Genomic DNA, 144,179 nt, shown 5'->3' with positions numbered 1-144,179 from the left:
CCTGCCGTGTGGTGGCGCTCGGTCTGCAATTACTGACAGTGGCGACACGCGGGTCCGACATGTACCAATGGACTGCGGCCGATTTAAAGCTACCACCTAGCAAGTGTGGTGTCTGGCGGTGACACCACAGCATGGAAGAAGGCACGTGGCTAAGTAAGAATGCGACTACCAGTCCAGGCTCCAGGCCTGACTTACACAGACGTCGCCCCTGGACTGCTGTCTGTGCTGAACTCTCTTCGGATCATGACGTCTCTGCCTTTATACTATGCGGTGGAACACGTCGCCCCTTTCACAATGGCGTTTCTAGCCTCCACCCTGCGGGGTCTGGTTTGACCATATATGGTCACCGCCAACGCACTGCCCACACCTCGCAACTCTCCACGTGACCTCACGTGATACCTCGTGAATCTACCTAATATTTACGGCCAACGTACAAACCAATGGTCATGTTGCGGTGTCTCCTCTGTACTCCGAGTACTTTCTAAAAAACTTATTCGTCTGGCTGTTTAATATATTATTTTCCTGTCTACTCAAAAAATATTGGTGTGACGCCTTGTGATATGTAGATTCAAAATGTGTAAGTGGTAAGCTTCAATCAGTAACCACGGTTTGCTGAAAACTGAATATCTGTTTTCCAACTCTACATCCCATACCCCCCCCCCCCTCCGCTTTCCCCTCTCCTGTGCGGCTCGCCCTACAGTGTCAGTATTGGCTCTTACACAAAAAAATTTAATCACAACTACTTTAACTGTAGGCAATGACAGTAGTCTATAACACAGTTAGTGCCAGTCATCGTACTACACTACTGGCCATTAAAATTGCTACACCAAGAAGAAATGCAGATGATAAACGGGTATTCATTGGATAAATATATTATACTAGAACTGACGTGTGATTACATTTTCACGCAATTTGGGTGCGTAGATCCTGAGAAATCAGTACCCAGAACAACCACCTCTGGCAGTAATAACGGCCTTGATACGCCTGGGCATTGAATCAAACAGAGCTTGAATGGCGTGTACAGGTACAGCTGCCCATGCAGCTTCAACACGATACCACAGTTCATCAAGAGTAGTGGCTGGCGTATTGTCACGAGCCAGTTGCTCGGCCACCATTGACCAGGCGTTTTCAATTGGTGAGAGATCTGGAGAATGCGCTGGTCAGGGCAGCAGTCGAACATTTTCTGAATCCAGAAAGGCCCGCACAGGACCTGCAACATGCGGTCGTGCATTATCCTGTTGAAATGTAGGGTTTCGCAGGGATCGAATGAAGGGTAGAGCCACGGTTCGCAACACATCTGAAATGTAACGTCCACTATTCAGAGTGCCGTCAATGCGAACAAGAGGTGATCGAGACGTGTAACCAATGGCACCCCATACCATCACGCCGGGTGGTACTCCAGTATGGCGATGACGAATACACGCTTCGAATGTGCGTTCACCGTGATGTCGCCAAACACGGATGCGACCATCATGATGCTGTAAACAGAACCTGGTTTCATCCGAAAAAATGACGTTTTGCCATTTGCGTACCCAGGTTTGTCATTGAGTACACCGTCGCAGGCGCTCCTGTCTGTGATGCAGCGTCAAGGGTAACCGCAGCCATGGTCTCCGAACTGATAGTCCATGCTGCTGCAAACGTCGTCGAACTGTTCGTGCAGATGATTGTTGTCTTGCAAACGTCCCCATCTGTTGACTCAGGGATCGAGACGTGGCTGCACGATCCGTTACAGCCACGCGGATAAGATGCCTGTCATCTCGCCTGCTAGTGATACGAGGCCGTTGGGATCCAGCACGGCGTTCCGTATTACCCTTCTGAACCCACCGATTCCATATTCTGCTAACAGTCATTGGATCTCGACCAACGCGAGCAGTAATGTCGCGATACGATAGACTGTAATCGCGATAGGCTACAATCCGACCTTTATCAAAGTCGGAAACGTGATGGTACGCATTTCTCCTCCTTACACGAGGCATCATAACACCGTTTCACCAGGCAACGCCGGTGAACTGCCGTTTGTGTATGAGAAATCGGTTGGAAACTTTTCTCATGTCAGCACGTTGTAGGTGTCACCACCGGCACCAACCTTGTGTAAATGCTCTGAAAAGCTAATAATTTGCATATTACAGCATCTTCTTCCTGTCGGTTAAAATTCGCGTCTGTAGCACGTCATCTTCGTGATGTAGCAATTTTAATGTCCAGTAGTGTATTTACAAGCACTGTAGTACCGGTACTTGTTTAGGAAGACATGCATTTTGAATATTCACACACACGAACAGATACATGTGAGGATTAGCGCGTGTAGTTACAGGTTCATTTTGTAAGCACGACTGTGTCACAGAGAAGCTCAGCCAACTCCAGTGGCAGGCGCCACAAAAGAAGTGTTCTGCACCACGTGTGGTATATTTCGCGAAAAGACCATGCAGGTAAAACTAGAGAGATTCCAAGTCCACACGGCGGTCTGCCAGCAATCATTCTTCCCGCGAACCATTCGCGAGGGTAACAGGGAAAAGGCAGATGTGATAAAATCCCAATCGCAACACACCGAAAAGTAACTTGCGGTGGATATATGTAGATAAACGCTGGACACCCGTAGCTTGCACAGAACGTTCTCAGAACTCTGTAAAGGAAACGTTGCTACAGTACACCTCTTGCACATATTCAGTCGAACATTTGCATCCACCCATTATCGGGTATGCGCACCAGCCCCGGATCGAATCCGCCCAGCAGATTAACGACGAGGGCCGGTGTGCCAGCCAGTCTGGATGTGGTTTTTAGGCGGTTTTCCACATTGCAATAGGTGAATACCAGGCTGGTCCCCACGTCCTGTCTCAGTTACACGACTCGCAGACATTTGAAACACGTTCGCACTATTTCATGATAACACTAGACGCAGACAGCTGGGGTTCGTTGATTCTGTCAGGGAGGTGCGTGGTGGCGGCAGGAAACACATCTGGCCACCCCTTCAAATTAACCACGCCAAATTCGAGTGTAACGACGCCGACCCTGCGAAATCTGTGGGACAAAGGCACAAGCAAACGTAGAAGAAGAAGAAGCTTAATTAAGACTGGACAAAGGACAGAGACATACAACTAGAGATCTGTCTCAGTGACATCAGTTTACTGCCAAATTATGGATCATAGTTTGTGTTCGCTTATGACTATTGTCTTGGAAACCTAACAAACCCATTGCAGGAATCACGTAGCGATCGTGTGAAGCTCAGCTTTTACTGTTCGTTTAGAAGTCCAAAAAGGTAGGAAATTAAAAGATAGCGGACCTCAGATTGATAAAGTGTTCTATCAGTTTTTGCTCTGTCGTCGCCTTGTAGATAAAATACGTGTTTACGGAATGTCGGAACTTGCATGAAAACGTTCTAGAAAGATAGAGAGGAAAAAAAAACAAGTACATCGTTACCGGACCGAGACTCGTACTACTCTAACATCCTATCACAGTGAAAATATTAGAAACTGTTGATTCTAAAACTACAATATACAATGAACCTTTGTGCTTGTGACAGACTGAAATTAATACCCCTTGAAAGTGTTCTAACAAAAAAAATAAGAAATAATCTACACAGCTCACAATTACCTACCACATGTTGTTAAATAGTAAACTACTTAAACATCCTAACACAATAAACATTTTGGAAACTGATGACTCTAAATCTACAACATACAATGCACCTTTGTGCTTGTGACAGACTGAAATTAGTATCTCTTTATATATTTTACCTTTTTATTATATATAACAACATTTCTAGGACATGAATGTACCATTCACATGATGTCAGATCCTGACCTGCCATCGAGGTTCATCCAAATAAAACAATAAAGCACAATAATATTTTAGTTATGGATCGGTAGCATCCCCTTTACAGGAGTGTCCGCATTGATCACACTACTCTACGACTCTCACTCACCAGACATCACATTTTCCTTCTCATTCAATCCATTAATGCACTAACAAAAAAAAAAAAAAAAAATGGCTCTGAGCACTATCGGACTTAGCTTCTAAGGTCATCAGTCCCCTAGAACTTAGAACTACTTAAACCTAACTAACCTAAGGACATCACACACATCCATGCCCGAGGCAGGATTCGAACCTGCGACCGTAGCGGCCACGCGGTTCCAGACTGTAGCGCCTTTAACCGCTTGGCCACCACGGCCAGCAATGCACTAACAGAATAGGTCTAGAAGTCAGCTAACCTTAACACCACCACACTCGCGACAACATATCATACCTTTGCTCTCTTATAGTCAACCACATAACACATGAAGCTGTTTCGGAGATAGCATTCCAGTCTCCGAATTCGTCCTTTCACTCTGGCACCTCTCTCCATCGGGTTACCTCTGCATTCACTTTACCGATTATTCATCCTGCTAAATATCAACTTAGTATTGCGACATTTCATCTAAGAACAAAAAATACACAAATTATTCATCCTGCAAAATAACTGTACACATTCTTGGTACCGTTTTGATTAGTTATACTGGTACCAGGCTTCAACAACAACAACAAAAATTATTTTTTTCATAATGCAAATGTTATGGTAAGAATTAGATTTACACTTATATTACATCTTACGTCAGTATTCCACAACGTTCACCATCTGGATATCATACTCCCTTTATGTCCTTTCACGTTGTGCAGTTGTCCTCATCTCTTCATTCGTATTTCGGCTCTCCGTCCGTCCATTACCCCATCATTTCCTGGTCTTCCTTCGCCATTCGCATCAATATCGATTGCAGCATACACAGGCCTCTCTGTAACATAAATCTAAGACATCTACACATTATTAATTCTACTCACCTTCATTTACCACTGTTTCATCACGTCGAATCTCTCTTTATTAATCACACTGCTTCACGTCGCTTCTCTCCTTAAATATCACCTATATCCACTGCTATTTATCACGTCGCTTCTCTCTCTATCTACCATCTTTATCCACTCATTAATCATCACGTCGTTTCTGCTTGATCCTTATTCATCTGACAAAAAATACGTACATGCACCACTCTGTCGACTCCTGTTCATGACTCATTCGACCAGACTATTCCGTCATACTTCCTGACATCCCGCCTGAAAATTCTTATTTTCGATTTGACCCTGCACAACGTTACACACCACAAATAAATACACAGACTATCTACCATAAATTGCCTACTTTCGATCTATCCTTAACTTTTCCATAATTTGATGTTAGAAATGTGATGAAGCCCACGAGATTGTTTTCCTTTGATCGTCTCAATCAGTACAGCATTTTCATGCACAAGCCACCTCACTCTGAATGGTCCACTATACACAGTAAAGAATTTGCTAGTTAGGAATCTGTGCTTACATGAAAATTAAATGAGTGCAGAGAATATACAAGCTGGGAGAAAGGTACAGCATAAGTGTTAGAAACTTTGGTGCTAGTAGCCTCTTTCTCTAACACCAGATTCCGAACAACCATACGCAGCACTTCATTATAACTGTCACCACGACAATGACATACTATAGATCAGATGGCATCTAATTCAAAAACTTCGATCACATTACTGATGTTACCTGTAACAACAGTATAAATGTACCCCATGCCATACAGATCACAATGTTGACTTTTTACATTACGTGTTAAGTACCTGCAATAGTCAAATCGCACTAATTAAAGTGGACTCATTGGCATTATTACATAACATTTTTAGCAACTGGTTTTTGAGGAAACATTCCTTTTACTTTAGTGTTCCAAATAAAAATTTGCAAATTTTGCTCTGAGAGACCAGCCTAACAGATGCCATTACTGGTGTTTTATTCTACGATCAGAAGACTGGTATTTGCCTTCCTACATATCAGTAGAGTATGTCTGCTACATAGACAATTTTTAGTGCCAGCGGCATGTGTATTAAGGCAAGATGCTAAGGGCTGATATGTTAGATTAGTTTCTCCTATCCATCAATCCATTATGACAAGAATGAAATGCCAGGATTCCATGCTCTCCTGTCATTCTGATAGTTTCTGCCGTTACTATCCTCGACTCTGTCTGACCTATGAGTCGTGTCTCCGTTCACAATGTTGCTCTTATTACCCAGTTCCTGTAACAAGTGCTGAAATGACGCGGAATCGTCTAAGCCTCTGCCTGCTATCACTATATCTCTGCGCAATCTCACTGGCAACTTCGTTATACAGATCCTAATGAGCTCCCCAGTTTCGTATGGCACATCCAAATACCTATTTCGTCTCAGCATTTCTTTATAGCACGCCACTGGATCTCTTATACCACCTTCGTTACAATTTGGCATCATCAATATGCTTTGCTTAACCTGGTCCTGCTTACTTTTCGACCAGAATTCATTTAAAAACTTGTCACAAAATATCTTGTAGCTACTACAGTCTTTAATAACTTCCTGCATTTTCGCTCTAGCCTCGTCCCTCAAATGGTTACACACAAACTTCATTTTGAGGAGCGGTCCCCACGATGAAGGTAATGAATCTTGAAATTGAGACAGCCACAGGCATGGATGTTGGTAGTTATCAGGATCCGGAAAACAAGTGTACGTTTGTACCGACACGAAGTGCCTCCTACATTCTTCTTCCGCATTTATGTTTTCTGACCTTGGACTATACCCAGTCTGGTTTGCCACCTGTTTTATCCGACACAACCGTTCTTCTAACTCTCTGAGTTCGTCTTCCTCTTTCTGCCTATTTTCGTTTTTTGAATTTATCTCACTCTCCCTCTGCAATCTACCTGGTGGTGTTTCACCTTCGCTACTGCACGCTAATTGCAACTGTGCTAGTTCTTCCCTATGTTTCCTATTTATTTCTAATTGTGCCTCTTTAAACTGTAATAGTGATTGTATCTCCTCCTGGTCGGCATGAACCTTTCGCTGCGTACTGTCAGAGCCCGTTTCACCTCTTATACTGATCTTTTCTACGTCTGCGCTAATCGTATTCATTCTGACCACTACCTCCGCAACTTCATCCCTGTGTTTATTTAGCGCCACTTCCTGCCGGGTGACTTGAGCTTCCATGCTGTCTAATGCCCCTTGTTTATCTGCAAGTAAGTCCTCCACTATCTCTTTGATTCGCTCATCTGGCAACACGTCCCTATGTTCTGTAATATCACTCTCTATTGCACTTATTCATACCTCCAAATTATTGGCTTTTTCTTTCACGGCATCACATACTTGCTTCAATGCATCCAGATTCTTCTCCCCCTCATCTAACCGATTATTAACTGCGGACAGACGCTCATCGATAACTGTGTGTAGCTTCCTCATTGCCTCTTTATTTCCATTATCCATTGCCTCCAATCTTTCCTTAGTCTCCCTATCTCTCTCCTTGTTATCTCTATCCATCGCTTCCAATCTTTCCTTATTATCTCTATCCATCCTCTGTAAAAACTGCAGTAGCACATTGTCATTTGCTACTTTCGGTGCGCTCACCTCGTTCGCCTGAGAAACCGTAGCTTCGCTAAGGGTAGCTACACTTTCACTGCATACCTGACCTAGTCCCGGCTCGCCTGCGTCGTCGGGAAAAGCCCCCGATTGTGGACAAAGCCCGCCGCTTAAAGGATCACCTAGCCGCGGTCCGCTGACCAATTCAGCCCCTTCTGAGTGTTTGCCGTTCTCGCTCATTAACCCAAGCTCGACACCTGCTTCCTGCTGCACTGCTACGTTCACCCCAGAATCACTATTCTCCATGGTGACTACACTTTTCGACTGCAACCTAGTTACTACGGACATTACGCAAAAAAAATTATGCAATGATCTTCCAGCCTTGGACGATATAGTAATTACTTACATAAAAAATAAAAGATCCTCACCAATCCAGAAAGAAATTGCAAACAAAAAAAATTTTACTTCTTAGCGCTATCACAATATATTCCATTAAAAAAAATCTTAACAGCAATCCCTAACAGCAAAATCCTGGCAGGGTCGAAATCATGAGAGGCACCCACATGCCTTGCTCATACTGTGGCATCAAGCATTCAGGCCTGCAAGATGAGTGGTCTGCCAAGCGAGTGGATTCATTTTTTATTTATCAAGTAACATGAACTCTAGTACTCACAATTAAGTTAAAAGTTATCCTCCTGCTTGGATATTACGCAACGGAAATGCACATCTGACTATTAGTAATTTACACAACACTGACTGTTCACTACGCACTGGCAATACCACATTTTCTTTCTTATTTAATGGCTTTTATCAACACGTGGCCATCGCACTGAATATGAATGGCGCACACATTATAAATTCTGGATATCATGACAACATACAATTCGAAGGAAAAGGTCACCAATCTTTTTCTTTTCACCATCTTATTTATTCCGATAAATTCTATAACCTAAACACACAAATTCTATAACCTACAACAATAACACATGAGAAATTCCGCCCAGTGGGCATGGCTTTAGATTGGTGATTCTCTATCTTATGGTCTCGTAATTATTTAATGCTACAGTGCACTTTCTGGATAGGATGGTGGATCTTTTTCTATATCTCACACTTCGACTCTCACAACCATCATCACGAAACTTTCCTCCAAACCGAGCGGTACAAAAGGAACATGCATAACCCACTACCTCTGAAACTACCTTGCTACTCTCCCATGGAAACCACACGTACTTAAATTACATGACATACACCACACTGCAACATGGAATACGACATAAGGAATAGTCACAACATTATAATCACATCACTTTCAGCTTTCCCACTTCAATTAGTATTCATCCCAGTTCCACACGACACTGCCCCACTTCGTAACTTTTGTTTCCTACTACGAACTCTGGACGTTATATGCACGTCTTCCTGTGCAATGCAAGCCAAGTGGCGTTACTGGATAGACGGCTGACTCACCTTGCTTCTCACTCAGAGTATTATAGTTTGAATCAAGCGTCACACGGAAACACACCACGCAAAGTAATATTAAGAACATATTCATCACACACGCGAGTCCTCAACTGATACCATGGACGAGTACTTCTCTTTATCCTTTGCCTCATACACAGATTGAGACTCACACAGTACTCACCACGTGGAAGTACTCGTCTCTAATTTCAAGTCCTGCACACGCCATTTCTTAAATATTTCCAACTTATAGTACACACGCTAGTAAATCAGCTTAACTTAAGCACTCAGAAGTATTTCAACTTATTGCTACACGTGGTTTCATTGTGACCGTTGGTCACTTCCGAAGATTACTATGATCCCATTAATATTACCTGCCTGACATTTAATTCTCCCCACAAAAGTTCCTGAAATAGAGAAATTATTATTCTAAACTACTCTTAAGTATTTCACATGCATACCATGTCTCCACTCTTTTGTCCTTACGGAGCACGCCCAAGACAGGTCTTACCAACACTAGATCCAGCGGCAGAGTGCTGAAACATGGCCGTTCTTCAGGTCATCTCGCACCTTTGTCGAGGTGGGGGAAGACCATGCTACCGTATTGGTCAGCCACATTTCAGGCGCTCAAAGCTCCGGTAAGTTTCATCTCTTTGGTTCCACCAAAGGTGGCCAAAGGATCATCTCAAAGATGATCATATATTCACATTCACTATCTGCGGTTAGCAGACGACCATACATTCATTCATTTCACAGATCTCACCAAACTGGATGTAGGGATTTATCTTGTGGGAGTGCACATGTGATAAATTAAATAAATAAATTGTCATTCTTTCCCACACTGGTATCCGGCTTCGCTGTATTAATTGAAATTGAGATATTATTAGAAAAAATATGTTGTTCAGACAAGAATAATGAAGTATGTTGTACCTATTTTCAATGTCGGGCGGTACTGTACCCTTTCAGCGTATCAGAGGATTCATACGAAGTAGGCAGGAATAACACCATTTAAATTTTGTATATATGATTTGAATGTTAGTTTTTGATGAGAAAATCGTGTTAAAGCTCGATTAACGAGGAGAAACATTTCCCAGCAAATGTAGGATGTGACCCAGCTAGACTGCACTTATCGTTCCACAATATTGCTGTTTGCATTGGTTGCGATCCTACTGCTGCCAAGTGGATATGTCATCGATGGCTGCAGGAGGGCCTTACTCAACGTTGGGCAGGATATTAGCGGCCCATGCGACTAGTGCCCGAGAGCGCAGACAAATTGCTCTCAGGATTGTACAGTTACGTCACGTACCTGGAGTCAGGGAACTGGCTTATTTGCAGAATGACACCGTGATGAGGTCTGGAGCACCATCTACTGTCAGTAAGGCAACCCCTGTGTGTGGCTTTTCTTGGTGTGGAAGCAGAGAGAGGCACGCCGACAGTGGAGCGGCCAACATCAACAGCTGACATAGGAGTGCTCCTACCGCGATCGGACTTCGTTATTCTGCAAATTAAGCTAGGGTTCTGTATATACATTTATACTCTGCAAATCCCTGTGATATGCAGGGCAGGGGGTACGTGGCATTGTACTTGTTATTATGATTTCTCCCCGTTCCATTCCCTTATGGAGCACAGGTAGAATGATAGTATGAATGCCTCGCCCCGTGCAGTAATTATTCAAATCTTGTCCTCACATTTCCTACGTGAGCGATACGCAGGGCCTTATAGTATATTCCGGGAGTCATCATTTACATCCGGTTCTTGAAACTTTGTTTGCAGACATTCTTAACATAGTTTACGTCTGTCTCCAAGAGTCTGCCAGTTGAGTTTCTTCAACATCTCTGTGACGCTCTCCCACGTCTCAAACAAACCGGTGACCATTCGTGCTGCCGTTCTCTGTATACGTTCAATATTCCCTGCTACTGTATACGTTCAATATCCCCTGCTAGTCCTATTTGGTACGGGTCCCACACACTTGAGAAGTAAGGCAATACGTATCGCATGAGTGATTTACAAGCAATCTCCTTTGTAAATTGATTGATTTCCCCAATATTCTACCAATAAACCGAAGTCTGCCACCTAATTTACCCACGTCTGAGACTATATGATCATTCCGTTTCATATCCCCAGGTATTTGTATGAGTTGGCCAATTTCGGCTGTGACTCGCTGATATTATAGTCACAGGATACGACGGTTTTTCATTTTTTGAAGTGCGCAGTTTTATATTTCTAAACATTTAAAGCAAATTCATAATCTTAAAATCAATTTGAAATCGCATCAAGGTCTGACCGACTATTAATGCAACTTCTTTCAGAGAGTAGGGGAAAGTGGTGAATTTAGCGCAACGTGTGAAATGAGGCACGTCAATGTGTCTTAGCTAGTCTTATCTGATCGGTGCTGCCATCTGGTGCTCACTTACACAAATAAGCATACAGCACGCGTAAACCATTACTTGCCCGTTGTCGGCTCAAGAAGCAAGACAGACAGTATTTTGTCTTGGGTTCGTCTAATATTTGATCTTTAGTTTCTGAGAAGAAAGCCATTACCTGTTACGTTGAAATTCAAGTTTATGTTGTTATGTCTATCTTTGTTGTTATGCCTATCTTTGCACATTAATACTCGCGATTATACTCGTATAAGTATTATTGTTACATCTACATCAATACTCCGCAAGCTACCGTACTACTTGATATTTCCTTTCCTGTTACACTCTCAAACAGAGCGAGGTAGAAACGACTGTCTATATGCTTCCGTATTTTTTGTATCTTATCTTCGTGGCCCTTATGCACAGTGAATGTTCGCGGCAATAGCATAGTTCGGCAGCCAGCTTCAGATGTCGGTTCTCTAAATTCTCTCAATAGTTTTTCTCGAAAAGAAAGTCGTCTTCACTCCAGGGATTCCCAATTGAGTTCTCGAAGCATCTCCGTAACATTTGCGCGTTGTTCGAACCTACCGATAACAAATCTAGCAGTCCGCCTCTGAATTGCTTCGATGTCTTCCATCAGTCCAACCTGGTATGAAACCCAAACAGTCGAGCAGTACTCAAGAATAGGTCGCACCAGCGTCCTATATGAGGTCTTCTTTACAGTTGAACATATCTTTCCTAAAATTCTCCCGATAAACTGAAATAGACCACCCCACTTCCCTACCACGGTTCTCACGTGCTCCTCATATCGCTTTGCAACGTTACACCCACATATATAAGCGACTTGACTGTGTTAAGCAGACACTAGTAATACCCTGTCCGAACATTACAGTTTTGATCTTCCTACTCATCTGCATTAACTTACATTTTTCCACATTTAGGGCTAGCTGTCATTCATCACACCAACTGGAAATTTTGTGTAAGTCGTCCTGTATCTTCCCACAGCCATTCAGCTTCGACACCTTAGCGTACACGACGGCATTTTCAACAAACAACCGCAGATTTTTGCCCACCCTGTCCGCCAAATCATTTTTGTATATAGACAACAACAGCGGTCCTATCACACTTCCCTGGGGCGCTCATGACGATAGCCTTGTCTCTGATGAACACTCGCCGTAGAGGACAACAAAAAAATGGTTCAAATGGCTCTGAGCACTATGGGACTTAACTTCTGAGGTCATCAGTCCCCTAGAACTAAGAGCTACTTAAGCCTAACTAACCTACATCCATGCCCGAGGCAGGATTCGAACCTGCGACCGTAGCGGTCGCGCGGTTCCAGACTGTAGCGCCTAGAACCGCTCGGCCACTCCGGCCGGCAGAGGACAACATACTGGGTTCTATTATTTAGGAAGCCTTCGAGCTATAACAGTATTCCCTAATAACTGAATATTTAGTTCTGTCACGGGAAAAGATACGTATAACACTAACGTGCCGTGAAACGCGCTAATATAGCCTTCTGAAAGGATTTCAAAGATCGATCGTGCGTGTGTCTAATGGAAAAGGGCATCAGACTATAATTTAGAATTTTGTGAAGCTGACAGTAAAACCAAACGGGCCTTAAACTTGGGAGTTAACAGAAGTGGTAAAATCATAAGTGAGTGAAAAAAATGAACGGTCGCCAGTCTAATGAGGCACAATAATTTAGAAATATATATTTGAGAAAATTGGATATTAGTTATTGAAGTCACTTTTGTTGAGATTTCCCATCGAAAAAAAAAAACATAGGATACAAACTGACGCAGTGCACTCGGCACAGTGTACTGTGTGTAGTAGCAGTTACCAATAACACGCACACCAGTAAATTATGGGGTGTAAAATTGCACCGAGCTCATGCTAATGACGGCCACAGTCATTAGCACCACTTAATCAAAATACTGAAACATCACTGAATGAAGTACAGAACTAATTTTGGACCTGAGAGGCTTCGATCTTGACTGATATGAATAACACAAATAAACATGAATGCCATGTTAAATACACTGATTAAGCTCACCTGCATACAGCAGTTTCCCTTAGTAACAGTAATACTTCATTGTTTTCTTAACAGGAGGGCAATATGATGGGGACCCATAAACTGCTATAGTTTCACTAGCCAAGGTTCACTGAATATTGCAGAAGTAAAAACTATATCTAAAAGCTAATCATTCACTTAAATGACTTTACAATGTAATAAAATGCAACACTGGGCTTAATTAACTTCAAAAGGAACCATTCGTGACGTCTACCAAAACTACAATGTTTGAAAATGTGCATAACTTCACCTCTAATAGTACTACCACAAATCGGTTCATTAAAGATTTATATGTACTTGTACTTTAATTACCTGTGAAGAAGGTATTCTTGCCAATAATATTTACACAATCTTGCACTGTAATCCTACAAAACTATATTTTATAATAAACTAAGCATACTTTGGCAAAAGCCTATCCAACCTCACTTTATGGTTTTAGCTTTTAAGTAATTAAGGTTTTCACTTTCCTACTGATTAAGCATTAAATTTTTGTACTTATACTTCCTACCTTAACAATTTCACTTGGAGTGGTCCACAAACAAAAGCATCCAAATTTTACTCTTGCTTTAACTTTTGCTACTCTTACTTTAGACAAAAAATCACTTTTAAGCACACGAATGCCAGAATTGGATACTCGGTTTTGGTAGCACTTAGGTGATGACCCTGAGTAGGTTCGTGATCAGGATCGAAGTTATTGTTTCGAACACGAATTGACGTTTTATGTGATTATTACTGAAACAACACACAAATTAACTTGTTCATGCCAATATACATTACGTAACTGAATGTATGAAGTCTGTGAAGCAGTGCAGAAGATTAGTGGCAGGCGAAATGGCGGATAACTGTAGCCTACTGACGGCTTTTGATGTGCGAATGCTCTATAAAATCGATTCTTGTTGACGGATTTTCAACATTGAGCCATTCCATTATTCCGTGGATACCAAATAATAGCCAGATCCATATCCGAGGCAAATTCCTTCTAATGAAACTTCCAATTGCCTCTCTTCGCACCGTCGAGGTGCACCGTGCTAAGGCTAGTCACACACTGCGTGCCGTTAACATAAAGGAGCCGCTCAGTTCGACCGTCAAACCCACCTTTTACATCGCGTCATGCCACTTTCGTTGTGCAGGGACTTCCCTACAGCGTGTACATGCTACAAATACAAATGCCCTACGCATGAACCAGCTTTTAACAAACATTTCTCTTTCATAAACATATTTATATTATAATAATTTAAAATTTCAACATATTCTTTTGCTTTTTTCATATGTACATTACAAAACACATCAAGGAGTTCAAACAACACAAAATGCACACTTCATAAACTGCAGATACACAGTTACTTAAAAACCTACTCCTAATCGATATAAGTGTCACAGAGCCACTGACATATCTGTGAACTTATTCCATATGATCGTACGTTCGTTACGGCCTCCAATGGGGCGCCGCGTCAAATGCTTTCCGGAAATCTGCAAGTATGGAATCGCCTGTTGCGTTTCATCCACCGCTAGTTGTATGCTTTGCGCATAGATCTTTTTACAGCCGCGCGAATCTCTACTAACCTTCGCTTGTCGTCATTTGTGCGTTTCTTTTGAACCGAGAGTGAACAGTCTCTGCTTCCTCAGCATCCTCCGAATTTCTTTATTACACCGTGATGGGTCTTTCCCATCCTTTATCCACTTAATAGGCACGTATTACACGTGCAAACAAAGTTGACACTCGGCGCGGTGGCTGATGGGCGTTACCGTAAAGGCATTTCCCATGTACAGTCGCTGCCATCAGCCACCGCACCGAGAGTCAACTTTGTTAACTTTGTTTGCGCGTGTAATAACTCTCCAGCCCACGATTTGCAGTCTGTTTTAGCTTTGCCCATAATTCCTCTACATCGATGTTACTGGAACTACGTGGTGCCTCTTCACTGTCTAAGTGAGATGCTAATAACTACTTCCATACTCTGTCTAGCAGAAACATTCTCCTAGCCTTCTTGACTGACTTATTAACTTTCGTTATCACAATTGTTATGACATCAAGACCGCTAATCTCCGTTATATACTGATAGTACTACAAGGTCTAACATATTGCCATTGCATGTGCGCTGTCGAGCTAGTGAATCCATAGACATTCCAGTCTATACCCGACAGGTTAAAGTCACTTCCAACTAGTATTGCACGATCTACATCTACATCTACGTCCATACTCCGCAAACCACCTGACGGTGTGTGGCGGAGGGTACCTTCAGTACCTCTATCGGTTCTCCCTTCTATTCCAGTCTCGTATTGTTCGTGGAAAGAAGGATTGTCGGTATGCCTCTGTGTGGGCTGTAATCTCTCTGATTTTATCCTCATGGTCTCTTCGCGAGATATACGTAGGAGGGAGTAATGTACTGCTTGACTCTTCGGTGAAGGTATGTTCTCGAAACTTCAATAAAAGCCCGTACCGAGCTACTGAGCGTCTCTCCTGCAGAGTCTTCCACTGGAGTTTATCTATCATCTCCGTAACGCTTTCGCGATTACTAAATGATCCTGTAACGAAGCGCGCTGCTCTCCGTTGGATCTTCTCTATCTCTTCTATCAACCCTATCTGGTACGGATCCCACACTGCTGAGCAGTATTCAAGCAGTGGGCGAACAAGCGTACTGTAACCTACTTCCTTTGTTTTCGGATTGCATTTCCTTAGGATTCTTCCAATGAATCTCAGTCTGGCATCTGCTTTACCGACGATCAACATTATATGATCATTCCATTTTAAATCACTCCTAATGCGTACTCCCAGATAATTTATGGTATTAACTGCTTCCAGTTGCTGACCTGCTATTTTGTAGCTAAATGATAAAGGATCTATCTTTCTGTATATTCGCAGCACATTACACTTGTCTACATTGAGATTCAATTGCCATCCCCTGCACCATGCGTCAATTCGCTGCAGATCCTCCTGCATTTCAATACAATTTTCCATTGTTACAACCTCTCGGTACACCACAGCATCATCTGCAAAAAGCCTCAGCGAACTTCCGATGTCATCCACCAGGTCATTTATGTATATTGTGAATAGCAACGGTCCTATGACACTCCCCTGCGGCACACCTGAAGTCACTCTTACTTCGGAAGACTTCTCTCCATTGAGAATAACATGCTGCGTCCTGTTATCTAGGAACTCCTCAATCCAATCACACAATTGGTCTGATAGTCCATATGATCTTACTTTGTTCATTAAACGACTGTGGGGAACTGTATCGAACGCCTTGCGGAAGTCAAGAAACACGGCATCTACCTGTGAACCCGTGTCTATGGCCCTCTGAGTCTCGTGGACGAATAGCGCGAGCTGGGTTTCACATGACCGTCTTTTTCGAAACCCATGCTGATTCCTACAGAGTAGATTTCTAGTCTCCAGAAAAGTCATTATACTCGAACACAATACGTGTTCCAAAATTCTGCAACTGATCGACGTTAGAGATATAGGTCTATAGTTCTGCACATCTGTTCGACGTCCCTTCTTGAAAACGGGGATGACCTGTGCCCTTTTCCAATTCTTTGGAACGCTACGCTCTTCTAGAGACCTACGGTACACCGCTGCAAGAAGGGGGGCAAGTTCCTTCGCGTACTCTGTGTAAAATTGAACTGGTATCCCATCAGGTCCAGAGGCCTTTCCTCTTTTGAGCGATTTTAATTGTTTCTCTATCCCTCTGTCGTCTATTTCGATATCTACCATTTTGTCATCTGTGCGACAATCTAGAGAAGGAACTACAGTGCAATCTTCCTCTGTGAAACAACTTTGGAAAAAGACATTTAGTATTTCGGCCTTTAGTCTGTCATCAGAGTATTTATGCGCTATTGACTGCAGACTTTCTTTGAATGACTCTAGAACTGTCACAGCAGAATCGGGTGGCCGGTAAACACTTTCAACAATTAGCTTGGTTTCACCTACACCTGTTATACGCGATCAGATGACTTCAATGCCACACTCAACTTCGATCTCAATAGAGACAATATTTTTGTCAATTGCAGTGAACACTGCCCGTCCTATAGTCTCGAATCTCCCTTTCCGGTATACGTTTCACAACTCGCTAAATACCTCAAAGCTTTCCACTATGGCTTCCAGGCAGCTCTCGGTCCCAAGAATAATTTTAGCGCGAGAGCCTTCCTGGAGGACAGTAAATTCGAGAACTTTTTACGAATACTTCGACAGTTTACTGATGAAATTGTGATAGTCGAAGTGTCTTTCTTCGAACATTGTTTGACTTCCCTTGCTGCATATCGAGTGGCGAATGTACATCAGAGTACCTCAAACTACTGCCTAGCATAAAAAACCCTCATGTGCACTCCACAAGTGCTCTGCTACCCGAGTAGTTGCTTCCTTTGTGTAGTGCAGCATAGAACTATCATGGGGAGTCCTACAAATCCCCACACGATAACATAGGTCTAGAAATCTGCAGCCACGATCGTCACAGAATCGACGAAGTCTTTGGTTGAGAGCCTCCACTCGGCTCTCTTAAGCATAGCGCGAGTGTGGTACGATAGTCTAATGCAAGCCATACTCGTTGGGGTAATTTGACACACAGAGGCAGAGTGCGTAATTTTATCCCACTTCAGTTTCACACTAATGACAGTGGGTATCTAAATGAGATATAATGAGAGTCAAAACTGAATACTGCATCATTTTTATAAGAATGGGTTCCCCTGTTCAGATGTTGAGGACGTTTACCCGTAAAACAGAGGGGCTTCTTGGGCGGCGGATGAATTAAGAAATGCCGTCAGTGCTGTACATAATGGGACTCCTATTACAGAGAGAGTGCCATACAGCACAACATACCAGAGGCAAACATCTGTGCGCAGTATGTGGTGAATTCGGAAAAGTGGGGAGGAACGGTACCAGTGTACTTCTTGCGGGTTTTCGTGGCATTCTGAATGCAGTAGGTGTGACAGTCCTGCAAACTGTAAGTGTTACTCATATCGGAAGAGGAATTAGTTGTTTTACAGATATGCAAGAGACCAGTTAATGAATACCTTTATAATTGAGTCTTCTTCTTCATTTTTGTCGCTGTTTTATAAGAAAACTATTATTATTCTTTCGTGTCTATTCTATAGTTAATTAAGCTGATATTTTCGGCACTTTCTTTTTATAAACTGTGTTGTTCAGTGTTCTGTTTAATAAACATATTATTCAATACATATATTTTATATTATAAGCTGTGCGGAATTAAATATCTTACAGCATTCATTTCTCCAATTTATCCGACTTTCTGCGTTATTTTACCCGGAATGACGGGGAAATGAAGCAATGCAATGTTGTCATAATCATATTTTTGTCCTAAACGTGTAGCTGTATGCTTATTATTTTAAAATACGTTACAGTAAACACATGAAGCTAATGACATACTAAAATTGGAGGCTCTAGGTACTATAGAATAAAGATTTTAGTCAAAATGCCTTACTTGCGCCAAATTCCACACTTTCCCCTACTTTATTATAGTTAACTGCATCATCCGCAAAAAGTCTGAGTTTGCTATTAATATTGCTCACAAGGTCATTACTATACAACACGAACAGCAAGGGTCACAACGCAACTCCCTGGGGCACACCCACAGTTACTTCTACGTCTGACGATGACTTTCCATCCAAGATACATGCTGTGTTCTCCCTACCAAACTCAGTCCAGTCAGAAATTTCACTTGATACCCATAATGTCGTACATTTGTCAATAAATGTAGGTCTCGTACTGAGTCAAATGATTTTGGAAATCAAGAAATTCTGCAACTATCTAACGGCCTTGATCAAAATATTTCAATATGTCACGTGAGAAAAGCGTGAGTTGTGTTTCACGTGATAGATGTTTTCGGAATCCATGCTGGTTGGCCTAGAGGAAGTATTCTGTTCGAGATACCGCATTATGTTTGAGCTCAGAATGTTTTCTAATATTCTGCAACAAATCCCTGTCAAGGATATTGGACGGTAGTTTTACGGATAACTTTTACTATCCTTCATGTAGGCGGCGGTGACCTATGGGTTCTTCCAACTACAGGGCACAGTTTTTTGTTCAAGAGCTCTACAACAGATCATAGTTAGAAGAGGGGCTACCTCCGCCGCATATTCAGTACAGAATCTCATAGAGATTCCATTCGGCCCTCGAGCTTCGTTCAGTTTTAACGATTTCAGCTGCTTCTCAACGCCACTGCCGCTAATACTCATTTCATTCGTTTTTTCAGTGGTAGGTGGTTTAAATTGAGGCAGTTATCCTGGGTTTTCCTTTGTAAAGGAAATTTGAAAACAGTTAAGCACTGCAGCGTCTGCTTTTCCACGCTGTTTCAGTTCCTGTCTCATGTGCTAGGGACTGAACACTAACGTTGGTGCCACTAAGAGCCTATACATACGACCGGAATTTCTTTGGGTTTTGTGACAGATCCTTTGACAATATTCTGCTACGGTAGTCATTGAAGGCATCACGTAGTGCTCTCTTGACAGCCAAATGCGTTTTCATCGGCATCCCTGTATCTACAGTCTTATGCTTTGTTTTACAACTATTATGCAGTAGTCTCTATTTCTTGAGTATTTTCTTCACAGTGACTGTATACCATGAAGGATCCCCTCCCCCCCCCCCCTCCCCGCACAGTTATGAACTGTACTACTAGGTACATATCCATCCAGTGCCTGTCAACTATTCTTTTAAACTAGAGTCGTGGTTCCTATATATGCTCCTACCCTGTGCTGAAATTTTCAAGTTCCTCGTTGAGATATGACATCAATGATTTTTATCTAGGTTACTGAACATATATGTCTTTCTGCTTGCTTAAGTTGTCATTTGTACTTTGGTAATTAGTGTTGCCACAGCTGCGTCAAGGTCACTGATTCCAGTTTCGATGTGTACATACTCTAGGAGGTCAGGATTATTTGTTGCCTTTAGATCCAACATATTTCCATCATGAGTGAGATTCCGAACTATCTGTCTTCGGTAGTTTCCAGAGAAGACATTTCATAATGTTTAACAGGGCATCCTATCACGCCCACCACTAATAAAACTGAAATTTTCCCAATTAATTGTTGGATGATTAAAGTCTCCACCGATGATTAAGGTATGAATAGGGAACTTACATGTAAATGAGCTCAGTTTTTCTCTAAGATTTTCAGTTACGTAAGGAGATGGGCCAGGTGGGCAATAGAAGGATCCAGTTACCATTTTATGCCCACCCATGCTACTGAGTCTTGCCGAAACAATCTCATATGCAGCTTCAGTTTTTGTCTCGCTGGATCTGTATTTCTTGTCTACCATGACCAATAAACCACCTCCACTTCCCATTATTCTATCATTTCGGTATACACTTAAAATTTTCCCCAAAATCTCACTGCTATCAGTTTCAAGTTTCAATCAGATTTCTGTACCTAGTATTACGTGAGCTTCACTGCTTTACAGGAGTACTTCAAACTCTGGCACTTTGTTTAATACCCTCAACTGTGGGAGTCATTTCTTTCGATCTTACACTGGTACATCTGGGTTTCCTACAGATATCGTTTTTTGGAATGGCTGTAAAGTCACCTAATTTTAAAAAAACCTTATGTTCACACACAGTCAAAAAATGGCGCAAATGGCTCTGAGCACTATGGGACTTAACATCTATGGTCATCAGTCCCCTAGAACTACTTAAACCTAACTAACCGAAGGACATCACACAACACCCAGCCATCACGAGGCAGAGAAAATCCCTGACCCCGCCGGGAATCGAACCCGGGAACCCGGGCGCGGGAAACGAGAACGCTACCGCACGACCACGAGCTGCGGACTCACAGATAGCTACTGTACCTGGGTAGCAGCCTCCAATGTGTAGTGCATACCTGACCCATTTAGGGGGACCCTAGAATTTCATCTGCATCTACATGGATACTCTGCAAATCACATTCAAGTGCCTGGCAGAGGGTTCATCGAACCACCTTCACAATTCTCTATTATTACAATCTCGTATAGCACGCGGAAAGAATGAACACCTGCATCTTTCCGTACGAGCTCTGATTTCCCTTATTTTATCGTGGTGATCGTTCCTCCCTGTGTAGGTCGGTGTCAACAAAATATTTTCGGATTCGGAGGAGAAAGTTGGTGATTGGAATTTCGTGAGAAAATTCCGCCGCGATGAAAAACGCCTTTCTTTTAATGATTTCCAGCCCAAATCCTGTATCACTTCTGTGACACTATGTCCCATATTACGCGATAATACAAAACGTGCTGCCTTTCTTTGAACTTTTTCGATGTACTCCGTCAGTCCTATCTGGTAAGCATCCCACACCGCGCAGCTGTATTCTAAAACAGGGCGAACAAGCGTAATGTAGACAGTCTCCTTAGTAGGTCTGTTACATTTTCTAAGTGTACTGCCAATAAAACGCAGTCTTTGGCTAGGCTTCCCCACAACATTTTCTATGTGTTCCTTCCAATTTAAGTTGTTCGTAATTGTAATACCTAGGTATTTAGTTGAATTTACGGCTTTTAGATTAGACTGATTTATCGTGAAACCTAAATATAACGAGTTCCTTTTAGCATTCATGTGGATGACCTCACACGTTTCGTCATTTAGGGTCAACTGCCACTTTTCGCAGCATTCAGATATCTTTTCTAAATGGTTTGCAATCTGTTTTGATCTTCTGATGACTTTATTAGTCGATATACGACAGCGGCATCTGCAAACAACCGAAGGCGGCTGCTCAGATTGTCTCCAAAATCGTTTATATAGATAAGGAACAGCAAAGGGCCTATAACACTACCTTGGGGAACGCCAGAAATCACTTTTATTTTACTCGATGCCTTTCCATCAGTTACTACGAACTGTGACCTCTCTGACAGGAAATCACAAATCAAATCACATAACTGAGACGATATTCCATAAGCACGGAATTTCCTACGAATAGCTTGTGTGGTAAAGTGTCAAAAGCCTTCCGGAAATCCAGAAATACGGACTCGATCTGAAATCCCTTGTCAATAGCATTCAACACTTCAGGTGAATAAAGAGCTAGTTGTGTTTCATAGGAACGATGTTTTCTAAATGCATGTTGACCGTGTGTTCTCAACCCTATTGCGCAAGTCTACGAAGTAGTAGCCTAGCTTGTCGCAAAACCTCTGGTCCAGTTCTTCCACTCGACTCAAAACCAGGGAGGCACAACCTGTTGTGGAGAGAAGTCTGCAAAGTGTGAGCTTTGTTGAAACTCTGTGTGCAAGGCTGATCTTCTCAACCATCTCCGCCAGTTGCTGGAATGATACAAGTATGGCCTCAGAACCCAGACAACAGACATCATTGTGCGCCACAGTCTGCAGTTGCTTGCACCCTCTTCCTTCAATGGCTGCCGTAATAGCCTCTTCGACATGTTACCAAGCGGGGTAGGGCAGTGCTTAGCTCAATGGACTCGCATACGGGAGGACGGTACAAACCCGCAACCGGCCATGCACCATCCTGATATAGGTTTTCCGTCATTTCTGTAAATCGGTTAAAGCTAATGCCAGGATGGTTCCTTCCAAAAGGGGACGGCCGCTTTCCTTCTCCATCCTTCCATAACCTGAGCTTGTGCTCCGTCTCTACTGACCTCATTGTCGATGGGACGTTAAACACTAATCTTCACCTCCTCCTCTTCAAAATGTTGAATGAGGCCACAAGGCATAGACAATGAATGTACCTTGCGTCCATTCCTGTGTCTTGCTGCCATTTCCCTCAGGGGTACCAGTATTTGCAACACGTTTGAACTGTCAAAGATTAATGGACACCTACCCTTCTGCATTTGCCTTCTCTTGACACTGGACAAAATGAGTTTCCACAAAATGGTGACGTGAGTCCCACTGGCTCAGGTACAGTATCAGTGAAAAACAGCACCTCGAACTTGTTGGTCAGTATAACATCCTGAGTCCTCCCTGGTCCCTGTTTACCCAGCACAGGACACCTAGATTGTAACGCCACTCAGACGAGTAATGGCAGATCCCGTACTTTATGCGAACAAGATAGGATCCGCAGTCGAGGGTAATACGTGAGGTACCTTTGGTACTGGTACCACAGGTACATGACTTTCGGGAGCTTTTCCAACTCACCGATTCGCAGCAGCTGCCAATCGTTTGACGGTAGACAGACGATTTCCAGCTACTTACGAACGTCAACCGATTCATCCCGTGTTCGGGAACAGCGTTCACAGTAGGTCTGCATTTTAGCTGGTGTAATATATAACAGGAGAGTGAATAAATAACTTATAAACTAAGCCAACTTCTTATCTTTAATCTCTTGGGCTAAAAAATTACTAATTCCCTGTAAGAATTAAGGCAAATGCACAAAACGGGATTTCTATTGCGGCAACAAAAAACCTGTGGTTAAAGTTACTAGTTCTCTAAAACATTGTGCGATCGATTATAGTTATTAATAAACTCGAAAACAGATTTAATTTACGATAAACGTCGATAATACATAATCCTCTTTAAGAGAAAGTTAGATACAACGCAACATGTTAGTTACAATATGTGCTACAGTGACTAAATCACAAACGTGGATTTACTGCAAATTATATTATGCACAGGACAATGGTAACCTCCATACATTCTCAAAAATGTAGGTTTATTTACTTTGATATACATTGAAATCCGAGGTGATCCATATTTTGACAGTAACTGTGAATGACAAACGCTGCTATCCAAGACACTCGTACCGGTAACTTAACAAATATTTAGTTTTGTTAAGTTCGAGAATTCTCAAAAATAACCTGTTTCGCATGTAATCATACAATGATATTCGAGAACGTTTGTTCTTAACGAGAATAGGCCTACTGTTCTCAAAAATTTAAAAGAGCACAGATAACGGTAACAGTACGAGTTTATCGTGGCATTCGCGAATTTTCGAAATTTCGGAATATACAACAGTGCAATCGAGTATTGATACAATCAGTGAAAGATTATGCAGAAACGACGCGAACAGTAAAATAAGCAAATCTAGTGTTTCACATCGGCATACGAATCTTGCACACACAGTCTCACACAAAGGAAAATTCCGAAGTTAGCTTTTATGTATAAGCAAATGTGCAAATTGCACAGATCTCTTACTTGGCTGTTTTTGTGCCAGTTTAAGGACTGGAATGCCGAAGAAGAACACTACAGCGTAAGTTTATCTCCGTCAAAATCGCTAAAATGTGCGGCACCAACAACACGCGTTTTCTGCCTGTTGCAGCAAACAATGCGTGTCCCACCTCTGTATTCACTGATTTTATGTTTGCATGTTTTTCTTTTGACTCTGTTAAAGCGTTGGTGGTGCATCAACAATAATCCTATCACCTGGCCGGCCGGAGTGGCCGTGCGGTTCTAGGCGCTACAGAATGGAACTGCGCGACCGCTAAGGTCGCAGGTTCGAATCCAGCCTCGGGCATGGATGTGTGATGTCCTTAGGTTACTTAGGTTTAAGTAGTTCTAAGTATTAGGGGACTGATGACCTCAGAAGTTAAGTCCCATAGTGCTCAGAGCCATTTTGAACCTAATTTTTCTATGCATTTAAATTGCCTTTCATTTTGCTACACTGGCTCATTCGTCGCCTACGTTTCGACTCCCAGCAGCCATCTACAAAAACGTTGACCTCTGACACGTAACAGCTAACACACGTAACCGTCACATTTAACTCTCGACAACAATTCTGTGTGCAACTGGGAGAATAGAAACACCAAAATTCCAGTGTTCACTACACAGAAGAAGTCAGGCTCAACTTATAAACTGAGAATCAAAACTACTAATAGCTTCTACTGGCCTTTACGCTGCTATTAATGCCGAGAGAAAGGCTAATGAGAGCAGTGATGGTTCTAGCAGCAAGCCTCGTGAGATACGGAATCGTCCAAGTGAAAGAACATGACTGCTGTTCAATTACCTTTCGTCTGCTTGAGGATGTAGCTCTTGATGCAGCGATGAGCAAGGCCGGTTCCAGGAATTTTACAGCCCTGTGCGAAAATTTCAAGCGTCGCTCTTCCTCCCCCCCCCCCCCTTCTCCCCTCCTTACTTGCATTTTCACCATGTCCTTCATCCGTGACGTTTTATTTTCACACATGACGCGTACTCCACTTAATCATACGTGGTTTTGGCTGGAATACGTCTTTAAGACCAGGGCTTCTTTTTGTGAAACAAGAATGAAACGCTTGCAGTGTAATACATTTTGGCCGGCCGTGGTGGCAGAGCGGTTCTAGGCGCTACAGTCTGGAACCGCGCGACCGCTACGGTCGCAGGTTCGAATCCTGCATCGGGTATGGATGTGTGTGATGTCCTTAGGTTAGTTAGGTTTAAGTAGTCCTAAGTTCTAGGCGACTGATGACCTCAGAAGTTAAGTCCCATAGTGCTCAGAGCCATTTTGAACCTAATTTTTCTATGCATTTAAATTGCCTTTCATTTTGCTACACTGGCTCATTCGTCGCCTACGTTTCGACTCCCAGCAGCCATCTACAAAAACGTTGACCTCTGACACGTAACAGCTAACACACGTAACCGTCACATTTAACTCTCGACAACAATTCTGTGTGCAACTGGGAGAATAGAAACACCAAAATTCCAGTGTTCACTACACAGAAGAAGTCAGGCTCAACTTATAAACTGAGAATCAAAACTACTAATAGCTTCTACTGGCCTTTACGCTGCTATTAATGCCGAGAGAAAGGCTAATGAGAGCAGTGATGGTTCTAGCAGCAAGCCTCGTGAGATACGGAATCGTCCAAGTGAAAGAACATGACTGCTGTTCAATTACCTTTCGTCTGCTTGAGGATGTAGCTCTTGATGCAGCGATGAGCAAGGCCGGTTCCAGGAATTTTACAGCCCTGTGCGAAAATTTCAAGCGTCGCTCTTCCTCCCCCCCCCCCCTTCTCCCCTCCTTACTTGCATTTTCACCATGTCCTTCATCCGTGACGTTTTATTTTCACACATGACGCGTACTCCACTTAATCATACGTGGTTTTGGCTGGAATACGTCTTTAAGACCAGGGCTTCTTTTTGTGAAACAAGAGTGAAACGCTTGCAGTGTAATACATTTTGGCCGGCCGTGGTGGCAGAGCGGTTCTAGGCGCTACAGTCTGGAACCGCGCGACCGCTACGGTCGCAGGTTCGAATCCTGCATCGGGTATGGATGTGTGTGATGTCCTTAGGTTAGTTAGGTTTAAGTAGTCCTAAGTTCTAGGCGACTGATGACCTCAGAAGTTAAGTCCCATAGTGCTCAGAGCCATTTTGAACCTAATTTTTCTATGCATTTAAATTGCCTTTCATTTTGCTACACTGGCTCATTCGTCGCCTACGTTTCGACTCCCAGCAGCCATCTACAAAAACGTTGACCTCTGACACGTAACAGCTAACACACGTAACCGTCACATTTAACTCTCGACAACAATTCTGTGTGCAACTGGGAGAAAAGAAACACCAAAATTCCAGTGTTCACTACACAGAAGAAGTCAGGCTCAACTTATAAACTGAGAATCAAAACTACTAATAGCTTCTACTGGCCTTTACGCTGCTATTAATGCCGAGAGAAAGGCTAATGAGAGCAGTGATGGTTCTAGCAGCAAGCCTCGTGAGATACGGAGTCGTCCAAGTGAAAGAACATGACTGCTGTTCAATTACCTTTCGTCTGCTTGAGGATGTAGCTCTTGATGCAGCGATGAGCAAGGCCGGTTCCAGGAATTTTACAGCCCTGTGCGAAAATTTCAAGCGTCGCTCTTCCTCCCCCCCCCCCCCTTCTCCCCTCCTTACTTGCATTTTCACCATGTCCTTCATCCGTGACGTTTTATTTTCACACATGACGCGTACTCCACTTAATCATACGTGGTTTTGGCTGGAATACGTCTTTAAGACCAGGGCTTCTTTTTGTGAAACAAGAGTGAAACGCTTGCAGTGTAATACATTTTGGCCGGCCGTGGTGGCAGAGCGGTTCTAGGCGCTACAGTCTGGAACCGCGCGACCGCTACGGTCGCAGGTTCGAATCCTGCATCGGGTATGGATGTGTGTGATGTCCTTAGGTTAGTTAGGTTTAAGTAGTCCTAAGTTCTAGGCGACTGATGACCTCAGAAGTTAAGTCCCATAGTGCTCAGAGCCATTTTGAACCTAATTTTTCTATGCATTTAAATTGCCTTTCATTTTGCTACACTGGCTCATTCGTCGCCTACGTTTCGACTCCCAGCAGCCATCTACAAAAACGTTGACCTCTGACACGTAACAGCTAACACACGTAACCGTCACATTTAACTCTCGACAACAATTCTGTGTGCAACTGGGAGAATAGAAACACCAAAATTCCAGTGTTCACTACACAGAAGAAGTCAGGCTCAACTTATAAACTGAGAATCAAAACTACTAATAGCTTCTACTGGCCTTTACGCTGCTATTAATGCCGAGAGAAAGGCTAATGAGAGCAGTGATGGTTCTAGCAGCAAGCCTCGTGAGATACGGAATCGTCCAAGTGAAAGAACATGACTGCTGTTCAATTACCTTTCGTCTGCTTGAGGATGTAGCTCTTGATGCAGCGATGAGCAAGGCCGGTTCCAGGAATTTTACAGCCCTGTGCGAAAATTTCAAGCGTCGCTCTTCCTCCCCCCCCCCCTTCTCCCCTCCTTACTTGCATTTTCACCATGTCCTTCATCCGTGACGTTTTATTTTCACACATGACGCGTACTCCACTTAATCATACGTGGTTTTGGCTGGAATACGTCTTTAAGACCAGGGCTTCTTTTTGTGAAACAAGAGTGAAACGCTTGCAGTGTAATACATTTTGGCCGGCCGTGGTGGCAGAGCGGTTCTAGGCGCTACAGTCTGGAACCGCGCGACCGCTACGGTCGCAGGTTCGAATCCTGCATCGGGTATGGATGTGTGTGATGTCCTTAGGTTAGTTAGGTTTAAGTAGTCCTAAGTTCTAGGCGACTGATGACCTCAGAAGTTAAGTCCCATAGTGCTCAGAGCCATTTTGAACCTAATTTTTCTATGCATTTAAATTGCCTTTCATTTTGCTACACTGGCTCATTCGTCGCCTACGTTTCGACTCCCAGCAGCCATCTACAAAAACGTTGACCTCTGACACGTAACAGCTAACACACGAAACCGTCACATTTAACTCTCGACAACAATTCTGTGTGCAACTGGGAGAATAGAAACACCAAAATTCCAGTGTTCACTACACAGAAGAAGTCAGGCTCAACTTATAAACTGAGAATCAAAACTACTAATAGCTTCTACTGGCCTTTACGCTGCTATTAATGCCGAGAGAAAGGCTAATGAGAGCAGTGATGGTTCTAGCAGCAAGCCTCGTGAGATACGGAATCGTCCAAGTGAAAGAACATGACTGCTGTTCAATTACCTTTCGTCTGCTTGAGGATGTAGCTCTTGATGCAGCGATGAGCAAGGCCGGTTCCAGGAATTTTACAGCCCTGTGCGAAAATTTCAAGCGTCGCTCTTCCTCCCCCCCCCCCCCTTCTCCCCTCCTTACTTGCATTTTCATCATGTCCTTCATCCGTGACGTTTTATTTTCACACATGACGCGTACTCCACTTAATCATACGTGGTTTTGGCTGGAATACGTCTTTAAGACCAGGGCTTCTTTTTGTGAAACAAGAGTGAAACGCTTGCAGTGTAATACATTTTGGCCGGCCGTGGTGGCAGAGCGGTTCTAGGCGCTTCAGTCTGGAACCGCGCGACCGCTACAGTCGCAGGTTCGAATCCTGCATCGGGCATGGATGTGTGTGATGTCCTTAGGTTAGTTAGGTTTAAGTAGTCCTAAGTTCTAGGGGACTGATGACCTCAGAAGTTAAGTCCCGTAGTGCTCAGAGCCATTTGTACCAACACATTTTGACTTATAACTCCAAAATCATGTCAACCAAAATTACGTCACTCGCAGAATATATAAGTAAAATCTGTTCACTTTTTCTCGTTCTCTGAGCATACGGCGCGTTACCTGTAGCAACCAGCATTGCTGAGCACAGCATTATTAACGGTATCGGTGGCGCTTCCGCTGTACAAAGCGGAAGATAATAGAGCAGCGACTGTGTTACATATACAGTATTTTACGGATTACAAGACGCTACGGACCATAAGACGCACCTTAATTTTTAAGCAATGTTTTAAAATAACGTTTTTAACCATTTTTATTATAAGACTACAAAGCCTTACCAAAAATTTCTTAGTTTATAAAACCGAACTGACCATTAAAATTCCTGCGTCATCTGAACTTTTTTCTTCTACTTCTTCATCTTCTTCCTCTTCGGCGTCATCGTTATCCTCTTCATACATAAGATGGTCTTCACTGCTATTGAGAGCATTTCTTATGCCGTACTTCTTGAAAGATTTAGCAATAATGTCTTCTTTCGTTCTAGACCACGATTGTTTTATCCTTCGACACACATGTTTGCTTGTAGGTCTGTTTAAAGCTCCCTTCGGTGGGAATTCATGTTGGGTTTCATCCATCATCCATTTATTCCATTCCTCTGTCATATTCACTTAAAATAGTTTATATGTTGAGGCATCAAGTGGTTGCAGTTGTGAAGCAAGTCCTCTCGGAATAACAGCAAGGTCTGTATTTCCCTGTCTCAACTTCTCTTTCACAGAATTTTTCAAATGACTACTAAACTGATCTAGCGCAAGAAGAGAGCTCTTCTTCAATAAGGCACCTTACGTTCTCTCCCACACACTGTTAACCCGCAAGTTTGTACCAGCCACGTTTATACAGCCCTTGTCATGTACGTGAACACCACCTGGCGGTATTTCAGAAGGCTTTGCCGTTGTCTTGCACCTGAAAATGATCATTGGACTAAGTTTAGTACCGTGAGCATAACATGAAAGGACAATAGTACAGTGCATTTTATCATCTCCACTTGTTTTTTATAGCTGCAGTTTTAGCACCTTTCATGGCAACAGTTCTGTTACTCGGCACATCAAATGCCAGAGAAGTTTCGTCCTTATTCGCCATTTGGCTTAATTCCGCACTGGTTTTCTTTCGGGCTGGTCGTTGTGGCCGAGCGGTTTTAGGCGCTTCAGTCCGGAACCGCGCTGCTGCTACGGTCGCAGGTTCGAAACCTGCCTCGGGCATGGATGTGTGTGATGTCCTTAGGTTAGTTAGGTTTAAGTAGTTCTAAGTCTAGGGAACTGATGACCTCAGATGTTAAGTCTCATACTGCTCAGAGCCATTTGAACCATTTTTCTTTCGATGTTGAAGATAGCATTTTCTCTTCATACTGTTATGGCATTTTCTGAGATATTCTGGTTTTGGTTCGCATGCTAAGTCCACGACACTTCATAAACTTGTAGCACCAACCAACTCCACCCTTGAAGTTCCTCTGTGGCGCTAGCTTACGAGCCCGTATTTGAATCATTTTTGTACTAATTATAATGCCATTTTGATGGTGTCCTTGAATCTATTTAAATATGTCATCTTCTAGTTTTGGCCGTTTTGCATTCACTCCTCTTTTGTATATTTAGTCCTCCTCATTTTTTTCAGCTATTCTTTGCTAGCCCGTCAATCGCGAACGGTTTTTTTTTTCTGTTGGTGGAGGGCCAACGTGTCGCTCAGCTGCTCTATTTCTGTCTTCTTCTGCACATGCTGTTACTTTTAATTTATAGGTCGCGTCATATGAAAACCTTTTACTTTTTTTCAATTACGAAACTAGCTTCTAACATAAATATTGTACTGTTACCGATAACACAGATCACTTTCATTTCAAATTCACTAGCACGCAGGCTAGACAGTATTCTGGGTTTTTGTGATGACGGGGCGAGAGGAAGACAGGGTTAGCAAACTTGAGAATACCCGCAGTTTACTTCCGTCGCTGCATCGGTTCAGTGCTGCTGCTAGTTGAATCCATTGTTGCCAGATAGAGATAGGATTCCTGCAGCATCGAATGTATGGTCATTTTTAAGACTGGCGGGAATTTTAAACACTGGACGTTTTTATATTAATCTCGAGCATAAGACGCACCTGAATTCTGGAAGCAATTTTCAGAGAAAAAGTGCTTCTTACAGTCAGTAAAATACGGTTAATGCTTTATTTGTTGAAGAAAAAGTGTATAAACCGCCAGTGTCTATTTAATGTATTTATAATATTACTTGAAAATACAGCTCTTAGGTTGCGCAGGTAAAAAATTTTCAACTTTACCTAGGTTTCAACCGCTCTAAGGCAGCCTTCATCAGAAGTAAAAAATTTTTTACATTACCTATAACAGAGGATTGGAATAATATAAAAATTATTAAATTAAACATATGTAATAAAATTACATCATAGTTAACTGCTACGGTACAGTAGACAAAGAAAGCATACTTACATAGAGTAAATAGTTATGAAATGGTTTAGAGCAACAGTGCTCATGTTAAAGATAAAAATATATTTGTACATTATAAAATTTTCCTAGGAATGCACAACTTGACTAAGACGCGTCGCTAAGGATCGCGTGTGCGGCCGGCACTGTAAGCAGCTGAGAGACTGACAGGCGCGCGCGCCGTCGATGTTAGCAAGTCGGCACCTTGTATCGCGCCATCTAGTATTGAATGAATGACAGCTGTTGTCACTGTAAATTACAAGCATTCAATACTAGATGGCGCGATACAAGGTGCCGACTTGCAAACATCGACGGCGCGCGCGCCTGTCAGTCCCTCAGCTGTTTACAGTGCCGGCCGCACACGCGACCCTTAGCGGCGCGTCTTAATCAAGTTGTGCATCCCTAGGAAAATTTTATAATGTACAAATATATTTTTATCTTTAACGTGAGCAATGTTGCTCTAAACCATTTCATAACTATTTACTCTATGTAAGTATGCTTTCTTTGTCTACTGTACCGTAGCAGTTAACTATGATGTAATTTTATTACATATGTTTAATTTAATAATTTTTATATTATTCCAAAACTCTGTTATAGGTAATGGAAAAATTTTTTACTTCTGATGAAGGCTGCCTTAGAGCAGTTGTAACGTAAGTAAAGTTGAAAATTTTTTACCTACGCAACCGAAGAGCTGTATTTTCAAGTAATATTATAAATTTCGTCTACGCTTGCTCCATTATCGGCCATGTTCAAAATTGTCTATTTAAATTGTCCATAGTTTTAGCCACCAAATACGAGGTGATTCAGATGCCCTTACATATTGATTTTCTGCAACCGCAACGCCTTTAAAAACAACGCTCGAGGTTTTCATATTCTCTCGCTCGCTACACACAAATTATTAATCCTACAGAAAAAATGAACAGGATCTTTTTGTAGGTCATTTAACGTAGTTAAATCTTGTTCTGAGTTACGTTTTCGCTGGCTGACATGGTTTCGAGTTATTCAAGGAAAACGCGTTTGAAGGTCAATTTTGTACATTTTGCTTGAATAATTCGAAAACTATAGCCTCTAGTGGAAACGTATCCCAGTACAAAATTTAGCTACAGTATATTTCCTATTTATTTTTTCTGTATGACTAATAGTTTGCGCGCAGTGAACGACAGTATACGAAAATCTCATGTGTGGTTTTTGGAGGCTTGCGAGTCGCATAAAACCAATATGTAAGGGCGGCTGAATCACCCTTTATAACCATTATCGCCTTTTCAAACGAATCCTAGTTCTGAGTATAGCATCACGGCGGACGTGTGCATGTGTGTAGGCTCAAAGGAGAATGAACATTGCTACACTGGATTCGACATCGTCATCGCGCAGCAGCACCTGGAGATGGTATTCAGTGCCAGTGTGTGGCCGCCCGTGCTGTCCTGACCTACCTCGACACAGAAGGCGATTGACTTTTGCCATGGCAGTAAGTTCTTCAGGTCTCTCGCCGTTTTCAAAATATCTGATCTCGCACGCCACCAATCGGTAGCCACTAAAATTGCTGTTGTCTGCCTCGGTAGGTGCGCGATCATCGCCGTGGATTGCTAACAGGAGGGCCATGGGTTCGATTCCCGGCCTGGTTGGAGATTTTCTCCGCTCGGGGACTGGATGTTGCGTTGTCTGTGTTTTCGTACCGTCATAACTGACACTCCACTATTGAGCTGGCTGCATGGGCACGTCCCAAAAGCTAATGAAAGAAGACTGATGAACTCTGGCAAGTCATGGAATGACATACTCATACCCATAACGCGAGGTCCAATCGGCAAGATGCTCGCTTAGGTTAGGGCGGTTTCAATTCTAAATCTTATGGGTTACAGTCATTGTTGCTCCCAAAGGTGGCAGGCCTATGCACTTACTTTCACACTTTGTCCATCCCCAAATCGTCTAAAAATTTAATCACTTATTGTTCCTCATATCCTGTGTGTGCACAGTACTTAAAATTAGTATCTTTTCCGGTATTGCAATTTTAATGCCCAACAGTGTGCATAAACGACAGATAACATTTATATCTCTCAGAGATGGCTCGCTAATTACGCGGAGATCATTTTTTAGCAATTTATTGCAAGATCATATGTGGCTTGTAGATGGTCAGCACTTAATGCAAGTTCATCTACATCTACGTCTACTTCTACATCTACACATATCCCCTGAAAGCCACCACTCAGTGCACGGCGGAGGGTACCTTGTCCCATTACTATAGCCCGATTTAAATTACTTGACAGTTGACATGTCACTCGCCGCTGCAGTGTTGCCACATCGGCTGTCGGTTACCGCTCGATTATAGAAGACACATAAACACGGCAGGTCAATTCCCAAACGCTGTCAATGTGTAACGCGGAGCAACGTTTCAAGTTTCCGCCACGAGCCACGTCAGAAACGCGAGATACTCTGGCGACAGATGATTTTAAGTGACAACGACTGAACTGCGGCAGTCGACACGTCTTGTAGCTCCTAAGCTACCCACAACCTCGTGACGTGCAGTGTATCCCAGAAAAACGGCGGTCAATAATGTGCGGCAGAACTAGAACCACGATAGCATGTTCACGACGATTAAAGCTAACCTCAACGAGCAAACTCAAGAAGAAAAAATTCAGTTTCAGCGTTAAAAGCAAATTGATCGTTGATTACCTGAAAATATCCTCACCCTGGCTACACGAGCTGCCTTATTGCCAACTGATGAACAATCCTCTTTGACACTTTGTTGCAGATTAAAGGCAACACAGAGATTCCAAACGAAAAAAGAATGACTGGAAGAAAACTAAGAGCAAATAAAAAAGACAACACAGTGATGAAAATACGCGGCAAAGAATTAGAAAGAAAATAGTTTAAGCCATTTAACTGAGTAAAAATAATACTCATACTCTTTCGATAAGATTTAGAAAGAAAAAAAATCGCTACATTTGACTAGATTTGACGACCTTCTGCACGTCAGGTTTACACGCTACACATTGCGCTATGCCATTGCACTGTCTTCACTGCTTATACACTCCTGGAAATGGAAAAAAGAACACATTGACACCGGTGTGTCAGACCCACCATACTTGCTCCGGACACTGCGAGAGGGCTGTACAAGCAATGATCACACGCACGGCACAGCGGACACACCAGGAACCGCGGTGTTAGCCGTCGAATGGCGCTAGCTGCGCAGCATTTGTGCACCGCCGCCGTCAGTGTCAGCCAGTTTGCCGTGGCATACGGAGCTCCATCGCAGTCTTTAACACTGGTAGCATGCCGCGACAGCGTGGACGTGAACCGTATGTGCAGTTGACGGACTTTGAGCGAGGGCGTATAGTGGGCATGCGGGAGGCCGGCTGGACGTACCGCCGAATTGCTCAACACGTGGGGCGTGAGGTCTCCACAGTACATCGATGTTGTCGCCAGTGGTCGGCGGAAGGTGCACGTGCCCGTCGACCTGGGACCGGACCGCAGCGACGCACGGATGCACGCCAAGACCGTAGGATCTTACGCAGTGCCGTAGGTGACCGCACCGCCACTTCCCAGCAAATTAGGGACACTGTTGCTCCTGGGGTATCGGCGAAGACCATTCGCAACCGTCTCCATGAAGCTGGGCTACGGTCCCGCACACCGTTAGGCCGTCTTCCGCTCACGCCCCAACATCGTGCAGCCCGCCTCCAGTGGTGTCGCGACAGGCGTGAATGGAGGGACGAATGGAGACGTGTCGTCTTCAGCGATGAGAGTCGCTTCTGCCTTGGTGCCAATGATGGTCGTATGCGTGTTTGGCGCCGTGCAGGTGAGCGCCACAATCAGGACTGCATACGACCGAGGCACACAGGGCCAACACCCGGCCTCATGGTGTGGGGAGCGATCTCCTACACTGGCCGTACACCACTGGTGATCGTCGAGGGGACACTGAATAGTGCACGGTACATCCAAACCGTCATCGAACCCATCGTTCTACCATTCCTAGACCGGCAAGGGAACTTGCTGTTCCAACAGGACAATGCACGTCCGCATGTATCCCGTGCCACCCAACGTGCTCTAGAAGGTGTAAGTCAACTACCCTGGCCAGCAAGATCTCCGGATCTGTCCCCCATTGAGCATGTTTGGGACTGGATGAAGCGTCGTCTCACGCGGTCTGCACGTCCAGCACGAACGCTGGTCCAACTGAGGCGCCAGGTGGAAATGGCATGGCAAGCCGTTCCACAGGACTACATCCAGCATCTCTACGATCGTCTCCATGGGAGAATAGCAGCCTGCATTGCTGCGAAAGGTGGATATACACTGTACTAGTGCCGACATTGTGCATGCTCTGTTGCCTGTGTCTATGTGCCTGTGGTTCTGTCAATGTGATCATGTGATGTATCTGACCCCAGGAATGTGTCAATAAAGTTTCCCCTTCCTGGGACAATGAATTCACGGTGTTCTTATTTCAATTTCCAGGAGTGTATTTATGAATGTGGAGACAATCGCCACGCTGAATTGCAGCCTTCAGAAATTCAGCTTCACAGAATGTCGTGCGAAGGTTATCTAATGTACTGTAAATACATAAAATTGCAACCAGTCATTTTTTAAATAGTTTCTTATTATTCCATGAACCGCTTTTCGAGCCTTTTCAGCCTCATCCTCAGATGTTTTTCCCGGAAGTGACACATCTATTTCAAGAATAATGCTGGATACTAGCTCTGCAACAAGAAGATGGCAAATGCTTTAATGCATCGCCATGAGTGTTGTTTGTCTGTCGATGCTTATGGCGAAGCATTAAAGCATGTTCCATTTTCTTGTCACGGAGGCAGCACCCAGCGTTATGCCTGAAACAGCTATGTAACTTCCGAAAAACCATCTGCAGATGAGCCTAAAAAGTTTCGAAAACCGGTTCATAGAATAATAAATAACTATTTCAAAAAAGTGACTTTTACATGTTTTTACATTGAATAAACAGTCACGGGTTCTAAAATATCCGTAATGGATAAGCTTAATGCTATCTAATATATCTCTGTGATTATGATAACTGTTTATGTGACGCTGAATAGAGTCTTGTGTCTCAAGTATCCAGCAATGTATGGTTAGTGCTGTGTATGAAACGTTCGTTTTTCATCAGCATCGTTATGTTTGTTGTTTTGTTTTTCCTGTGGTTATCACGCGCGATGAAATACGAAACAAAAGTGCCAGATCCATGATTCGGGATCCAAACACACCAAGAAAGGAGCCGCGCGGTATTAGCCGATCGGTCCAAGGCGCTGCAGTCATTGACTATGCGGCTGATCCCGGCGGAGGTTCGAGTCCTCCCTCGGGCATGGGTGTGTGTGTTTGTCCTTAGGATAATTTATGTTAAGTAGTGTATAAGCTTAGGGACTGATGACCTTAGCAGCTAGGTCCCATAAGATTTCACACACATTTGAACATTTCAAACCAAGAAAGAATGCCAGACAAGGAACTGAAAGTGAACTGACAAATTTTTGTGGCAGTTTGGCAAAGGCGAACGATTCAGGCGTGGCGTTAATCGCTCTGATTGGAGGAAATCAGCTCCAATGCGAAACATGTCAACTATTAAATAGTTTTAATAGGGCTATAGTCATTCCCTTTCCTGTTCCACTAGCAAAAGGAGCAAGGGAGAAAAGACTATCGATATGGCTCTGTATGAGCCCTAATTTCTCTTGTCTTTGCGGTCCTTACGTGAAATGTTCGTTGGAGGCACTAGGATCGCTCTGCAGTCAGCTGCGATTTTCTGTTCTCTGAAGTTTCTCAATAGTGTTTCGTAACACTTACCTAGAATTCTGCCAATAAACCGAAGTCAGCCATTCGTCTTCTGTACTGCTGACGTTACGTGCTTGTTCTATATCATGTCGGTTTGCAATGTTACGTCTCTCTACTAATAGACGTGACTGTGTGAAGCAACACAACACTAATACTGCTTGTTCACAAAGAGAAGAGCTAATTCTGAGAGAGGGGGGGGGGGGGGTGCAGGGTATAGAGGAGGTAAGCTCCGGCCACCGGCACACAGCATATTGGCGGTGGGGTAATAAGTCGCGCTAACGTTAACGCAGTGCTGGCAACACTCTGGCGTCCACATAAAAATTGTGCTCCAAGCTGTATACAGAATGCCATCTATTAGCCGCAGCAGCAACTGTTAATGTTGCGCATATACTAGCGCAAAAGCGGACAGCGGCATAATAAAAGATTGTAGGATACGTGAAGTTATTTATTTGTAAAACCCAATATTGCAATTTCGACGGTTGGCCGTTATGAAGTGAAATGGAAAGTTTCATATTGACTAATACTGCCTATTTCTACTAATTTCGTAACAATTCTCTTGGACAATTTGGCATTATACAGAACTGGTAGAAAAACTTACATTGTGGCAATAAAAAGAGAAGGAATAAATTTGGAAAATTTATCAACAGTTGTTACGCTGTATTGTACCCTCAAATACATCACTCAGAATCACTTTCATTGTACTCCTCTTCTATGTGTACTTCATGTTCGTTGTTACTTTCCGTTTCGGCGTGTTAATAATGATATCGTCTATTGCTAGTTCAGCACCACCATCATGCCTCCAATATTCTTCTTCTAGTTCTTGGACCTTCCTGCAGTACCCTTCCCAGCCATCGGCCGTTACAGTCAAAAGGGATTCACTTACTGTCGCAAAAAGGTTAACTTTCGACATGTCCCCTGAAATGTAGCGCTCTCTAAACAACCATTTTAGTCTCGCCCATGCCAGTTCTACCGCACTCAAATCACAATTGTAGGGAGGCAAGGGTACAACCATGTGGCCTTCCTCTTTTCGCCATTTCGTCAATAACATATGTTTTTTTAGCAGGTCTATGCTGTTGTATTAAAGCGAACAGAACCCGCTTTCTCATGCTCTCATTACAGACGACACCCCTATTTTGAAGCCATTCCAACATCCTCACTTTGGTGTCATACCGTGTGGGTGTTTTCTCAACCTGTCTGTTATGGTATGGAGCGTTGTCCATCACAATTACCGACTTCGGAGGAAGTTTCGGGAGCACCATGCTTGAAAACCACCTTTCAAAATTTCCTGAATTCATCTGATTTAGCCCAAAATTTTAGTTCGGCTTCCCTGACAAATCCCTTCCTTGATCCAACGCTTCCAACAATCAGTCTTTTGGAGGACGTTCCCCAACCCACAACGCCGACAATATCACTCTTCTGGCAACATTTACCTACTGTCATATTGCTGTCGATCCACGCTTCATCCAAATAGAGTATTTCTGTGGCTGCTTCCCTCAGATGTTTCATTTGCACAATGAAACGCGACCGCCAATCAACAATGTTTCCACGCTCTTGCAGTAAATACCGCTTATTTTGTACTTTTTGCCATGTGAATCCCATGGATAACAAAATATTCCGCAGTGAAGTAATACCCCCACTTCCAGCCGATCTTTTCTTGTAGTACAGGACGAAGTGTTTTCAGACTGGGAGCAATCTTCTGTACCATATAAAAATCTTCGATTGTTTGTTTTACGACAGTCCTGTCGAAATTATCCAACTGGATTTTTCCAGTAGACCTTGGCCTAAATAAAAGAGAATTAAAAAAAAAGGGTTAGAGAGTAGACTGTAAGAATGTGTAGCTAGAAGTAACAAGGAGAAGTTTCCAGGTGAAGAATCTACTTTTGTAAAACACTTATAGAGTAGTGTTAGTCAGTGTATGGTCCCTGGTGTCGTACTATGCAGTCACATTTAACTGAACTGAGTGAAAGTGATTATAACAGTCCTTGCTATTAATATTTAAAAGAATGCGAGGATTCGTGCCCGTCACCTTCGGTACAGAAATCAAGCACCATAACCGATATACTACAAAGCGAATTGCGTAGATATGACTTAATTTACAGCTGTAGACTTAATTTGATATGCCTATTGGAGGACAGAAATTCTTTCACACCATACAATCAAAACGACTACAGTAATTCAGACAAACGGTAAGGGAGATTCAAAGCAATGTCGAACTGAAAAATTTGAACTGAAATTTACCTTTTTTTGCCGGGAGTTTCTGGTGATTTTCCAGGGTTGTCTTTAGAAAATCTACGTATTCTTTACACGGAACTGACGCTCACCCCTGTATAAGTAACTATTCGTGTTATTGGCTGCGAAAGAAGGTGCAGCAATTTTTTTTTATTTTTGCTCTCTTCTTCGCTGCATTTAGCAACATTACTAATTATTTTTCTTTCTCGACTCCGTAGTGTGCTACCCTTTGCTCTTCTCTGAGGAGTGGATGGAGTATTTGGCGTTGCACGCGATGGGCCAGGAACCTCTTCGTCACTCGTAATGCAGTGTAAAACTTCACTAAGGAACGTAGCGAAGCTCACCAGTCACTTTACAGTTCACTTTTACGGTTCAGTGTTACGTCACTGAGGTTGGCAGCGGCCGGACGCTAAACACGACTGAACCGAAGTAAACCGAAGTGGACCGAATTTTAACGACTCAGAACTAGGGAGGCCTGGCTCTTTTTTTTGTGAACAAGCAGTACTGCATTCGAAAATAACAGGATTGTTTTCCTACTCACCTGCCATAACGTACATTTTTGTTTTTGAAATATATAACCGCCATTTGACTGTGCAACAGGTTTTATTCCACAATCTAGATTTCGGCCTTGGATTATTATCAAGTGTTACAAGTATCAAAAATAATTAGACTTGAGTAGAACAAAATTCATCGTCAAAATACGTATCTTCGGTTATGTAAATCATTTTCCACTATTAGAGTAAGCTGTCATTCACCGTACCAAATAGTAATTTTGTATAAGCCTTCTTCTGTGGCCCTTCAGTCACTTAAGGACGACACAATACAGCGTCAGCATTCCTGACGATACCCTTGCTACTCATGAACATTCGCCATTCAGGACAACATACTGTATTCTATTACTTAAGAAATCTTCGGGCCAATCACGTATCTGTAAACCAATTCCGTATGCTATGCCAAATGCTTTCCGGAAATCTAGTAATATGGAACCTGTCTTTTGCCCTTCATCCTTGGTTCGCTGGATGTCGTGCGAGAAAATGGCAAGCTGAGATTCGCACAAGCGCTGCTACTAAACCCGTCGTGCTGATTTCTGGACAGAAGCCCTCTACCATAAACGCAAAGCGGTGCGAGTAAATAGACGAAAAGACTCGATGTTACTTGATTACGCGATCAGCGATCAGTCGCCGAAATGAGTTACAACACCCATGTATCCTGGTTTATCTCTCCACAGCGATTTAAGGTGGAACGGCCGTATATATCAATTCGTGTGGAAGGCATGTGCCATATCCAGAGTCATTGGAAGAATGCCACACTAGTTTATAATACCGATGTTCCGTCACTTACGTAGTATTCTTCGTCGGTTTCTTAACAAGTTAAATTAACTGGAAAGAAATTTGTCAACGATTTGTTTAGTCAGTATAAAAGAGTGTAACCGAAATGCTCAGCTGACTGCAATGGCGGACACTTTCAGAAATACACTTAGTACTGCAGAAAGCCTTACTCTCATATTTCTGTGAGCCAAATTACAATACAAAAAAGAAACTATCTTATATTCCGGGCAACCGCAGCTGTTGAAAGGCATGATGTTAGGAAGAACTCAGCTTACAGCTGGCAAAATTGTTGTTTATTAAAACAACAAAAAAGAAATACATTAACTACACTTTTTATATCTGGCGTAAAGACTACGAGGAGGTAATTACAGAAATTCAGTCATACCGCACTGTGGGTTATGCAGTGCAGATGTAGATGTAGAATAAATATATGAGGGAGTGAAAGAGAGAAATAAACCAGAAAGCAGTTCTTGACGTGTACGTTAATAAAATCGATCTTCTTTGAAACTAGAGATATTGTTTTTATGCGTGTTCATAACAAATATTTTTTGAAGTTATTTACATTTATATGCAATTATTATAGAATGTTAGTTACGTTGGATGAAGCGTCAAAAAAGAAAAAAAAAGCGGCCTTATAATGTGCTGCATAGTTGTATCTACATCAGCCGTTAGTTCAGAATTACGATGTGCAAACATGCATATTATAACACGGATTTTATATAATCCGCCCGAGTTTGGCTGTATGTGTGATGCAACCTCCTCACCATTTCTTTTTTGACGAATCGTATTAGATTTCGTTTCTTCATCTACACTGTCGCTTCTCAAACAGAATAAGAATCTTTGGCAAACAGACTGCTTTAAATTTCGAGGAAGTCTCGGAGCCTTCTAAAAGAACGGTGACACCTGCCGTGTTCCCACAGTATAATAAAGTAATCAGAACACACTCGTCCGCGTCTCACAGAATGTTTGATTTGCTAGAATACATCAACGCTTAACCTGTTCACAGTTATCCTGTCCACGGTAGGGCACAATCTTGACAGTAAATGATGAAAGGTCAGTATGGAAATTTGAAAAGTGGTGAAATGCTTCTAACTGTACTAGCATTTTTTTCTGTTATTGACAGACGTCACAGCTGGTGTGTCTTACAGACAGCAACATTTAGTTCAACAACTGACGATTGTAATCCTTACGCGCGGTTTTTCTCTTTTGCAGACTTGGTGCTTCTTGCAGTAGTAAAAGTAGTACACATCGTATGTTGAACTGTCATGGACAACTGTGATACTATGAGTATATACACTGAGTTGACAAAAGTAATGGAATAGCTCTTAACCCATTACTGGCCATTGTCCCTTTTTTGGGACGCGTATATTTTACTTATTTCTACGTAAGCAATGGAGCTTCTAGCCTTTATTGTTGCAACTGTAGGTTCAACTGTAAATGTAAAATAAATAACTTTTTTCTAAGTACTTCACGTCAGGAAAATTATAAACTTGCCGATTTTTTGTTCTCGCACTTCGCAGCACTGTATGTCTGCTGGTAGTTCCTGGGCGACAATGAGCTGTGATTTAGTTGTCTGGGCGTGTTTGTTATGAACATATGGATGTCCGTGTAAGATTAAGTATACTTCAGATTTTTTTCAAGTAAGTGCAATATCGATATATTTTATGCGTCCCAATAATGGGACAATGGCATGTTACACAATCATTTATTGTTGATGTGCTCTAGTCCCGTATACACGTATTATACAGAGAAGAATTGCATTTTACGTTCTTTATATCTGCTTTTTTTCATATTCTCTTCGAATTTTACGATTCCAACAGGATAAAAACATGCCGCGTGGACTTACACTTGAAGAAATTCTAGCAGAACTAGAGAACCATCAAGAGAGTGACGATGAAGATGATGACGTAGAATTGGCGATTATTCCACGCGTTGCAGGTGTAATAACAGATGAAAAAGACATTGACGAAAATGTACTGAACAATGAGTCTGTTGTATAAGATGCAGCCGGTACTTTAGAGCTCATAACCAGCCGAGATGAAGCTAATGCTACAGTGGTACCTCCAGAAGCCAAAAGAAGGAAAGCGTTAGGAGATGGAGCAGAAAGTGGTACGTTATCTACAAAAAAATATAAATGTAAGTGGTATAAATGTCAACCAACACGCACAAACACTAGTGAACCAGGGAAGAGCAACGAACATTATGTTGCGGAATATCTAGCAAATGATTGCGCCCCAGGTGTATAAGAATTTTTTTTTCTGAGAAACAAATGGATACTATTATTGAACAAAGCGAAATCTGTGCTTGCCAACATAACAAAATAAATTTCCTGCTAACCAAAGAAGAACTAAAATCTTTTATTGGCATACTAATTCTGAGTGGTTATCATAAGCTTCTCCCTGAGAATATGTACTGGGAACAAGCTACTGATATCGGTGTTCCTTTAGTCTTCAACTTCATGTCAAGTAATAGGTTTCGGGAAATAAAGAAATTGATTCATCTCAATGACAACTCCAAAATAGACAGAAACGACAATATGTACAAACTGAGGTTGTACTTTGAAATGCTGAAAAAGGAATTTGGTAAATTTGGCGTATTTCATTTAGAACTCTCAATTGATGAAATGATGGTAAGTTATTATGGCAAACATTCAGTTAAAATGTTTCTGAGGGGAAAGCCTATCAAATATGGATATAAAATTTGGTGTCTTACAAGTTCCTATGGCCTTCTTTATAATTTTTCGCCATACTGTGGCAAGACTGACAACAAACAGGAGCCTTTAGGTGCAAGGGTAATAAATTAACTAACCAGCATAATTCCAGAATGAGAGGAGCCGAATTATAAGCTTTTTTCCGACAACTTTTTCACCAGTGTTGACACACTGATCACACTCGGAAAGAGTAAAATGAAAGCTATAGGAACAGTAAGAGAGATCCGAACTAATGCATGTTCTTTGAGTGACTCGAAAATAATGGCAAAAGGAAAGGAACGAGGATTCTATGACTACATATTTGACAAAGAGAAAGAAGTTCTGGTTGTGAAATGGAGTGACAACAAACCAATATGTGTAGCGACAAATTACAGTACTTTTACTCCTCTGAGTTCTACTAAAAGGTACTCACAGGCAAAGAAAAAGAAAATATCTGTTACAATGCCACATCTCATTGAAGAATACCGTACAATGCCCATATGGGTGGCGTAGATCTACTGGACAAGCAGATATCGCTTTATAGGGCGAGGATAAGGTCAAAGAAATGGTGGTGGCCATTATTCACACAGATGATAGATATCTGCGTAGTAAACACATGGCGTGCACCGATGGAGAATAGTGACGTTTTACCTATCAAAGAATACAGGATCAGTACCAAAACGCAGAGGACCACAATGAAGCAAATTGATGGGAGGACGGGTGAGCAGAGATGTACGACTAGATCCAGGAAATCATTTCATTGTGCCAAGTAAAACACAGAAGAGATGTGCTTAGAGAGGTGCAATGTTGGTGTACACGACAAGTGTTTTGCTTCAATTCATACTGAACAGACATTCAATAATATTAAAGCATCCTTTATTTATTGTTTGTGTTGTTTCTTACAATATTATGCATGGAGAATATGGTTGTGAATTTGGATAGCGCATTTGGCCAATGTCCAAAAAATGGGGCGGTCTGTAGATTTTGTTCTAATAAACAGAAAATTTTCAGAACAAATTTTTATTCAATTAATCACTCAATGTAATGTATTTACGTATAAAAGTTTGCAAAAAATGATCCGATAGAGTTTTGGCCAGTAATGGGTTAATATCGTGTCGCAGCTCCTTTTGTCCGGGGTATGCTAGCAAGTAGACATGGAATGGACTCTACAAGTCGTCGGAAGTCCCCTACAGAAATACTGAGCCATGCTGCCTCTATAGCTGCCCATAATTGCGGAAGTGTAACAGGTGCAGGATGTTGTGCCGAAGTAGCCTCTCGATTACGTCCCATAAATGTTCGATGGGATTCATGTCGGACGATCTGGGTGGCCGAATCATTTGATCAAATTATTCAGAATGTTGTTCAAATCGATCACGAGCAACTGTGACCCAGTGACATGGCGCACTGTCATCCATAAGAGCTCTAACGTTGTTTGGGAACTAGAAGTTATTGGATGGCTGGAAATGGTCACCAAGTATCCGAGCATAAGCGTTTCCAGTTAATGATCGATTCATTTCGACCAGAGGACCCAGTCCATTCTAAGTAAACACAGCCCATTCCATTATGGAACTTCCACCAGCTTGCACCCTGCCTTGTTGACAACATGGCTTTGTGAAGTCTGTGCTTCACTCGAACACCACCATCAGCTCTTTCCAACTGAAATCGGCACTTTTATGATCAGGCCACAGTTTTCCAGTCGTGTACGATCCAGCCGATATGGTCGCGAGTCCAGGACAGGCGCTGCAGGCTAAGTGCAGTTAGCAAAGGCACTAGCGTCTGTCTTCTGGTGCTGTAGCCCATTAACTCCAAATTTCACCACACTCTCCTAACGGATACGTTCGTCGTACAACCCAAATTGATTTCTGCCGTTATTTGACGCATTGTTGCTTGTCTGTCAGCAATGACAACTCTATGCAGACGCCACTGCTCTAGGTCGTCAAGTGAAAGCCGTCGGCCCCTGCGTTGTTTATGGTGGGACATAATGCCTGAAATCTGGTATTCTTGGCACACTCTTAACGCAGTGGATCTCGGGATATTGAATTCTCTAACGATTTCCAACTGAAGAGTTCCATGCGTCAAGCTCCAACTACCAGTCTGCGTTCAAAGGCTGTTGATTACCGTCGTCCGGCCATAACCACGTCGGAAACCTTTTTACATGAATTACCTGAGTAGAAATGACAGCTCCGTATGCATTGCGCTTTTATACCTTGTGTACGCGATACTGCCACCATATTTATACGGTATGCACATACTGTATAAATCTCTTTCCATGACTTTTGTCACCTCAGTGTATGTTTACCCACCTGCCCCTAACATGTGTTAACCTCTTCATATCCACAGAGCTACAATTTACAACATATACGACAAATTATTTTACGAAGGCTATTATAATCCCTATCCGTTTTTACAAGTTTCCCTAAAAAGTTATAGTTGACAACTTCTGCAACAGCTGGGACAGCGTTTAAAGAATTTTTGAGATCAGGGGATGCTCCAGCTGGGCATGGTGGAAGAATAATTACGACCACAGCACGTGTTACATCGTCATGTTTCTGTTCCTCGACGTCTATAAACAAACTTCATACCAATAATAGCTATTCCCTTTCTAACAGCTGCGAGTATTTAACGAAGGGAAAACGACAGTGGGTTTCTCTAAGCGTCCTTATCTCTTTTGTATCATTTCCATGGTCCCTGGAAGAGATACGCGGTACTGCTAGAAGAATTAAATGCTTGATTACCCCAAGGATCGCATAAAGTATTTCAACAAAGTACAGCGTAAAGTTCATTGTCGTCAGCCGTCTTACCTGGTCAGAGTGTCAGCTGCTATTTAAAACGGAGAAAACTGAGTTTCGAGCTGTTATTAAATATTTTCATTTGGAAGGTTACACTGACCCGCAGATCAAAACAGAATTGGGTTAAGTTCACGTGGACTCTGCACCACCATTGAAAACCCTTTACGTTAGGATTAATGAATTTAAACGTGGTCGGATAAGCATACACTCCGGCGGTCACCAATTAAGAAAACATTGACAAAATCCATCATACGTTAATGCTAGCCCTTCGAAAACAATTCTGAGATTTCTGAGACTGTAGACATCTGAACTGAGCAAACGCATTATGACCTGCACGGAAAATTAGCTACGAAGAAGCTGTGTGCGATGTGGGCGCCGCGATTGCTCACAATAGACCAATAGCGCTTCCTGCACAACATTTCAGCACAAAGTCTGGCGATATTTAATCACAGTGTGCAAGATTTTTTGCGCCAATTTGTGATTGTTGCTGAAACATCACCCGTCATTTCGAGCCAGAATCAAAACGCCTGTCAGAACAACTGACAAAGGCTGGTGAAAAGCACCGATGAATGTAAAAACCATTTTGTCAGCTGGTAAGGTGATGGCCACGATTTTTTTGAGATTACCAAGGAATAATCCTCATACTGTACTTGGAAAAACTGAACCATATTTTGCTTAATTTTTGGATCGTTTGAAAGAAATGGTTCAAATGGGTCTGAGCACTATGTGACTTAACTTCTGAGGTCATCAGTTGCCTAGAACTTAGAACTACTTAAACCTAACTAACCTAAGGACATCGCAAACATCCATGCCCGAGGCAGGATTCGAACCTGCGACCGTAGCGGTCGCTCGGTTCCAGACTGTAGCGCCTAGAACCGCACGGCCACTCCGGCCGGCGGATCGTTTGAAACTTGCGTTGGCTGAAAAAAGACCAAAATTGCAGGCAAAAAAGTGGTCTTTCGCAAATATAACGCACCACCTCATACGTCAACGATAACAATGGTGGAACTGCATAAATTGGCCTTTGAATTTGTTCCGCTTCCACCATATTCACAAGGTATAGCCCCAGTGACTTCCTCCTGTAGCGTAACTTGAAAGTTTGGTTGTCTGGGAAGAAATTTTCAGAAAATGAAGAAGTGATAGTTACAGTCAAAGAGTGTTTTGCAGAGCCTGGCAGAACCTATTTTTCCGCAAGGATGAAAAAAACTGGAAAATGACTATACCAAGTGTATATCATTCAAAGGGGACTATGTTGAGAAGTAAGGAGACTTGTTTACAAAATGACAATTTTTCTTCAGCTTTTACCAAACGTATCAAATCACCGTTGTATTTCACCAACAGCTGCTGCTAGCTATGTAAATGAAGGTAAAAAAATATCAAATCACCCACAAACTGAAACTTCTATGCTTTCTCATGATTTATATACTCGCCATAATAATTAAATATCGATCGATATTTAGGTACATTTATTTCAAGCTATTAAACAAACTTTGAAAATAAAAAAGTTGAAAAAAGTGCGGTCTAATTTTTTTGAGATGATTTATCTTAAAGTAAGAAATAAAATAGATTAGAGAAACAATAGACGAGCGTTTGAGTGATGCTCGAAACCGTGTACAGCAAATAAGGTGCCGATTGACAATTTAAAATTTAGTGTTAGAATCCTGAACTCTAAAGTATACTGGAGGATATTTCTCTGACGCAATTGCAATCAATGGGCTCCTTATGGTCACCAATGTATGAGCGCTGCAGCTGCTGTACACGGTTTCGAACATCATAGGTGCGTCAAGTCTTTCTTCAATCCATTTTCTTCCTTTTAGACAAATTATGTCACAAAATATTTTGCCATTTGTTTTTTCAGAACTCTTTTTGTCCCAGGATTATCCCAGCAAATCTGTCTTCCACTGATATTCCTTACTAGTGATTTCATGTGTTCATTGCTCCGTAGCTTGATGAGGTCATTTAAAATGTAGCACAAACTTGGATTGGCCAGCAACGGAGCAGGAAATCGGATGGCCAGACATTTAAAGTAAAGCACACAGAAATCAACTCTAGATGGGTGGACGGGGCTTTCATCTCAGCTCCTCCCAGTGCGAGTGTAGTGCGCAACACCGCCACACACAACACTATAAGAAGTAGGGCTGTTGGTAATTATTGATAGATCGATACTTTTCAAAAACTACCGACATATACACACAATATCTTTTTCACTGATGTATCGATAATTTACTTAGAGTTTGAAATGTCGAATACCGATATTTTTGTTTTACATTATATTTTTTTCACAATTTTCTATAAATATTTAAAGTTGTTCTTTTGAAATTGTTGTAGAACATAAATTTTACTTTCGCTGTGTGAAGGAGTCTTACTACTTTTTGAGCTTTCATCACGTCCAGTCTTTCTCTTTGACAGCTTGAAGCAAATGTAGATGGCCCAAAGAGGAAGTCACTGGGGGGGGGGGGGGGGGGGGGCGATGGGAATGGAATTACAAGATATCCAATTTGAAGAAATAGCACACCAGTTGTGTTAAAAAACAATTTTTATCGCAAGTAGTGTGTTATTCCTTCACATCGGCATTCTTATAAAACAGCAGACGTGTGAGGGGGAATACTGACGTAATTGGCGCACGCTGCTACCAACAGAAACTGCAACGATTAGCTTCGCCACGCAATTTTGACACTACAACTTTATGTCGCTGGCGTTTGCAGAAGTTAAAAAACAGGGAATCTGATATGAAGTGTTCGAGACAAATCCGATATATGACGAAACCGAACGACGGAGCCAACGGGCACCTTTTATTGTGACGCATCTGCAGTTACCATTGTTAGCAATGTGGCTTTGCTCATGCGTGAACGTGCATCGTTTTCCTTTCATTTCTTGCTTTAGGGGGCGTAAGCACAATGCTAGCTTGTTGATGTACAGAATATCTAATAATAAATCAATATTTAAATATACAGCTCAGAAACTGGCAGTATATTTACAATGTCCAGCCGATATGTTATTTGGTCGGAACGTCATATTTTTTCCCTCAGTGAATTGATACGTCGATAACTTTTTCGATACATCTTGGGCCGAAAGTGATATATTTTTAAATATCGACATATCAGATTTCCGATATTTTTATAAATATCAACAGTCCTAGTAAGAACCTTTGTTGATAGTGCCTGTGGAATTACTAATTTAGGCGGTGTCTTGCTGTAAGCAGCATTTTTAATGGAAATCATTGCTCACTAGGGCTGTATTTGATGAAGAATTTCATATTTACGACTAAGCGTGCAGCACTATAGTGTCTGAAATATTAGAATTCGTATCGGTCTTTGATCTCAAGATTTTTAAAAAAGAATATTTCATTTGATTACTGGTTTCTATCCATCATGAAAATATATGTTTTAATAAAATGGAATAAATACCAAAATTATACCCTACATAAGAGCATAAGAAAAACAGGTAATGAAAGTGAAAGAGAAACGATAGGGCATTATCAGCACGATGGAGCCAGAGTAGGTATAGTATGCTTATAGCTGCAACACAGACAAGGGTTGTGCACGCTAGGCTGCGGCAAACCACTATAGTGAATTATACTATATCTGAATCCTTGTCTTTTATTTGGCGCGCAGCTTTCCACCAGATGAGACAACTGCTGGGTTCCCCTATGTCCTACGCCAAATAGTAGTCTTGTTCTGCTAACCACGCATAGTAAGTATTCTTGGAAGAATAAAAATGTAGAGGATATGTTTTAGTCATGCATGATTAACGGACTCTCTGTAGCGAGTGTACGAGAACATGACATGTAGCTGTAGGTTGAAGTTTGCAGTGGGACCTCGATATATAACAAGATAGCTCGACTGAAACAGCACTGTCCTCGAAAGAGAAAGGCCTGGCATCAGAGGTATTTTGGAACCCACTTATTAACTTGTCACAAATACCGCACCTTTTGTTCAAGAAACTCCGGTTTTACTATGGGGAAGGAAGCCATATTTCAAACTCCTGCACTGTTCCAAAAAGGTGCTGGATTGCACTGCTGGTAGAACATTGTCTGTGGAGATTTTAAGAGAACCAGAGAGAAGGATCAGATTGAACCATCGTCTAGATGATGAAGTTGTTCGAATGGCTCCAATGGAAGACAGTTGAACGGAATTCATTCGTTCCTCTATTAGCCAATGTCAGCGACAAATACTGATGTACTCGGTCGGAAAACTCATCCTGACTGACGTGTTCAGGGCGCAGCCAGGAGGCGACCACGCTGGAAGACGTCCAGGATCTGGTGAGTCCCAACGCCGCCATGCTGCGATTGTTGGGGCTGTGGAGCGCGCCGGGCTCTGCTGGTGAAGGCACCAGGGGCGTCACAGCTTTGGCGCGCGGATGGTTCTGCTGGGTCATGGTGCTCTTCATAGCGGTCACCAGCGCGGGCAAGCTGTGCCTGGACACCCCTGAGGAGCTGACCGCGCTGGCCGACTACGGCTACACTGTGTTTCATTTGTCTGCCGTTACAGTGAAGGTAAGCAGCTTTCTAATAGGCTGATGGATAGTGAAAAATGAGCAACCTCCAGCATGTTCTCACATGATTAAATTTTAATTCACATATTATACAAGTCGTGCACTGTACATACATGGTATCACATGTATGTGCAGCTTCGAAGTAGTCCTGCAGTTGGGCGTACAGATGATGGTAGACGTTATATGGATACATTGAAAAACATTTCGATAATTTCGGCAGATTAGAGCCACGTGGAAGAAGCAACAAAGGATGATCAGACCTAACATCTCGTCGACCATATTAAAGACGGATCACAACTTCGGATTGGGGAAGGATGATGAAGGAAGTTGGGTGTGCCCAGTGAAAGGAACCCTTCTGAAATACTGCTTCAGCGATTTGAAGAAATCATGGAAAACCAAAAAGATGGATGGTTGGATGGGTATTGATGTTCAAAAAAATGGTTCAAATGGCTCTGAGCACTATGCGGCTTAGCTTCTGAGGTCATCAGTCGCCTAGAACTTAGAACTAATTAAACCTAACTAACCTAAGGACATCACACACATCCATGCCCAAGGCAGGATTCGAACCTGCGGCCGTAGCGGTTGCTCAGTTCCAGACTGTAGCGCCTAGAACGGCACGGCCACTCCGGCCGGCTATTGATGTTCCCCTCGTCCCTTAAATATGCTCCCAGTGCCTTACTACTGCGTCACCTCATTCGCTATGAGCCACATATCGGATATAACTGTTTGGCCTCAGTTGACAACCGCGTGCCACACATCAATTTAAAGAGCTTGTCGGTGAATAATGGTAATGGTGAGTTGATGGGACGCTGAATGACTGTATGCAAAACATATTACATGGAGAGTTCGATTTTTATCCATATTAGTTGACAATTCAACCATAAAACAAGAAATCGAACCTCCATCTCTGTTTTCAGATTCTCACTAATGGCAACTTGGTCAGGATATGTGCATGCAAACAAGTGGTAAGTGCCAAATACGTAGCTGTCATTTGTAGTAACGTGAGCGGCGTTCTTGCCAGCAAAATGCTTCTCAGGGCGATTTGTATAAATCCGAACATAATGTGGACAACTACGAATCAGATAAAAATCGTGAATCTGTTCTTAATCGCAAATACGTTTCAGGAGTTGGTGCTAATCAAGTACATGTGAGTAAGTAGTGAAGCAAATAAACAATGTTCACTTGTGTCCTTTGTATACATATATATAAAATTCGTCTGCTCCCGTCCCTCTGTATATGCAAGCTAATCTCAGCAACTGCTGTCGGGTTTCAGATTCGGTTTTGACTAATAGGTACATGGATCACGAAGAAGACTGTGTATATAATTTACAATACTGTCTGAATTATGCTTAATTAAGATTGCTCGTCCCCGTAAAAACGATGCCGTTGCTACCTAGCGAACATCACATGGCAGAGCAGAAGTTACTCTGGACCAGGGCCGGCCCGAAATTCTGCACGCGTGCGGTGCTCTTGCACATGTGCAACTTCCGGGTCACAGCGTGCACGCCGCAGCCGTCAGCGTTCAGGTAGTGCATGTTTCTACGCACAGATGTCGCTCCTCTGTTACACAAAGTGCGTCATGGTTCAAATGGCTCTGAGCACTATGGGACTTAACATCTATGGTCATCAGTCCCCTAGAACTTAGAACTACTTAAACCTAACTAACCTAAGGACAGCACACAACACCCAGTCATCACGAGGCAGAGAAAATCCCTGTCCCCGCCGGGAATCGAACCCGGGAACCCGGGCGCGGGAAGCGAGAACGCTACCGCACGACCACGAGCTGCGGACAAAGTGCGTCATCGTTACCTCGTATGTATATAACAACCTGGGCTGTATCTGTAAGATCTGTTGCTTCATCGAGCGCAACAGAGAAAGCAACAAAGTATTTAGCCTTATTTATTAGCTGCCTGTGCAGATCGCCGGCCATAGCACTGATACGTCTTGTCACTGTTTGTTTGGATAGACTGATTTCTTGAAACCTGCTAACGTTCGTGGGACACACAAGTTCTGCAGCATCAATCAGACACCCTTTCACAAACTCCCCTTCGGAAAAGGGTTTCCCAGATTGTGCAATTCTTAATGCGATTTTAAAACTTGCTCGCAGTGAAGATTTACTGTGGTTGTCACTCTGGAAAATTGAAAACAGTACATTGTACAGCGTACAGTGAAACAGACATAAATGTAACACAAGAAACTGAGAGTTCAAGAAGTATCAGTTACTTTGACGTACAGTAAAATCGAGTTGATGTGTCTCATTCATTTTATGAAGGACATTTAATTTTGCTTGCCGTTCTTCACTGTTGAGTACACTACACTCGTCTTTCTGATATGTATTGTAATGTCTTTCAATTGAAAACTTACACTGGACGCCTATTATTCGGCGGCACAGCAAACACTGAGTTTTCACCAACGGCAACAAAAAAGAATTGCAGTTCCCAGTCATTTTTAAACGACTGAGAACATAGATCTCCCGTCCTTTGCTTTTTCACAGTACTTGCCATTTCTCAGTACTTCGCTGTTAAGGTTACGGTCACAAGGGGTAAACGAGACTGGATACGTTGCGCTCTTGCTTGTACCAGGGAAGTGGAGCCGCCGTGCATTTAGGACACATGTCTAATAACAGATGTCGCTGTCGCACACGTGCGCATATGTGCAGCACTTCCGCACGTCTGCACACTGTGCAGCGTTTGGCCGGCCCTGCTCTAGACGGCAGCAAGCGTGTACAAAGTCCTGGGTGATGTGGTGGTCTAGCGGTTTATGCCCGCTTCACACGCCGGCCCGAGGGTTCCGCCTGTTCCCGTCTCTAGCGTTGCTCTGCAAGAGCTTCTTTGTTTGTCCTCAGTGTCGTGTGAGTCGTTGTGAGGGTCACATCGTTGTTTGTTTCTCCACGTGTCGTATTTGTGATTCCATTTTGACGTGGCGTTGTCTTGCGCCGTGATGTCCATGGCTCCCAGGGACATTCCACGTGTAGGTACCGTCATTTGTAGTTTTGGCAAGTCCACGCGTCATGCGCAGCCAATTTCGTTATAAATGCGTGACTGGCTTTTATATACGATCAAGGTCATTTCAGAACAGGCTACACGGTTTACTTTGTTTCCCAATCGTGTGTGTTTTATGTCACGTTCATAGACCCGCTTCAGTTTGACAGCCTCCTTTATGCGGCACGGACAAGGAGTCCGTTTCCGTAATCGCGATGGCTCTAGTAGCACGGTTATTCTGGCGATGGCGGCGGTCGAATATACGAGCGTTAGGGTCTTTAACCTTTGGCCCGAAGCTGATGACCGTTTCCTGAAGATCGTCCTGCTTTCGTTTGGGGATATACGGAATATACGGCGGAAACGCTGGTCCGCTCAACATCGTTTACAAGTTTATTGCGAAGTTCGATCCGTGGACATGGTGATGAAACGGAATATTCTTCCTCATTTGCTAGTGTTTGGATGCCTGGTACATGTAATTTACACAGGACGAGAACGGACTTGTTTTATATGTGAAACGTCCCCTTAGAACAATTTATACACGACTGTGCTTAACCTGACACACAATATTATTTAGCGCAACGCAATCTGACTTTCAAAAATCCCTACAAAAGAATGGCCCTGACTAACATTAACCTATACCTTTCACAAATCACTTACCTCACAAAAATCTTCGTTACTGGAACTACTGCAATACAGCGAGCGCCACTATTGCCAGCTAAATAAAAGATTCAAACTATGGAAGGCACTAACTACTGATAGGGATAGTTAGCAAATGAAAGATTTTAATAGAGAACAAACACTGTATTTACCTTAATAATCATAATATATATATATAACAGTTCAATTTCAAAACTCCGCCATCTCTCTCCCCACATCCACCACTGCTGGCGGCTCACCTCCAACTGCGCAACGCTACGCGCTGTTCACATCCAGCTGCCGCTGCCCAACACTACAATGGCAGACAACAATGCAAACTAGCCACAGACTGCACACAGCACAGCCAGTGATTTTCATACAGAGCGATACGTAACGTTGCCAATAATAAAACATAAACAGCCTACTTACATACGTAATGCAAGTGAACGCCTCCGTACAAACTGCTTGTGTCATATTACGGTATTAACATCCAATCATGAACAACGTAAAAGGCTAAATTCAGCGAATCTGGTTCCCCAAGCGACAGCCATTGCGACTAACCATGTTTCTGAAGGGCAAGGCAAGCCATTGCGCGGTGGTACTAGTGCATTTCCGTCGTTAGCCTCGCGTCAGGACTTAGCCACTGTGGCTTCCGCGCCGCCACCACCATCACTTCAAAACAACCGTAGACGGACGCAAGGAGTCAGACGGTTCCTCTTCGCTTCTCCGCTCCACTGAAAAGATGCGGTGCAGGAGGCCTCTCCCCTCCCTGAGTTTAGGCCGAATGATAGCATGTCGGTTGTTGTTCAAGATTCGAAAGTGTCCGACCCGGCTCCCGAGTCCAAGACCGCCGCTTCGGAGTCACGTGAGGATAGACCTGTTCCGGAGCTCCGTACCATATCGACGGAGTTGCCAGACATGCCTGAGTCTGTAACGCATTCCCACCGTTCTTCTGCCCCCCCCCCCCCACCCTCCGGATGGGGAAAGCGTGCCACAAGCCGCTTTTGATCGAGCCCCGATCAGCCCAAGTTTGCCAGCGGCACATGTGGTGACGGTAAAAAACGTATGGTCAGTTTCCGATTCCGTTGATTCCCAGGAGCTGCACCGCCCGCCTGTTCCTGATACTGAATTTTCGCAGGAGCCCACCCGCCCCCCTTTCAAGTTGCTGCATGCGGCAGTCGCTTTCCCGCACTGCCACAACAGACAACTTTTTCAACTTGAGCGCGTGCCATCGTGAAAAAAGATAGAGAAAGAGGATGGAAGAGAGGGTCCATCTCTTTAGTCAGATTCATCCGTTGACTCTGCCATAGACTGTTGACGATCATTTGCAAGAAATCGACTGTATAGTTTTGGCAATCGATAGATGCAAGCCTATACCTTTCTTACCTTGAATGAGAACAGGAGCTCCACCGCCCGCATGTTCCTGATACTGAATTTTCGCAGGAGCCCACCAGCCCCCCTTTCAAGTTGCTGCATGCGGCAGTCGCTTTCCCGCACTGCCGCAACAGACAACTTTTTCAACTTGAGCGCGTGCCATCGTGAAAAAAGAAAGAGAAAGAGGATGGAAGAGAGGGTCCATCTCTTTAGTCAGATTCATCCGTTGACTCTGCCATAGACTGTTGACGATCATTTGCAAGAAATCGACTGTATAGTTTTGGCAATCGATAGATGCAAGCCTATACCTTTCTTACCTTGAATGAGAACAGGAGCTGCACCGCCCGCATGTTCCTGATACTGAATTTTCGCAGGAGCCCACCAGCCCCCCTTTCAAGTTGCTGCATGCGGCAGTCGCTTTCCCGCACTGCCGCAACAGACAACTTTTTCAACTTGAGCGCGCGCCATCGTGAAAAAAGAAAGAGAAAGAGGATGGAAGAGAGGGTCCATCTCTTTAGTCAGATTCATCCGTTGACTCTGCCATAGACTGTTGACGATCATTTGCAAGAAATCGACTGTATAGTTTTGGCAATCGATAGATGCAAGCCTATACCTTTCTTACCTTGAATGAGAACAGGAGCTGCACCGCCCGCATGTTCCTGATACTGAATTTTCGCAGGAGCCCACCAGCCCCCCTTTCAAGTTGCTGCATGCGGCAGTCGCTTTCCCGCACTGCCGCAACAGACAACTTTTTCAACTTGAGCGCGTGCCATCGTGAAAAAAGAAAGAGAAAGAGGATGGAAGAGAGGGTCCATCTCTTTAGTCAGATTCATCCGTTGACTCTGCCATAGACTGTTGACGATCATTTGCAAGAAATCGACTGTATAGTTTTGGCAATCGATAGATGCAAGCCTATACCTTTCTTACCTTGAATGAGAACAGGAGCTGCACCGCCCGCATGTTCCTGATACTGAATTTTCGCAGGAGCCCACCAGCCCCCCTTTCAAGTTGCTGCATGCGGCAGTCGCTTTCCCGCACTGCCGCAACAGACAACTTTTTCAACTTGAGCGCGCGCCATCGTGAAAAAAGAAAGAGAAAGAGGATGGAAGAGAGGGTCCATCTCTTTAGTCAGATTCATCCGTTGACTCTGCCATAGACTGTTGACGATCATTTGCAAGAAATCGACTGTATAGTTTTGGCAATCGATAGATGCAAGCCTATACCTTTCTTACCTTGAATGAGAACAGGAGCTGCACCGCCCGCATGTTCCTGATACTGAATTTTCGCAGGAGCCCACCAGCCCCCCTTTCAAGTTGCTGCATGCGGCAGTCGCTTTCCCGCACTGCCGCAACAGACAACTTTTTCAACTTGAGCGCGTGCCATCGTGAAAAAAGATAGAGAAAGAGGATGGAAGAGAGGGTCCATCTCTTTAGTCAGATTCATCCGTTGACTCTGCCATAGACTGTTGACGATCATTTGCAAGAAATCGACTGTATAGTTTTGGCAATCGATAGATGCAAGCCTATACCTTTCTTACCTTGAATGAGAACAGGAGCTCCACCGCCCGCATGTTCCTGATACTGAATTTTCGCAGGAGCCCACCAGCCCCCCTTTCAAGTTGCTGCATGCGGCAGTCGCTTTCCCGCACTGCCGCAACAGACAACTTTTTCAACTTGAGCGCGCGCCATCGTGAAAAAAGAAAGAGAAAGAGGATGGAAGAGAGGGTCCATCTCTTTAGTCAGATTCATCCGTTGACTCTGCCATAGACTGTTGACGATCATTTGCAAGAAATCGACTGTATAGTTTTGGCAATCGATAGATGCAAGCCTATACCTTTCTTACCTTGAATGAGAACAGGAGCTCCACCGCCCGCATGTTCCTGATACTGAATTTTCGCAGGAGCCCACCAGCCCCCCTTTCAAGTTGCTGCATGCGGCAGTCGCTTTCCCGCACTGCCGCAACAGACAACTTTTTCAACTTGAGCGCGTGCCATCGTGAAAAAAGAAAGAGAAAGAGGATGGAAGAGAGGGTCCATCTCTTTAGTCAGATTCATCCGTTGACTCTGCCATAGACTGTTGACGATCATTTGCAAGAAATCGACTGTATAGTTTTGGCAATCGATAGATGCAAGCCTATACCTTTCTTACCTTGAATGAGAACAGGAGCTGCACCGCCCGCATGTTCCTGATACTGAATTTTCGCAGGAGCCCACCAGCCCCCCTTTCAAGTTGCTGCATGCGGCAGTCGCTTTCCCGCACTGCCGCAACAGACAACTTTTTCAACTTGAGCGCGTGCCATCGTGAAAAAAGATAGAGAAAGAGGATGGAAGAGAGGGTCCATCTCTTTAGTCAGATTCATCCGTTGACTCTGCCATAGACTGTTGACGATCATTTGCAAGAAATCGACTGTATAGTTTTGGCAATCGATAGATGCAAGCCTATACCTTTCTTACCTTGAATGAGAACAGGAGCTGCACCGCCCGCATGTTCCTGATACTGAATTTTCGCAGGAGCCCACCAGCCCCCCTTTCAAGTTGCTGCATGCGGCAGTCGCTTTCCCGCACTGCCGCAACAGACAACTTTTTCAACTTGAGCGCGTGCCATCGTGAAAAAAGATAGAGAAAGAGGATGGAAGAGAGGGTCCATCTCTTTAGTCAGATTCATCCGTTGACTCTGCCATAGACTGTTGACGATCATTTGCAAGAAATCGACTGTATAGTTTTGGCAATCGATAGATGCAAGCCTATACCTTTCTTACCTTGAATGAGAACAGGAGCTCCACCGCCCGCATGTTCCTGATACTGAATTTTCGCAGGAGCCCACCAGCCCCCCTTTCAAGTTGCTGCATGCGGCAGTCGCTTTCCCGCACTGCCGCAACAGACAACTTTTTCAACTTGAGCGCGTGCCATCGTGAAAAAAGAAAGAGAAAGAGGATGGAAGAGAGGGTCCATCTCTTTAGTCAGATTCATCCGTTGACTCTGCCATAGACTGTTGACGATCATTTGCAAGAAATCGACTGTATAGTTTTGGCAATCGATAGATGCAAGCCTATACCTTTCTTACCTTGAATGAGAACAGGAGCTGCACCGCCCGCATGTTCCTGATACTGAATTTTCGCAGGAGCCCACCAGCCCCCCTTTCAAGTTGCTGCATGCGGCAGTCGCTTTCCCGCACTGCCGCAACAGACAACTTTTTCAACTTGAGCGCGCGCCATCGTGAAAAAAGAAAGAGAAAGAGGATGGAAGAGAGGGTCCATCTCTTTAGTCAGATTCATCCGTTGACTCTGCCATAGACTGTTGACGATCATTTGCAAGAAATCGACTGTATAGTTTTGGCAATCGATAGATGCAAGCCTATACCTTTCTTACCTTGAATGAGAACAGGAGCTGCACCGCCCGCATGTTCCTGATACTGAATTTTCGCAGGAGCCCACCAGCCCCCCTTTCAAGTTGCTGCATGCGGCAGTCGCTTTCCCGCACTGCCGCAACAGACAACTTTTTCAACTTGAGCGCGTGCCATCGTGAAAAAAGAAAGAGAAAGAGGATGGAAGAGAGGGTCCATCTCTTTAGTCAGATTCATCCGTTGACTCTGCCATAGACTGTTGACGATCATTTGCAAGAAATCGACTGTATAGTTTTGGCAATCGATAGATGCAAGCCTATACCTTTCTTACCTTGAATGAGAACAGGAGCTGCACCGCCCGCATGTTCCTGATACTGAATTTTCGCAGGAGCCCACCAGCCCCCCTTTCAAGTTGCTGCATGCGGCAGTCGCTTTCCCGCACTGCCGCAACAGACAACTTTTTCAACTTGAGCGCGCGCCATCGTGAAAAAAGAAAGAGAAAGAGGATGGAAGAGAGGGTCCATCTCTTTAGTCAGATTCATCCGTTGACTCTGCCATAGACTGTTGACGATCATTTGCAAGAAATCGACTGTATAGTTTTGGCAATCGATAGATGCAAGCCTATACCTTTCTTACCTTGAATGAGAACAGGAGCTGCACCGCCCGCATGTTCCTGATACTGAATTTTCGCAGGAGCCCACCAGCCCCCCTTTCAAGTTGCTGCATGCGGCAGTCGCTTTCCCGCACTGCCGCAACAGACAACTTTTTCAACTTGAGCGCGTGCCATCGTGAAAAAAGAAAGAGAAAGAGGATGGAAGAGAGGGTCCATCTCTTTAGTCAGATTCATCCGTTGACTCTGCCATAGACTGTTGACGATCATTTGCAAGAAATCGACTGTATAGTTTTGGCAATCGATAGATGCAAGCCTATACCTTTCTTACCTTGAATGAGAACAGGAGCTGCACCGCCCGCATGTTCCTGATACTGAATTTTCGCAGGAGCCCACCAGCCCCCCTTTCAAGTTGCTGCATGCGGCAGTCGCTTTCCCGCACTGCCGCAACAGACAACTTTTTCAACTTGAGCGCGCGCCATCGTGAAAAAAGAAAGAGAAAGAGGATGGAAGAGAGGGTCCATCTCTTTAGTCAGATTCATCCGTTGACTCTGCCATAGACTGTTGACGATCATTTGCAAGAAATCGACTGTATAGTTTTGGCAATCGATAGATGCAAGCCTATACCTTTCTTACCTTGAATGAGAACAGGAGCTGCACCGCCCGCATGTTCCTGATACTGAATTTTCGCAGGAGCCCACCAGCCCCCCTTTCAAGTTGCTGCATGCGGCAGTCGCTTTCCCGCACTGCCGCAACAGACAACTTTTTCAACTTGAGCGCGCGCCATCGTGAAAAAAGAAAGAGAAAGAGGATGGAAGAGAGGGTCCATCTCTTTAGTCAGATTCATCCGTTGACTCTGCCATAGACTGTTGACGGTCATTTGCAAGTAATCAACTGTATAGTTTTGGCAATCGATAGATGCAAGCCTATACCTTTCTTACCTTGAATGAGAACAGAATTAATTCCGAGCTTAGACTTGCGGTGCTGCGACATTTTATTTATGATTCATGTGCAGACGTGATATTGAGAAAAATTTTCTATTCCAGGCTTTTCTACTTTCTTGAATGTGGCTCCTGAACTATCTATTGGTACTGCGTTATTTTACAAAGGGAGTACCACTGACTGATTTCAAAGTTCTTGATAATGGCCGAGAAATAGGCTGCACATTTTGTGACCTTACTTTTGATTTTTCTTGATGCCCCTTCAGGATCTGGTAGTTCCAAAGAACGTGCGCATTTTTACAAAGAGGGTATTGTTTATTTATTTCATAAAACTCCGCTGAAACTTCTGTTAGTTGCAGATTTTAATTATGTTTGCGTCCTGTCGATAAGACCTCTAATTTCAGTTTCAGTAACGAACTAGACGATCTGGTGCGTTCTTTGAAAATACGAGATGTGTAGGCCTATCAATATCCCACTCTCGTCAGGTACACGCACTTTTGAGCTACTCCCAGTAGCCGACTCGATCGCTTTTATCTTTCTGACTCTTTATGTGGACAGCTGTTAGCGACAGACGTGATACTCCCTTGTTTCACTGATCACTTTAACTTTAAATCAAGTGCCGCAATCAGTAAAACTGTATCGCCTCCCCTCGATGTTGTACACATCCCTCCTAAATGACCCTACCCTCGAGATTATCGTTCGAGCAGTTTGGACACGTAGCTTGCGTTTGCAGGACCGTTAATCGTCACTTATGGATTGGTGATCACTACGTGCCAAAACCTTTGCTCCGGAAAGCGTTAATGCGTTAGAGCGCTGAGAGGGCGAGGTATCTCCTTGGGACGCAGGAATTTTACTATTCCGCCTTACAACAACTTTATGACGGTGCCAGACAAGCTCCCTTACGGATTATGGATGTCCGCCATGTTAAAGTGAAACTTGTCAGTTAAAGGGACAACAACTGGAAGGACTCAGGCTGCGATCAAAATCGCGCTCCTTCCTACAGGATGAACTGACCTCCTTATAACACCTTATGCGATCGCGGACGCGTCGCAAACGAGCATGTTTGACGTCCCTTATTCGCACCAGTGGTCACAGACTGACATCCCAGCGTGACATTTATACAGAGATCTATATTTACCGATCCTTATGATGTCTCTGCTGCTGGTACGATTGTCCCTGATGAGTTCACTCCTCTCCTCGATCGCGTGGTTTCTCCCGCATTAAATAATGACTTTCTAAGTGACTTTACTTGCGATGATACAGGGTGTATCAAAAAGACTCGTCTGATTTAAAAAATCACAACTATTACGTTATTTGAGATGTGTGCGTGAACAACCTACTATTGGAAAGGGCAAACTCTCGAGTTTTACATGGTTTTGTGTGTGTTTAACATATTTAATGTGTTTTGTGCAGTTTCACGAGAAAAGGTGTACAGTCCATTTTTCTTCGCCGAGAAAACTGTTACATGAAGGACATGTCTCGATATGCTTGAGAACAGTCTTTTCCCACAGTTGGAGACTGATTAGAACGCCTTCATTTACTAACAGAATGGGGCACCGACACATTGGCATCTGGAATTTTTAAATCAAAGGATTACTGAACGATGTATCGCTCGCATTGGATCAAATGATTCAGCCTTACATTACTGGCCTCTAAGGTCATAGGGCATGACTGTATGTGATTATTTCGTGTGTGGGTCCCATTTATGTTCCATTTATGTCCCTCCATCCTTCGATGTCACCAGGACAGACTTCCTTCAGTTTATTGGGCAGCAACCTCCCCCACTTTTGCTACTCAGTGACTTTAATGCCCATCATCCCCTTGCGGTTTTCCCAGGACCTGTCAGAGAGGTGCCCTCTTGGCTTGATCTCCTTAATCAACTCAGCCTCTTTTGCCTTAACACTGGAGCACCCACACTTCTTTCCGACCTTTCGCGCACCTATTCCCATTTGGACCTATCCTTCTGCACTGCCCAGCTTCCCCGTAGTCTTCAGTCTCCTGTTCTTTCTGACATAACTCGATCGACCATTTCCCATGTGCTATCCGTTTACTGACTCCTACCCCACCTGCGTGCATACCCAAATGGCAGCTTACTAAGGCTGATTGGTGGCTTTATTCCTCCCAGCGACCTTTGAAGAACAGTATTTTCCCAGTTGTGATGACCAGGTGGAAAATCTCACAAACATTATCCTTACTGCTGCAGAACGTTCTACTCCTCACGCTTTGTTTTTACCATGCCTTGTCCGACACCCCCGGGATAACAAGGCCGCCCAGCAGTGTTAGTGACGTCACACTAAGCGGCCCATAGCCGACGCAGCAGTCCACGGACACCTCCGTACAGACGCGCCTGATGCCAACGATCTTCTGTCCGTCATACAGAAAGGAGCGAACTATAATTCGAACCAAAGACCAAATTATATATATTCTTGTAAACAGCATAAAGGTTCATAACGAAATATCGATTACATATACGGGCAGGAATAAGTTTAATCGATTGAGGAACTTTGCCACTATTTTATAATTGTCAGAACACTATTTAGCTTTAAAACTCGCATACAGGTGGTGACAAATGCCAACTGACAGCAGGACTTAACATTTTCAAGCTATTACACTGAAAGTAAATTATCTTAAACACTGTCATACATAGCAAAACCCTCACAACGTTCGTTTACAATAAGGTAACAAGAGTTCGCTTTATCTCATAAAACACATGACTATTGTGAATTTACTCATATGTTCATGGTGACAGCTCTTTTCAAGAATTTTTACAAGTGTATCCCCAGTAATAAAGAATGGAAACAAAAGATAGATATCAAATATTCTCCTTTTAACATAGACATCACTGAACACAAGATTCTGTCTTGCACTGTGATACTAAGGGACTGCTCTTTCCTTTAAGAAAAGCCTGACAATTTGAAGTTCACTCTGCTATTGAAGATACACTTCTTGAAACAATATTAAAAATGTTATGAAAGGTAAGGAAATGTAAAACAGCCAAGTGCATTACATGTAAGAATGTGAGCAAAAGGCTGAGGCTCTCTTTACTTACCATTTTCAATCTCTCTACAGCTAATTTCCTTTTTCACGCACAAATCACCAACTGCAAGTCTCATTATTGCTGTCTGTTACAAACAAAGTGCTTTTCTATTTAGAAAATCTGACAATTTGATGTTCATTCTGGTACTGAAGATAAACACTTTTCAGAGGAGTTCTAGAACCTATTCCTGCCCGTATATGTAATCGGTATTTCGTTATGAACCTTTATGCTGTTTACAAGAATATATATAATTTGGTCTTTGGTTCGAATTATAGTTCGCTCCTTTCTGTATGACGGACAGAAGAACGTTAGCAACAGGCGCGTCTGTACGGAGGTGTCCGTGGACTGCTGCGTCGGCTATGGGCCGCTTAGTGTGACGTCTCTAACACTGCTGGGCGGCCTTGTTATCCCGGGGGTGTCGCCTTGTCCCAGTCCCTTGGTGGACTGAGGCATGCCGTGACGCAATCCACGCACGCATCCATCCTCATTCGTGCAAGTGGCTAGACTGAATTGTGTTCAAATTGGGAATTTGTACTGGTGCTGATGACCGCGCAGTTGACCGCCACACATACGAAATATCATCATCATCATCATCATCATCATCGCAGACGGAGACATGCTTTCCACGTTTTAATCCGTCATCCTATGATGGCAAACTGCATTCGTTATAAACAGATGCATGCAAACTGTCGTCGTGTTCTTCGGGGTAGCAAAAAAGCTAGCTGGAGTTTACTCGCTAGTTCTTTTAACAGTTCCACCCCTTCTTCTGTCGTGTGGGCCAACTTCCCACGACTCTCTGGGACCAAGATCCTTCGCCAATTTCTGGCCTGACAGTAGCAGACGCTGTTATCATGGACACTATTGCTATCTCCAACACCTTGGGCCGCCATTTTGCGGACATTCGAGCTCTTCCCACTATCACCCTGCCTTCCTCCATCGGAAAGAGCGGAGGAGGCTCCGGCGATACCCTTCTCTACTCAGAATCGTGAATGCTACAATGCCACCTTTACTATAAGGGAGCTAGATCACGCTCTCAGTTAATCCCGATAATCCACCCCAGGTCCAAATGCTGTCCACATTCAGATATTGCAGCACCTTTCTCTTGCGGGTAAGCACTTTCTGCTTAACACATACAACCACATCTGGGCAGAGGGCACATTTCCCGCACGTTGGCGTGAAGTCACCGTCATACCCATACCTAAGACCGGTAAGGACAAAACATTCCTTCTAGCTACTGCCCCATCTCTCTCACCAGCTGCGTTTGCAAGGTGATGGAATGTATGATTCATGCCCTGCTGGTATTGTGGTACGAGTCTCGCAATTTACTAACGACTGCACAGTGTCGATTTAGAGTGCGGTGTTCTACAGTTGACCATCTCGTTACTTTGTCCACCCATGTCATGAATGGTTTACTGCGGAATTTCCAGACTGTGGCCGTGTTTCTCGATTTGGAGAAGGCCTACAGCATCTGCTGGAGAAGTGGTATCTTCTGTACTCTTTGCATGTGGGGCTTCCATTGCCGCCTGCCCTGTTTTCTTCAGGAATTTTTAAAAGCCCGAGTTTTCAAGGTGCATGTGGGTTCTGCCTTGTCGGACACCTTTATCCATGAAAACGCAGTGCCTCATGGTTCCGTCCTTAGCGTCATCCTCTTTGCTATTGCCATTAACCCTACAACGGCCTGTCTCCTCCCTGGGCATCTCCGGCTCCCTTTTTGTTGGCAATTTCACCACGGACCTGTCTCACTGAGCGGCGTCTTCAGCGATGTCCTGACCGTCTTTACTCCTGGAGCAGCGACAATGGCTTTCGTTTCTCCACTGATAAAACCGTCTGTATGATTTTCTGGTGACGCTAATGGTTTCTCTCACCATCTTTACATCTTGGGGCTGTTGCCCTTCCGTTGGTTGAAGCTACGAAATTCATGGGGCTCAACCACGATAGGGCTGTGTACAGCCCACTGTACAGTCTCTCAGTGTCGTACATGTCCTCAATGGCACTTCCTGGGGTGCCGATCAAATCACCCACCTCCGTTTGTACTGGTCCCTTGTCTGTTCGAAACTCGACTGAGGGTGCTTGGTTTATGAGGTTGCACGTCCATCCCTCTTACGCTGTCTCAACACTGTCCGCCACCGTGGCATCCATTTGGCCCCTGGCACCTTTTACACTAGCTCGTTTGAGAGGCTGTATACTGAAGCTGCTGAACTACACTATCCTACTGCTGTGACTTTGTCCTCAGCAGGTACGCATGCCGTTTGTCTGCCATGAGTGTCCACCCATCCTATACCTCCTTTTTCAATGATTCCTTTGATCGCCAGTATGAGGCGCGTCCCTCTTTTCTGTTACATCCTGGAGTCCGCTTTCGGCGCTTCCTTGGGCAGCTTAACTTCACACTACCTACAACTTTTCCAGTGGGTGTGATCCCATCACGATCTTGATATCGTGAAGTGGCCCGAGTTAACCTTGACCTTTATTCGATTCCTAAGGACACTGATCTAGCCTCGCTCTATCGCCTTCAGTTTCACGACCTTCGCATGGAATTTCGCGATAGTACCTTTGTATACACTAATGGCTCTCGGACTGACCATGAGGTCAGGTGTGCCTTCGTCATTGGCATCCGTGTCTTTCGGTATCGGCTTCCGGCACACTGCTTAGTATTCACAGCCATGCTCTCCGCCTTTTTTCAGGCCACAGAGTACACCCGGCAACACAGACTTTTCAATTGTGTCCTCTGCTCGGTCTCACTCAGCGCTCTTCAAAGTCTATGTGTGCTGTACACCGCCCATCCCTTAGTGCAGCAGGTCCAGGAAAACTGTCACTCGCTCACTCTTAGTGGAGACACTGTGCAGTTTATGTGAGTTCCTGGTCATGTCAGCCTGCCAGGAAACGACTCTGCTGACGCTGCTGCCAAGGCTGCACTCCTCGTACTTCAGCCTGCGGGTACCTATATTCCCTCAGATGATCTGTGTGCTGGCATTTGTCAGGAGGTGGTATCCCTTTGGCATCGCCATTGGTCTTCCCTTCACGGGAATAAGCTCAGGATTATTATCTTCTCCCAGCGGCTTGGACGACTTCTTCTCGGTCCTCCCGCAGGGAGGAGGTAATTTCAACAAGGTTGTGTATTGGCACTGCCTTTTTAGCTGTCGTAATCTCATCTGGTTCTATCCCACCACTTTGTACACATTGCGCCCAAGTTTTAACTGTCCGCCACTTCCTGACAGAATGCCCCTTTTTTAACCGTTTACGTTCCCGCTTCAGTTTGCCGTCTGATTTATCGGCCGTGTTATCAAATGACGCGCGGGCTGTCTATCGCGTTTTACTTTTTATCTGTCAAAGCAATATGGCGAAGGCCATTTAATTTTTAGTTCTGGACCTTCGTTTCTGTATGGTGTCTTTAGTAACCCTTCTACATCTACATCTACATTTATACTCCGCAAGCCACCCAACGGTGTGTGGCGGAGGGCACTTTACGTGCCACTGTCATTACCTCCCTTTCCTGTTCCAGTCGCGTATGGTTCGCGGGAAGAACGACTGTCTGAAAGCCTCTGTGCGCGCTCTAATCTCTCTAATTTTACATTCGTGATCTCCTGGGGAGGTATAAGTAGGGGGAAGCAATATATTCGATACCTCATCCAGAAACGCACCCTCTCGAAACCTGGCGAGCAAGCTACACCGCGATGCAGAGCGCCTCTCTTGCAGAGTCTGCCACTTGAGTTTGTTAAACATCTCCGTAACGCTATCACGGTTACCAAATAACCCTGTGACGAAACGCGCCGCTCTTCTTTGGATCTTCTCTATCTCCTCCGTCAACCCGATCTGGTACGGATCCCACACTGATGAGCAATACTCAAGTATAGGTCGAACGAGTGTTTTGTAAGCCACCTCCTTTGTTGATGGACTACATTTTCTAAGTATTCTCCCAATGAATCTCAACCTAGTACCCGACTTACCAACAATTAATTTTATATGTTCATTCCACTTGAAATCGTTCCGCACGCATACTCCCAGATATTTTACAGAAGTAACTGCTACCAGTGTTTGTTCCGCTATCATATAATAATACAATAAAGGATCCTTCTTTATATGTATTCGCAATACATTACATTTGTCTATGTTAAGGGTCAGTTGCCACTCCCTGCACCAAGTGCCTATCCGCTGCAGATCTTCCTGCATTTCGCTTCAATTTTCTAATGCTGCAACTTCTCTGTATACTACAGCATCATCCGCGAAAAGCCGCATGGAACTTCCGACACTATCTACTAGGTCATTTATATATATTGTGAAAAGCAATGGTCCCATAACACTCCCCTGTGGCACGCCAGAGGTTACTTTAACGTCTGTAGACGTCTCTCCGTTGATAACAACATGCTGTGTTCTGTTTGCTAAAAACTCTTCAATCCAGCCACACAGCTGGTCTGATATTCCGTAGGCTCTTACTTTATCAGGCGACAGTGCGGAACTGTATCGAACACCTTCCGGAAGTCAAGAAAAATAGCATCTACCTGGGAGCCTGTATCTAATATTTTCTGGGTCTCATGAACAAATAAAGCGAGTTGGGTCTCACACGATCGCTGTTTCCGGAATCCATGTTGATTCCTACATAGTAGATTCTGAGTTTCCAAAAACGACATGATACTCGAGCAAAAAACATGTTCTAAAATTCTACAACAGATCGACGTCAGAGATATAGGCCTATAGTTTTGCGGATCTGCTCGACGACCCTTCTTGAAGACTGGGACTACCTGTGCTCTTTTCCAATCATTTGGAACCTTCCGTTCCTCTAGAGATTTGCGGTACACGGCTGTTAGAAGGGGGGCAAGTTCTTTCGCGTACTCTGTGTAGAATCGAATTGGTATCCCGTCAGGTCCAGTGGACTTTCCTCTGTTGAGTGATTCCAGTTGCTTTTCTATTCCTTGGACACTTATTTCGATGTCAGCCATTTTTTCGTTTGTGCGAGGATTTAGAGAAGGAACTGCAGTGCGGTCTTCCTCTGTGAAACAGCTTTGGAAAAAGGTGTTTAGTATTTCAGCTTTACGCTTGTCATCCTCTGTTTCAATGCCATCATCATCCCGGAGTGTCCGGACATGCTGTTTCGAGCCACTTACTGATTTAACGTAAGACCAGAACTTCCTAGGATTTTCTGTCAAGTCGGTACCTAGTATTTTACTTTCGAATTCACTGAACGCTTCACGCATAGCCCTCCTTACGCTAACTTTGATATCGTTTAGCTTCTGTTTGTCTGAGAGGTTTTGGCTGCGTTTAAACTTGGACTGAAGCTCTCTCTGCTTTCGCAGTAGTTTCCTAACTTTGTTGTTGTACCACGGTGGGTTTTTCCCGTCCCTCACAGTTTTACTCGGCACGTACCTGTCTAAAACGCATTTTATGATTGCCTTGAACTTTTTCCATAAACACTCAATATTGTCAGTGTCGGAACAGAAATTTTCGTTTTGATCTGTTAGGTAGTCTGAAATCTGCCTTCTATTACTCTTGCTAAACAGATAAACCTTCCTCCCTTCCTCCACGTCCCTGTTGTTAGCTGTCTTCTATTATGTCAATTGGGATTGACGTTTGGTCTTTTTCTATCTCTTCTCTGTCTTCGTGTTCTATAGTTCTGGAGTGGGCGTGTATGACTCCAGTTGTTTTAGCGGCCTAAAACAAAACAAAACGATTGTGTGCATGGCTGGGCAAAAAATTTGCAACAAGCTGTCTGTGACAAAACATTGTAGAAATGAGTCACAACAATGAACCTGTGCATACAGAGCTTTACAGCAGGGGTTGTACATCTACACGAAGTTTATTGTTTTTGAATTTTCATTTTTTGTGGCTTCATACAAGATCCACTCAATGCTACAAATCTTCTCTACATACGTACATTGAAGCCCCTGCTCATTTCTTTTTATATACTGGGCCTAATATCAGGAACTACTATAGAGATTTTGATATAGTTTTCATATTAAGTTAGACAGATTTGTGAGCAAGGTTTGTGTATAAAATGTATAAATACGTCGTAACACATTGGCGGAACTACGAAGTAGTTGTCAAACGCCGCCACGTAAACGATTCCATCTAGCAGTGAATGGTAGAACTCCTTAGATCTCGTATGAAATGATAATTAACTCAAGACCCTATGCTGTCGACAGGCGTTGATATACATCAACAGGGACAGTTGAAAATGTGTGTCCCGACCGGGACCCGAACCTGTGATCTCCTGCTTACATGGCAGACGCTCTATCCATCTGAACCACTGAGGGCACACAGGATAGTGCGACTACACGCTCCCTGTGAGGAATGTGGAATGTGGGTCCCTGCAATCAGCTGCTTAGTATTCACAGCCATGCTCTCCGCCTTTTTTTCAGGCCACAGAGTACACCCAGCAACACAGCCTTTTCAATTATGACCTCTGCTCAGTCTCACTCAGCTCTCTTCAAAGTCTATGTGTGCTGTACACCGCCTATCCCTTAGTACAACAGGTCCAGGAAAACTGTCACTCGCTCACTCTTGGTGGAGACACTGCAGTTTATGTAAGTTCCTGGTCATGTCGGTCTGCCAGGAAACGAAGCTGCTGCAAAGGCTGCAATCTTCGTACCTCAGCCTGCGAGTACCTATATTCCCTCAGATGATCTCCGTGTTGCCGCCTATCAGCAGGTGCAGTCCCTTAGGCATCGTCAATGGTCCTCCCTTCACGGGAATAAGCTCCGGCTTATTAATAAGGCCCTCTTAGCGGCTTGGACGACCTCCTTTCGGCCCTCCCGCCGGGCCGGGAGGTAATTTTAACAAGGTTGTGTATTGGTACTGCCTTTTTAGGCATCGTAATTTGGTAAGTGGCGCTACCCCACCACTTTGTACACATCGCGCTGAAATTTTAACTGTCCGCCACTTTTTGATAGAATGCCCCTTTTTTAACCGTTTACGTTCCCGCTTGGTTTGCCGTCTGATTTATAAACCGTGTTAGCAAATGACGCGCGGGCTGTCGACCGCGTTTTACTTTTTATCCGCAAAAGCAGTCCGCAAAGGCCATTTAAATTTAAGTTTTGGACCTCTGTTTCTGTATGGTGTCTTTTTAGCCCTTTTTCCACGTCCCTGTTCTTAGCTGTCTTCTGTTATGTCAATTGGGAGTGACGTATAGCCGGTTTTTAACTTCTTTCTTTCTTTATGTTCTCTAGTTTCGACTTGGGCGCATGACCCCAGTAGTCTTTTGCACCCTAAAGCAAAATAAAAACTGTAACAATGTTTACAATCTTCGTAAACCCAGCACACTGCCCCAGATATGACATCACACTTTCAGCGAATTCTTGTGCGTCCAGATGTTTCATAAACAATAGGTGGTTCTTGTTCCCTACAGACTATGGCTGCTGGAATCACCGGCTCTAGTGTACTATGTCAAATCCCGCTGAAATATGATGATTCTATATCACATGGTTAGATTATTTTATTTTCCATCTATTGTATGCCATTTGTTCTGTGGTAGGTAGTCATCCCACGCTCAGTTATGAATGCTATTTTCTACTCATACAACTGTTACTGTTATACCTAACGGCAACAGCTGCGAGCATTAACATGGGAAACCTATAGCCACACCAGAGTGCCAGATGATAATGGTAGGCAAATAGAAATGTTGACGCAACAGTGCTGATGTTACAGGGTACATTGCATCCCACGAACAGCATGGCTTGCCAGCTAGATTGGCGCCGCTGAAGGCAGCGAGCGGTCTCTGTAGGTCACATCTAGGTCTTTGGTGACATGGTTCCATTAGGCAAGCCATTAGCGTAAGGTTGCTATTTTGTACTCTTGTAAATTCGTAGCACAACGTTCTCACTAGACTCCGAAACACCGAACAATGGCATACATGTGGGGCTCTCCACTCCATCGAAAGAGAAATAACAGCCAGATCTCCCTCACACAATCGCCACACAAGTGACAATTGTTAATATTTGTAAAAGAAAATGGATTAGCACTCGTTGAAACACATGATGGAGACTTGCGCACGTCATATAGTTTTGTGGTGCACTCTGAAATCCGTGAAACAGGTTGTCAGCCTATGTAACCTTTGGGGAAAGGTGGAGTTCATAGCCGGTAAAACCCTTTTTGGTTTTTTAAAAAAAGAAATATGCCTTTGGCGTCATGATAGTTCCACCGAATCTCTGGCGGTCGACTCTTAATCGGTGATACGTAAGACTTTGAAATTCACGAGCAACCTCTGCTCAGTTAACGCTAGCAGCATTAACCCTGGCAGCACTATACCTCCTTATGACTCCAAATCTGTATAGCCTCCTGCGCACTTCTTATGTAGCTGTATCTACGTAATCAGTGACAATAAATATCTAATTACCTGACTTCATTGATAGTTTCTTTGGATACCTGTTAGACGATACTGTTTCACAGGTAGCATTATAGCATCACTTTTCAGAATAGAGCTCACAGATGCTGATCACTGTTCTCTTGATCCATTTCACGATGAACCGCGGAAGAAACTGGTACAGGCATGCGTATTCAGTCAGAATACGGCGCTGCAGTAGGCAACGCCTATATAAGACAACAAGTGTCTGGCACAGTTGTTAGATCGGTTACTGTTGTGATCCTGAGGTGGCATTGTCATCTGAGAAACGAGAGGTCGAACCAAGTCCCGCCTTGGACACGGGTGATGGCTTTAAATCTTGCAGAATTTTGATACGATGGAGTGACCAGAAGGTCTGTGCGTTGCCTTCAGGCACTGCGAGCGATCAGCATCTGTGAGCTCTATTCTGAAAAGTGATGGCAGATTATCAAGACTTAAGTGTGTTTGAACGTGGTGTTATAGTCTGCGCTGGTGCGATGGGCCACAGCATCTCCGAGTGTACGGTGAATATCAGTAATCCGGTAAAACATCAAATCTCCGACATCGCTGCGGCCGGGAAAAGATCCTGCAAGAAGCGGACCAACGACGACTGAAGAGAATCGTTCGACGTGCAGAACTGCAGCCCTTCCGAAAATTGCTGCAGATTTCAATGCTGGGTCATCAACAAGTGTCAGTGTGGTAACCATTCAACGAAACATCATCGATATGGGCTTTCGGAGCCGAAGGCCCACTCGTATACCCTTGATGACTGCACGACACGCCTCGCCTGGGTCCTTCAACACTGACATTGGTCTGTTGAAGATTGGAAATTTAGTATCTTGGCAATACCGAGGAGCTCTGTCGGTTGGAGAAGAACACTTCGAATCATGTTACTCACTAGAAATCATAGGTCTTGATGGGGCATTTGCCGAGCGACAACATCTCATATGGCCACGAGTTGAGGGGAATTAACGTATACTCTGGGGTCTAGCAATGCACGTCCGCCGCTCGTGGTCTCGCGGTAGCGTTCTCGCTTCCCGAGCACGGGGTCCCGGTTTCGATTCCCGGCGGGGTCAGGGATTTTCACCTGCCTCGAGATGACTGGGTGTTTGTGTTGTCCTCATCATTTCATCATCATCCAGGAAAGTGGCGAAATTGGACTGAGCAAAGATTGAGTAATTGTACGGGCGCTGATAACCACGTAGTTGAGCGCCCCACAAACCAAACATCATCATCATCCTCTAGCAGTGCATTCTGAAGGAATAACACCAGACTACTTATTGTCCGAAATACTGCCGATTAAATGTATATGAGCAGCTCTCATTTGTCCCACTAACTGTTGCCAGCCGGTGGTAGTACTTCACTGTGGACACCAATCGGTTTAGCAGTAACAGACAGGAAGCTATCAGCGTCCCTTTCCTTTCTAGACTAAAATGTCGGGAAGGCACAGAGTTCACGGAGGCTTCACGGAGGCTTGACGAAATTTTGTTTCTGCACGAGGAAGAATATTTTAATGGCATGAGATTTTCATGTTTATTAGTCATACTTGTGAACAAGTACGATCATGTTTGGATGATAACTCTTTTGTAACGTAATTTTGTTCTCAGTTTGTTAGTGTAGAAATATATACTGGACCGTACGTCACCTCTATGCTGGCAGATTACGACGCAATATGAGCATGCTGTCGTGTTATGTTTTGGGCAGTCCAAGTCAAGCAGCTATTTTCCAGCTGCAAATAACAACTACAATACGATATCTTTAATACTTTTTTTACTTAACTTATGTAAAGACGATGGTGATCTGGCACCACATTTTGGCGTTACGCGTTTCGTTGTTCATAGCGTATTTCATATTCAACAACAGTAAATATGACTCATGATGTCAATGTCGAGACGTGAATCCATCTGAATACCGTTTAGTAAAAGTGTATATCTCTGCTTTCCTACAGGTTGCCTGCTTCATTCTGCAGAGAAGCACTATTCAAGAACTTGTGAAGCAACTGGCGTACAGCAGGAAGACATACGGAAGAAGACAGGCCGACGATCTTGTCCGCGAGTTCTATCAGCGCCGCGCCACTGCTGTCTACCGCATCTTACAGGTCCGACACAAACAGTACCGCTTGCCTATACTACTGATCTATGATGCCGGTCAAGACTATTCTGAGCCAACCGGTTGATTTCGTACCACGCACTGGACACCTTTATGAAGTCACTGCAGGTGCACATTTCTCAACTCTGTAGTAAATAAGCTGCAGCAATAATTAATTGTTCATTAACATAATGTAAACGATCAGTTCATAAGAAGGTCTCGGATGTATGAAACAAGATTTCGATTGTGGAAATTTCCCTTTTCGTTGAAGCTGTACCACATGTAAGTAAAAATAAAAGCCTTTGAAGTATTCAGCATCTTAATAGTTAGTAGATGACTGATTGACAGGGCTGATGTGCACCTTAAATAGTTGCTTTATAGTTCACTAGTGAGTAGGAGGTCTTAGGAATTTTGGATCATAGGAAGAGAGCAGTAGGCATTCTAGGTCAAATTTGATTTTTGACAGTCGCGTTGCCTACAGGGTGGGGGTGGGGGGCACACTCAAGATGTCATCATGCCCATCCTCTCTCCTAAGTCATGCATCACCTATTTTCCTCATCCGCAGGAGCTCAGCATTCGTTTGCTGGGTATGGGCTTGGTGATCCCAGGGTTCCTGAGCTGGGGAATGGTAAGTGCCGCCACTCTTCCGTCATCGTAAGCTCTGGGCGTGACTCAGCGACCTCTGTACAATGTAGTGATGGAACGGTGTTTGTCACAGGGAAAGGGATCTTGGCTGCTTGACCGTCCAGATCGCGCGGATGGTAAAAAACTGTATAAAAAAACTCCTCAACCTCAAGGTGTACTGCACGGTTATTATATGTGGTTGTTGAGGTGGAACAGGCATTAGCAGGCAACTTCTGAGGAACTTGCCGAACCTCAGCTGAATAAGACTAGGTACGTGGAGCTCTGTCTAGATGGACTTTTATTTCCCTAGCTGCTCGTGGGACCGAGATGGAACCGTCCTCCAGGCTTTGGGATCACACAAAGTCTTTCAATGGCTCAGGGAGTATGCATAGAAAGATGGTGATGTCCAAAGCATAATGAAAAGGGGAGACGACGGTCTAGTGAAATCAGACTCATTTATACTGACTTACAGCAGCACGCAACTTCAAGAGCATGTCAAGCAAGATTTCCTTTGCCTAAGTGTGCGGCCTTATTTCCCAACCTATTGCTCTGTTTTAAGTGCCATTGAGTTGGGCACACGACTGTCGGTTTTGAGGGAGAAGTCACTTGTGGCAACTGCAGTAAGGCTGCCCACGAAGGAGTCAGCTGTTCCTCTCCATCGAAGTGTGTAAATTGCTCTGGGAACCTCTCTGTCTCGAGTAGGGACTGCAGTGTCTTCCTTGAAGAAAGGAAGATATGAAAAATAAAAAAAATGAAGCACATCCCATATGGTGAGGCCAAAAAGATCTACAAGGCCATACAGTCACCCATGTTTACTTCCTCCTTAGCTTCCATTCTTAGACTGCCAGTCCCTAAAACCGATGCTACTATAGAAATGGAGGTTGCCTCTGTCACTCCTAGTGCCTGCGTTTGTCAGTGCACTTGTGTCGCTGTATGTGTTTCGAAGCCAACACCACAGACAAGGCTGTGGTTGCTGCTGTTGCTGAGTTCTGTGCCCCGCTCCCCCACCCCAAAGTTCAGTCTCGTCTGCCATCCAGTGCTGCTGTTAGCATAGCCACGGTTGTGGCTCCAAACCCCATCCAGGACAAAATGTCAAAGGTAAAGCGTCAACCAACGACAGAGACGCGAAGTCAAGTGTCCAACGATGTGTAATCATCCTCCCTGATGTATCTCTCGAGCCTTCTTCAGAGCCTGTGGACCTTGATGTCGGACTGGGGCAATCGTCTCGCCTCAAGGGTGAGCCCCGACACATGACAGATTCACCTCTCAGGTGGAAACAGCGGGTGAAAATCCAATCACCATGATAAATGGCTTCCATCCTCCAGTGTAGCGTTGACGGGTTCGTGCCACATGCGGACGAACTGACAGGAACGCCCCTGTGTTTGTGTCTGCAGCAAACGCATTTTAAAGCATCTGATTGGCCTGTACTGTAGAGCTATATGTGTTATTGCAAGGATGACCTGGCTGCGGAAAGGGCCAAGGGATGTGTTGCTGTGTTTGTCAATAATGCAAATAACTTCTGAGCTCTCCCTCTAGTTACTGACCTGAAAGTGGTTGCAGTTGAAGTTGAAGTTCATGTGAGTCGGTGGATCACTGTTTGCTCGCTACATTTGCCTCTACTAGAGGCAATGTACTCTGAAGCTCTCACAGATATTATACAACAACTCGCCTGACCATTTCTCCTACAGGGAGACTTCAACACCTATTATGTATTCTGGGCTCAACCTCTACTTGCACTCAGGGTCGGGTTTTGGAGAGCCTCAGGACATCTTACGAGCTATGCATCTTCAACACAGGCACTATCATTCAGTTCTGTGCTGCTACTGGGTCATTCTCAGCCACAGACCTCTCTTTCTACTCTCCAGCCCTCGCCGACTCTGTTCAGTGGAAGTTCACTGACGATCTTCATTCCAGTAACAACTTGCTGCTCCGCATTCACCTACTGGATAGAGCTCTTCCTGAAAGGACGCAGCCGCATTGGATGGTCAGCAGAGCCAACTGGTCGCTGTTCAGCCACCTGGCTGTGTTTGAATGCGACAGCGTCCAGGAATGGGTCGAACACATCACACAAGTAATCCTCCACCCACAAGACCTCTCGACAGTCACGGAGAACGCCTGTCCCTCGATTGACTGATGAGTACAGTTCAATCATCCGAGTCAGGCGTGTAGCCCAGCGACGGTTTAAGTGCCACACAACGGCGGAAAACCTCGCAGCCTTTCTATTGGCGAGGGTGAAGGCTTGATATATCTTGAAGGAGAGCAAGAAAACGTCATGGCCAGCTTTCCTGAACTCTATCAAAAGTTCCACTTGTCTCGCTACAGTATTGGAAGCCATCAGGAGGATTTTCAGTAAACCCAAGCGGTTACGTATAGCAGTGATGTTGAATCAGGGCTGTAGATATTCCACAGACGATCGCAAAACATTTTGCACTGACTACTGCCACTGAGAGCCAGAAGTCCACTGTCCATGATTACCATGTCACTACGAACTTCGGGTCCAACAATTTGGAGTCCTACAACCACTCATTCTCCATGTGGGAACTGGATGCGCCTCTGTCTACCGCTCGTGATACTGCGCCTGGTCACGATCAAATCCGATGTAGTATTCTGTGGAATTTAAAACCAGTGTCAAACTAAGTCCTCTTACAATGTTGCAGTTCGATATGCAAACAGACCTCTTTCTCCACTCATGAAGGGAGGTAATTTTTGGCTGCTCTATTGTTTTCTCGGATCGTGTCCTTAAGATTCTGTTGCCTCCAGAGTTCACGGTATTCCATTCCGAATTATCCACAATCTTGAGGTCGCTGGAGTAGATGAGACATGCCCTTCAGTCTCTGCAACGTATGTATCCAGTCGGAAACATAGTCCAGGATATCCAGGAAGGCCTTATCCACTTAAAAGGCAGGTGAAGGAGATGTCATTCTGCTGGCTGCCAGGGCACATGGGTTTTGTGTGGAATGAAAGGCGGATGTAGCAGCCAAGGAGATGTGTCACGAACCTCAGTTAGTTTTGTGCACCATCCGCCTGCATGCTGTTGACTTGTTGTATAGGTTATCGAGTCATGAGTTGGCGGGATGATGAGTGGATGGGCGCGACAGACAAAAAGCTCTGGCTCGTAAACACGACCATGGCATACCTTCTCCCAGCCACGTTGACCGTATGAGGTCATCCTTAATCGTCTTTACGTAGGCCGCAGCCCTAGGACTTGTGGATTCTTGCTCCAGCGAGGGGACTCTGCAACGTGTTGTGCTTGTCGTGTACAAATCACTGTGCGCCACATTTTATTAGATTATGTTTTATTTTCAGACCAGAGGGCAGCAGCAGACTTGCTGACAGATCGTCACTCTGTTTTAAGTGACTTGCAAACAAATGTGGTTAGACTTTTAAAGTTTTGTGAACTGTCCATTATTATTCCAAAGATTTCAGGCAGATGGTCTTAATGTGTTAACAGGTTGACTGTTTCATCCCTGTTTTTTGTAAGTGGTGAGCCTGTGACACTTGCCTGTGTTGATTTTTCTTACGTTTGAGTCCCTGGTAAGGCCTAATACCCTTTACCCTTCCTCCACTGTCTCAAGGCGTGTGAGATACAGTGATTGTGTGGGACTAAGGACTCTCTTGGATATGATAGAGTTCCTAGCAGAATATTAAAGTACTGTGCTGCTCATGTTAGCCCTGTACTTAGCCATATTTGTAATTTTTCCTTTAAGAATGGTCAGTTTTCTGAACGATTAAAGTACTCAGTAGTAAAGCCGCTTTATAAAAAGGGAGAAAAGGATAATATAGACAATTTTAGACCTATTTCTATGCCATCAGTATTTGCTAAAGTTATTGAAAAGGCTGTGTATATATGGATAATTGGTTATTTTATATCACATACTTTGCTATCAGATGTACAAGACTTTAGAAGTCGTCGACTTTAGAAGTCGTTTAACAACTGAAAATGCGATATTCCCATTTCTCTGTGAGGTACTGGATGGGTTAAACAAAAGGTTTCGAACGCTAGGCGTTTGATTGTTTTGATCATAAATATTGCTCCAGAAGTTGGACCATTTTTGAATGTAGGGAGCAGCTCACAATTGGTTCACCTCTTACTTTAGCAACAGACAGCAAAAGATCATTATTCACAGCGTTGAGAATGGCTGTGTTGTGGAGTCTGAGTGGGCTATGGTCAAAGGGGGGTTCCCCAGGTATCGGTGTTGGGGCCACTCCTGTTCCTTATTTATATAAATGGTATGCCCTCTACTATTATGGGCAACTCTAAAATATTTCTGTTTACTGATGAGACTAGCTCGGTAGTATAGGATGTTATGTGCAACATTAGTTTGGTTTCAAATTGTGCAGTTCATGACATAAATTCATGGCTTGTAGAAAGTAAACGAACGCTAAATCACAGTAACACTCAGTTTTTACAGTAGCTAACACACAATTCAACAAAACCTGAAATTTCAGTTTCAGAGAACAGGTATATGACTAGTGAAACTGAACAGTTCAAATTTCTAGGAGTTGAGATAGACTGTCATTGAAAGCCCACAGTCAGGATGTTGTCCAAAGACTCAATGCTTTCATTTTTACTATTTGGATGGTATCTGAAGTAAGTGATCGTTCGACACGAAAATTAATCTGCCTTGCTTATTTTCATTCGCTTATGTCATATGGTATTATATTTTAGGGCACCTCTTCCCAATCAATTTGTGGCTCAGAAATGGGGCGGTTTGAGCAACATGTGGTGTAAGCTGGTGAACCTCTTGCTGACCCCAATTCACTAGTCTGGTTATTTTGACAGTGGTCTCTCAATATATATATTATTTACTGTCGTTTCTTGTTAACAATATCAACTTGTTCCCAAATATAAGCAGCTTTCACTCAGTTAATACTTGGCAGAAATCCAACCTGCATTTGGATCGGACTTCCTTAACTCCTGTGCAGAAAGGTGTGCAGTATACTGCTGCAACCATTTTCAATAAGCTACCACAAGAATTGTCCGCGGCTCGTGCTCTTGCGGTAGAGTTCTCGCTTCCCGCGCATGGGGTCCCGGGTTCGAATCCCGGCGGGGTCAGGGATTTTCTCTGCCTCGAGATGACTGGGTGCTGTGTGTCTTTCATCATCATTTCATCCTCATTCACTCGCAAGTCGTCGTAGTGGCGTTAAAGAACTTGTGGAGCGGCGGCGGAACCGCCCCGCGAGGGGTCTCCCGGCCACCAATGCCATACGCTCGTTATTATTACCACAAGAATTCAAAACTCTTAGCATTAATCCACGCGCTTTCAAATCGAAACTGAGGAGTTTCCTCATGGGTCACTCCTTCTATTCTGTTGAGGAGTTCCTTGAAAAAATTAAGCTTATTTTTATGTTATGTTACGTAAACTTATGGCCAATAAAAGGGTACAACTGAGTCTGTTATAGTGTACAAACAGGTTAGGCAATACGTCTGCAACATCATGGATATGCAGAATGTCCTCTCATAGACCCAAATAGATCCTCTCGTGTTCTTTGTTGTACTATCGACTGCGATGTATAATGCAGTACACCAACCCATGTTGGCGATGTCTTTTGTCGGCGGGAGCACTGTTGATTATCACATACTGCCAGACGCCTGTGCTTTACAATACATGTCTGAGAGAGTCTTGGTGGGATGTACCACCTTCCAAAGATCTTGACTGAAAATAAGTGCAGTCTGTTCTCGATCTGGTAGGCCGGAAGACCTAAATGTAAAGTAATTTCCTACAACTGAACACAAACGAGACACCTGGGCAGTGTGAGTGTGGACATACCACAATTTTTTCGGGCGCTATGCAAATACAAACGATAATTGCACTACTTTTCTGAAATGCGTATGTGTTGGAGTGTACAGTTACTGTGGTCTGTGTTCTGACATGTGCAAACAAAATTATGTAGGTGGGAAGTGAAGAGACTATATCTAGTCGTAGGGAGGTATAGATTTGATGTGGAAAATTGTGATACCAGTGCATCGATAGTCGTAAGGGATATGAAAGATTTTATATGGAAAATTACTTCCAGTCAAAGGAGGATACAGCACGCTTGTTTGTCAGAGTGAGACACGTCTGTCTGTCTGTCTCTCTCTCTCTCTCTCTTCTCTCTCTCTCTCTCTTCTCTCTCTCTCTCTCTCTCTCTCTCTCTTTTCTCTCTCTCTCTCTCTCTCTCACCATCCAGCAGATCATGTCACTGGATTAGTTATCCATTCCAAGCACCCCATTAAGCAGCGGACAGCACGAAGGTGCTCTCGCACAATGTACAGAGGTCTGGTTCCATTCCTTAAAAGCAGGCGCAGAGGCGGGATACAGTTTTCGAAGCTTCTCCTAGATAGTGTGTAGTATGTTTCGTGATTATTACTGCCACGTGGGTATTTTTTATTCTCCCAAGTAGGACCATTGTGGTTTTTCGACACACGACTGTGCTTTCTTTCGCAGTTTCTTCGTCTGTAGCACTGTGTCCTGAACTCCATTGTCTTTTGAAACACGTGGCCTGATGGTGCAACGTGCACCAGCACTGAGACACGTGGCACCTTGGCGGCAAGATGTACATTCCCGGAGCAGGACTGATGGCTGATGCTACGGGGGGCGCCAGTCAGTTAACGCGAGCAGGGTAATAAGTCGGGGCATTTATGGAAGATTCTTATCCATCCCGTGTTTCAGAGTGAAGTTAGCACTTTAACATAAGGTTTGGTGGCACAGAGGTGTGTACGGTTCTGTGATGTTGGCTATGTTACTGTCGTCCATTTCACTAATAAATTGATTTTTATACAAGCGTAATGCAATAGCGAGCTCCATCTCAGCGACATGGAGTGTGCTACAACACTGGTGAGGTGGTTGTGGCATAAGTGTACCTGGCCCAGCTTGCTGTCTGAAGCGGAGTGCAGCCGTGGCAGTCCCATGAGTGTCTGTGGACGGTCTGCAGGTTGTGAGCTTACTGAAAGAGGCCCTTCCCGTAGTGGTGTTTGAGTTGCAATTCTTCCTATCCTGACTTTGCTCTCAGTGGGGCTACCACGGACGGGGTGGTGGTGGACTTCTCGACCTGTCTGTTGTTTGTGAATTTTGGAATCGTGGAATATGAAGCCCTCCTCCTCCAAGGTATTTCTTTCAATAGAGATGCAAGTAATCCTGCTACACAGTGTACACTTTGTACTTTAACTTAGGGGAATAAGTCAGCACTGAGATGGAGGACGGCAGTGGCCAGGGATATGATATGCGTAATTGAGTGGTAATCAGGCGATTTTCGTTGTGTGGCGTGACAGGTAAGGACAGGTTTTTTTTACCAGGTGAGACACTGCTTGGAATAAATATACCCTATGACATATTGCTGTACAGGATTTTCACGATACTTTATCGATGCGAGAACATGTGTTACCTCAGTCATTACAAGTACGTGGCAGGTTATACGTTTAGGAAGGAGTGGTCAGCAGACTGGTATTTTGCTATGGTTTACATTCCCGGCAGTTATCAGTTTGCAGAAAACATTTCCCTCAGCATTCAGGAATATCTTTGAAACCAGTAGGGTTAACGGTTCATGAGATATTCTCGACAGAAATTTTGTTTACGAAGGACTGTTTGGTTTCGAGAGATATTACCTCTCTCTGCTTCAGGTGGTGAGGAAGTTTTTAGCCTTAATGAGAGAATGCTCTGGAGATAGGCTTATTATTGTTGGAGGCTGCTGTGGAAAGTTTTGACAAGGGCGGGGAGGGGGGTGGGGGAGGGGCGTTAAAGAGCTGTATCTCAGGAAGCACTTTGTCTGTGAAAATGATCTATTGAGTCTATTATTTTATGAATGAAGTGAATGGAAAGGACCGCTCGCGCGCACACACACTCACACACACACACACAAACACGCAGATGTTGTGAAAGTATGCTATTGTGCAAGACTGGCGACAGCTTCTCTTCGTCCTTATCCATCTATGCGAGTGCGGCTCAGTGCATATTTGTATTTGGATCCTGCAGAATGGACCATATCACACTCGTGCACACATAACTGGACTCCGCATGCTGTCTCACGCGGCAGCCACTTGGAGCTCTGAGGTGAGTGCCTCGTTATATTGCCAGCGGCGGACGTCAGGTATCATGAGAGTTAGCAGAATGCGTGGCTGCCTTGGTAGTTTATACAGTATTGCTACAGCATTTTTATATTCTCTCAAAATGGTTTTTAGTGTTTACTTACGTTTTTTTTTTAAATATTGCTCTTCCTGCCACATCGTCGTTCCTGTGTCACAGAAGCAGACTTAACCACATAGATAACTTTTAATTCACTACTTATTTCATTACAGATTGTCCTTTCTCTAATTGTCTTGGGCAGTCTGCTAGTAAGCAGCTGCTCACCTCTGGCAGAAACCTGTTACATTTTCAGAACACATAATATCTGTAATATGAGAAATAAGCTTACGTGCACATCTTAGGACCATCCCCATGATGTTACAGGCGTGTGGTGAGGAGGTCACTGGAGACGATACGAAGGGACCACAGATAGACATGAGGGTAGGGAAGGTGAGTGGGGATGAATCAGGAAGGGGATGGGGAGAACAGGAGGGAGAGGAAAGTTCAAGGTCAAATTTTATCGAGTCTGCCCACTGCTTTCCTACTGTAGAGAGTCAAATTGTTAGAGCGGTTAAGTTAATTAAAGGTAGGAGGTTACAGTAATTAATTTACTAAAATGTAAGGAATATTGGGAGCCAGAAGTCGTATGTGTTTTACATTCTGTTGCGCAGCTCAGTGCTACGTTACCATGACACAAGTGGGTCGGCGGAATGCCGAGTTAAGCAATACAAAGGAGAACACATTGTCATCGACCAGCGGAGCCCACCCCCAAGGGTGTCAACATTGAGGGCAGTAATCAGGTCAGGTACGCCAGCTGAGCAACATCAGACCTACTGAGGAAGAAGAACTGCAATCACCCGTTTCAGAAAGACATATTTAATGAAAGACAGCCAGCTCATCATAATCGAGCGTTATGAGGCGTTGGAGTGACGCGGAGCCTGTGTCACTCAGTACTGGCGCCAGTTCGGAGGCGTCGGTGTCATCACAGTCATCTTAACGGTCACTGCTGTGTTGCGGTCGTCGTCCAGGAGGCGTCAGAGTGACGCCACCTCCCTAGTCATCACAGTCAGTATCGTTGGATGCTGTTAGCAGGCAGCCGCCTGTAGTGGGAGTCATCACCTGGGGTGCGTTGTGGTAACACACTGTCGCCATCGTTCTGTGATGCTGCCTCCACAAACACCGTGACGCTACGGTCGCAGGTTCGAATCCTGCCTCGGGCACGGATGTGTGTGATGTCCTTAGGTTAGTTAGGTTTAAGTAGTTCTAAGCTCTAGGGGACTGATGACCTACATGTTGAGTCCCATAGTGCTCAGAGCCATTTGAACCAAACACCGTGACGGCGGCAGGAGCTTGGGACCCTGGCCTCCACAGCCACCACCAGGCATGGTCGCTGAGAAAGTGCGCTGACCTGTCCCGCTGCCACGTCCCACAGCTGCCACCACAAGAGACCCGCGACGCGTGGTGCCAGCCGCCGTCGTCCCACCCTCCGAGGCCTTAGCGCCTTTGCCGAGGCAGCGGCGGCCACCTCTGTCGCCGCTGAAAGTATTACGAGCGGAAGCAAACCTCGCTCAGAGGGCCAACAACCAGTGTATTGCAGCTGATCAATAAATGTTGTTATTCTGTCATCAGGAGTCATCCGTGGACAAACGCAACCATCCTCTTCCTCATGCCCAGCAGAGAACCAACATTCGAATCTGGCGACAGGCAGTGGAGTTCCTTGCCTGTTTACATTACTGCAGAGTAACCCCACCAGGAGGCGTTTGACACCGCCACTGTCCACTGTAGTAAGACCCTATGCAACTGTTCATTAATGAGAGTCCTACAGTAGAATCTGCGACCCAGAGACAAAGATGGCTTTGCTGCCATTCCATACTTGTGCATGTGAATTCTGCCGTCCTCCTACCTGTCTTCTCACGTGACCTCTACTGGGTTCAAGCACTATGGGACATAACATCTGAGGTCATCAGTCCGCTAGACTTAGAACTACTTCAACCTAACTAACCTAAAGACATCATACACATCCATGTCCGAGGCAGGATGCTGCGATCGTTGCAGCAGCTCGGTTCTGGACTGAAGCGACTAGAACTGCTCGGCCACAGCGGCCAGCGACTTCTTCTGTACAGGTATAGTAAAGAATACAGGAATTACTTACGATGCTGTACCAGTTCCGGCAGCCACTCATCCCTTGATGACGGAGATGAAACGAGAACTCAAAGCTTAAATTTCTACTAAAACGAAAATCGAATTGCAAACCCAGAAAATTTTGTGCAAGAATGCTCTGAGGCAGTAAAATATATCATACGCCTTTCATACAGAATACGTAAGTTCCATTGCAACTAGTAAGATAATTTCAATGAGCCTGTGTGTCATAATGTTGAGATTACATTGTTTCAGTATATTTAGGTGACAAAATACGTTTAACTACGAACAGTCTGTTAGACAAATACCGAATATCATTCAGAGTTCTGCAGACAACACAACAATGATTTAAGGAAAAGTAACTGGTAACTTGAAACTAGCTACGGAGAGACGTGAGGCGACTGTCACGTCCTTTCTATGTTTTAGCAAAACCTCTGAAACTGTTGACTTTAACCAACTTTCTAGACTTAGCAGCATAAATTTCTCTTCAAATTCAGTTTAATGGTTTCGTTTGTAGCCGACGTATCACAAACAATATATCATTTTTGGAACCACAAAGTCACAATGGAGACAGATAGTATCAAGCGACCCCCCCAGGACTCGGATTTGAGTTTCACATTCTTCTTATTGTACTTTAATGATGCGTCATCAGTTCTGTGTCACTGTAAAATTTTATGTACGCCAATGAACTACAGTTACACATCAGTACAAAACCAATCAACTGTCAAGGCCTGTCACGGACGTCAGTGCTGACCTGTGTGCATTATCAAAATGTGTATAGAACACAGGGTGAAGCTCAATCCATCCAAAGTGCAAGCGGTCCTGGTCGATCTTCCAAGCCAACTGGCCTGAAATTTCGGGAATCCCTACCATCTTTAATCGTAAATGCGACAAATGGACTTTTTAACCTCCAGCAAAGAATCTACGAGTAATAATAGTAATAACAGATGGAAACATAATAAACTGGACTGAACATAGGTACAATTTGCAAGAATACATTGGCATCCGTACATGACAGCAGAAATATAAAAATCCGAAAAAGAAAATTGTACAAACGCTTATATTTCCATTTGTTGATTACAGCGGCGATGTCCTACAAAGTGTTCTTGAGAAAAGCTCAGGGCGCTTGCTTGCTGACGAAGCTTGCGTACGATATATTTATGAGATCGACTTTTTGATCATTTTCACCAACATATACACAGCTATCCTGGCTACGAACAATTAAGACAGCAGCGATTTCCTTTAGGCTTTCAAAGTATACAGTCTCTCATCTCTCTGATCGACTTGAACGCTTTTGTACGACCAAAAAATGGTTCAAATGGCTCCAAGCACTATGGGACTTGACATCTGAAGTCATTTGTCCCCTAGACTTAGAACTACTTAAACCTGACTAATCTAAGGACATCATACACATCCATGCCAGAGGCAGGATTCGAACCTGCGACCGTAGCAGCAGCGCGGTTCCCGACTGAAGCTCCTAGAACCGCTCGACTATAGCGGCCGGCTTTTGTATGATCAACGCACTGGAAATGCTTGTTTACTCCGTATCACACTGCCGCCATTTCTAAGTTCTTTTCAATAATAGGAACCGTCTTCAATATATCAGAGAACTTAAAAAGACAGCCAACGGTATGTGTACTAAAAGAACAATAATGTCTACCTTTGTGCTGTTTCATAACAACTAAGTACCCTTCTTTCTCACAAGGCCTTTGTCACTCCCCAAAGCCCTTATCTGGTGCTGCAGTAACTTATATTTCTTTCCCTCAGGACTCTTTTCGTCACATAATACAACTTTTGTATTCACTTAAATACATTATGTATCGTCATTTTTAATATTATATTAGCAGACGTACTAGTCTCGTTAATATTATTGCTATTAGTTAACACTGTTACTCCGAATGGCATTAGATGCTTTCAGACGTTATTGCAAGTTATTTTTCATTTCATTACTGTTATTTTATTACTATTTATTACATTACTATTAGTCTTTAAGCAACTGTGATGTACGAAGTATGCTATGTGTGAAACTCTGTTCCTATGTAAGAAATAGCCTTAACACCCTGATATGATTAGATTAAATTAATAAATAATTAAACGGCATTAACTCTGGACGTTGTACAGCTGATTATGAAATTACCATAGTAGTTGAGCACAAAAGTTCTACAACCAACGTATAGGTGATACAATCTACTTTCGTAATGTAGGTATTTATGTTTTTGAGAGTAGGGCGCTAGTTAGTACTGAAATGGAAATGAGCGTTGGGCGCCGTTGGCCGGGAGGCCCCTTACGGGGCAGGTCCGGCAACCTTGGAGCTGGTCTTATTTCATTCGACGCGACACTGGGCTACCGGCGCGCCGGCTGAGGATGAAATGATGATGAAGACAACACGACACCCACTCCCTGAGCTGAGAAAATCCCCGACCCAGCCGGGAATCGAACTCGGGCCCCTTAGGACGGCAGTCCGTCACGCTGACTATCGTGGCGTACATTAGTATTGAGCAAGAGAGAAACAGTTCTGAAACCCATCTTGGTATATTACCGTCCAGGCAGCGAGTAGCGGATGCACTGCCATTGGGCGCTGCTGGCAGACTGGAGACGAGTTAAACTTAGTTTGCAAATCTATATCTCTTCCCAAGTTGACCTGTAGGTATGTAGATTCACAAGTTGCGCAACTTTGTGCGTTCTTATGTGGGACTATTAGGTGAAAAATTTTCTCCTGCTAGCTGGAACGCTTGACAACGTGCAATGAGGTGACAAGAGTCAGGGGATAGCGATACGCACATACAAATGGCGGTATACAAGGTAGGGTATAAAACAACAGTGCATTGGCATAGCCGTCGTTTGTACTCACGTGATTTCTGACGTGATTCATGCCACACGTCGAGAATTGATAGACTTTGAAGGGACTGTAATTGGAGATGGACGCATGAGATATTCCATTTCGGAAATCATTCGGAGATTTAATATTCCGAGGTCCACAGTGTCAAGAGTATGCCGAGAATACCAAATTTCAGGCATTATCTATCACCGCAGACAAAGCAGTGGCCTACGGCCTTCACTTAAGGACTGAAAGCAGGGACGTTAACGTAAAGTTGTCAGTGCTAACAGACAAGTAACAGTAAATGAAATAACCGCAGAAATCAATGTGGGACATATGACGATCGTACCTTTTAGGACAGAGCGGAGAAATTTAGCGTTAATGGGCTAAGGCTGCTGACTAACAACACAACATCGCCTGATTCGGCTCTCCTAGGCTCGTGACGTATCGGTTGGACCCTAGACGACTGGAAAACCGTGGCGCAGACCCCATGAAGCCATAGGCCCAAGTTGTCAACAAGACACTGTACAAGGTGGCTCCATAATGGTGAGGGCTGTGTTTACTTGCAATGGACCAGGGTTTCTCGTCCAACTGAACCGCTCATTGACTGGAAATGGTTATGTTTGGCTACTTGGAGACCGTTTGCAGCCATTCAGCAACTTCACGTCCCCAAACAACGACGGAATTTTTATGGATGACAGTGCGCCATGTCCCGGGTCACAGTTGTTCGTGACTGGTTTGAAGAATATTCTAAACAGTCCAGGAGAATGATCTGGCCAGCCAAATCGCCCGGCTTGAATCCCATCGAATAGTTGTGAGACATAGTCGCGATGTCAGTTCATGCATAAAATCCTGCACCGGCAACACTTTTGCAATTATGGACTGCTGCAGAGGCAGCATATTTCTCGAGAAGACTTGAAAAGACTTGTCGGGCGTTTAGTTGCTGCACTACGCCGGCCAAAGGAGGTCCGATACGCTATTATCAGGTGTCCCAAGACTTCTGTCACCTCAGTGTATAACTCGTCTAGTAAACGAATACCTTCAACAGCAAGCAAATCATCGCATGTAGCGACCAGCTCTTTCACAGTACCGGAATCAAACTGAGCACTTCTGGCAATCTTTTGGGCGGTATGGTACTGTTAGCAGTCTTCATCCTTGGACTTGTACCGCGACTAGAACGCTTTCCGATTAAAACCATAGGTCACGTCCTATGGATCTCTAAGCTAAGGAATGCTTAGAGAACGTATAACAATATTTCAGTGTTTCGCTTAAAAACCAATGTCTGAAATTCGAATTAATGGCAGGACAGTGATTACACAACTGCTCTTGTGTGGGTTTCAAATGGTTCAAATGGCTCTGAGCACTATGGGACTTAACTGCTGTGGTCATCAGTCCCGTAGAACTTAGAACTACTTAAGCCTAACTAACCTAAGAACACCACACACATCCATGCCCGAGGCAGGATTCGAACCTGCGACCGTAGCGGTCGCGTGGTTTCAGACTGTGGCGCCTAGAACCGCTCGGTCACTCCGGCCGGCGTCTGCGTTTCATTGTACTAATAACTTACACTAACAGGTAAATGATAATATGATTTTATAGCTATAGAATAACTGAAAGATTCACTTCGGGGCATAACTCCTCTACCTGTTTGTAACACTTTGTATACCTCTCTGAGAAAAGAACATGATAAAGAAGCCATAATGCTAGGAGTGTGAATTTTCGTTTTCAGGTCTTAGTGCTGGTAGTGATCTGTTTGTGGATCAGCGCACCGTTGTTGCAGTACAAGACAGCTGATGAATTTCCTGATTCAGAGGAGGTCGACCGACAGCCGCCGAATCCAATCTGGATTCCGCCACGGTCGCCGGAGTACGAGATAGTGTACTCGGTACAGGCGCTGTGCGGCACCATGGCGGTGCAACTCTCCATGCTGATCGACGCCTCCTTCTACAAGCTAATGATGCTGGTGACAGCCGAGCTGCAGATTCTCAACGACAACCTGGCAGTGCTCGGGAGAGCGGACGCTTCTGCTGAGCGAAAGGGCAGCTGTCCCACTAATGTGGTCGGAGAGGAAACAGATGATGTTGCTATTCAACAGATCAAACAAACTGCTGCTCCAGTCACTGAGCATAATGACCATCCAAGAAAACTACTATACTGCCAGCTGGTGGAAAACATACGTCACCACCAGGTCGTTGTAAAGTAAGTATATTTCACTATCGCAAGCTTAGTAAATTTTTATTAAAGAACTGCCACCAATAATTCCGGAAGATGTATCCGAATGTGTTTACTAGTCCCAGTGTACCCTGTGAGTGCAAAAAGTTTCGAGACTGGATTAATGAAAAACAGAGGAAAGCCAAGACAGAGGTTTCAACGCTCCAGGTCTTCTACGCAGTCTCCCCCTCTCGAGTACTACGCACAGAACGTTCATATAGCCCCGTAACACATAATGTGTGATCAGCGACATAACCAAGTCAAGCTGTCATAAAAATCTTTCTTTGGGATGTTCTTCAACTCACACGTCATGTTGGGTTGAACGTCGCTTATGAAGTCAAAGTGTTGACCGTTAATGTTAATTTCTACACTTTTGTGATAGGCTGATATTGATGACACCATGTCCCGTCACCTGTGATAACTTTTTATAGAAAATAATTGTCCACCTTTTGCATTTCAATCAAGCCACTGCAGACGTCCACATTCATTGTTTTCGTTCGGGACTCATGGTGTGTGGGACAAACCTAGTACACACTTTTCCCTTTTTGAAAACTTTCTAGAGAATTTCTTGAACATTAGCTTTAGAGATGTTGCTTAATTATAGTTTTTGACAACTATGTGGACACAATAGGGCTGGATGTCCACTACTAAACACTGCCTTCTCACAACTAAATGGTAGAATGCGCGTCTGTTGCTTATAGTTTTCAGTTCAAGTTGTCACCACAGCTGCTGTACTGCCACCGATTGCACACTAGGAAAATAATCAGTCTCGAGACTTTTTCGATGGGCAACGTATAATGAAAATCTGTGTATGGATCTTTCAAATAACTTCCAGGAATTCAGCCAGGTAACACTTTCAGCGACCGCCGATATTTCGGCGGAAGAACACCCCGCCATTTTCAAGGCAAACTGCAACGGACAGACGACGTACATGCAAATTACTCTGGTGTTACCTGGCTGAATTACCGGAAGTTATTTGAAAGTTGTATACGCCAGAAGAAACTCAGGTCTCACTGTGTATGTATCTTTTTAGAATGAACGCTACAGTTTGTGAAAATTGCAGCTCACTGAAGGAATGTCCACATTACTCCAAAATCGCAGGATGTGGAACCAAAATAAGTAATCAAGACTGGAGATAGATGGTGTGCACATTGGCCCAGCATCGGCCTCTTTTGTGTGCCCAAACAGATAAACGTTGAGGCGCCCATTCATAGCCCGACTAGACTGCTGACCCTCTCGCCATCTACAGCCGCGATCAGTTCGACAGTTTGTGGACACTGGGAAGCGCTTCTCAGACCCGACCTCGCTTTACTGATGGAGTGCGGGCGGGCAGGTATCGGTCGGGGGAAGAAGGGAGGGTTCACCAAGGAACAGCTGCACCCAACACACGGACCCGTCCACGAGCCCATTGCCTACACACAGGCGAGTAGCTCAGGGCTAACCCCCTCAGCGAGCGGGTCCGCAGATTTGTCAAACGAAAAGGAAACGTGCAAGTAAGTGCCGAAATCTCTCGTCGACGTCAAAGGGTGCAATATCAGTATGTGAGTGAGTTCGAACTGAACATAACGATTTGTCTCTGGGGAACAGATTTTTCTTACCGTGACGCTGCGGTCCGTGTGCAGCACTTTGCTATGAGAGTGATGCATGTATGGAAGCAATGGGCAGAAGGAGGTCGTGCACAACGAGAGCTGGTACTGGATCAAACAGTGTGACCACAGCACAGTATTACCGTCATCTTGTCAGCATGGTCACAGTCGACAGAACAGCTTCGTCCACAGAGCTGGCTCGACGTTGGAGCACTGCAGCGGGTGTGGACATGTCTGCATCGACGGTTCTGGTGAGGGCTGGATTGGTCACATGCAGTCTGTTAAGTACATCGTGGTCGGGTTAATCAATAGAAAAATGTATTTGATAACAAACTAAAACATATACATACATTATATATGAAAAAAACAATTCCAATTAATAATACGTCCAGTCACCTCCAGCGTCGATAATTGCTTGGCATCTCCGAAGCGTGCTTGAAACAAAGATACCCGCATATGCACGTGAAAGACACATCGAGATGCGTCGAATTTGTGTTGACAGCTATTTAAAAGTGAATTTTGCTTGCGCTTGATGCAATGTCAACAATAAGAAGGTTAATCATCACTTTTGGAGTCGCCTTACCGATAGAAACCCGTTCTTCAAAGTCATAAGCATTTCTAACTAATTTATAAAGTGCTACCCACTTTTCTACAAATTTTCATTTCCCCATATATTATTTTAGACGCGACATATGGCTCATTTTCGGATCTTTGGGATGACTACAGAGAAACAAAGCCTCAAAATGTGACACGTAAGCTGCAGTCATGTCTCTTCTTGTGTATCTCAGTCAAGAATTCAAAGTAAATAAATGATTTATAGACAAAGGTTCCCTCTATTGGGCTGTGAAAGTACTAAGGCGACATCTTTTACCATCTGTGTGTAATGTCGACCACGCTCTTACTTAACAGACTGCACATACCATTGCATCGGTTTCTACTAACGGCAACTCACCAACTGTCACACCACAATGGGCGCGTATAAACCGTCGCTAGCATGTTAAATGGCAAAATATAGAGTTTCCTACAGAGACGGCTAGACACTAACATGGTCAACGCAGTCGGACAGATTGCATTGTTTAGTGGCATGATGGACAGATGCCAAGTGCAATGCTTTGGGCTCCATTGGCTAAAACACGCTATTTCAACCTTCTACGTAATGAGGGCAATCTGATCAGCAATCGCTTCATCGGGGAGGTTTTAGAGCCTGAAGCAATGCCCCTCCTGCAGGCAACTCCACATGTCATCTTTCAGTGAGACAATGCTCACTCACAGGTGGCGAGGAATGCGCAAGACTTCTTCGAAGAACGACGGATACCCCAGCTTCCCTAGCTTGGACGTTCAGCCTTACGTGGCGGTCATCGCACTTATCTGGGATATGGACGGTTGGCATCTTGTTCCTTCTGGTCCTGCTGCAACCACTGTCGATGCTTTGTGGTTGCTCCTTCGAACTGCAAGTCAGTGTATTCCGCAGCAGCATATCCATGTCTTCTTTGACTCTATGGTGTGACGTCTAGAGTCTAATTACAGCGAGTGAGCGAGTGGTGGCTTCACGCAGTACGAATTCTCACGCTGAAATTACATGTACGATTTTGTAATTAAAATCATTTGCGTATTTTCATATTCATAATCTAATTTAAAGTGGATCACATGTCTCCTTCTTGGTGTTACAATTTTCACAAACAGTAGTGTATGTATGCCGTATTTAATCACTTAGATTGCCCTTGAACACGACATGAACTACTATTCTACTATTGGTGAGTCATAAAAATTAATCCATGACATTTCCTTTGATTGTGCGAGGACAAAAAATTTAGCAAATGAGATACTGAAAGATTTCTAAGAATGCCATTTCTAACTGCATACGTTCATTTTCCTACTTAGTGGTCACATAAGACAACCCACTTTTCACATTGCCGAATTGCACCATGTCGCCAAAAACTTTCTGACACCCGATGCCATTCGCTAAAAAGACGTAAGATATATAACTGACAGCGTGTAGGATCTCTTTTTCTTACTGTCTTCAGAAGAGGCTTTACAACTAGTCTAATACGTTGAAGGGGGATTTTTCATACATTCTTTCTCAGGCATAATGATTTTGGAGAAAATGACGAGGCAGGAAACCTCCGCGAGTTTGCGTTCCTGAGGGGTCGCAGCCCGATATATGTGTTGCAGATACATTACAAGTAGAGGAATCCAACGCTCTTAATAGACGGAACTAACACAGTCGTTCAACAAATACAGCATTGAACGAGCAACGTTCAAAAATGAAATTTTCAATGGAATCAGAAATTAATAGAACAAAAAATTTTCTAGACCTGATAATAAGGAATGTTAACAATACACACAACTTCGAAATTTTCAGAAAATCCGTAACGACAGGCAACATTGTAAATGTCACCCTAAAGCATATAAACACGCTTATTTCCGTGCAGTGATCAACAGGCTGACCAACCTACCACTAGAACGAACTGCAGCACAAAGAAAATAGTAATTCTACAACATACACAAAAACAAAATGACTATAACCCAAACAAAATGACTCACCTATTTGAAAAAGATACCACACCAGCACACAGTGACATCGATAAGCACTCAAAACTGCTAGTAGAACCACCAGTGATGCAAAAAGTCTTAAACATACCTACAACGTATATGGGAAATATATCTGACAAATTAAATACATTACTGAAAAATACAGTTATACGGATTAGCTTATCGAACCAAACATAATCTAAAAACAGAAATTCACTCAGGGGAAAACAGAATCACCATTCGGCGTACAGTCGAAAAAAATGTTGAAATGTGTGTGAAATCTTATGGGACTTAACTGCTAGGTCATCAGTCCTTAAGCTTACACACTACCTAACCTAAATTATCTTAAGGACACACACACACACACACACACACACACACAAACTCACACACACAACCACACACACACACACACACACACACACACACACACACACACACACATGCCCGAGGGAGGACTCGAACCTCCACCGGGGCCAGACGCACAGTCCATGACTGCAGCGCCTGAGACCGGTCGGCTAATCCCGCGCGGCTGGCGTACAGTCGGGCATGTACAAAATCAAATATCACGATTGCGTTAAATTTTATAGTGGACGAACAGGAAGAAACGTCAGAATTAGATATCGAGAACAGATCAGAAATAGCGACACAAATACACCCACTTTCTTCGGTCACGTAGAAACTTAAGTCCACAAAGTAGACCAGACAGAACGAGCAATGCAAATATTATACACACTACCGAAGGGAGTAACCATGAATAAACGTATAAACTGAGCTTAAAAATAAACACCTTATTGAAAATTTTATTAACAACATAAATATAGATATAGAGAAACATACAGAGCCGAAAAATTTTACAAGCAAAGGAAAAATTAACAGCCAAGATCAAATCACTAATACGCAGAAAATCATACACTCCTGGAAATTGAAATAAGAACACCGTGAATTCATTGTCCCAGGAAGGGGAAACTTTATTGACACATTCCTGGGGTCAGATACATCACATGATCACACTGACAGAACCACAGGCACATAGACACAGGCAACAGAGCATGCACAATGTCGGCACTAGTACAGTGTATATCCACCTTTCGCAGCAATGCAGGCTGCTATTCTCCCATGGAGACGATCGTAGAGATGCTGGATGTAGTCCTGTGGAACGGCTTGCCATGCCATTTCCACCTGGCGCCTCAGTTGGACCAGCGTTCGTGCTGGACGTGCAGACCGCGTGAGACGACGCTTCATCCAGTCCCAAACATGCTCAATGGGGGACAGATCCGGAGATCTTGCTGGCCAGGGTAGTTGACTTACACCTTCTAGAGCACGTTGGGTGGCACGGGATACATGCGGACATATATTGTCCTGTTGGAACAGCAAGTTACCTTGCCGGTCTAGGAATGGTAGAACGATGGGTTCGATGACGGTTTGGATGTACCGTGCACTATTCAGTGTCCCCTCGACGATCACCAGTGGTGTACGGCCAGTGTAGGAGATCGCTCCCCACACCATGATGCCGGGTGTTGGCCCTGTGTGCCTCGGTCGTATGCAGTCCTGATTGTGGCGCTCACCTGCACGGCGCCAAACACGCATACGACCATCATTGGCACCAAGGCAGAAGCGACTCTCGTCGCTGAAGACGACACGTCTCCATTCGTCCCTCCATTCACGCCTGTCGCGACACCACTGGAGGCGGGCTGCACGATGTTGGGGCGTGAGCGGAAGACGGCCTAACGGTGTGCGGGACCGTAGCCCAGCTTCATGGAGACGGTTGCGAATGGTCCTCGCCGATACCCCAGGAGCAACAGTGTCCCTAATTTGCTGGGAAGTGGCGGTGCGGTCCCCTACGGCACTGCGTAGGATCCTACGGTCTTGGCGTGCATCCGTGCGTCGCTGCGGTCCGGTCCCAGGTCGACGGGCACGTGCACCTTCCGCCGACCACTGGCGACAACATCGATGTACTGTGGAGACCTCACGCCCCACGTGTTGAGCAATTCGGCGGTACGTCCACCCGGCCTCCCGCATGCCTCCCGCACGCCCTCGCTCAAAGTCCGTCAACTGCACATACGGTTCACGTCCACGCTGTCGCGGCATGCTACCAGTGTTAAAGACTGCGATGGAGCTCCGTATGCCACGGCAAACTGGCTGACACTGACGGCGGCGGTGCACAAATGCTGCGCAGCTAGCGCCATTCGACGGCCAACACCGCGGTTCCTGGTGTGTCCGCTGTGCCGTGCGTGTGATCATTGCTTGTACAGCCCTCTCGCAGTGTCCGGAGCAAGTATGGTGGGTCTGACACACCGGTGTCAATGTGTTCTTTTTTCCATTTCCAGGAGTGTAGATTGGAAATTAAAACAAATTTGAAACCATATAACATCGCTGGTACCCTGCCAAAAGTACAAAAGCTGGTAGCAAGCATCAATAGCCACCTGCTAGCGCACTGGACCCGGGAACCCAAGTTCGCGGTTTCAGTTCCGCATAGAATCAAATACTTAGCCGGCGCGGTAGCTAAGCCTGTTCGGTCAGAGGGTTTAGCTACCCTCTGTAATAAACAACTAAGTGAATGGATCAACGAACAACCTGAACGAGTGTCATCGGACGTCCGCCACGAACAAATTCAACGAACAATATAGAACAAAATAAAAATGAAAATAAAAAATAGTGGCTCGCGTTGTTGCCTCTGGATCACGGGGTCCAGGGTTCGTTTCCCGGCCGGATTGGGGATTTTTTTTTCTGCTTGGGGACTGGGTGTTTGTGTTGTCCCCATCATTTTATCATCATCATCATCATCATTCGTGTCAGTGGCCAGATTGGATTGTGTACAAATTGGACTGTGTAAAACTACGGGTCTTTGTACGGGCGCTGATGACCGCGCATGTGAGCGAACCACAAACTAAACATCATCATCAGTCTCAAACCAGCGCATTAGAATATGACATCATATCTCGTCGTTCTGCAACTGCCCGATGCAACGAAATCGTTTGCACCGGCGCAAGCAGCCCTGTGAACTTCTTGTAGCGATGAACTCTGATCTTGCATTCTACGCGGCTTATCTTGCATTCTACGCGGCTTCTTTTCAGAGCTCCACTTGGCGCTGTTGTTTACACCACTCTAAGCGAAGTCTCGAATTTATTCCTGTGACATTTACTGCGAAGCGTCAGTCTTGAGAAACTTGATCCATTGCTCTTCACTGCCATATTGTTTCACGACTCTATACGAGGCCGAGCGTTTTCGTTTTGAGTTTTCGTTATGATTAATATATTGTGGGCAAAGCATGACCATGAAAACTGATTCCTGACACCTGACGATCGAATGTTTGGTTACCGATCTCTGTAAATGAGCTGTTTGAGGGGACCACACCCTGCCTATCTAACCCATGATATGATCCCGGCGGAGGTTCGAGTCCTCCCTCGGTCATGGGTGTGTGTGTGTTTGTCCTTAGGATAATTTAGGTTACGTAGTGTGTAAGCTTAGGGACTGATGACCTTAGCAGTTAAGTCCCATAAGATTTCACACACATTTGTACATTTTTTTAACCCATGGTAATTTAGGCAAGTATTTGACCCATTTCTGAAAAAAACTATTTGATGCAGGACCTTAATATTTTTACTGTATGTTACATGGTGCTAATAGTCAACCGTAGTAAAATCTGTTTTATCCACTTTATGGTTTTTAAGAAATACTTTTTTAAATTTATTAACAGAAAATATTAAGTTTTTTCTGCAGAAAATATTTTTTTGTGAACTTCCTAATGGGGAAATATTAATGAATGTAGTACCAGAAGTGGCTTTTTATGTTATGCAGAGTCTGAAAATTTCATTCATTTATCTATGATAGTTTCTGATATAATGGGGCATAAGTACTGAAAATTTTAGTTTGCGGGGAACTGACATCAAAGAAAAAACTTTTGAAATTTGTTACTTACAGTTAATTAAAATTGTCCTGCTGCATATGATGGCGCTTCTTTGGCCTCTAGCAGGTCTTCCAGCTTCTTTTTCACCTTCCTGGATGTTTGTCTTGCTATCTTGGCCATATTAGATGCAGACTGTTTGCATCGGCTAACCTCATTTTATAGCATAATTCGCAGCTTTTCCAGTACCCAAAACTTTCCAATATTACCACAACTGAATGTAATAACAGCATCATGAACTCCTAGTTTCATTGTATGCATGCCTACAAATACAGTTTTAAAAAGGCGGTTCCAAATTATGCTGTTGAAACATTCATTTGGGTTCTGTGTCTACCCATGCAGACATTTCCTTAGAAGGTCAAGATGAGTCTATGAAAATATGTTTAATTGCTGTAATAACAGCAGCAGGAAGAGAATGCTGGTGAGAATGAGATTCTCCAGTTGCCTGAGCCCTATTGTATTTGCACCACGAATTTTCTTCTGATGGACACAGTCGATGATATTGCTTATCATCAGTAGAGGACTTGTGGAAGAATATGGCCCAAACATCTCTCTTCATTGCCTCCAGATTTTTTTATTTCTCCTAATTGCCTGCCCATAGTATACCTGCAAGTTTTCTATTTCAGTTTTAGTTGACCGACCCTATCCGGTCAACAATTTTCCATTTTCTAATTTTTTTCCACTCATATCAACAGTTAGTTTTCTCAGCCTTGTTCCCAAACGTTTGAACATTGCTTACACATTCTGTTTTGCTAATAATGGCATCTCCATATGGCTTAGAGTTCACCACATTGTTGTATGCCTTACTGTCATCATCGCCCAAATATTTGGTGTACCGTACGCCTTTTGTTTCTACGGAGCGATGAAATATTTGTTGTAATCCATGAACTTCCATACCACCGCTGGTTCCTCTAAAATGAACCACACAGTTGTGTTCTTTATGTTCATTGACTTTACAACATTTGCAATATTTAGAAATATCTCCACATCTAACACTTTACCGGTGTCTACACTCGTGGCACTCACTACTCCATTCAGAGAAGTATGTCCTCTTTCCTGCCAACTTCCATCAGGTGCAACTACAATATCCGAACATCCATCATTTTCTTCCACTGCTTCTCTAGCAGCCAGTTTCATGCTCTCCTCACTGGCCTCACATACAGCTTTCTCTAATATTGCAGTCAGTTTTTCAAATTTATTTGGTGGTTGATGTAAGTTCATCACTGAACAAAATGTTCTCCCTGCAGCCATGTCCTTGCCAATGGATCGTAAGACATAATCTAGTACTGATTTCATAAGGGCCACTTGCATCTGGTTTTGAAGAACTCATAAATGAAATCACAGCTGAGAATTTAGTGCAAATTAAATCCAAAGCAATTGCTAGGCCTTTTCTCCCACTGGCACTCTCACAAATTTTCACACTCTGTGACTCACCACACTCTCTACATTGGACAAATTTAGAAATTACATCTGATAATATTCTCAAATTTATAATAATGTTACTGCACCCCTTGTCACTTACAGTAAATTCGTTATAACTGTCTTTAAATGGTGAGAGCTTCTTTGATGATGCGCTTGTTGAAGAATTACAATTAGAAACATTGTTGCCAGGTGACATAACCACTTGTACAGGAAACTTTCTAAACTTGTTTCCTCTAAATTGTCCTTCCTTGAAAATGCCTTTACGTTTCGTCATCTTCAATAAACACAACAAAACACACATAAACTAGCACTGCAAACGTAAGTATAACAACTACTCGCAATCACACTTGAACAAAACTAACCGCGTGTTTCAAAGCGTGCCATTTAAAAACAGCAGAAACAAAAGAATACCGACTGTTGTTCCAAGGATAGCCAACACACTTGGAAATAAAAAAAAATCCCTAACGTGCAATGTAGGGGATATAAAGATCTAAAATACATGCAAAAAAGTGGGTGACAGAAAAGTGGGCGTGGCACATAAACACACGTGGTAGGAAAATGCTCTTTAAATGCTCGAAGAAATTTTTTTCAACAAAATCCTTTTCAGATTTCTTAAGTAAAACCTTAATCTTCGAAATATGATGAAAACCGAAAATCGATTTTTTTCGACCTGAACCACGGTGTGGTCCCCTTAAGATATACTGCGCAGTAGTATGATCTCGGTGCATCGGAAGTACAGTTGTAGGTCATTGGTTAGCTTTAGAGTGGGGCATGGAATAAGTAACTCCTCTGAAATCTCTCTGAGACAGCGAACGGCTTCACAAGCCCCTACATTATGGAACTGGATACTTTTCATTGGGATATTCAGACAGAAAACTCGTCTGAATTGTTTACGCCTGCAAACGAACCATTACGGTTAATGGAAAGAGTGGCTGATGAGGTCACAAGACAGGGGGTGGGGACGCCTCATGTGGTGCAAGTAGTGAGTATTTATTTTATTTATTCATCATGTTCCGTGGGCCCACGTGTGCCAAAGCTGTAGCACTGGTAATTAAAATTGTAACACTAGGAAGGGCAGAAAATGACGAAATTGTACTCATTGTGCGTATACAGTATAATAGAAAGAAAAGTCTGTTACATTTACATGGGGCTATACAGGTTGGGAAGTGTAGTACAGAGAGCTGCCAACCTCTAGCAGCAACAGTGGCTCAAACTCGGATGGGCATCGAGTCGAACTGTGCTCTGATGACACTTACAGCAACGTAATTCCATGCTGATTCAACTCTGTACTGGAGTTCGTCAAACTTAGCGCCTGACGAGTGATAGCTCTCTAACCTCTCGGCGACCCATGACTAGATTTTGTCAGTGCATGAGATATCTGGAGAATCTGCTAGCCAGCACAACTGTCAAACACCCTTTGAATCGAGGAGGGTCTGGACTGTAGGGCAATATGCGATCTCGTCTCATCTCGTTGAAGGATATAGTCACGGATGCATTGAAGATATGGAATTGCCACCGGTTTTACGGCGTGACAAATGTAGCGCCTGCTGTCCAAATTAGCGATTATGCGAACCGGAGATGATCGTCTTGTGTGTCAAGTAAGAAAGGGAGATCGAGAACGCAATGCTCGAATTCAAAATGTAAAGCAAGGCTTCTTTCGCCCCTACTGTTCAATTTATACATCAAAGGAGCAATGATGAGTGTAAAGGATGGGTTCAGGAGTGGAATTAAAATCCAGGGTGGAAGTATATTAATGATAAGGTTCGCTGATGGCTTTTCTGTCAGTGAAAGTGAAGAAGAATTGTGAAATCTGTTCAATGAAGAATCCAAGTGTGTGGAATATGGATTGAGTGTAAGCCGAAGGGAGGCGAAAGTAATGAGGAGTAGTGGAAATGTTATCAGTGATAAACTTAACATCAAAAGTCGTGATCATGAAACATATGAGGGAATTGTATTACCTTCGAAACAAAACAAGACCTAACTGACTGTGCAAGGAGGACTGGCGAAAAGGGCAATCATGACCAAAAGGTGTCTTCTAGTATTAAACTTGGCCTTAATTTGAGGAAGATATTTTTGAGAATGTATGTTTGGAGGGGAGCACTGCATGGTAATCATTAATGAACTGTGCGTAAACCGAGAAAGAAGAGAATCGAATGGTTTCAGATGTGGCACCATCGCGATATTAAAAATAAAGGAGACTGATAAAAAAGCAGGGAGGTTAATGGTAGAATCAGCGAGAAACATTTGGAGGACATCGACAAGAAGGAGGGACCGAGATAGGAGTGTGTTAAGACATCAGGGAATGGCTTCTGTGGTACTAGACGTAGCCGTAGAGAATAAAAACTCTACGAGAAAACAGAGATTGGAATACATACCACAAGCAATGGAGGATGTAGGACGAAAGTGTTAGTCTGAGATGAAGAGGCACGACGGGCCATATCAAAGACTGATGAAGAAAGAAAAAAGAGCAACACTCCTCAGCAGTAAGGAACTGCGAGGAGGCAAGCCTCATGTCACCACATGACATTCTGTAGTAGGTAAAGCGTTTTTGTGCCACTACAGAACTGTCACTTGTGTCGAAAGTCAAATGTACGCTATTAATCTTTCTGTGGACCTCGGTGGACCCTAAGTACATGGCATGGTTGGTCATCTTTAGTGGACTGTCGTAGATAAACAGACTGTTTAATAAATGATTTCTCTGCGATCTTTACGCGTGATTCGATCGAAGTAACTTTGTGAACAAAACACATGCAGTCTCCTTTCACTGACAGCCTCAATTACAATGACGAGTGACACCTATTGAGTTTCGTGTTCCCAGGTTCAGTCATTGCCAGGAAATTTTCCTTGGTGGGAGGAATATCGCAGGGTGCAAGCAGCCTCGTGGGGCCAATTGAGGAGCTACTTCAGTCAGAAAAACCGGCTCCAATGTCTAGAAAGTCGACAATGGTCGCGAGAGTAATATGCTGACCGAATGACTCTCTGTACCATGTCCAAATGACGCCATAGGGCAGAACATAACACGGCGGGCGCTCGACATCACGTGGTCCTCCGGACTTTGTAAGTCACTCTTTACTACTGAGCTTTGTTTGGAGCTCGTCTTCGTCCAGCTGAGGAAGTCGACGCACAGTGGCTCGGTTTCCATAAGACATCGTAAGTTTTTCGCAAAGTCCACCTCAGTAGCTGAACGGTCAGGGCAATGGATTGCTAAGCGAAGGGACCCAGGTTCGATTCCCGGCCGGGTCGGGGATTTTCTGCGCTCGGGGACTGGGTGTTGTGTTGTCCTTACTTTCGCATCATCGTAAATGACCTTCCACTCTGTTGAGATGACTGTATAGGCATGTCCCGAAAGGCAATAAATTAAAAAGAAAAAGAAAAAGCAAGTGCTCCGGAACCAGTCCGATCCTTGGTTTCTTAATCGCCATCTACTGTTTACCGCATAATTAGCAGAAGTGGGTACATGTCACTCTATGGCTTTCTACAGATGCTCACTGCATCTGAGGTTCATGACCTACGCCAAACAGGCTATGGCAGGAGAAGAGGGGGAACAGGGGAGCACACAAGCACCCACACCTCCATGGAGTGCTGCTAAAAGAATTCTAACACATGAAACGTCCCCTTTGAAAAATTGTACAGGACTGTGCTTAAACTGACACACAATATTTTTTAGCGCAACGCAATCTGACTTTCAGAAATCCCTACAAAGGAATGGCCCTGACTAACATTAACCTGTACCTTTCACAAATCACTTACCTCACCAAAAATCTTCGTTACTCGAACTACTGCAATACAGCGAGCGCCACTACTGCCAGCTAAATAAAAAATTCAAACTACTGAAGGCACTAACTACTGATAGGCATAGTTAGCAAATGAAAGATTTTAATAGAGAACAAACAATGTATTTACCTTAATAATCATAACATATATGCCATCCAGTCTTACAAATTTCAAGTCTCCGCCATTTCTCTCCCCACATCCACCACTGCTGGCGGCTCACCTCCAACTGCGCAACGCTACGCGCTGTTCACGTCCAGCTGCCGCTGCCCAACACTACAATGGCAGACAACAATGCAAACTAGCTACAGACTGCACACAGCACAGCCAGTGATTTTCATACCGAGCGCTACGTAACGTTGCCGATAAGAAAACATAAACAGCCTACTTACATAGCCCCCATTCTCCGCACAAAAAATTTTAAAATTGTTTTGGGCAGTGGCCAATAATGATTTGATAAAATTTTTCATAATTACAATAACAAAGAAATCAAATGCACACACTTATTGATACAATGTTGGTCAAAAGCTAAAATTTTCTCACAGTCCATAAAGATAGTCCTGATCATTCATCATAATAGTAATTACAGTTTTTTCACAAAGTCTCATTAGTAAAAGAAATTGCACACAGAAATAGTGGATTTCCATGCAGTCTTGAAGAAGTAGTGTTGTCCTTCCAACGGAAAGACAGTGCTGACTCTTGACATGCAGACAGGTAATGGGCCACAACAGAGCAAACCCACAGCAGAGTCAGTCGAAGTTTTGAAGAATATTGGTAGGTAGGTCATCACAGAGTAGACCCACTGTAGTCCTGGTAGAGATTATGGTATTGGTGGGCCACCAGAGGTGCAGACCCACTGCAGTACTTGTAGAAATAATGATATTGGTGAGTGAGCAAAGGTGTAGACCCTCTGTAGACCTTGTAGAAATAATGGTATTGTAGGGTCATCAAAGATGCAGACCCACTGTAGTAGTCCTTGTAGAGAGGGCCAGCAGCCATCTGTTGTGACTGTGCAGGTGCACAATCACCATTGAAGAGTCTTGCAGATAATATAGCAAGTCCATAACCACTACTTGTGCACTCACAAACTTTTTGGAATTGTCCTTAGAACCAGCAATGCTGTTATCCAGTCCCTTGCTGAATTATTAACACACGTGCAAACACTAACAGTCCCTACTTCTCACATATTGTCCATATAGTATGACCAACAGAAACGTGTGCAGTGAAATGTAACTTACAAGTTAATAATATGATGAACTGGTGTCAATTACAATTTTATAACATAAGAATACAATTACAATGGTACAAAATACATCATTAAAGAACATAACAATACAGATAAGATTCGTAGTACAAGCTTTACAAAAGAATCGAAATATACATCAGTGTTACAGGAATTATGACATGAGTACATACATAAAAGATCAGAATAACTTTTGAAACATCAACCTCAAACATGAGCAACAAAACAGAACAGATAAATAATGTCTAAACATCTTTACAAAGTAAATAACATATTATTAATGCAAATTATATTTGAGGATAACAGTATTCCTCATCATAGTGAATGTAGCTTAGTACTAGAAAATTTCTACAACATAAATTTTCTTAGCTAAACACATAAAGACAGGAAGAACATAAACACACAAGGGTACACAAACATATAGTGGGCTAACACAAAACGAAAGGACAGGTTTTGTTTTATTGCAGTATTTTGCAAACAAAATTGTCTTTGCTTCTTGGAGATCTCCCTTCATTCATCATTATTCCCAAAAAGTCCTATCTATACCTCCTTTCTGTATTCTATTCATATTTCTTTCAAAATAATTATTTCTGATTGTACAATACTCATTTCGGCCCAAATCTTTTTCATATAACTTCGCAATGCATTCTTTACCTATTCTCCATGGTCAGTTTCTTATATAGTCTACCCCTCTTAAGCTAACTTAAATCTACTGAGCTCAGATGCTAAACTAAGGGACGAGGCAATGCAGCAGCACAAAACAATTAATGCAAACAGCAATGAAAAAAATGCAGATTTGCGAAGCAAGCAGCATTATAGAAATTAGCAAAGCAATTGCAATATTACAACTAATATAAGGCAATGTGCAGCAAACAAGAAAAATAAATCAGTAGTAAACTGGCTTAGAAGAGTAACACAAAGTCAAATTCAGTAACACTATGCCTGGCAAAGAGCAGCATCAAATGAAATAACTTATATCTAAACATGACATAGCCCAAGCAGAAAAAATATTACAGTAAAAATGGCCATGTTTAATACCTATGTCACATCTTAACACTAGAGTGATGCATCACAAAAACTTACTCTACCAAAAAAATTACCAAGTAGTTGAAAAGAAAATTATGTATGCAGTTCCTGTGAAGGGAAATGTCTTCGTGCTCCCCCATTTTTGGGAAATGTATTACAAAATTAGTATTTACTGGATCTGTAGACAGAAAATATTTATATTAGTACATCTATAAAATTATATTCTCTCCCCACATCCACCACTGCTGGCGGCTCACCTCCAACTGCGCAACGCTACGCGCTGTTCACATCCAGCTGCCGTTGCCCAACACTACAATGGCAGACAACAATGCAAACTAGCTACAGACTGCACACAGCACAGCCAGTGATTTTCATACCGAGCGCTACGTAACGTTGCCGATAAGAAAACATAAACAGCCTACTTACACACAACTCGGTTGCTAATGGCACGTGCACTGTGGCCTGTAGGGTGCTGTAGACAATCAGACTGGCACTCAAGACCAGAAGGTATTTCAATGTAAAGTTCACCAGCTAGGGACGATGGCAGATGCACCGGCGTCCCATTTAATTCCATACAAACATTCCCACCATTTCCCCGAACAGTGTTTATTTGTAGGCGAAATGCATCGAATCTTGTTTTTACGTACGTACTTTAACATTTTACACTGACATCGGAAGCTCATCAGCCCAGCCTAAGAGCTACCAATGGTGAGATTCCTGTACCAGTTTTGATGTATGGGCTCTATAACGTGAGGTGGTCTGTGGTACACGATTGGTGTGGTGACTTCTGTATCCCAATGCCAGGTGTCGATTGCGTGTTAAGACTGTTCACCGTTTGTTTCTGGTGTGCAACAGTGAACTGAGTGATGTACTCTGCTCTCGTTCGTCTGTCCTTTGTTATAAAACTCTCTGTCAACAATACCTAGCAGTCCTTTACAGTTGACTCTAGCGGATTCTAGGGGATTCCCTTGAATCGTGGTGCGTCATTGATAAGGCAGCCATAAAAATGTTTGTGCCTGGACGACCTCAGTTGGTTGCGATAAATTGCGTATATATCGCGCATCATACATGAAATCCACACGACTGTCATTTCGACGCCTTCTACGTTCCAGTCACGGCAATATTCTATTCGCCATGATGCCAGGAGCTCCCTATGTAGAACACAGCAGCTATTTATAATTGAATTAATTAGTGTTCACGTTGTTGTTTTCCAACACAGGACAAAGACTAGTTGCCCACTGAGAACACCAGGCAAATATCGTGTAACCACAGCCTTGATAATGGCCTCATTTTGTCGAGGAAGAGAGTCCACAGGTTCCTTCAGTAATTCCATATTTAGCTGAAGCCAGTCACTGATGATCAGATCCCGTAGAGCTACCAAATTGCGGGAATAATGGCTGATATGTTCACCAGCTGCTCCAAGTAAGCCCAGACATTTTCTATGGAGATAAGGTCGGGTGATTTAGAGCGTCAATCGACGTGCATCAGCGGATGTGAGTGGACGTCGAAACAGGAACGTATGCTTGCAGTCCAGTTTTTATGTTGGAAGACGGGAGTCCCCATAACCTATGAATCATGAAGAAATAGAAGGAAGTGTAACAGTTAGTCATTGAGGATCTTTAAGTAAACATTCTGGTTCATGTTTACGGCTACTAGAATCGATATGGGCAAGTTATGATACGAAAAACACCATAAAAGATCGCCGGATCTCCTTCGACCTGTACTGCTCTTTACACACACTGCACGTTAAACAGCTTCTTGGATCTCAGGAGGCATGGTTGTGACTCGCCAAATCACAGTACACGCTTCCAGAGAACTACTGTCCAGTTTCTGTGTTGTTTGGCCTATTGAGACGCACAGTCGTTGTTCTTACCTGTTACTCCATTCTTTGTAGATACGCTAGACGGCCTGCGTTGATACACCAACAAATCGGGCAATTTCATTCACGTTATAAAAAAGAAATACAACCACTACAAGGGTAACTTTTTATATTTGTATGGATTACCAGTTTTGACTCTTGTCAGAGGTCAAATTCAGATCCAAATTTAAATACTGTGAATTGCAGTTCATCTGTTTCTATCTCGGTGGATTTGAGTTTCTTGTCTACTACGACAAATACACTACCTCCATTTCCCATTTGCCTATTCTTTAGATATACACTTAAATTTTCGCAAAAAATCTCACTGCTGTCAATTTCAGGTTTCAACCAGCTTTCTGTACTTAGTATTATGTGAGCTTCACTACTTTTCATGAGCGCTTCAAACTCCGGCACTTTCTTGCGAATGCTTCGGCAGTTTACCATTTACTGTCATGCTGATGCAAACAATCATTGACTCCAAGTTGTTCCTCTACTGTACACAGTATACTCGTACAGTGCCGTAAAATGTGTTCGTTCCTTCCTCATTTAGCATTTTCTGCAGAGCAACAAGAAAGAATACACCAATCATGACAAACACCCCCATACTGTAACGCCACCTCCTTGGTACTGCTGGCATTACACGTGATGGCAGCTAACTTTCTCCGTGCATTCGCCAAACCGAAAGCCTTCCATCGGATTGCCACAGCGTATAGCGTGACTCATCAGTCCAAATTACTCATTTTCAGTCATCCATGGTCCGCTAGCATTTCTCTGCACACCACCTTAAGAGTCGCTTAGCACTGACCACAGAAATGTGTGGATTTAACGTCCTACTCAGACATTGTGTTGGCTGGCCTGATGGTACAATTTTGGACCTCAAGAACTAGTCTTTCCGCTGATTTCATGCAATTTTTCGCAGTGTTTGAGGATCGCTGTCCATCAGTATTTGATGTCTGCCTGTCTTCGTTTAGCTGCGGTTCTCCCTTCGCGCTGCCACTTCCCAGTCACATAACCAACAGTAGACTTGGGCAGATTTAGGAGGGATGAAAAGTCCCTGAAGGATTTGTTACTCGGATGACATACAATGACTAGTCGGCGTTCAAAGTTCCTGAGCTCTCCTAACTGTCTCATTCTTCTAGTACTGCTGGTCTACTGACAACACAATAGTCCCCGCCTCCATTTATACTGGCGGGTCTGCTTCACGCGACATCTGGAATTCAATTACGTATTACCTTGAGGTGTCCGGATGCTTTTTTCCGAACAGTGTACAAGGCCCCGAAGATGCCAATATACGCTTTTAAGAGAGTGAGTAATATCTTAAAAAATGATTTGTAATATCTGCTACCAGTCACTTTTTTACTTTTTGTTTTATGTTTAATCTAACATAATACAGCGCGTTTCGAACACGTTCTGTTCATCTTCAGGCGTTTATACATACATACTTACAGAAAAACCTGTAACCTTAAACTAGTTTAAGACGGTTTTTCTGTATATATGTATTTTTTTAAAGTAACATTTCTCTGTATATATGTATGTATAAACACCTGAAGGTGAACAGAACATGTTCGAAACGCGTTGCATTATGTTAAACATGAAACAAAAAATAAAAAAATGACTGGTAGCAGAAATTACAAATAATTATTTATCCCACACATAAACGTAGTCATTATGGCCGAAAATAATTAAGAGTAATATCTTGGCTGGTGAGTTTAGTTATTCAATATCCTCGACAGACTCTGTCACCAATAACGGATAGAGCTAAGTCGACAGGAAACCATCCACCAGAAAACTCGAACAAGCCCTAATTCTAGTTATGGGAGAAAATCGATCTCCGTAGACGTCGGAAAAATACGATAAACTTGAGACAGTAATAACTTCATATACCACACAAACTAATATGAAGCTGTTTGCTTGGAATTTTCTGACTTCGTTGCCGTCGCTGCTAACGCACCTTAGCGGAAGGATGGACTGAAAATTGCTGGGCGCTAAACAGGAAGGCCACCAGTGACCTTTCTCAAGTTGATGGCATTGTTGTGCGAATGACTCTTCTTAAAAGGGAATCTGAAGGCCATATTACAGCCACAATCATAAAAAGTTTCACACATATTGTCTAGTATATTTGCTCATGCCATTGACGTAAGTGAACAATGTCAACAAACTGTTTGATAGCATTAATATGACTGATTGATCGCGGAATTAATGGGATAAACTAGACACCAAAAATACATTTAACTCTGTCCAGTTATGTTGGGCTGAAGTCCTGACGCCACACGACGTTAAAAGATGATGATGCGCAATGAATGTGACACCAAAAGCACTACATTGTGGCGGATATTCATGCCGCAAGAGATAGGTATGCGTCGTGCGGCAGTTTCCGACACGAAAGCGAGTGAAGTCCCTCCTTTGAGTTCCAAAGGCATGCGCCATGGCCGCATAGTTGCTTTTAGCGACTGCTGTTTGTTGTTGGCCATCTACAACCAGTGTCATTCCCTCTCAGCCATCATTCTTTTTGTCACTTACATCATGATATAGCCTGTGGTGGAATGCTAAGGTGAATCGCTGGCTTCCTCATTCCCCTCGATTCCCATGTATTGATGTACCCAGCAGAAGGCCACCTCTTTCTTCCACCTTAGCAGGAGCTGTGTTGTGTCCTGGACCATCTGAACGAACGTTATCGTTCAGCTGATAGCACATACGACTTGTCATGATGGATGAGATGCATTTAGCTGACAAGAGAAGAGATGGTAGTGTAAAATGCGGATCGCCGGATTACAGTCCTGTGCCAATGTCTTGCCGTAAATTTTGAGTCTCCCGCAGACTCATATGAGCCATGAGCCCCAAACAATCATTCGTCCTTCGGATATGGACGTTAAAATGGACTTCAGCCTACCCTTGCAATCATCAACAAAACATCGACAACTCTATATGTTACTGGGCTACCTTTACCACGTATACAGATTGAGTCAGGACGAAAGGTATATGCTTTGAGATGAGATAGTTTTAGTGATTCTGAACAAAAAACTTCATATTGACATATGCCCTATTGCAAATGGTTTCCGAGATAGAACACGTTTAATATTAGTTTCGTACCACATTCTTTAATAACTCGAAAACCGTACGCTCCAACGAAAAAGTGTCTCAGTACACAATCAAACTAAAGTAAATTTGCTACAAGAAAGATCCTATTAATTTTTTGTCTAGTACTAACAGTCGGCGCGAAGAGATCGCGAGAATATTTTGAAAATCTCACGCGACGCGCTTGCGCTGTAGCTTAGGTACTTTGTGTAGGCCAGTTTGAGGTAGTTTTCAGACTTGTTAGACCACATGAGTCCTGCATCAGAATGTTCATCTCAATTTCCTCTATCCTACTGCAGTACTTCGTAAACAATGGCAATGAATAATACAGAAAATAAATAGAAACGTACATTAAAAATGTTTTTTCTAGGAAACCATTCGGAATAGGGCATATGTCTTCATCACGTTTTTTGTTCCGAATCACTAATGCTGTCACCCGTCAAAAGATGTGCCTTTCCTCCTGACTCACCCTGTATATTTACATAGAAAACGCATACTTACCAAACGAGAAAGAAGCGTCCAAAATGCTAAGGTCGTGCTGTGACAGGTCAGCAATCAGAAGAGCGAGGATCACGGGAAGAAGAAGGTGCTCTGTGTACGTGCGCAATGCGTCAACTGCGTCATTGTTAGTGCAGAAAGGCTACCAGTGTTGGTAATTCAGGCTGAAGCACCGGCGCCAGACAACGAACGTGCCTTCAAGTTATTGGGACTTCTCGTGGCACGCCTATACGCTGACTGACAAAAAATCGCTGCACCAAGAATGAGTTGTGCGACATAAACGAAGGTTAGTAAGCGGATTCCTACTCATGAAAGATGTTATCTATTCAGAATTCAACCCAGGCGCATAAGAGTGTCACTAGTAGTGCCACTATGAGTATGCGAATGATACGGTAACGGTCGTGAGCGTTAGTTACCTTTGAGATGAGACATGGTGAGTTGATGTTAGCGAAGAATGCCTTTAAGGTGACAAAGACGTCATTATAAACGCCTCACTGAGTTCGAACGAGGTCGTGTAATGGGGATATAAGAATCTGAATGTCCCTTGGGTGATACTGCAGAAAGACTTGACAGGAATGTAGCCACTGTACTTGATTGCTGGCAGCGATGGTCGTGAGAACGTACGGTTTTCAAGAGGACCGGACTTCGTACGGCCACTTGGTACTACCAAGAGGGAAGACCATCGTGTTCGGCGTATGGCTCTTGGCCATCTTACTGCATCTGCAGCAGCAATTTCAGCAGCAGTTCGTACAACGGTGGCCAAACTAACTTTTATAAATTGGTTACTTTAAGGACAGCCCCGAGCCGGACGCCTTGTAGCGTGCCTTCTACTGACCCCTAACCACTCCCATCTGTGAATCCCGTTGTTTCAAGCTTGAGCTCGTTGGAGGGCACGGTGGAGATCTCTTGTTTTTTCTTATGATAGCTGGTTCTGCCCCGGTGCCAGTGACGGCCGTATGTTGGTTAGAAGGAGACAACTTGAGGGCCTGCAACAACCTGTCTGTGTGCCGGACACTCTGCACCTACATTTGTAGTTACGGTCTGTGGTGCGATTTCGTATGACAACAACAAGAAGCTCGGAGTGGGTTTCAGATGCTAACTCACGATTGCGTTAATATTGCCTTAAGTCCACAGTTTTAATTTTCACATATATTAAATGCATTACGTTTTTTAGAGTCCATTCAGAATTGTTCTAATTACGATCACTTATTACGGAGCCACTAGTTGGCAAAGGTTACATGTGAAGGAAAATAAAGAAATATATAAATAAACATTTCTGTCTATCCACATGTTTCTTATCACACCTGAAAACAGTTACCCAAGTCGCTTGATATCATTACTATTTGCGTCTATATTTTATTGCATGTCGTACATTCAGTAGTAAGTAGACACTATAATATAAAAATTCTACTACATCTAAGCATTGACGCCGGCCGAAGTGGACGAGCGGTTCTAGCCGCTACAGTCTGGAACCGCGCGACCGCTACAGTCGGAGGTTCGAATCCTGCCACGGGAATGGATGTGTGTGATGTCCTTAGGTTAGTTAGGTTTAAGTAGTTCTAAGTTCTAGGGGACTGATGACCTCAGAAGTTAAGTCCCATAGTGCTCAGAGCCATTTGAACCATTTTCGATTAAGCATTGACAATAAGGAAAAATATGTGATCAAATGAGTTAGCGTATTTCGTTCTTATCCGTAAAACATGAAATGTGAAACTAACGGAAATTCTTAACGGCAGGTGTTTCAACCTACTGCAGCTGGTGATAACCTACTCTATTTCTATTCTTCTGCTCTCCAACATACTTACGGTGTGCTTCTCCATCTTCGTTGTTTCTGTGGTAAGTAACTAACACACGTAGTGATTTATAAAAGTATGAACAAAAAGAACCTTCTGTTTACATTATGGACGTTCGTAATTCATATTAGCACTTTAGTGTAGCTATTTTGTACTACATTCATGTTGGCAGAAACTGATGAGTCAAACATGACACCCACCTTCTTAACAGCGAGTCGGAACGTAGTACAGCAGCGATACTGCATGGCGTGGAGTGACAAGTCCTTCGTAGGCTCCTGGAGCTATGTGCCACCACATGTGTACGAGTAGGTGACACAGTTCCTGTGAATTGATAGCCGGTGATTTGTGGGCGCGGAGCTGGAACCCGCTGAAAAATTCGATCACCGTCGGGAATGACGTCTTGTATGAAAGTCCGCTTTAATGTTCAGGTATTTCACAGCCGTCATGGCGCCTGCGGTTATTACCACAGCGGCCACGGAAGCTCGAGTGATTGTCCCATACAGTATAATACTAGCCCTACAGGTCTGCGCCCGTGGCACGGTGTGTGTTTCGAACAGCTGTTAGCCTGCCTGACGGCATATCTGAACAAGACATTCGGCCTGGTGTAACAAGAAAGGTTGTTCATCCGACCAGGTGACACTCTTCCCTAATCCACGAACCAATTTTAGTGATCTCGTGGCCACTGCAGTCGCAACTGACGGCGTCGTTGGGCCAACACAGGAACACATAGGGGTTCGTTTGCTATGGACCCCAAGTTCAACAATGTGCGCTGAGCGACATGCTCCGACACACTTCTGCCTTCACCAGCATTGTGCTCTGTCATTAGATTTGCCACAAGTCGCTGCCTACACTGCTTTATACAGTGGGCAAACCTCTGACATCCATGTTCGTTGATGAGGCGTGGACGTCCAGTACTTTGTCGCCTACTCTTCATTTCATCGTCCTATGGCCACTGACTACTGATACTGACCGTATACACTCCTGGAAATTGAAATAAGAACACCGTGAATTCATTGTCCCAGGAAGGGGAAACTTTATTGACACATTCCTGGGGTCAGATACATCACATGATCACACTGACAGAACCACAGGCACATAGACACAGGCAACAGAGCATGCACAATGTCGGCACTAGTACAGTGTATATCCACCTTTCGCAGCAATGCAGGCTGCTGTTCCCCCATGGAGACGATCGTAGAGATGCTGGATGTAGTCCTGTGGAACGGCTTGCCATGCCATTTCCATCTGGCGCCTCAGTTGGACCAGCGTTCGTGCTGGACGTGCAGACCGCGTGAGACGACGCTTCATCCAGTCCCAAACATGCTCAATGGGGGACAGATCCGGAGATCTTGCTGGCCAGGGTAGTTGACTTACACCTTCTAGAGCACGTTGGGTGGCACGGGATACATGCGGACGTGCATTGTCCTGTTGGAACAGCAAGTTCCCTTGCCGGTCTAGGAATGGTAGAACGATGGGTTCGATGACGGTTTGGATGTACCGTGCACTATTCAGTGTCCCCTCGACGATCACCAGTGGTGTACGGCCAGTGTAGGAGATCGCTCCCCACACCATGATGCCGGGTGTTGGCCCTGTGTGCCTCGGTCGTATGCAGTCCTGATTGTGGCGCTCACCTGCACGGCGCCAAACACGCATACGACCATCATTGGCACCAAGGCAGAAGCGACTCTCATCGCTGAAGACGACACGTCTCCATTCGTCCCTCCATTCACGCCTGTCGCGACACCACTGGAGGCGGGCTGCACGATGTTGGGGCGTGAGCGGAAGACGGCCTAACGGTGTGCGGGACCGTAGCCCAGCTTCATGGAGACGGTTGCGAATGGTCCTCGCCGATACCCCAGGAGCAACAGTGTCCCTAATTTGCTGGGAAGTGGCGGTGCGGTCCCCTACGGCACTGCGTAGGATCCTACGGTCTTGGCGTGCATCCGTGCGTCGCTGCGGTCCGGTCCCAGGTCGACGGGCACGTGCACCTTCCGCCGACCACTGGCGACAACATCGATGTACTGTGGAGACCTCACGCCCCACGTGTTGAGCAATTCGGCGGTACGTCCACCCGGCCTCCCGCATGCCCACTATACGCCCTCGCTCAAAGTCCGTCAACTGCACATACGGTTCACGTCCACGCTGTCGTGGCATGCTACCAGTGTTAAAGACTGTGATGGAGCTCCGTATGCCACGGCAAACTGGCTGACACTGACGGCGGCGGTGCACAAATGCTGCGCAGCTAGCGCCATTCGACGGCCAACACCGCGGTTCCTGGTGTGTCCGCTGTGCCGTGCGTGTGCTCATTGCTTGTACAGCCCTCTCGCAGTGTCCGGAGCAAGTATGGTGAGTCTGACACACCGGTGTCAATGTGTTCTTTTTTCCATTTCCAGGAGTGTAGTAGAAGGCGAGCAGCCGACCAGATTGGTCATTTCCGAGGCGCTCGCCCAAACTGACGAACCGAAATAATCTTCCCTTTCGGATGGTCGCCTGTGTCTGTGCATTTTCTCATTTGCGGCCCGTATTCGTGTTTGCTCAACTTATATGATATTCTCATCGCGTCACGCGCCCGCACCGCCACCAACCAGTATTCAGTTTTGCAGAGGGCGGAGGTCATAATACGTTGGCTCACCAATGTAGTTAGTAAAAAAACTATTTTTCCTGTTTACAATGAGAATTAATTTCACAGATTTGAAGCGTACCTTTTTATTGTTGCTTGTGGACCCTCAGCCACTTTGAATTTTCCAGACGACAACATTGTTCCGAAACTAGCTGAATTTGTAAGTTTCTATGTGTCACTGCAGTTTCGGCTGTTAGAACATTTCTAAATGGCCTATGACTTTTTGTTTTCTGTGTTGTGTCTGGGAGAAATGAAGACCTATTCTGTAAACATTGCTCTACGTTGAAGATTTGGACTGTTTCGAATAATTTACGAAAGCTCCCTTCATGCCGGATTGACCTGTTTCTGACATAGCAGTCGTTCATGTGCACAACGTCCGTTAGGAAGACAGGAATGCAGAAACCACAGATCAAATAGCATAATTATGCTATACAAGTTGTAACAAAATGGTACCGTCAGTTTGTGACTGGTTGTAGACGCTGCCTTCGTGAACAAATTGAGGACAGAAACTCACGTCTGGAAATGTCATCCAACTACACCAAAGAGCCTGGGAACTATAGCAGGCAACACCCGTTGCTAGGCTACTCCTTCGGCAGCAAACATAACGGACCGCAAGCGGAACTTCTTGCACTGGGTAAGACAGCAATCAGGACGTTAGAGGACATCGAACACTTCCGCGCGTACTAAAAATATCGTAAGGTTGCAGCGGTACCAATGACATTGCATGGAAAATATTACAGCAAATCGAAAAATGTTTCAAAAGGTATCAGGTATGACTTCCAAGTAAACAACATCAAGATTGAGAATCAGACATAATACAGAAAAAAAAGTCATTTGTTCTGGGAAGAGGTATACAGGAGTGATTTTAATCGGCGTGGTCGTTATCATAAGGCCAAAACCGGCACATCATTGTATTTGAGGTTTAAAGAACACAGAACAGATCCACAATCGGCTTACACTTCTCTGTAAGCGATTATTGACTGGGGAACACAGAAAACAGCATGGGTATTTTTAACAACGTGCAAAAACCGTGCCCTTGACATACTGGAAACTTACTTTTTTTAGTCATCAATGAGTTCCTCTCTGCGCCAACCTCTTCATCTCACAGTACTTCTCAATTATTTGTTGGAGGTATTCCAGTCTCTGTTTTACCCTACAGTTTTTACCCTCTACACTACGCTTTGGTAGTTTTTGCCCTCTACACATGTTCTATCATGCTGTCCTTTATTCTAGCCAGCCTTCTCCATACGTCCCTTTCTTCGGCGATTCTGTGGAATTCCCTATCTTATCAGATCACCTAATTTCCAAAATCATTCTACAGCACCATATCTCAATCTCTTCCATTCTCTTCTTTTCCGGTTATCCCACTGTTCATTATTCAGTTCCGTACAATGCTGTGCTCCAAACGTACATCCTCAGAAATTTATTACTCAAATTAAGGCCAATGTTTGACGCTAGTAGACTCCTTTTAGCCAGCAATGCGCTCTTTGTCTATGCTAATCTGCTTTTTATGTCCTACCTGATTCGTCCGTCAGATATTCTCGTTCCGAAGGAGCAGAATTTCTTAACATCGTAGATTTCTCGGTCACAAACTTTGATGTGAAGTTTATCGTTAATCTCATTCCTTCTACAACTCATTACTTTCGTCTGTCTTCGGTTTATTCTCAGCCCATATTTTGTATTCGTTAGACTGCTCATTCCATTCAGTATATCTGTAATTTTCTTCACCTTCGCCGAGAACAGCAATGTCCTCAGCGAAGTTTATTCTTTCATCCTGAATTTTAATCCCTATTTTGAGTCCGCAGCTCGTGGTCGTGCGGTAGCGTTCTCGCTTCCCGCGCCCGGGTTCCAGGGTTCGATTCCCGGCGGGGTCAGGGATTTTCTCTGCCTCGTGATGACTGGATGTTGTGATGTCCTTAGGTTACTTAGGTTTAAGTAGTTCTAAGTTCTAGGGGACTGATGACCATAGATGTTAAGTACCGTAGTGCTCAGAGCCATTTGAACCATTTTGAACCCTATTTTGAACCTCTGTTTTATTTCCGTCATTTCTTGGTCTTCCATTCGTATCGTTCTCCCTTGGTTTTTGTACAAATTGTGTATTACCTTTAATGCCATTTTTCTAAGAATTTCGAGCACCTTGCACCATTTTACATTTCTGAACGCTTTTTGCAGTTCGACAAATCTTATAAGAGTATCTTGATTTTTCTTAAATCTTTTTTTCATTATCAGTCTCAACGACAGACATGCGTCTGTATTGCTCTTACCTTTCGGAAAGCCCTAACTGAACATCTTCTAACACATCCTCAATTTTCTTTTCCATTCTACTTTTTATTAATCTTGTCAGCGACTTGGATGCATAAGCCGTTAAGCTGATATTGCCATAGTTCTCGACCCTATCTGCTTGTACTATCTTCGGAAATGTCTCGATGATATTTTTCCGAAAGTCTGATGGTATGCCTCAAGTCTCATAGATTCTACAGACCAACTTGAATAGCCGCTTTGTTGCCACTTCCTTCAATGATTCTAGAAAATCTGAAGGAATGTTTCCTACCCCTTCTGGCATATTTGATCGCAAATCTTCAAAATTATATTAAATTCTGACTTTAATACTGGATCCCCTATGTCTTCCATGTAAACTCCCATTCCTCCCCAGTCACATCAACAGACAAGCCTCCCCTTTCGTAGAATCCTTCAGTGTCTTCTTGCCACCTATCCGCTCTTCTCTCGGCACTTAATTGAGGAATTCTTACTGCACTGTTAATTTTGATGTCCACGAAAGGTTTTTCTACGCTCTGAGTCAGCCCTTCAGACGACACTCTCTTTTTTTATTTTTTCGCATTTTTCCTGCTGCCGTTTCACTTTGACTTCCCTGCACTGAATGCTTTAAAGATCTATAAATGTAAGGAGAATCAGTCCGAAGGAATAGTGAACGAACAAATTGATTTGCACCTTCATATTTTGCCCTGCTTAGCTTTCTATGAAAGTCCCACCTTTCCTTTTGGCTTGGGATTCATTAACATCGAACAGGTAGTAAATCTCAGATAATCACCATTTGATTTGGTTCCTGCCTTGTACTTTTGTACATGTTGGGTTGAACGCTATGGCAGTGGTGGTTCGTGGTCATGCTCGGGAGGTCGACCGTGCTTCATCCAGGTTTGTGGGTACGCCGACAAGGAAGATAAATACCTGTCTGAAGCTCGTAGGTGTTGGCAAATCAATATTACAATATTAACTCTTTATTGTCCGTAAAATACAACGGTTGAGACATCGACGTTAGGGTGACTGGTGCTGGCTTGGAAGGATGAAGCTGGCTGCCACAGAAGAACGACTTATCAAGGGCCCACCGACAGTGACAGTGCTGATGCAGCTCCGCGGCCCTTACACTGTTAGTTTCCTTGGAACCCTAAGATGCAGCCAACGCCACGCCACATGAAGCAGAGCACAGATTCCACGAGATGATGACCAGGACAGCCATGACACCGTAGTAAGCTGCACGCAGGGAGGCTGCCTAACAGTTCTGCTCAGAGTCTGTTTAGCCATGCAGAGAGACCGGCAGCACCAAAAAGTCCGCTCACACAGATGGAAGTGGACATAGGCAGCGCCACACCCCCATGATGATGGATGAAAATCTGCCACCCAAGCCCTGCTGGTTAGGCCACCATAAAGGACCACTGGATTACATTTGCAGTGCTCCCCATCAGTCTTGACTCAGCAGCAGGTGCTGCAGCTCACGGTGGCTAAGTCTGACAAGAAAAAACTTGCTGCACCATAGAAGTTCAAAGACGATCAGTATAGCAGAAAGTCGACTGACGTACCTTTCCTCTCCCGTCTGGACAGCTTAAACTGAATAGGACTCTTCCATAACAAGATTAGTATTTGTTTGTGGATGACCCATCCTATAATTATAATTTGCAAAGCTACCTCGAAAGAAAAACGAGAAGATTCCCAAAAACACAACATCCTACAATAACATAATAAACAAATACTGTACCCCAAATATATTCGAACAGTGACAGACCCACAATCTCAATACTGCGAATAAAACAGTCCACAAACCCATATCGCTCAGTAATTCTGAGATGTGATCTAAGTGCATATGGCATATCTGTTATCCCTGTAACATTGCCCTTCGATCTCTTCCCTGTTGTGGGTTGGCAGGAGACCAACACCGTAATATTAGAAGAAGCCGAAAGGCACGCGTTTTAGCTCACGCAGGCTGGCGTGAGGTCTGGAACAGGACAAGGAAATTAGACTGTAGAAAAAACTGACGTAGCTGGTGGAATACTTAACTTTAATCCATAAATGGTGAACGTCGCTCTTGACGGTACATGTTTTACAGTATCAATAGTAACTGGTAATGGCGCCTTGCTAGGTCGTAGCAAATGACGTAGCTGAAGGCTATGCTAACTATCGTCTCAGCAAATGAGAGCGTATTTTGTCAGTGAACCATCGCTAGCAAAGTCGGCTGTACAACTGGGGCGAGTGCTAGGGAGTCTCTCTAGACCTGCCGTGTGGCGGCGCTCGGTCTGCAATCACTGATAGCGGCGACACGCGGGTCCGACGTATACTAACGGACCGCGGCAGATTTAAAGGCTACCACCTAGCAAGTGTGGTGTCTGGCGGTGACACCACATTCCCTTTCTCCTTTAACGTAACATGCTGCACTGGTGATGTTCCTGATACTTACAGCAAAGCATCTACACCTCCTAAACGGCTTAAGGCGTCCTACATGAACAATAAAGGTCTTCATTGGCAGCTGCAACTTGATGTGACAGATAATGGCATCTCTACAACCTGGTGTAGTCCTTGATACTGGTTCAGGGGTTTCTTTGTTGTTTAACCGTTAGATGTGTAGGGATTCATAAAAAAATACGTTGTCCAATTCTCTACGGAGGTAGCTTACTGATACGCTGTTTCATCTGTTACTGTCTCTCGAGCACTGTGATGTTTGCTTTTTTCTTCTTCCGACAAACATCGCGCAACGTCTTCACAAATTTCCTTACTGGGTCCCCATTTTTTTCTAGTTTAGGCTTTATGAAGTCAAAAGGTGACAGCATCTTCCTACCATAAACTACTTCGTATGGTCAGAAACCAAATCTCTGTGTCTTTAGTGTTATATGCAGATACGTCAAACGGAGAAAAACGTCCCAGTCATTGTGATACGTGTTTATGTAATAACTCAACATCTTGGAAATCATACGATCAATGCATTCTGTGCTCCCATTTGACTGAAGGTGGACAGGGCTAATCCTACGCTTACAAATACATAGTAAACGACATAGCTGATTCATCAGATCAAACATAAAGTTAGTACGCTAATCAGCTATCGTTGTGTCAGGAACACCAAATTTTCGTAGCCAGTTTTTCACCATGGCCTGAGCTACTGCATTCGCCTATTGATCACGGATTCGGACCATTGTGACACAACATGAAATGTGATCTATCGTAGTCAATATGGCAATCGTTGCAGCAGAGACAGTTGATTGCTGATAATCGCATGTTGTGCACACGGTACTCAGTTTTTAATATATTGCTCCACGTCTTGTCTCCTAGTTACCCAACAAAATTTTTCTGCTGTTCATCGACCACTTGTTATTCGACATCCATGCCGTGACAGAATATGGCCAAGTGTATGCCTCAGTACTTCATCTTCTTAAGCTGCTGTCACCACCACTCATGGTCCACACTTTCTCATTCCACATAGCTAGCCCTCGCGTACTGTCTGCCACTCAGCTCGTACCCAATGTTTGTAAGACTTCAACTTTTCTATTTAAGCCATCGGCATTGCCATGTTCCTGCCTGGTTTATGCACTATTTCATAATCGAAGTCACTTAATTTCAAAGCCCAGCATGTCAATCTACTTGACGATTCTTTCAGTCCCGGTAAGTATTTCAGTGCGGGGTTGTTTGTCACTACACTAAATTTTCTTCCGCAGAGGTAGCAATGTAATGATGTAGATGATAGTCAACATCTCTTTGCCATAGCAGAATAATTTATCTCTGCTTTATCGGCTGCCTTAATGCATATGCCAGCAAGTGTTCTCTTCCGCTCCTATTTTGGCTGAGAATACAACTGATAGTCAAACTGCTTGCATTGCATGATAAAATGCATCTCTCTTTAAAACCCAGAAATACCCACTCGACGTTAATGCAGGTTTTAACTTATCAAAGGCAGTCTGACAGTTGATAGACCAACGAAACTTTGCTCCCTTCTTCAACAAGTGGTTCAAGGGCTAAGCAATTTTGGCAAAACCTGTGTCGAATTTTCGATAATAATTACAAAGACCGAGAAATAGCTGTAGCCGTTTCGTTGCATTTGGTGGCAAGAAATCATATGCTGCAGAAATTAAATGCAGGTCAGTTTTCACACCCTCATGACAAACTACATACCCCAAATAATACATCTTCATCACTGCAAACTTACATTTATCCACACTCAGTATCAAATGGGTTTTATGTAAGCTCTTGAACAACTCTCATATCGTTGTATATGCTCCTTTATCTCTTTGGAAAATACAGTTACATCACCAAGGTAAACCATGCACTGCTTCATTCTAAATCCTCTTAAGTGCTCCACCCAACGACCTTTCGTAAGTGACTGGCATGTTCTTGAGACCAAACGTTATTTTGCAATATTAGTAATGACCCTGCACGATTGTAAATAAGTTCTTTGGCAGGTCTTTCAGAACTGCTTCCAACTGGTGATAACTGCTTTGCTTCTAAATCCATTGTAGAAATGTATTTACCCTCACCTAAGCTGCCCAAAGTTTGCGTTTGTATTTGGTGCAGAGTACACATTGGTAATAGTTCTTGAGTTGAGGTGTCAGCAATCACAGCAAAATCTATACTTTTTATTACTGCCTAGTGACATTTTGGAAGCAATTACAACAGCTACCTCATGGTGTTTCACCATTTTCAATAACGCCATCACTGACCGTAGGTGTTTCGGAGTTATGCATAGTTTCCTGTATACTTGAGTGTTACTACCCATTTGTTTCCGATGTTGCATAGCTGGTGTTACTGGTAATGGTCCACCAGTACTGAACAGATCTCTAACCAAAGTAACCAAACTTATAAGTAGGTTGGCAACTAGTAAGCCCTCTAGCAGACTTACCCCATCTATGCCAAAATTACCTACACTCATCGAAACAACATACTCTCCACCTATTTTCCTTATGTGTTCTTCTCCAAACCAAACGCTGTGACTTATCTAGTTGTCATTGCATTCTAATGGCTCTACAGAACATAATACTTCACCTGGCTAGTCAGTACCCACACTCTCCCAGACTAACTTTTCTGTGCCTCTCTGTACTTTATTATGTGGATTGATACTTAATTCATGGGTCCACAGTTTATTTGGCACCACCTTCGTGGCTGGTGAACCTTGTGGCATGTAGCTGGGTCCAATGGTAATAATGCCACACTGAGTTCGACTGTACACCGCTAAAAATGTAAATGTCGTGTGACTAGGGCCTCCCGTCGGGTAGACCGTTCGCCGGGTGAAGTCTTCCGATTTGACGCCACTTCGGCGACTTGCGCGTCGATCGGGATGAAACGATGATGATTAGGACCGCTGAAGGCATATTTTTGCATGATGCTTATCCAGCAGGTCAAGCTACAGTACTCGCCGACATGTGGCTACACTTGCATATGCTTCTGAAAACTTCTTCTCCCAATATAGCAGTGTTGTCTCCAGTGAAATCAAATCATTGTCACCTACACCACATGATCTATATTGTGAAGACTTCAGTCTCTTCCTACCTAATAGGTTCAGACTAACGATTGACACATGATCCTTTGTGTGCATCAAAAACTTATTTCTGTACCATTTATTTTACCCAGGAAGCAGCATTCCTTCTCTTCATGCACTTTGCAGTGTTTTGTGTTTCAAGCATTCCCTCTGTTGTTTAATGAACACTTGTTCCAGCACTGTCTATCCTGTTTCCCACTCCGAAAATCATGTGCCCGGTGCCTTACTTTCCCACATTCATAACAATGAGGATGGCGACATTGCTTGGGCAACGATATCAGTTTCCTCTAGATGCACTCTGATAGCTACAGCTATGTCACCCAGGTTCTCAATTCTGATATTTTTGATATGTGAGTTAGGAGCCCACAAAAAACACCAATGATGCTCAGTTTATTGACTCTTGCGTAATAACTGTCTGCTTCGGCATGCTGTGACAGTTTCTCCTTTTGCCCATTAATTTTTCGTGGTACCTTACATATGGTTTAGCGTGAGTTTACTGCAGTAACAAAGCTGTACGCTAGCATTTCTCGTCCATCCAGTATACTACTTAGCGACAGCCTTCAAAACATAAATACAGACACTTCCCCAGTTGATTTTTCTGAAAAAGGAATTACGAAATTAGCTACTATGTGATTCACAGAAGGGATGAGTTCATTCAACAACTTTTTAGCCTCTGCTGACTCGGATTCCCTTGACTGCTACTAGATTGTAAAGTGTCTATCTTTTTCTGAACATGCCATTGGTTACTAACAGAGTGACTTGCCCCTTCAAAAAGCTCCTTTGTGTATCTTGGTCATAAGTGTGTCTTGCATTTGTTTAGCCTCCATTTGACAAGTACAGAGATATTACAAGACTAATGTTTATGACTTATGACCCAAAGAGAATCAGAACATTGCTGTGTTGCATGGCCAACCCCGCTACAAGTATCAAACTAACTGGTACTGCTCTTGTACATTGTAACTTATGACCAGCTAAATTACAATATTGGCATCTAACAGGCCGTAAATACTCGCCTCTACAATTTCCTTTGAATTATGACAGTTCCACAGGCTCCTGCAACTTTACGAAAGTCACATTCAGTTTATGTGCCTACCCCTCTTAGTACACTTGTTCATATCGTAAAATAAAAAGCCTACCAAAGATACACTCACCAACTCGTAGTCTTGGACAGCCAATTGAGGCTACAATTGCAATGCCAAAGCCAGATACATTGCCAGTATCGGATGCCTTCTTACAACAACACTTCTGACACCACTTGTAGCTGCAGGGAATTTGGCGCTACAGGGGTTGTAATTTGTGGACAGGTTGAGGTCGGGAGGTTGTTGGTACACCACCCAGATACTTGGATATTCCAGCATGAAGGGTAGAAGCCTGTCTGTTGCTCATAGGCATTAATAAAACAACATTATCGCGTTAAACATTTATTGTTCATTAGATACAATGATTGAGTTATCGGCGTTCATGGCGCTGGCTCTGACGAGGCAGGAGGAAGTTGTCCACCGCGTTATATGCGACACATCTCAGGCGCCATATGGCCATGGTGCTGACGCACCCTCGGGACATCACAAGGCCAGTGTCCTTGCCACACTAAGACATGACAGAGCCTGCGCCACGTGAGACACAGCACAGCTTCCAGGAGACAGTGACCAGGGGATCTACGACACTGTTGTAGGTTGCACAAAAGGAGGGAAACTACCAGTTATTTACAGAGTCCACATATCTGTGCAGAGTAGTGTGGCGGCCTCCAGATAGGAGAGACACTGGCTGCACCGAAGTCTCCTCACAGGAAGTTGAGCGGGCATTGGCAACAGCATGTCCCATGACGACGGATGATGATCTGCTCCCAGGGCCAACTGATTAGGCCACCAGTAGGACCGCTCGATTATGGTGGTCACAGCACCTCATCTGCCTCGACCCGGTAGCCAACTCTGCACTTCAGTCCCTCTAGACAAGACTTGAGGAGCAGATGATCGACCATTATAGGCCTCCCCCCTTGGCTGGGAAGATGCATGCTGAATAGCACTTCACTGAACAGAAATGATATTTATGTGGCTTGGACTCGTGTGCTCAGCAATCGCAAGGCAGCGATGACAGCATGTGTCCTGGTTTGGCCGTGTGCTCAGCTGAAAGGTCCCGCAACTCCGAGTCCAGGAGAGGTAGTGGGCATATTATGCAAAATCACTGCTCTGAGTACTTGTTGCATCCAACTTAGGCTTTCTTTTGACAGTCTGCATAGTCTTCATTATAAAAATATCTTTTTGTCACCATGGTGTCATTGCTAGCTTGGGCACTCAACTCTTCCAGTATGCAGCAATAGCTTCCATGTTCACTACTGCACTCAAAATGGTTCAAATGGCTCTAAGCACTACGGGACTTAACATTTGAGGTCATCAGTCCTCTATACTTAGAACTACTTAAACCTAGCTAACCTAAGGACGTCACACACATCCATACCCGACGCAGGATTCCAACCTGCGACCGTAGCAGCAGCGCGGTTCCGGACTGAAGCACCTAGAACCGCTCGGCCACAGCGGCTGGCTACTGCACTCTCACTGGTCGTTTCTTAATGGTCTTCCGCTTGGCCATTGTCTCCTTGTGTCTTGCATTGCCAGGGTAGGAGTCAAATTTTTGTGGCTGCACCAAATGTACTACTCTGCGGTTTAACACTTCTATCCAAGCTCAACTTTTGACACATTGTGTTAGTATCATATATTGTGTGTACTTCCAGCCTGTTGTCTAGCACATTCTCATTTCTTTATTCTGTTATAAGGTCACATCACGTCTTTTTTGAGGTATCTATTAGCTTTTGCTATTTGTTTTAAGGTGTTCATTTCGTGTTTCTTTGTCCACTAAAGGTAAACCAAGTACCTGATAATCTCTGTTGTGGAAAAGCCCTTCTTGTATGTATACACATGGCAAGAGTTTTAATTAATAAGCATTAAAAACAGCCAGATAACTGCTGAAATATGAAAACAGAGACTTCTGTTCCATTGTCTATATCCTCCTTGTAACGTACTATTATGGAAAGTAAGTAATGTAAATTTATGGCCTTTTTTTTAATCTTTCAACACGTTCTTCAGAACTCGATAACGTAAGGAAACGTGTAGCTGAAGACAAGGAAACAGCAGTACCAGTAGCTTCAGCATGATATACATTAAGACACTCGAGAGCATTTATGATGCAGATTGCGTGACAAAAAATTACTCTGTTCAAAAGATCGTTTGACGGAGGTTCTCACTGACCTCTTCATTAATGTGTCTAGGATACTTTGTTTTGCCTTTAAGCTTATCGCTGCTTTAGGGTTTGTTCAGTTTTTTTTTAAATACTAATGCAGTAACATATCATTGTTACTTTTCCACTAATGTACTACTATCTCGTACGTATCGTTCAGTCCACTAGTTACTCATATTTTGACAACTGACGCACTTGTGTTTGTTTGACACTTGCACATTAAGATAGAAATTTATACACACAATTTTTAAGTTTCAGAAATTCAGATTTGTTAATTTATGTACATAATTTTCATTGATACTGTACTAACCTCTGATAATTTAGCTGTTGCAGAGTGATGGAGGTTTGAAAAGAGCGATGAAAACAATAGCTGGAATTCCTAGCGTATTAGGAGAGACTGGAATGTATTGCATATTTGGTCAAATGGTTGTCAATCAGGTGAGTGTTAGAATTTCGAATGACTGTTGTGCAATGTTTAATCCTTAAAACTATTAAGAAAAAACAAATATAGCAGTAATACTTCGCCTTTGGTTTTTCTCAAATGTGTGGTAGAGTTTATTACATAATAAATATATTCCAAATGAATTTTTTATCGTAAAGGAACATCAAAACACTCTTTCGTGCAGACCGATCGCAGGCGTACAGGTAATGTATCTGTAACTATTATCACTGCTCCATCCACTGAAACTTGCATATCTTTCTTATGTGCTCTACCTTCTAGTAACTGTATGGGACTCTAAATACATGAAAGAACATGTACAAGTATTTGTGCTGTTGTTTACTTAACTTTATTCTACAGCTTAATAGAACAAGAAATTAAATCAAGTGAGAGAGCAAAACACACTTCTCAAAATTAGTCTAAAGAACTTCTCCTCGAAGATAATGCACATGGTGTCCAGTCGACCATCGATAGTCACTCCCACACCGACCCCTCCGAACGTGCTGAGCTCCATTAATGAAGGGTACTTGAAAGTCACTTCCTGGCCCACACGAGTAGGGGGGCAGGTATTGTTGGATGGTTACAGGATGTGAAAGTCGGGCCGGTCACAGCTGTCTGACTCAGGCGGGATTGTTGGTGTGAGACGTGCATGAAGTTGACTGTGGCGTGGTGGGTGGCTCTAGCAGCCTCCAAGCTGATTTTACCAGCTCTATGGAGACTGTGGTCGATTTTTCCTGGAGGAGGATGTCCACTGTGTATTTGTTCCATTTTAGTACTTGGTATGGGCTAGTGTACAGTGGCTACAGAGGATGTAATCAGATCTCTGCAGAACATGAAATGTGAACAGCTATCAAGAGCCTTGTTTACGAAATCAGAGTTGCATTAAGATTCTCCACGTGCTGTCTGATTTGTTGCAAGAGCTGGAGTAGTAGCACCTTGTCTGGGAGTGGCATGGGTGTGAGAAACTCTGCAGGGATATATAATGGTTCCTCATACACTAACTCCGCTCATGAAAAGCCCACATAAATTTTTAAGGTATCCGTAAATCCAGCAAAACCAGCAGCAATGCTTCAGTCCAAGAGTCTTCATGGCACGTCAGGGCGGCCTTGGAGGTACGGTGCCATCTTTCCACCCAGTAGTTTCTAGCTGGGTCGTAGCTGGTTGTCCAGTTAAGCTGGAAACAACGAAGTTTTGGCAATTACTGGAACAATGTTGACACAAATTGGCGTCCTGAGTCGGTGGTAACGAAAAATGGACACCTAAAATGGGCCATCCGAGTTTCTATGAATGCTCGTGTGGTAGTTTCCTTAGAAATGTGTCTGATGGCAATGGCCTCTGCTCACCTCGTGCATTGATCCAATGCCATAAACAAATATCTATAACCTGTGGAAGAGGGGAGGAGTCCGACCAGATCAGTGTGGACCTGCCTGAAACGCGCGGTGTAAGTTGCGAATTGTCCTACTGAAGCATGCTCAAGGCGTCCCTCTTTGCTCTGTTGACAATAAAAGCAGGTGTGGGCCCACTCCGTGTATCTTCCTTGATTAATGGCCATTCAAAATGGTCTATCACTAACCTCACCAAGGCGTTAGTTGCTTGGAGCACCAGGTTGTCGATGCTGTTGAATACTTTCCATCAGAATTGGGAAGTAATGTATGATCATGGTCTAACAGTAGAAATATCGCACCATACCATAGATGAGCCACAGGGTGCATCTATAAGTTGGAAACGCAAGCCAGTGGAAGAGTCTGTCAACATACTGTAGCTTTGCAACTGAAGTTTGAGAACTTGCAAGATCAGAATAATCCAACATTGGAGTTAGCCCAGTGATGCGTGAAAAATAGTTGCCACAAGCTCCATGAACGTAGCATACATCTGTGGAAAATTGGCACATGTACTCGATTTGGTGAGCCTGCCAAGGAGAACATGAATCACTGATTTTGTGGAAACCTGACACAATTGGTTTGTGGTCTGTGAATATTGTGACAGGTCTGCCCTCAGTGAAGGGGTGAAAATGCTCGACACCTTTGTACATCACGAGGAGCTCCCTGTCATACGCACTCCAGCGAATTTGGCGAGCTTGTAACTTTTGAGAGAATAAAGTAGTGGTTTTCAATGTCTGTTCACTTCTGGCGGAGTGCCACACATATAACAAGCTGGCTTGCATCAACTACTAAGGCTAAGCAATCTCATGCTGCAGGGTGTTCGAGATCCACCGCATCGCGCCGGCTGTTTTGCAGCTTTATGAAGGCCACCTCATTTCAGGCGACCATGGGGAGCAGGCTTTTACCATTTTTGTTAAGTCCAGTCAGTGTGGTGTCTGAATGGTGGCCTTTCTGGACAGATGACGTCGATAAAAGTTTGTCATTCCTAGGAGTCGCCTGAGTCCCTGATAATTTTGAGGTCAAGGGAGGGTACACAAAAGTTCCAGTCTTTCTGACAGTGAAAAAATGCCCTGAGCTGACGCTTTATAACGTAGGAAGGTCACCATTGGTTCTCTGAAAATGAACTTGTTCTCGTTAAGTGCTATTCCTGATCACTGAGTCTGTTTCACACTTCTTCCACATGCTTCTCGTTGTCCTGAGGACAGAGAATACCAAAATATCATACAGGTTGGCAAAACAATAAGGTAATCCACTCCCTACACTGTCAAGAAATTTCAGCCAAGTTTGTGCAATGTTTTTCAGCCCAGTGTCGTTACCAAAAATTCAAACAGGCAGAATGGGGTTGTCATTGCTATTATAACTACACCTGGTTTGGCCTAGGGAATCTGGTTGTAAGGCTTACAGTAATTCAATACACTGAATATGGTCACCACGGCCAGTGAATGAGTAAAATCTTGTGTGTATCTGGTCGTCACAGTTCGGGCGTTCAGTGCCTGATAGTTACCACACAGGCACCATGAACGATTCTTTTTATGGATGAGGCGTAGTGGGGAGGACCAAACGCTATTGAATGGTCACCCAACCATCCAACAGCTTATGATCCTCCCCCCTACGCCTCATCCATAAAAAGAATGGTTCATAATAGTAATAATTAGTATTACATGTTGATGAGTAACCCCAAAAATGATTCCTGATGATGCTATTAAACGAAAGCAAACGAAGTAAAGTAGATTTTTCATTTTCATATCAGCTAGATAAAAACGTCTGCAAAAAATGTTTATTAGGCGCTTCAGCAGTTCTCTGGCATGCTCCTTACAACTGAATTTGTTGTCAAGCTGAAATTCAAAGAATGTAAAACTATCAACGACTTCTGTCACCTTCTCAACATATTTTAGGCACATTCTAGGGAAAATCTCTTACATTTTTGCATATAGCGTATTTGTTTCAAAGTTCATTGACAAAGAATTCGCTAGGAACCACTTATGAATCTTCTTCTGTCATGCTTTAGGCCCAGCTCGGACTGTTACAAATATATGTAGTCCTTCCACCTTTTATACTCGTCTTCCAACGCATCTTTTATCTTGCAGAATATATTGCCAAAAATGTAGAGAAAATCTTGACTCCTCCATTTGCTCGGATGGGTTGTGCAGTTTTGCCTATTTTCTCTGATCTTTTAATTTGTATACAATAGTTTCAATTCATTCCTGATATCTACATTTCTCTTATAATCTAATTGTTGTATGCAGCTATGTCCCTGAGAAACTTTGTTTCGTTGACCTGTAATATTATTTTATCTTTCTTTCTCATACCCAAGATTCACTCTTATAGAGCAATATTGGAATTTACATAACTGTACGAAATTTGAAAAAAAAATTTCTGTTCTTACTTTATTTTGGAGAAAATTGCTAACAGTGCCTTTTAGGTGATTGAGATTCTCAGTTTTGTCTTTTTGATGCAAGTCTGCTCTGTATGTTAGCATGATACCTAAAAATTTAAATCAATCTACATGCTCTTGTTTTCTATTATTCTTTTTGCCCTCAGTGGGTTATTCCCACAGAAAGCCAAGGGCTTTGTTTTTTATATTGTGATTGTCGAATTATGTATCTGGCATATGTTTGTATTTCAGAGGCAGCTCTCTGTAGTTCATCTTCACCATTCAAGATTAAAACTGAAGTGTCTACAAAGAGCATCATCATTATATAATTTTGTTGTCAACATCACATGTGTAGTTCTGTAGTTTTATTTTCCATCACCAAACACTTTTGTCACTGTAGACCTATATACTGAAGAAGGGCCACATGGATCCTTGTCAAACTCCTCAATTTAATATCTTCTGTCCTTTTCTCACTATCCCTAATTATTTCAATTCTTATATTATTACAGATCTCCTGAATTATCTGTATAAGATGTATTTGTATGCTTCTTCTTCATAATATGTTCCACAATAATGATCTGTTTGTTTTATCAGAGTCTTTTGTATAAGAAATGGATGTGTGGTTCTTCATTGTATTTCTTTGTTTCTCTATAATTTTTTGCTGTGAAAATGAATGCCTATACAACTTCTTCCATTTTTGAACCCATTTTGTTCTCTCATAGAATGGACTCCATTGTAGAGATCAGTCATTCGATTACTATTCTATCATGTATCTGATACAAACAAACAAACAAACTCCGTCCAAACAAGCCTTGAAGACCCAATTGTACCGACTGACCACCATCTCATCCTCAGTCCTTAGGCGTCAACATATACGAATATGGAGGGGCATGTGACAAATCTGGGAAAAGTGCTGGGAATTCAACGGTCGGCTTTCGGTGACGTTCGTGGACTTCTCAAAGGCTCATGACAGTATCCGCAGGTTAAGTATGTACAACATCCTGAGAGAGCTCGGTATACCAGTGAAGTTAATAAATATGGTCAAGGTGTGCACAACGGAGACAATAGCCAAAGTTAAATACCAAGTGGAGCTGTCCGAGGAATTCCATATCAGAACGGGTATGAGATGAGGTGATGTTATTTCACCACTGTTATTTAATCTGGTCCTAGAGAAAGCAGTCCGAGAAATGAAAAGAGAAAACAAAGGAGTGACGCTAAATGGTAGGACAGATTTATTGGGTTATGCAGACGACATCACATTTCTAGCAGAATCAGAGGAAGAGATGGCAGAAACTGTAGAGAACCTAGCGCAAAATACAAGTAAGATCGGGTTCCAGTTTAATGTGGAAAAGGCCGAGGTAATGGAGGTATCAAGAGAATCCACTAATGATATCCCATTACAGGTAGGGATATGGCAATTTGCTGAAGTGGAAAATTTTAAATACCTTAGTACATGGTTCAAAAGGCAAAAAAATTTAACACAGAACATAAACCAATGTATTATGAGCGGATCTAAAACTTATATCAGTCTGAAGCAGATAATGTCGTCCAATAATCCGTCAATTAAGACCAAACTTAAAGCATACAATGCCTTGGTATAATCCGTTCATCATAAGAATAAACCTAATGTAAACATTGCACTATGTATTCTTCCGCCTTTGCTGGAACCTCATTGGATTTCCGTTTCACGTGGGACTGCAGACAAGCTGTCTTGAGTATTGCCAAGTACGGTAATAAGAGTACGTTTTGCTACGCACACATTGACTTAGCGATATTATGGGGCCACAGCTTTACCGGCGCGTCTAACTTGGACAGCACTAGCCGGTCAGCTGGTACAGCTAGCCTGCAGTGACGTGGCCAGCTGCAGTTCACACGTAGAAAGAGACGAGCAGAGGAACAATACAGCTTCGAATGTCATTTAATTTTTAATCAGAATGAAATAATACACTGTAAATCTCCCACAACACGCTCCTTTGAAGACTAGATGAAAACTACAACACGTAACCGTTTTTAGCTAACGTACTATTGTAATTAAAAACAAGAATGATGAAGCTTCCTGACTTAACCACAGGCTAATTTTTCTGCATAAGCTGTGTGTAACGTAGGAGAGTATTGAAGGATTTAACCAATAGTTAAATATTGAAACCACTGAAGGTATTACTTACAGTCAGTCGTCTGGTAATCTCTTAACTCCTTCCTTATCCGAATCCGAGAAATACATTTCAGTTCTGGAAGTGTCACCTGCTACCTTGATAGCTAGCCTATCAACAACAGAATCCAGTAAGCCAACCAGGCGCAGCATTTTCTTTTATTTTATGACGACTCGTTCTATATCCCGCCAGTGTTCGGCAGTGACGTGTGAAAAAGCTGTGTGCGTTAGTTCCAGTACGTCTGGTAGCTTAAGTCTTGTTACATCTCGGGCCAAATCCCGCAGCTTGGCTCCAAATCAGTTCTGTCGAGTTCATATTGTAATGGTATAGTAGCGAATGTAAAAATGCATCATTTGTATGATGTGCTCGATGCTGCGAAAATAATTGTTTTTCATTTTTCTACGATACTTATCTACCTCTGTGGTATAAAACGGTGGACATAGTCCAGATAAAGAGGATTTGGTTTTTCATTTTTGCTTTAAAATTAAATTTTTATGTTTTCTTAATTTAAACAACTTTTATGAACAGTCTTGCATAAAACATCGATGATTAAGAATTTGTATTTGAGATGAAAACAGAAATATCGCATCCAATATGTAATTATAAGCAAGGAGACGTGCATTATTCATAAAAATGGTGATGAGTTTTATAGTTACGAGATGTAGGTATTTCAAATTGAATGAGAAAAAAAATGATACGGCAGAGATTTGATCCTACACACGAGTAACTGCAGCTGCGTCACATTTTAGTACGCTCCCGACTGCGCAACCCGTTGATTTTAGTTGGGTAAAAAACTGCATTATATACAACGCTGGGAAAACTTCAAAGCCGATTATCTCCGTAAATTTATGAAAAACATTAAGAACAGCTTATTTCTCGGAACTTTTTAACCGTGTTCCACGCGCGTGTTTCACTACGGAACAGAAAGCATCCTCAGCCATTTCTATATTGCGCAGTAACAGCGCGACAATCAGAGCACAACGCTGCAGAGGATATGACTGTATACGATTTTTGAAATAAAAACTACGTAGCTAAAGCGTGATTAAAACGTTGATGGCTGTTAATACATTTGAAGATCTTAAAGTTTCATTTAACGTAACTTAGTAAAATGATACCTAATACATAAGTAGTACCTACTTCTAAGAGCGTAACAACACCAGTGTACATGTGCTACAGCTTCTGACCATTCATCGCGTTTGTGTTTGTTTACATCAGGTTTATTCTTATGAAGAACGGACTATAGTGCCAGTATTGTTGTATGGGGCAGAAACCCTAAGCACAACAAAGAAGGATGAATAAAACTTGTTGGTCTTCGAAAGAAAAATAATGAGGAGGATCTTTGGGTCTGTCCAGAAAGGGAGCTCATGGAGACACAGAAAAAACCAAGAACTGTATGAGCTGATGAGGCAACCGAACATCGTTCAAAAACTGAAGGCGCTTAGAATAAGCTTGGCAGGCCACATTACTAGGAGACCAGATACTTCTCGGGCAAAAACCGTACTTATGGGTTACCTGATGGTACCTGGCCGATCCGAAGACCCAGGAAGCGATGGGAGGATGAGCTACAGAAAGACCCTTGCCAGCTAGGAGTCTGTGACATCTGGATCCGAAGTGCACAAGATCGTCATCTATGGAGGAGCATTGTGAGGTCGGCGCATGATCTACAGGGTCCTCTATCGCCGATTTGATTGATTGATGTGGTCAGCACACTGCTATCCTGACTGGTGTCACTTTTTATGACTGTGTTGCTACTTCTCAAGTACCTCCTCAACTGGCCTCAAAAGGTCTTAGTGCGCCCCGCTTGCCAACAGCATTCGGCAGACCTGGACCCATGTGAGTGCTAGCCAAGCCCGACAGTGCTTAACTTCGGTGATCTGATGGGGACCTGTGTTAGCACTGCAGCAAAGTAGTTTGTATAATATCTGATAACCGAATTCAATAACACTAAACGAAGTTTTCGGGATTTGATCTGTCGACTTTCTTGAATACTGGTTTCATAACAATGTCTTTCATTCCTTTGGCATTTCCTCCCTTATACAGCAAACATCCAGAAATCGAAGAAACCATGTCTTAAATCCTCCTGAAGAGAATTTTACCAGTTTGCTGTTTGCACCATCACTTCCTACCGCCTTTCGGTTCTTTGCGTATCAACGAGTGCTTCAATTCTTTATATTCATTATGTTCTAGATTTGATTCCAAGGCTTCGTCTTATTGTATAATCATTTCACCAGTCCACATGTTTTATGGTAATGTGGCCAGTCTTTCTTTATTGCATTAATATCTGCCACACCCTTAGCCATATTTTTTAAATGTCTTACTATTTTATACACGTGTCAGTCTCTCGCAGAAATCATTTCCAGTCTTGGCTGCGAAGCTATCCACCCACCTTGATGTAGCTTCCTGCTTAGGTTTCACACCTGTGTCGTTTGCTTATGGTATGTTTTCTCATTTTCCTTAGTTTTCTCTGATACTTCTTATATAGTTTCCTCTTTATTTAAACTGCATCCTGCATTTCTTTTACCCGAAAGATGGGTCCTTTCCTCCTTTTTGTTTGTTTTGTTTCGCCTAATGCATGAGTGGCTGCAATTCCTGGTATGTACTTAATTTTTTCCCATCCATGTTAAATACTGTTTCCTCTGGGAGACTAGCCATTTCAATGTAGAGTCTTGATAGATACCGGTTCTTGTAAGGTTGTTTTTATATCTCTCTCCCAATTGTCTGAAGAGTTTTTGTATGTTTTATACCTTGTCTGCTTTGAGACAACTTTTGCTTCAAAGTGGAAGTGGCCCATATTTCTACCATACCGTACTATATACACGCATATTCTGAAACAGAATAGCTGTTTTTATATTTGCTGGGAAATAGTAAATTATAGTTCTAGATCCTCTGACAGACCATGTGTCCTTGTGAATATCTTTGTATTTGTAAGATGAGCTCAGTGCTTGTGGTTAGAATGTGATGCTCTTACTGCACTTAAGAAAAGGATATCAACACCTTTTACAGAATTGTGTTCTGCATACAGTATAGTAACAGTTCGGAGATGATGGTTGTTTGTGTCAGTTTCACAATGCACCATATTATAAAGCAGAATCCACGAGGCAATGGTTTGTGCACAATAAAATCCTTCAAATGGACTGACTCCCCAGAGTCCTAACCTGACCACAGTGGAAGACCTTTTTACATGAGTTAGAACTCCAACTTCGCTCCAGATGCGAGCGTCCAACATTACTACGTTCTGTGGTTTGGGCATGAATAAGGATGGGCTGTCATTCCTCCACAGACATTCAGACACCTCATCGAATGTTTCCCCAGTAGAGATCAATCCGTCATAAATGCGAAGGATTAACACACCCTACATTAATGTCCACTAATGAGTGACCGAATAATTTTGATCAGATAGTGTATTTGCGGGTTACTGGCGAAATCTGGATAATTCAATGAAACCAAAAAGTTCGCTTCAGCTTACAAAATATTTGAACATACAGAAATCAAAGTATCAATAGAAGCTAACAAGAGAGATTTCCCTCTCCTTTCCCCTCCTGTCTTTGAAATTCAGTCTTTTTCCTGCAGTTGGGATCGCAAAGTACTCAAGCAACGAGCGAGAGCGAATTTTTCTTGTGGATTTTGTTTTAGACCGACTGCAGTTTCCGAGATACCTCCCAATTAATCGAGTAGTGTCATTCGAACAACCTACTCCAAAGTTCTACATTCATCTTTTTCCAAATACTATCCATCAAAAAATACTAGGGAAGAAGTAGTACACCTGGAAAGACGACGTCGATTTTGATCTGATGATGGCATATGCCACCAGGGGACGGTAGATGCACTGATAATGGCTTCAACGTCGTTCACCAACAGTTAGCGTAGAGGCATAGCTATCAGAGCTCCTCTGTGTCTGTCCTTTAATAGGGAATTCTCACAGCCAAAAGGCTAGTATCATGGAAACATATGAAGCAAGCAAGCAACCATGCCACAGATACGCACTCGTGCTCCCTACAGCCCAGTGAGCGAGTTTGAAAGGTATGATGTGGCCTTCCGAGTGATGGGATGGTCCTTTCGGAGAAATGCCACACGAGTTGGACTCGCTGCATGAATTGACCAGTGATGCTGGTATCAGTAATCTCGTGAACGTTTTCACACCCATTGATGAGGTCCTTGGCTCCACACGGCACAGATGCCTGTCAGGATCGTTGTACGAGGTGCATTCAAGTTCTAAGGCCTCTGATCTTTTTTCTCCGGACTGGAAAGAATAGAAACATGCGCATTGTTTTAAAATGAGGCTGCATTCATTGTCAATACGTCCCAGAGATGGCAGCACCGTACGGCAGATGAAATTTTACCGCCAGTGGCGAGAATGAAAACTGGTTTAAATACTTAAAATGGCAACGTTTTCCTTACTTGAACGGCGTGCAATCATTCGTTTTCTGAATTTGCGTGGTGTGAAACCAATTGAAATTCATCGACAGTTGAAGGAGACATGTGGTGATGGAGTTATGGATGTATCGAAAGTGCGTTCGTGGGTGCGACAGTTTAATGAAGGCAGAATATCGTGTGACAACAAACCGAAACAACCTCGGGCTCGCACAAGCCGGTCTGACGACATGATCGAGAAAGTGGAGAGAATTGTTTTGGGGGATCGCCGAATGACTGTTGAACAGATCGCCTCCAGAGTTGGCATTTCTGTGGGTTCTGTGCACACAATCCTGCATGACGACCTGAAAATGCGAAAAGTGTCATCCAGGTGGGTGCCACGAATGCTGACGGACGACCACACGGCTGCCCGTGTGGCATGTTGCCAAGCAATGTTGACGCGCAACGACAGCACGAATGGGACTTTCTTTTCGTCGGTTGTGACAATGGATGAGATGTGGGTGCCATTTTTCAATCCAGAAACAAAGCGCCAGTCAGATCAATGGAAGCACACAGATTCACCGCCACCAAAAAAATTTCGGGTAACCGCCAGTGCTGAAAAAATGATGGTGGCCATGTTCTGGGACAGCGAGGGCGTAATCCTTACCCACTGTGTTCCAAAGGGCACTATGGTAACAGGTGCATCCTACGAAAATGTTTTGAAGAACAAATTCCTTCCTGCACTGCAACAAAAACGTCTGGGAAGGGCTGCGCGTGTGCTGTTTCACCAAGACAACGCATCCGCACATCGCACTAACGTTACGCAACAGTTTCTTCGTGATAACAACTTTGAAGTGATTTCTCATGCTCCCTACTCACCTGACCTGGCTCCTAGTGACTTTTGGCTTTATCCAACAATGAAAGACACTCTCTGTGGCCGCACATTCGCCAGCCGTGCTGCTATTGCCTCAGCGATTTTCCAGTGGTCGAAACAGACTCCTAAAGAATCCTTCGCCGCTGCCATGGAATCATGGCGTCAGCGTTGTGAAAAATGTGTACGTCTGCAGGGCGATTACGTCAAGAAGTAACGCCAGTTTCATCGATTTCGGGTGAGTAGTTAATTAGAAAAAAAATCGGCGGCCTTAGAACGCAATGGGTAAGGATTACGCCCTCGCTGTCCCAGAACATGGACACCATCATTTTTTCAGCACCCGAAATTTTTTTGGTGGCGGTGAATCTGTATGCTTCCATTGAGCTGACTGGCGCTTTGTTTCTGGATTGAAAAATGGCATCCACGTCTCATCCATTGACACAACGGACAAAAAGAAAGTCCCATTCATGCTGTCGTTGCGCGTCAACATTGCTTGGCAACATGCCACATGGGCAGCCATGTGGTCATCCGTCAGCATTCGTGGCACCCACCCGGATGACACTTTTCGCATTTTCAGGTCGTCATGCAGGATTGTGTGCACAGAACCCACAGAAATGCCAACTCCGGAGGCGATCTGTTCAACAGTCATTCGGCGATCCCCCAAAACAATTCTCTCCACTTTCTCGATCATGTCGTCAGACCGGCTTGTGCGAGCCCGAGGTTGTTTCGGTTTGTTGTCACACGATATTCTGCCTTCATTAAACTGTCGCACCCACGAACGCATTTTCGACACATTCATAACTCCATCACCACATGTCTCCTTCAACTGTCGATGAATTTCAATTGGTTTCACACCACGCAAATTCAGAAAACGAATGATTGCACGCCGTTCAAGTAAGGAAAACGTCGCCATTTTAAGTATTTAAACCAGTTCTCATTCTCGCCGCTGGCGGTAAAATTCCATCTGCCGTACGGTGCTACCATCTCTGGGACGTATTGACAATGAACGCGGTCTCAATTTAAAACAATGCGCATGTTTCTATCTCTTTCCAGTCCGGAGAAAAAAAATCGGAGGCCTTAGAACTTGAATGCACCTCGTATAACTCCTGTTCACATCTACAACTCCTGTTCACCTTTTGCGTTTCTGCTGGGGACGCTAACCAGTGCTCAATACGTGCAGAATGTTGTTAAACCCATTTTTTTGCCATTGTTGCGATAGGAAGGTGATGTGTTGTGCCAACAGAATAATGCCCGTCCATACACTGCCCGTGAAACTCAACGTGCTCTGCAAGACGTACAGCAACTTCCCTGGCTAGCACTAAATCTACATCTAAATCTATCTCTGGACTTATCTCCAAATGAGCACATGTGGGATATGATGGAACGAGAAGCGACTCACGCAACTCGTCAACTAACAACTCTTACAGAAGTACGCGCACAGGTAGAGCAGGTGTGGCATAACGTATCCCAGGATAGTATTCGCCATCTATACGATCGACTGGATGCCAGAATCAACGTCTGCATTGCCGTCCGTGGACGGTACACCATGTACTAATATGGATGTTTTTGCATTGGTCGATACCTAGGACCTCAGAACCACTTGTACTATAGACCTGTAAATGTAGTCATTCTACATACTCTATATGCACTGCTACAACAATAAATCTTGAGTGAATTGAAAACGTCCAAAAAGTATACAAATATTTTTCTCTCTGTGTTATTAATGGACATTGCTTTCTAAATGAGTGGTGGTATACAGAAGCAAGTCTTTTACACTTGGAGCAGGGTCACTGTATTGTGCAAACACTCTTCAAACTTATGTTATACAATATACAACACGAATGATTTGTTTCAGAGCGAGAGACTGCGTCAATCTGCCTACAGCTGCAGCTGGGTTGGCGCTGAAGCTCCTTTCAAACGAGCGCTCGTCATATTCGTGACGAGAACATCGCAACCTCTGGAGTTCTCAGTGGGCAAGTTAATTAAGCTGTCCAGCGAGACGTTTTTAAAGGTTAAATTGGAATCATTGTGCTATATCTGTTAGAAAGAAACTTTATTTTAATACAATAAGCATATTTAATACAGTAAATAGGATGATTCAATACACAGAACTTACGGACGAGATTTCCTGGGATTCAGTGAGGAAAGAAATACGCTGATGAGACAAAACATTATAAACACCGGATTAACAGCGTGTTGGCCCACATGTTAAATATAATACAGCAGCGATTCTGTGCAGCATTCTTGGATTCGGCTGGTTGTTGTTGTTGTGGTCTTCAGTCCTGAGACTGGTTTGATGCAGCTCTCCATGCTACTCTATCCTGTGCAAGCTTCTTCATCTCCCAGTACCTACTGCAACCAACATCCTTCTGAATCTGCGTAGTGTATTCATCTCTTTGTCTCCCTCTACGATTTTTACCCTCCACGCTGCCCTCCAATACTAAATTGGTGATCCCTTGATGCCTCAGAACGTGTCCTAACAACCGATCCCTTCTTCTAGTCAAGTTGTGCCACAAACTTCTCTTCTCCCCAATCCTATTCAACACCTCCTCATTAGTTATGTGATCTAGTTTCACTTCCATACATGGCTACACTCCATACAAATACTTTCAGAAACGACTTCCTAACACTTAAATCAACACTCGATGTTAACAAATTTCTCTTCTTCAGAAACGCTTTCCTCCCATTGCCAGTCTACATTTTATATCCTCTCTACTTCGACCATCGTCAGTTATTTTGCTCCCCAAATAGCAAAACTCCTTTACTACTTTAAGCGTCTCAATCCCTAATCTAATACCCTCAACATCACCCGACTTAATTCGAAAACATTCCATTATCCTCGTTTTGCTTTTGTTGATGTTCATCTTATAACCTCCCTTCAAGACACCATCCATTCCGTTCAACTGCTCTTCCAAGTCCTTTGCTGTCTCTGACATAATTACAATGTCATCGGCGAACCTCAAAGTTTTTATTTCTTCTCCATGGATTTTAATACCTACTCCGATTTTTTCTTTTGTTTCCTTCACTGCTTGCTCAATATACAGATTGAATAACATCGGGGAGAGCCTACAACCCTGTCTCACTCCCTTCCCAACCACTGCTTCCGTTTCATGCCCCTCGACTCTTATAACTGCCATTTGGTTTCTATACAAATTGTAAATAGCCTTTCGCTCCCTATATTTTACCCCTGCCACCTTCAGAATATGAAAGAGAGTATTCCAGTCAACATTATCAAAAGCTTTCTCTAAGTCTACAAATGCTAGAAACGTAGGTTTGCCTTTCCTTAATCTAGCTTCTAAGATAAGTCGTAGGGTCAGTATTGCCTCACGTGTTCCAATACTTCTACGGAATCCAAACTGATCTTCCCCAAGGTCGGCTTCTACTAGTTTTTCCATTCGTCTGTAAAGAATTCGCGTTAGTATTTTGCAGCCGTGACTTATTAAACTGATAGTTCGGTAATTTTCACATCTGTCAACACCTGCTTTCTTTGGGATTGGGATTATTATATTCTTCTTGAAGTCTGGGGGTATTTCGCCTGTCTCATACATCTTAATCACCAGATGGTAGAGTTTTGTCAGGACTGGCTCTCCCAAGGCCGTCAGTAGTTCTAATGGAATGTTATCTACTCCCGGGGCCTCGTTTCGACTCAGGTCTTTCAGTGCTCTGTTGAACTCTTCGCGCAGTATCATATCTCCCATTTCATCTTCATCTACATCCTCTTCCATTTCCATAACATTGTCCTCAAGTACATCGCCCTTGTATGGACCCTCTATATACTCCTTCCACCTTTCTGCTTTCCCTTCTTTGCTTAGAACTGGGTTTCCATCTGAGCTCTTGATATTCATACAAGTGGCTCTCTTTTCTCCAAAGGTTTCTTTAATTTTCCTGTAGGCAGTATCTATCTTACCCCTAGTGAGATAAGCCTCTACATCCTTACATTTATCCTCTAGCCATCCCTGCTTAGCCATTTTGCACTTCCTGTCGATCTCATTTTTGAGACGTTTGTATTCCTTTTTGCCTGCTTCATTTACTGCATTTTTATATTTTCTCCTTTCATCAATTAAATTCAATATTTCTCCTGTTACCCAAGGATTTCTACTAGCCCTCGTCTTTTTACCTACTTGATCCTCTGTTGCCTTCATCCCTCAAAGCTACCCATTCTTCTTCTACTGTATTTCTTTCCCCCATTCCTGCCATTTGTTCCCTTACGCTCTCCCTGAAACTCTGTGCAACCTCTGGTTTAGTCAGTTTATCCAGGTCCCATCTTCTTACATTCCCACCTTTTTTGCAATTTCTTCAGTTTTAATCTACAGTTCATAAGCAATAGATTGTGGTCAGAGTCCACATCTGCACCTGGAAATGTCTTACAATTTAAAACCTGGTTCCTAAATCTCTGTCTTACCATTATATAATCTATCTGATACCGTTTAGTATCTCCAGGGTTCTTCCATGTATACAACCTTCTTTCATGATTCTTGAACCAAGTGTTAGCTATGATTAAGTTATGCTCTGCACAAAATTTTACCAGGCGGCTTCCTCTTTCATTTCTTACCCCCAATCCATATTCACCTACTATGTTTCCTTCTCTCCGTTTCCCTACTACCGAATTCCAGTCACCCATGACTATTAAATTTTCGTTTCCCTTCACTATCTGAATAATTTCTTTTATTTCATCATACATTTCTTCAATTTCGTGGTAATCTGCAGAGCTAGTTGGTATATAAACTTGTACTACTGTAGTAGGCGTGGGCTTCGTGTCTATCTTGGCCACAATAATACGTTCACTATGCTGTTTGTAGTAGCTTACCCGCATTCCTATTTTTTTTATTCATTATTAAACCTACTCCTTTGACTTTGTATTTATAACCCTGTATTCGCCTGACCAAAAGTCTTGTTCCTCCTGTCACCGAACTTCACTAATTCCCACTATATCTAACTTTAACCTATCCATTTCCCTTTTTAAATTTTCTAACCTACCTGCCCGATTAAGGGATCTGACATTCCACGCTCCGATCCGTAGAATGCCAGATTTCTTTCGCCTAATAACGACGTCCCCTTGAGTAGTCCCCGCCCGGAGATCCGAATGGGGGACTATTTTACCTCCGGAATATTCTACCCAAGAGGACGCCATCATCATTAACCATACAGCAAAGCTGCATGCCCTCGGGAAAAATTACGGCTGTAGTTTCCCCTTGCTTTCAACCGATCGCAGTACCAGCACAGCAAGGCCGTTTTGGTTAGTGTTACAAGGCCAGATCAGTCAATCATCCAGACTGTTGCCCCTGCAACTACTGAAAAGTATGCTGCCGCTCTTCAGGAACCACGCGTTTGTCTGGCCTCTCAACAGATACCCCTCCGTTGTGGTTGCACCTACGGTACGGCTATCTGTATCGCTGAGGCACGCAAGCCTCCCCACCAACGGCAAGGTCCATGGTTCATGGGGGGGGGGGGGGGGGCAGGTGTTTGGTAGTTTTCCGAAGATATCAAATCAGGCAATTTTCTCCCAATAGCTGCCTTGAGGTGTTCTGTGGGTTTCAGATCGGTAAATTTGGTGGCCAAGACATGAATTTGGGTTTACTGTCACACTCCTCAAGCCACTGTGGCACGGTTCTATTTGACATGGACAGCTATCTAGCTGGAAAATGCCAACACTGTAGGGGGAGGCCGGTACTTTGATAAAAACGCTTTCTGCAATTGTTCACATTTCACTATAGTTTCTGATGCCCACAGAGCGCCTTCGCCTTGTACATGTGAAGCAACAAATTATATTCTTTGTGTGTCTGTCCAGAATCTGGTCAGTATCCCTCTGAAAACAATATGGTTTGACCTCCTATTTTATCTGGGATGTACGTCTAAAATCGACGGTGCTTGAGCAAACACGCCGCGCGGGATTAGCCGAGCGGTCTGAGGCGCTGCAGTCATGGACTGTGCGGCTGGTCCCGGCGGAGGTTTGAGTCGTCCTTAGGATAATTTAGGTTATGTACTGTGTAAGCTTAGGGACTGATGACCTTAGCAGTTAAGTCCCATAAGATTTCACACACATTTGAACATTTTTTGAACAGCAAACTCTCTTGCAACAAGATGTTCATCAGATCATTTGCCGACCCTGTATCACACGATGACTACCCCTCATTCGCGTAAGTGTAGTACGGTATTTCCCTCTACAACACATCATACTGCGGAGGCTGTAAATGCATACACGGATTGTACGTTGCCGCTGCTGCTGGGCTTCCGCCTGCATTATTGCGCACAGCTGACGACTCATGGTGCAATTTGGCTGCGTGTTCTTCCACGTCATGCTTCCACTAAGGAACATCACGTTTCAGCATCGTTTTAATTTGTTCTGTTTTTACA

At 43.6% G+C, this 144,179-nt stretch overlaps 1 protein-coding gene across 1 annotated transcript; it reads left to right on the top strand.

Annotated features, from left to right (window-relative positions):
* Positions 1–41,815: 41,815 nt before the first annotated feature.
* LOC126088385 (uncharacterized) lies at positions 41,816–130,972 on the top strand. The gene is made up of 7 exons (XM_049906563.1): positions 41,816–41,878; positions 50,521–50,798; positions 73,974–74,123; positions 89,466–89,935; positions 112,602–112,701; positions 126,584–126,697; positions 130,964–130,972. Exons 1-7 carry the CDS (start codon positions 41,869–41,871, stop codon positions 130,970–130,972), a joined length of 1,131 nt encoding a protein of 376 aa, XP_049762520.1. The 5' UTR covers positions 41,816–41,868.
* Positions 130,973–144,179: the final 13,207 nt, after the last annotated feature.

This window comes from Schistocerca cancellata, chromosome 1 (assembly GCF_023864275.1).
Source record: "Schistocerca cancellata isolate TAMUIC-IGC-003103 chromosome 1, iqSchCanc2.1, whole genome shotgun sequence".
NCBI lineage: Eukaryota > Metazoa > Arthropoda > Insecta > Orthoptera > Acrididae > Schistocerca > Schistocerca cancellata.
Note: the sequence above shows the minus strand (reverse complement) of the source record. Positions and strands in the feature narration are given on the sequence as shown.

Bases quoted from the DNA above. Each gene is read 5' to 3' on its own strand.
- LOC126088385 (XM_049906563.1), top strand. The intron at 74,124-89,465 runs GTCCGACACAAA...TTTCGTTTTCAG, and splicing joins CTGTCTACCGCATCTTACAG to GTCTTAGTGCTGGTAGTGAT. The intron at 89,936-112,601 runs GTAAGTATATTT...TCTTAACGGCAG, and splicing joins CACCACCAGGTCGTTGTAAA to GTGTTTCAACCTACTGCAGC.